The following is a 144,179-nucleotide window of genomic DNA, read 5'->3' as shown; positions in this document are numbered from 1 at the left end:
AAGAAGACGACGAGGAGGAGGACGAGGACGACGAGGAGCTTTTAGAGGCAGGCGCGGTCGAGCACTTGGGCGGCGGCAGCCGGAGCGGCGGGTCGGGGAAGCTGTGCGCGCTGCAGGAGCACCACCGCCGCCACCATCACCACCACCAGGCAGGCGGCACCCCTGGCGACGCGCAGGCGACGCGGCCCCGCGCGCCCTGCCCCGGCGGCGCCGGGGGTCTGCTGCGCCAGGGCCCTCAGGTGAGCGGCGTGCAGAAGCAGAGGCGCCTGGCGGCCAACGCCCGCGAGCGGCGGCGGATGCACGGGCTGAACCACGCCTTCGACCAGCTGCGCAATGTCATCCCCTCCTTCAACAACGACAAGAAGCTCTCCAAGTACGAGACGCTGCAGATGGCGCAGATCTACATCAGCGCGCTGGCCGAGCTGCTGCACAGCCCACCTCCAGCCGACGGCGCCCCCGCCAGCCAGACTTACGAGCGCGCGCCCTGCACCCCGCCTGTAGGGGGCGCTCTGCAGCAACAGCCAAGGTCCCAGGCCTCGGGACACTGCCGGACGCGTTTTCCCCAAGAGCAGCCGGCTGGGGGCGGGGCAGGAGGAGGAGGCTTCTCGGTGCAACTGGACCCGCTGCATTTCCCCTCGTTCACGGAGTTGGGGCAGAAAGCCCCCTCGCCGGCGCAGCTCCTGCCGCCGTCGGGCCAGCCCCAGCAGGAGCGGAGGAAACCCTCGCCGCCGGCCCATCGCAGCGATGGGGAGTTCTCGCCCCGATCCCATTACAGTGACTCTGACGAGGCCAGCTAGGCGCGCGTCAGTCGGGCAGGGAGGGATAGGTGAGATCGGCGGCTGCCAGTCAAGCCGACCCTGAGGCTGACCGGGGATGCGGGGGGAGGACTGCTTGTCAGACGGCTTGTGAAAGACGTTGCTGGCGTGAACAGGGCAGGATCCTGGGCATGTGGGGCAAACAGACGCGTGTCGCAGGCTCTGGCGGACTCACCTCGCCAGCCTTAGAAAGCTTTGGAAACCTGCGGGGGGAACTCTCCTTAACTTCTCTTTCTAGAAGTAGCCATTTACCCTGCGCAGGTCTAGAACGGTAGGGAAAGCTTTTGAACCATGATTTCTCTTGAACTCTATTCGTAAAGCACTGTGGTTGCTGTTCTCGCAAGCAAGCAAAGGGGGCTTTCTTCCAAGCAACTGTGCTTCCAATCTTAGCTTTTAAGCGATTTTCTAGAAGCCGATATTGGTACTGAATGTAAACTGGTTTGTTTTTCTAGTTTTAAAATTTGGCTTCCCCTTTCCTGCTGGAATCAGTTGCATATACTTCACCAGAGAGAGTAAAACAGATTCCGGAATGCAGATTCTGGGAGAATGGACAGTACCCATCCTAAATTAAGCACTGCTTTTGGGGACAGCTCCTTGAAGGTTCCTCGGATGTAAACTCCAAAGCGTTCACTTGGGATTGCTCCCTAGTAAGTTGCGGTCTCCAGATGACCATCACGTCACCTAGAAATAGTACCTCGGGTTACGAACTTTGCTTCAGGATGAGAACAGAAATCGCGCGGTGGCAGCAGGAGGCCCCATTCAGGTTAAGAACGGACCTCCAGAACGATTAAGTTCTTAACCCGAGGTTCCACTGTACCTGGAAGTAAAGCCCGTTGACCTCAACGACGCTTACTTCCAAGTAGACATAGTCTGTAACGTTACAGCAACTTGCCTGAGAGTAACCCAAAATGAACTCAGCGGGGCTTATTTCTCAGTAGTAATGCAGAGGAATGAGCTGTCCCATTTGAAAGCCTAACCATCGTTTCTTGGAAGTATATTAACTGAGATCAACTGAACAATTCCAGGTAAATGCATTTAGGGCGGGAGCTGCGAGAACTCAGTCCTTTGACGTTTGGATATAGATCTCATTCAGCTTCATTCTAAGCACAATTGCTCGGAAGTACATGTTAATTGTTCTTTTTAATACTGCCACGAAGTGTGCTTGTGACTCTCATTACCATCAACAAGGCTCCATTCAGTTTCATTGCAACCCTTCATCTGAACTAGACGGCAAATTAGCCTTTCGCTTTGAAGTGACTTCAGCTGATAGAATTGGGCAGAGTTTCGAGGTTGTAGTCCTCGCTGCATACGTCCCACAAGTTTCCCTGGGGAGCCTGAAGATTGTGGCTATACTAGTGGTCTGAGTTTGGTTGTCGGTTCTTTTGGGTCCACCGACTTGGTGTGCGCTCCTCCGCCTTCCCAAACGCAGGGCTGTTTTGTCCTCGCTACATGTACTTGCAAGGAACCCCCCTTGATGTAAATCAATCTACTTCCGCGCTTAGTTACATAATAAGCAGTCCCCCAGCGCGTTCAGTGGGGCTCCTGTGCGCTCATGACTGCAGCCTTCCTTCCAATAGAGTTCGCTTAGGATCAATTCCACCGGAGCGAGGGGTCCCTAGGCGGACCTGCCTTCTAGCCATCCGCCCCGATGTCCCCGTCAGCCCAAGGGGTGTTTGGCTTTTGCTAGCGAAAAGGCAAGTGCCTTTCCTTGCAACCTGGCCGCTTGCAAAGCATCCCGAATACAGAGTCGCTGTACAAATTCTGAGCGCAAACGAGGAGGACCGGTGGAGAGGGCAGCGTTCGTGGGTATCCCTTTCTTTCCGGGCTGTAAATAGGGGGAGCGGTTTTTTGTTTGTATCCTGCTTAGCTTTTCCTCAACGTTCATCCAAACCGAATGTTGGCGTCTTCTGTATGTGGGATTTGGCGCAAGCACTTTATAAGCCGCCGGGAGTGGAGACTGAGAGACGCGGCTCCAAAAGAAAAGCGACTCACTGCCAATTGGATTAATATACCAATGTCGAACTCAGCCATGTCTCTAATCGTCATTATTAAACTCATTTGCAAACAGCATGGGGTGGGGGGAGGGGAACGCGGGAAACTACCATTTTTGTTTGTCGTGTCAAACATTTATGTCCATTTCATTTGCTTTTGTGATGTTTTAGCGACAGGTTGTTTATTTATTACTGGATGTTTGCTACTGCTTCTGTTTTATCTTTTTTTAAACCAAACGACTTTTTACACGATCCGTTTATTTTTTAACAAATTCAGCTGCCATTGTTTATGTAACTTTTTTTGAGAGAGAGAAAGAACAAATAAAAAAAAGTTTTAAAAGCAACAACTTTTGTTGAGGTGCGTCTTTACAGGAATCATGACTGGACCGGTATAACGTGGGGGTAAGTCTCTTGCTTCAGGGAATGATTTGCCCCTCCGCAGGATCCCTCCGTTTGTCAAATAATAAAGCGCGCCTGCACCTATGGTTCGCTATTAATAATAAGTAATGATAATACGAGGTCAGCGCAATTCCTCGCAAATGCCTCCGTCTGAAATACAGACATTCCAGGAACACGTTTATTAAGGGGTTTCTCACACCCTCTACTCCAGAAATGCCATTACACTGTACATTACAGAGTAATCGAGAAAGGGTAATATATTAGTTTCAGATCATATACTTTGTCCTAGGTTCGGCTCTTGGCATCTTCTGGTAAGGTGGGAATGCCCCCTGTTTGAGAGCCGCTGCCGGTTAGTGCAGACAATATTGAGCTACAATATCGAGCTAGACAGACCAATGGCCTGCTTGCTAGGTGAAAGTTCATTAAATTGAGAAGCTCCGTTTTGCAACCCTATTGTTCTATGACATCACAACAGGACTACTTCACAATTCACGCACCTGCTGAACGGGAGCAGTCGCGTTCAAACCGGTGATGACCTTAGTCCCAGTCATATTAATCCTCTATATCCCACTGGTTTCGCCCTCGCTGACTCTCACGATGCTCTTTTACTTTAACCTAGTAGAGTTATGTATATGCAGTGTAAGCAATTTGTGCACAGCTGAGTCCTATGCACATATACTCATAAGTTCCCCCTGAGTTCCCAAGTAGGTAGATGTAGAATTGAAGCCTTGCTTGCTTGGAAACAAATTCCACTGGGCTGATTCATTGGCCTGTTCAACACTTGGTTTCATCAGTCACTGAGCCTCAGCAGAACGCGTGAACCTTTTCCAATAGACGACTTACCAGCTGATGACCGGGCAGACGGGAGCTGCTCCTTTACTTCCAAGAAAAAAGTTTTTCGGACAACTGGGGTTATGTTTGGAGACGGGAATGCATTTGCTCGGGAAGGGGAGGGAAATGCGTGGATTCGAACTGCGCTTATTATGCCAGATGACTGGTTCTTGTTACATTCATAGCTAGCCTTTCCTCCGCTCCAGTAAGATCAAAGAAACTATACCGGGCTGGTTCTCTCTGCCCTGCTTCCCACATTTATCGAAATATGAATCGCAAAATAAATTGAACGCCCCGAACTATAAACACGTTGAGCGTCTTACGTCCCGATAGGAAGGTATGCTGAACGCCGGAATCCGGAGCAAAGTAATTTAAACTTTAGATATAGCCCGGGCTATACCCTTCCAGCGAACATTTTTCCAAGACCTGATTGGACTTAACTCTTCCGGCTACGCTATGGAAGAGGACTTGACAATGCAGCTCCCTGTCTAGCTAGCCTCAACCTTTGGGAAGCCAACAGAGGTGCAGCGTGGTCACCCCAGAACTTTACTAGTTGCCCGATCCCGCTTAGTCGAGACTGCTGTGGGAAGGCTTAACGCGAGCCTCACAAAGCAAGGCTAAGCCTCTTAACCAGATTCCAGCGCCAGAACTTCAGTTCTGAAGCATTCGAAATAATTATTAAGGCAGGAGCGCCTCTGAGGGTGTGCAGAGTACAGCCTCCTGCACTCTGCGTAACTGCAAACAGGGAAGTAATTCCAGGACAGAGAAGGACGTAAGCGCTTCGTTATATAACACGTCGTTTTATAGCCTCTCACACACGAAGGGCTGTCCCTTTGCCCTTATGTCACTGGGTGACTAGAGGCAAACCACTTTCTCTCAGCTGCAATGGGAAATGGTGATGGCGATAATACCTGCGGGGTTGTGGTAATAATTGCAACTCGATCATGCTGGCGAAGCGCTTGGAACGCTTAAAAGCGCTACACAAACGTTAAATATTATTAGGAGCATAATACATTTCGTACCCCGGTACTAGACACTTCATACTTTCCTTACCGACATGAATTAAGCAATAATCTCAAGGATGTGTTTCAGGGGGCGCCAGTAGCGACGGAGCATTTATCTTAAACCATTTCAGCATCTAGATACCCTAAAATACTTTCCCTTCAGTGGTTTGGGATCCCATTCTCCACCGATACCCATTACAATCCCACGAGGGGCAAATGTTGTTTTAAGCCAGGGGTATATTTATATTGTTTCCATGAATGTTTTTATTTTGAAACTGGACTTTATTCTTGAGTAAGGTGGTGTATAATTTCTCAACAGGAGAGACTTGCTGGATGGGGGGGCGGGGGGGCATTTATCCAACCCTCTTCTTCCGACAGCGGTCAAATAAAAGCTTCCAAGGAGCGCACAAGCAGGCTATGAAAGCAAGAGCCCTTTTTCTCTCCCAAATTGCCCCTTGTAACTTGGAATACAGTGGTACCTCGGGTTAAGTACTTAATTCGTTCCGGAGGTACGTTCTTAACCTGAAACTGTTCTTAACCTGAAGCACCACTTTAGCTAATGGGGCCTCCTGCTGCCGCCATGCCACTGGAGCACGATTTCTTTTCACATCCTGAAGCAAAGTTCTTAACCCGAGGTACTATTTCTGGGTTAGCGGAGTCTGTAACCTGAAGCGTATGTAACCCGAGGTACCACTGTACTCTTATAGAGTTCTAGTCGCCTCAACTCAAAAAGGCTATTGTTGCAAAAGGTTCAGAAAAGGGCAACCCGAGCGATCAAGGGGGTGGAGAGGCTCTCCTTTAAGAAGAGGAGTAAGAGGCGACATGATAGAAGCGCACAAAATTACGCATGACATAGAAAGTGGATATTCTATCTGCACTGTCTGAGGTAGTATAACTCTGAACGTCAGTTACTAGGAACCACAGGCGTCCTAACTAGGACCACAGTTACTAGGAACCACAGGCAGCAGATTCAGCGCAAATCCCTAGCGCAGGTTTACTCAGAAGGAAGTCCCGCTGGAGAGGACAGCAGCTTTTGCGAAGTAACCCCCCCCCCATCCCGCCAACTTCCCTCGCCTGCCTGCCTGCTTGCCTGCCTGCCAGTCTCTCTCGGGCTGCTCGTTTCTCCTGCCTCCCCCCCCCCCACCGGGAGCCAGCAGCTGTGGACAAGGAGCGGAGCAGCTCCTGGGGGGCTCGCCTCGTGGCTCCTGGTCCTGATAGGCGGCCGCGGCAGCCCGCGCAGGAAGCGAGCAGGTGAGAGTGTCACTTTCCTGCCGCGTAACAAAGCACCTGCCCCCTTGATAACCTTTCGCGCGGCCGCCTTCGCCGGGGCCGAGATAAACATCGGCCATCTTCGGGTTACTTGGAACCCCGGAGCTGCTGCTGGTGAGCGGCGAGCCACTCTCGCCCGGCAGCTCCCGAGGGTTGTTGACGGAGCGGGTGACACCGTCTCTGGGCAAGGTGAAAAGTTCAGCGAGGACCGCCAGGTCGCGCGACTGCTGCACCGAGTCTAAACACAGGCTGCGATCCTAGGCACGCTTGGCAGCGGGTGTGCGAGTCAGGGAACCCGGGGGACGGGACTTACTTCTGAGTAAGCCTGTATAGGTACAATCCGGCTGCAGATCCCTTTGAACTTACTTTTGAGTAAACTTGCCTGGGATCGGACTGTCAATCCCTTTGAATTTACTGCTGAGTGAACATGCTTAGGATCGGGCTGCAAATATCTTTGAATTTAGTTACTCTCAGTAGGACTTGTTTCTGAGTAGACGTCCATAGGATCGGGCTTTGTAAGCCCATTGAACTCTATAGCGGTGCTTTTAAAAGCAACAAGATCCAAAAGTGGATCTCACTTGGAACCTTCCCAAGCATCCTCTAGCGTTGGGAATGAGGGAGACAGATGACCCTGATATCAATTAAATCATGCCAACTCCCGTTGATTTCAATGAGAGCCTTAAGCACACAAATCCTTCACTAGAAAGTTCATATTGACTCAGTGGAAAGCTCCGTTTTATCCCGTTGGTTTTACTGACACGTTAAGCGTGTCTAGGATCGCAGCCTTAGCTGTGCTGAAGCGGCCCTTGCTTTAAGTCTGGTAGTCCGGTAAACCCAGTCATGTAGCTTGGATAGATCTGCATTTTTTAATATTATGATTCTCAGTGATTTTTATCTCAGGAGGAAGGTTAGGTTTAAAACAAGCAAACAAACAAATAAATACCGCCCCCATAACAGGAAGGTTAGGTTTAAAACAAATACCCCCCGCTAAACAAGCCCAATGCATACTTTCCCCGAAGTAAGCTCTACTGAACATAACGGGTTTGTTTGTTATTTTAAAGGGTAAAAGCCCTCAGGATTGCAAGGATAAAGGCGCAAGCTCCTTAAAAGGGGCTTTGCTTCCATTGGAGCAAGAGCATTTTAAGCTTGGACTTGGAACGGTCTTCGTCCTGGTTCCCAACCCGCTACTCATTTTGCGCTGGACAACACTGAACAAATATATGCGAACTGAGTGCGGTGCAGTGGTTAGAGCATTGGACTAGCATCTGGGAGACCTGGGTGCAAATTCCCATTCAGCCATGAAGGTGACCCCGGCCAGTGAGTGACTGCCTCTCGTGGGGTGTAAATAAGGAAGGGGAGAACCGTATAAGTTATCTTGACCTCCATGGAGGGGGCGGGGAAATAAAGAAATAATAAAATAAAGTTATGAGGCTAGGATCATAATTTAGGATCGCAGGATCTAGGATCATAGCGGCTGGTCGTCAACGAGGTTTTTCTCGCAGGAAACCCATATAAAAGAATGACCCTAGCTTAGTCATGTCTGTTACTTTCAGTGGGTCTACTCTGAGTAAAAGCTTAGTTGAAGAGCACGCACGCCAGGCTCCCTGAGTCACTTGGAACCTGTCAGTCTTACGGACCTCACGGAATTGTTGCAAAGATGCATAGCTCCCTGGTTGCGGGAGCGGGGGAGTTCATTACATTTAATTCTCTTAATTATATATTTAAACGGACACTTGGTGTAAGGGAAAACCAACACACATTTTCCACTCTGAGGTTCTGTTCCGGCCTTTGCATAACAAGCCTTTGTCACCCCCCTCTCCTCCCCCTGCCCCCCGCTTGTTCCCCCATTTACAAGCTGTAACGCGTAGCTGCAGGTTGCTCTAATCTCATTAATATTTTGGAAACGTGAATATTGAGCGTTGGAGGCCGTTCATTCGCCATATGCCGGGCCACTCCCGCGATGCTGGCTGGTTCCTTTCTCTCCATTATTAGCAATTAGCTTCTACCTTCCCAAGTCAGCCCCCAAGTATCCAAGAGACTGGGCGCAAAGGAATCAGTTATGCGCCCGCGCCAAGCATGCTTAATAGCGCCTCGGAGCGAAACAAAGGCGAGGGCACGGTGTGGCTTTAATAAGTCATTGGCACCTCCTCCCAAATACATCAGCTGGGAAGCAGCTCCTTGGAAATCAATGGGGTTTGGGGTTGGGAAGCGCCTCCAAGGACCCCCCCCCCGGGGGCGGGGGCGGAGAGCGTTAGAAACAAAGTTACCGCGCCGCGATGCGGGCGAAGTTCTGCTCCGGAGGTGGGGAAGCAGAGCGCGCGTTCCGCTCTCCTCTCCGGAGTCGTCAGTGGGATTTGCAGTCCTGGTCGTGTTTTCTCAAAAGAAGTCCCATTCTTTTTAGATGCAATTTACTCCCAAGTAAGAAACTGCAGCGTCGGTGTGCTTAAAGATTATGGCGATATTAATACAAATACAAATATTAATAATAAAACAAAAACTTTAAGCGTAGTGGCGCTGCAGTCCCAAATCATTGCATTTCTATCCTTTTTGATTTGAAACTTAATGCCAAAATACTCAGAAGTCTCACCGAGCTCAGTTAGGCTCTCAAGTAAATTACGCACGGGATATTGAAGGTTTTGTTGGGTTTTGGTTAGGGTTAGTTTTGGGGCTTGAAATTAGAACAGGCTTCCGCGAGGGAAGGACCAAATACAGTAGCTCAATGGTCGGGCATGTGCTTCGCATGCGGAAAATCATAGGTTCGATTCTAGGCACCTACAGGCATGAGTTTAGCCAGGATTTATTGTAGTGGGGGCAGGTTTTATGGGGGGGGGGAAACCGAAATATCTGTGATGCAGTTGGTCAGTTAGTTAAGTATTTTATTTATTAACTTGATGGGGGTAGTTGCCCCCACACCTGGCCACCCCCATGCCTACAGGCAGCATTGGGAAAGACTCTTTGCCTGGAGAGCCTCTGCCAGTCAGTGTAGACAACGCTGGCTAGGTGGCCTAATGGTCGGACTCGGTATAAGTCAGTTTCTTATGGTCTTTATGAGGCTGCACACTTGCTTGGAAAGCGAACCCCTCTAAGGCTTGTTTGATTCAGAGAAAAGCCGAGTGAGAAGTGTCTGGATAGAAGTGTATAAAATTCTACACGTCACGGAGAAAGCGGATGGAGACAGTTTTCACTCTCTCTCTTCTAACTCTCCGAACTCAGGCACGTGATCTGATGCAGCTGAACGTTGCATGATGAAAGAAAGTACTTCCTCACGCATCACATGTGGAACTCGCTGCCACAAGATGCACAGGTGACCACCAACTTGGCTGGCTTTCAATGAGGATTGGGCAGTTTCATGGAAGGTGAGGCTGCTAGCCACGGTTACGAGCCACGGTGGTCATGCTTCGGCGTCAGAGAGGCAGCCATGTTTCTGAATACCAGTTGCTGGAAACCACAGGAAGGAAGAGCGCTATTGTACTCCGGATCCTGTTTGAGGGCAACTGGGTGGCCACTGTGAGAACCAGATGCTGGACTTCCTGGACCATCGCCCTGATCCACCAGGCTCTTCGTACGTTCCTAGGTTCTCCCCACTCCACCCCGTTTGCCTGATTAAGAGTTCCGGGTGACTCAAAGGCTTGCTCGTTGCTTTAGTGACATTGCTTGGTCATCATGAAATGCCCCCCCCCAAATAAGAGCGACAGCTTAACCCTTAACCTCCCATGATCTCCCTCTTCCTCTGCTTAGCCTATTTGGTGGATGACTCTCTGAGAAAAGCGCATCCTTCCGATATGCAGAGAATGGACCAATGGCGCCCCGAGAGACGACACTATCCCAACTACTGTGACATCAGAGGTGGTACTTTCCCTCCTTCCACTTACACGAGTAAGCGTGCATATAGGATCGGGGATTCCAGATTGACGCGAACAGTGCAGTCTAATGCTTGACTACCCATAAATATTTCCCAAGGAGTTCGACGGAGCTTACTCCTACATAAGGGTGCGTAGACTTGCGGCCCCCAAACCTCGCCACTCATTCAGAGTGCTTGTGTGCGCCTTCTCTCACTGCGGACCGCAACGGCACCTAAAGGATGGATTCCTTTTTCGTTTTTAAAGTGGTGTCTCACTTTTCAATCGATGAGGCAGAGCGTGTTGGGGGGCGGGGGGTGTTAACACTTGGCCGAGCGGAACTTACGCATCGGAGTGTGAAATGAGTTGGGGGAAGCTTTGTATTGGCGTGAAAGCCAGGGTGGGTTTATCGATCTGAGCACGTTTCTGCGGTTTGTGCTAGCCGAGAGGGAAGTTTATGATCTTAGTGGGCGGGGAAGGTTTAACTTAAAAGGTAGGACTCCCTGGTGGAATTTTCCAGCGTTTATATTCTATCCATTAACACGGCAATCCGATACACAGTCACCTAATAGAAAGCCCAATTGATCTCAGTGGGTCTCAGATCTGAGTTGACACAATTACGCTGGTTTGGTTTTTTGTTTTGTTTTAGAAATCTAGCCGGTAATCCGAAAGGTTAATTTAAACAGGATGATTTATATGCTGGCAGGGGTGCCAAATTGAATGAATATTTTTGTGGGGGGACAGATCAGCCCCGCCCCACATAATCGATCACAAGACACGGCCGCACACAGCATTTGAATGGTAATGCCCATCAACTTTGTTGTGGGGAGGGTCTGCCCCCTCAAATACTTTATTGGAGTGGGGCTGAAGGGCCCTCGGACACTAGCAGTTGGCTCCTATGTGTGGAAGAGTTCGCTTCACGGTACTCCAAGCTGCTCAAATATTAAGAAATACGAACCAAAGTGTATTCTAACTAAAGCAGAAATGTTTTGGAAGTGGTTTTTAACATTGAGCCTATTCATTTTCAAGCAAGACGGTTGTTAATGCACATTTGAAGTACATTCTTCCCCCTCCCTTCCAAGAATTCTGGGTACTGTAGTTTGCTAAGGGTATTGGGCACTGAAGGTCTGTGAGGGGTAAACTACACTTCCCATAATTATTTGCAGGAGGGATGTGCTTGGAATGTACTTTAAAGGTATACTGAATACGAGGTCTAGGGTTCCATTCCGCAGAATGAGCACGTGGGGCCCCAAACACAGCAGGGCTGGCTGAACATATTATGAAGTAGCACTTAAAACTAATGGAACGGGGAACCCTGCGGCTCTCAGGAAGTTGTTGGACTACAAATCCCACCATCCCACCAACTCCATCCCCAGTGAGGCCGCAGAGACTGAATCTGTGCGCGATTGCCCAGGAATAGCTTCCACTGACTTAAAGGCGCTTGTTGTTTAGTCGTGTCCGGCTCTTCGTGACCCCATGCACCAGAGCACGCCAGGCACTCCTGTCTTCCACTGCCTCCCGCAGTTTGGTCAAACTCATGTTGGTAGCTTCGAGAACACTCTCCAACCATCTCGTCCTCTGTCTTCCTCTTCTCTTTTGTGCCCTCAGTCTTTCCCAGCATCAGGGTCTTTTCCAGGGAGTCTTCTCTTCTCATGAGGTGGCCAAAGTATTGGAGTCTCAGCTTCAGGATCTGTCCTTCCAGTGAGCACTCAGGGCTGATCTCCTTCAGAATGGATAGGTTTGATCTTCTTGCAGTCCATGGGACTCTCAAGAGTCTCCTCCAGCACCATAATTCAAAAACATCAATTCTTCAGCGATAAGCCTTCTTTATGGTCCAGCTCTCACTTCCATACATCACTACTCCCTGGTAAGTGTGCAAACCACTACTATCTAGTTGGTTGATCTACCGCATGTAGCCTCAAAAGGCAGTCTGACGTCAATCCAGCTTTCCTGCTAAGCCCCACTAAACACTTCTGAGAAAACATGCAGCAGATTAGGCTTTAGGGCTCTTGCCAGCCCTCCTTAGGAGTAATAAGTTCAGGCACGTATTTGCATCAAAGCGCAGAGCGCCAGAAAGCCAGCTTTCAGGTGTCGCTTTGCCACCTGTTTTGCAATCCTCTCCACGCTTCTTGGGGCGTAAATGCATTAGATTCAGTGGGACTTACTACCCATTGACTGCAAGCAGGAGCCTAAGCATATTTAAAGCTATTCATTAACTCTCGTTGTTTTCATTGGGGCTTGCTACCGTGTAAAAGGTCGCAGCCTCACTCTTGCTATCGACCTAATTAATGGGGATCTTTAACTACCATTAACTACCTTTTTAAAAAAGAGGAACAGCAGCTAATTAGCTGGGTGAAACACCCATTAGAGCGGAGATGGGCACCCCAGATGTTGTTGAACTCCAACTCCCATCAGCCACTGTCAGCCTAGTCAATGGTCTGAGATGGTGGGAACTGGAGTTCAACAACATCTGACCGGCCATGGGTTAGCCACCTAGTCTAGCCTTACAACTCTAACAAGAACACATTTTAAACCACTGTAACTTTCATATGTAGTAAAATGGCCGTCCGGCTCCGCTCAGCAAACAACGGTGTGGTTTTTGGTTGGTTGGTAGGTTTCTGCGGTTTGCAGACGTGGATCATTTCCTCAGTTGCTTAAATAAGCTTCTTCCTTATCATTCCATAAAATATAAATATACTGTATATGAATGAAATGGAATGGAGAGTAAGATCTCAAGAAATGTGGATAAGGAAGAAGTTATATTCCGGATCGTAATGCACAATCCTCATAGCCCTTGCTCCTGTGAACACCACGTGGGACTTCACGCCGGTTTAAACATACATATAGGATTGGGGCTGCGCAAAAGCCTCGCAGCGGACTCGCTTTTCCTTTCTTCATCCAAGTTTTCAGTCGGTTGGCAGCAGCCCTCGAGAAATGTTCTCCACCTGTAACTAAGGCTCGTCTTCGGCGTCCTTGGCTCCCTTCCCCATGCAAGGGGGTCTGGAGGGATGGTGAAAGGAAGGGGTTAAGCAGAAGGGGAACAAGCGAAGAAGCGGGAGGGTCGCCACTTCGCGAGCGCTTCTTAATTAGGGCTGCCCAGATGACAAGGGGAGCTAGGGGAAGAGGTAGGCGAGCGCGCGCGCCTGCCTGCCTGCCTGCCTGGTCGCGCGCGGGCTTGCAGGGCTGGCTGGCTGGCTGGCTGGCTGGCGGCGTCTCTTGGCCGCCGAGGCCGGGTGTCTGGAGCTGAGCACGCGCTGTCAGCTGGTGAGCGGAGGGGCCATTCAGGCTGCCCCTCAGGGAGCTGCGGCGGCGCATTGAACGTCCTCGCCATCATCCTCTTCATCATCACCTTCCCCCGCGGCCCAGCGGAGCACAACAGCCAGCATTAGTCAAGCCCTCCAGGGCGCGCACAGCAGCGAGGCAGAGGCTCGCCTCCCGAGGAGTTGGCAGCACGCGAGGGCACCACGAGGCGGGAAAGAGGGACGGGGGGCCGGTGGGGTGGAGGTGGGGTGGGGTCCACGGTTTGCTCATTCCTCAAAAGAGTTTCTTTTCCATCGAACAGGTCCCCCCCCCGTATTTCCGCACCCAAACAAAAGAGCTCACAAATCCAGGTAGAACACCGATATAGATGGGGACAGCAACCGAATAGGAATGATAAGGCGCAGTAGGAATGGAAAAAATGCACATGCAAGAAGATGAAAACAAAGTCTGCGGCACCAGCAAGCAAAAAACTCCATTGGTTGAACTGCCTTTCTTACCAATGATTCCCAAGTGGAGCAACCCATAAATACATTATATATATATATATATATATATATATATATATATATATATATATACACACAGAGAGAGAGAGAGAGAGAGAAGAGAGATAAAGGCAAGGAATAGAAGGCAAACTGGAAATCTAAAGCTAAAGTAAGGGTAAATGCCAACTCAAAAGCCATCTTAAGTGTCTGGGAGAATATGGTGATCTTGAGCTGAGGCCCCAAAAACCGTAATGTCAGTGTCAGGTGTGCATCATTGGGGAGTCAGGGCGCCACAACTTCAAAGGACCTGTCCTTTGTGCACATGTAATGTGGTTTTGCTAAACATGGTACTTGGAGAAGCTCTGCAGTAGAGCTTAGCCCCTTCTTATTGTCTTTCCTCAGGACACACAGGTCTTGAGGAGCACCTGGGAAGGTGAGTGTGGGGCTGCCCTAACCCTTATCTCAGGCAGTGGATGGTCCTTTCAGGAGTTGGTGGTTATGCAGTCTCTGGCCTGGGCTTTCTTGCTTCCCGTTATGAGTGAAAAATAATGGTTAAGAGACAATTAATTTGCTTAAGTACTTTGCACAGCTGCCTTAGGCAAAGTTACCTGAGACAAGCTGATATGCGCCTTCTAAAACCTGGGCATGCTTGGATTAATAGAATGATTATTGTGAGAATCAGGGAATCCTTCCAGTATGTACTGGATGGACACATTATAATCTTACACTGTCATAGCAGGGTTGCTCTAACTATAAGCAGTTGGTGCTAGAGCCAGAGAAGAGGACCTCTCCCTCTTTATTTGATGTCCCAACAACAGCAGAAGCAGCACAACAAAAACACATTGCATTCAGGTCACTTTTAAAACTAGCTGAACTGTTGAGCCATCTGCAGATATGCATCCTTACTGTTCCACTTGAAGCCTTCAAGATGTTATTAGGAAAAAGCACCACCACCACATGGTCCCACTGAATAGTCCTTTGCCAGAAGCTAGGATGCATCAATCCATCTATGTCCCGGCATGGTGTGGACTGCTTTATCAGTTTATCCAAGTGAACTTGCCCAAGTCCTACATCAAGGATTCCCATGTTGTGTTCTGTGGACCACCAGTGGTCCACAAGCTTCATTGTGATGGTCCATGGTGTATTTGTGGTTGAAGACGGGAGATGGCACATCCATCACGCTAAATATTCTTATTGATTTTTACTTGTATTTTATCGCTCCTTCTATTTCTTACATCATATTTTATTGCATTTGAATTTTATGGCGTTCAAATGGCAATGCAATAAAATTCAATATATAAAATCCAATACAATAAAATCCAATATATAATAAATAAAATAAGCCATAAAAATGCAATTAAAACCATTCAGCATCTAGCATAGCACATTACAATGGCTGCAAAGGCAGAAAAATAAATAAGTGATCTGCAAAGTCCCTCAGCAGTTTTCAAGTGGTTGGGGGGGGGGCGGGGAGTTGGGGAACCACTGTTCTACATTCACCATCAGAGACCCTGCTCTCTGGCCTCATCCCCACCCAACAGGGCTGGCTTGAGACATTTTGCTGCCTGAGGCAAAGGTTAATGGCACATTTCACCATTCCACAAGGGTCTGTCTGGTGTAGTGGTTAGAATGTCAGACTAGGAGCTGGGAAATGAGGGTTAATATCCCTGCTGGGTCATGAAACTCACAGGGTGTCCTTGAGCCAGTCACTGCCCAAGGGTTTCCTTGAGGAAGTGGAGGGACAAGTGGAAACTGCTCAAACCCATGGCTTCTAGGCATGGGAAAGGTGGAAGTGGAGATGAGCCCTCACTCTCAGACTTCTTACCTTTTGCATCTGGGTCTTTTTAGTGTTGAGAAACAGCAAGTAAGAGGTGGCACAATAAAATTTTATAAAATTATACATGACATGGAGAAAGTAGACTAGACCATTGGAACATCATGGACATCCAATACAATGGAACGTTAGAGGATTCAGGACAGATAAAAGAAAGTGCTTCTTTATGCAATGCATAGTTAAGCCATGGAACTTATTCCCAGTGATGACCACCAACTTGGACCACTTTAAAAGACAAATTCATGGAGGAATAAGCTGCCTGATTTTCTGTTGCATGGACATTAACAGGTGATGACATAACCAAAACTTCAGGTTATGCAAAACCAGTTTTTTAAAAGCATAATTTAATCAAGTTAATACATTTAAATCAGTTTCTGTCTAAGCACTTTGGAGGCGGATGATATGTGTGTGCACATATACATGTGTGCATGTGTGTAGGCAAAGTATTTTATTGGCAGTGATTCTGCTGCAAATCAGTGAGACTGGGCACCAGCCAATCTGGCTGATCTATCTATATTCAAGAGCGGGGATCTCTGTTTGAAGTCAGAATTCTTCCCCTGGAGATCATGCTGTGTAATTTAGCCTCTTTCAAAATATACACACAGATAACACAATGGACTTTAAAGTTCATCTGAAGGATTATTTTAATGAATCTAGCTAAGTGTTTTAACAGTTCAACAATGCTAATTCCTCTTGTAAAATAATAATCATTAGAAAAAGTCAAACACTACTATTTTCCCTCTGCCCTTTTGAACAATTGGGTGGGAGAAGAACAAATAGGCTAGGATGAACCGCAGGAACTGAGCGTGGAACAAGCAAGGGTGCAGTTGCGATCAGTTTATCTGGAATATAAACTGTGTTTCCTTGTTGTATATGCTAGGGTGGAAGGAGAAGAGAAAGATACACAACCATTCTGTCAGCTGCCCTGTTTGTTTGTTTTTGTTTGTTTGTTTTTGTTTGTTTGTTTGTTTTTAAGGGTGGGATATAAATTTATATCATTTGTATGATTGTTACAAGCTCTGGTTCCTTTGTTTTCCCATTCCATCCTGCATTGATGTTAATTCAATCATGCACAGTGTCCTTGCAGAAGCCTAGTCTGGCACCTATTAACTCCCACCCCCGTGCAGTCCTCCAGGACCTTATCTATGGTCAATATTTTTCACACTGAGGGATGAGGAATTGTGCTCCCTCCCTGCTCCAAGGGAGGGAACCACATAAAGCAATTAGATAAGGCATCCTTGGCAAATAAACGTAATCATGGAGGAAAGGCAATAACTCCCTGAAGTTTGTATGAGCTGATTCTTTGCCCAGTGTTTATTGATCCTGGAGACAGAGACTTCTGTATTCAAATGTTTTAGGAGGGTATCCTTGCCCATGATATGGTGGGCCAAGAAGGAAATGTTCGTCCTACTCTCTGCATTTACACATAATAGCCTTTCTCAAACTTGGTCCCCAGATGTTGTTGGACTGCAACTTCCATCACCCTTGACCACTAGTCCTGGTAGCTAGAGTTGATGGGAGTTGTAGTTTAACAACATTTGTTCAACAACATTTGGGAACCCAAGTTTAAGAAAGGCTGACACACAGTATATACCTGATATTATTTATAACTTTTCATTGAATACACCATGCATAGAGTGGCCTTTTTTTCTGCAGTTGCTGCAAAACTATATACAAAGTGTTTAATAAGGTGGCTGTTAACTATAGAGTTAATTCTATAGTTCTAATTATAACATTGTATGATATTTAATAGCCTTTCCTGCCATCAGCAGTGTCAGTTTTTTGACTAAATACAATAAAAATGACTCAAATACTTGTCTGGAGTGTTGAAAGTGCAACAGGCAGGAGAGATAATTCTCTGCATCATTTAAGGGTTAATTCAAGGGTTATCAGTAAGTCAGCTAACCAAGAGGGTGTTGGTGGAGGTGTTGTTTAGCAACCAGGTAGGGTGGCATGGTCTTTAGTGAGATAGCACATGATCTGATTGGCTGTGTAGTTCTGAGGGAGTTTTTATGGCATGTTTCGCTGTATGTCTCCCTGCTATGTACAAAGATGAAACCTCTGTTCCTTTCTCCTCAAAATATACACTGTTTTCTCTGAGTTTCCTCAGTAAAATATTATCAAGACTTTTCTCTCTGGACTCCATCTGCGTAAAGTGACTTTGCTAACATTGATAAAGAAAGTCAAGTAATGAAGCAGGATTAGTTTGTACTAATTTCTCTTTTCCACTTGTCAAGCAATATATAATTGGCAGAGAAGAACAGACCAGTTAAGTCAGACAAAAGGACTATCTAGCCCAGCATCCTGTTTTCTGGCCAACCAATTGGAAGCTCACAAGCAGGCTCTGAGAGCCATGGGCCCCTCAAAATGCTGTTTTCCAGTTCAAGGTAATACAGGGCTTTGCTTTAGGTTTCATGCTGAAGACCAAGGTATGAATAACTAAAGTGTGTTGTTAAAACAGTAAAGCACACACTCTGTTGTGTGTTCCCCATTCATTATTTTTCAGTGCAGCAGTTATAATTTGAGAGTGAACCTGGTTAAGTCCTCAATGCTGGATTTGATGAAATATAAACTAAGTTTAGATGTAAACATTGCCTGATGGCTTGTAGCCACAGATAAACTTTTCCTCCATAGATTTATCTGCTACCCTACACTAATAATCTAGTCAGATTGCAAAATTGTTTAATAAACAATTCTTACTTTAATAATTTTTAACTGAGCTGCTCAGAGCAGAGACTGCTGCTACTTTCAGACAAATTTTGCTTTCCCCTTGCCTTAAGAACAGAACAAAAATGAACCAAGTCCGCCTGCAGTATTGCCCCTGCTGTGCTCCTGCAATTAATTCAAATTTTAGTTTTATGCACCCTGCCATAAACATTTTATGGCAACTGCACCTCATAGCATTTACTCTTACCTAATAATAATTCGTTAACAACTCAAGAGGCAGGTGTTCTCAAGGATGTGATGCATCAACAAGGTGAAAATCTAAACTGATTTAGGAATTGTCATAAAAAGAGAGAGAGAGGGTAGAACAGAGCTAATAAAACTGCTGGCTTCATGCTCATTAAGCTGCTTGAATTTCTGGTTTGTAGAATTATACCTGGTGAAGCCATAAAGAGTATTGCAAACAGTAACACTCAACTGAATATTGCATCTGCACAGGTACACATGTAAAGGTTCGTTCTTGTGCATTCATGCACATAAAGACCTTGCTTTGATGGTCTTCTGAGATGGTCTTTTGAAGTTAAGAGACACTTTTCAGTTGCATGGGCAATTCTATATGTCATTTCTAAAGCTAGGTGGTGGTTACTATATTACTAGTCACATATTTATTTAGAGTGTGCCTGGTCATATATGGAAACTTTTGCTCACTGCAACACGGATTAATTCAATAGTAGTCAACCACTAGTTGAATTGACAATCAAATTACTTGGTAGCTGGACTGAAGTACTTAATAGGAGTATAGTAGGGCAATTAATCTTACCATTCTAGGTTTTGGTGGAGATTTCAGTATGTGTGGCATAAAAGGTAAGACTTCCAGCTTAAATTGCACAAAATGTTTTAAAAGTATTTGTTGTATTTACTTTTTAAATGCATCATCATAATTAGAGACAGACATTAGAAAAATTCATGGAAGATACGGTAATTAATTGCAACTAGCAATGACAGCTATTGTGCTCTCTTCAGGTTCAGAGTCAATATGCCTTAGATTGAGAAAAATGATTTAATTCTCCCACTTAAATCAATGGGACTAAAAAGTGCTTAATTTTGGCTTTACAGTTGTACCTTGGAAGTTGAATGGAATCCGTTCTGGAAGTCTGTTCGACTTCCAAAATGTTCGGAAACCAAGTGCGGCTTCTGATTGGCTACAGGAAGCTCCTGCAGCCAATTGGAAGCTGTGGAAGTCATGCTGGATGTTCGGCTTCCGAAAATCATTCAAAAACCGGAACACTCACTTCCGGTTTTTGATTGTTTGGGAGCCGAAATGTAAGAGTTCCAAGGCGTTCAGCAACCAAGGCACGACTCTATTATGCAATCCAAAAACTTCATCATGAACTTTAGTTCCTCCATGAACCCTGAACCCAAGTATATTCTAGCAATGTGTAAAGATAAGTAGGGCTCTGTGACTATTGCTGTGGAATTTGAAAATGGTCAGATCATCCCTGCATGTTTTTTAAGTCCACATGGTTTTTGCAGATTAGATATTCTCTATTCCTTCAAATATGTCTTTATGACTTGAAGATATGTAAAACCAAGGCAACTTGTATTGGGTCACTGCCCTTGTTAGTGTTGCTAGGTAAGTTATATGTGACAATATATGCAATGATGCCCTTAAAACGTTCTTTGTCATAATTGACACAGTAGCAAGTAAAACAGTCTTTGGGGGGACCACACCCATGTCAATACATTAAACACTATACAGTATGTATATAAGTTTGAACAAACTCTAGGAGAGTGTTAGATGCTATGATTTCTTTGCATTATGGACACACCATAATTTCTTTACAGTATGGACATATCATCTGAACATCTTGCAACAGTTTTCACCCAGAGCAGTTCTGATTGATTGAATTTATATCTCATCTTTCTCCCCCAAGGAGCCCAAGGCAGATACACAACTGAAAAGCAAAAACAGGTGAAACATTGTGAAAACAATCACAGTTAAAAACATTCTTCCATCCAATGATCTTGGGGTTGCCAGGAGCAGTATTCTTCAGCCACCAAATTCCCAGGTAAACAACAATTTTTTTCAAATTCCTCATGCAAACTTAAAACCACATCTTCCAAAAAGCTTGGATGGATAACAAAAAAGAAAAATGAAACCATGTAAAAAGCTGAACATAACACCATTTCATCAAATAATTAACAAGTCTCCCATGTTTCCCAGTTTATGTCTAAGCCCATCCTGGCTCATTTTTCTAAAAGCTTCCTAAAGTTGCTATCACTGGATCAATAGGTGGGGCATGTGGGATTCAACGTGCCTGTAGTTTTTATTGTCTTTGGAACTGCCATTGGAATGAATAAAGAAGGTCCATGCATAATACACCATAGCTAAGACTGACCACAGTGAAATGTTCAGATGCTGAACTGTAGTTAATTGGAAATGGAAGCAAAGACTGCTGACCTCTTCACAGGCACACTTCAAGAGGGGAGAGAGGAACACATAAACCCAAGGCTCATGCATGTAACAACAAGCCATCATGTCTGAACTGGACCAGTGAGATGCACAGCTTCTTTGTAAACATGGGATTGGGCTGCATGTCAGTTTAAATCCAAGAACTCTTACTGAAATTATTTGCTGAAATGTTTGTCCCCTTGGTTACACACTCTTTGGACACTTCTGGGAAGCACCTGTGGGCTTAAAGAGGGGAGAGGGTGGAGGCACACAAACAAGCCATGCGCCTACCATGTTCACATGTGCCAGCTCCACTTCAGACCTTCCTGGCCTGAAGAGAAAAGACCAGAAGTTTTGTTTTTAGTATGTTTGGGTTCATGCACATCCTAGCAGCTGGGAACTCTGAGAAGCCTGTTACCATCATGGGACAGAGTCTCACTGTATTCATGACAGCATGCTAAGAATCTTCTGGTGCATGGGTAGGCAAACTAAGGCCCGGGGGCCGCATCTGGCCCAATCACCTTCTAAATCTGGCCTGGGATTCAGCATGTTTTTACATGAGTAGAATGTGTGCTTTTATTTAAAATGCATCTCTGGGTTATTTGTGGGGCATAGGAATTCTTCTTCTTCTTCTTCTTCTTCTTCTTCTTCTTCTTCTTCAAAAAATAAAGTCAGGCCCCCCCGCAAGGTCTGAGGGACAGTGGACCGGCCCCCTGCTGAAAAAGTTTGTTGACCCCTGTTCTAGTGTGATCAGGTCTGAAGTGGAGCTGATGCGCTGGTGGAGACTGAAGGCAAGATTAGCACATGCTTCTCTTTCCCCCTTCCTCACTATGCAATCAGGCACAAGCTGATTCCAGCTTCTGTTATTCATATATATACATACATATACATATACATATACATATACATATACATATACATATACATATACATATACATATACATATACATATACATATTTGGTGTAGCGTTAGTTTTTCATCTAAAATTCATTAAGTTTGTATTTCATCAAATCCATTGTTGGGGCCTTCACCAGGTTCACTTTCAAATTACAGTTGCAACTCTGGAAAATAATAAATGGGAAACACACGACAGGGTGTGTGCTTTTACTGCTTTAACATCATGCCTCGGTTCTTCACCATGAAGCCTAAAGCCAAGTCCTATTAAAGTGTTATAAAACACATCCTGTAGCAAGTCACTAGTACTATAAAACAACTTTTTATGGCTGTTGTAAAATGTGTACACCGTCCTTTGCAAGCTTGGTTTTAAAATGCCAAATAGTTTACTCGCTGTTAATCAAAGTTTGGCAAGTAATATGATTTCTTGTTCATATTAAGGTCTTGCTTCTTATAAGATTCTGACAATATAATACTAACAAAGAATCAAAGCTAAAATGACATGCCAATTTAACTGCAAATTATAATTTAAAATGCTTTTCAAGGAAGGCAACAGACACTTTATTGTCTGAATGCATGATTTAAATAGTACTTTTCAGATACAGAGTGCATTACAGCCATACCTCAAATCCATTTCTTTTCTTTGCCTTCTTCACTTTACTTTATGTCAGAGTGTCCCTTGGGTTGACCCCAGCCAACCAGCTGTTCCACCCTCTCTGAGCATCTAAAGATCAAAAGCCATCAAATGCACTTTTGCATTTTTTGCTGTGTACCATTTTATTGTGAGGATTGGCTTGTCAATGATCTATAAGGCTAAGGTACTTTTCACTTTTAGCTATATCTCTGCGTACGCTTAGCATTTTACAAGTGGAGCAGGAGCTGCAGTTGCATTTATAAGTCACATAAAACTAGATGAACTTTAAGGGCATGTCCTGTTGATTTTTCTAAAACATCAACAAAACCAATTGTGAGTGTTCTTGATGGTTTGCTTCATAAAATCATAATGCTGCAAACATGACTCGAGGTGTGCGAAATGCTAAGATTCTCCAAGACCAGCTAGTCAGTTCTAGCCCTAAAACTTGCCAGATATAGAGAAGTAGGAATTTAGACACTGGCCTGCACTTGTGCTACTAATTCCTTCCAACTGTGTAAGTGATACCAGGGCATGGATCAAATCTGCTGGAGTGGGTGGGGGGGGTGGATGAGGAGAGAAGCCTCTAAAATGGGATTGCAAGTGAGACAGGCAGGTGAAAGTGGGATGGGCAGAGCTACAACTGCAAGTTATCAGTCATCCATTATTCATTCTGTAAACAATGAAGGAGTGTGGAAGCAGCCAAACCTTCGTTAGGAAAGGATTAGGTTGTTGGATAAGAAAGACGTGGAAAATGAAATAAAACAAAATCGGACATTATTCCGACAGAGGCTCTGATAAAATGAATAAAAAGGCAGTGAATTATTCATCACTTTCATTAAGTTAATTGGAGCACTGGGCTTGGGTAGACTTTCACATGGCTTGCATGGTGCAAGTTTTTCCTGATATTGAAATACTTTATTGTCACTTGTACAACTTGTATACAGTGAGATTACACGAGCACCCCCCACTCAGCTCTCTTAGTCTTAATTCCCCTTGTTTACTGACGCACACCTACCAAACCCTGAAATGTTCTCCTTCCAAACCTGCACGCAGCAAAAGCTTTAAAATGAACTCATTTTTTGAAATAACCGCAAGCCCCGAACTTCAGTTCTGCTGACCAGAAGTATGTCTAAGCATGTCCATCAGTGGAGATGAGAGTGGGTTGAGTTTTCTTGTCCCAGTAAGATATATTTCAGAGCCACTTCCTGCTCACTAAATCCTGCTGCTTCTTCAGCTTCCAACACCTTGTCTTCCCAACCTGCTCCTTCTTTTCTCTCTGACCACACGGTGTTGTCCCACCACCAATCCCCAGGCTCTGAGCTGTCTTCCCTTGGGGGTTCCCTTTGGTGTTCCCCAACTGGTGGCTCCCACCACTCTTCTGCAGCCATCCAGACAATGACATCTCCCTAGATCACCTGAAACAATCAGTGTGATTCATTGTTATAATCAGTAAGTGGCAATGCTGGTTGCTTTGATCTGTGGGAGTTGTACTAGGTAAAGGTAAAGGGACTCCTGACCATTAGGTACAGTCATGGCCGACTCTGGGGTTGCGGCGCTCATCTCACTTTACTGGCCGAGGGAGCCAGCGTACAGCTTCCGGGTCATGTGGCCAGCGTGACTAAGCCGCTTCTGGCGAACCAGAGCAGCGCATGGAAACGCCGTTTACCTTCCCGCTGGAGTGGTACCTATTTATCTACTTGCACTTTGATGTGCTTTCGAACTGCTAAGTTGGCAGGAGCAGGGACCGAGCAATGGGAGCTCACCCCGTTGCGGGGATTCGAACCGCCGACCTTCTGATTGGCAAGTAATAGGCTCTGTGGTTTAACCCACAGTGCCACCCGTGTCCCATAGTTGTACTAGACAGTGTCTATCACTCCGTAGCCTCCAGAATGACATGTGCTCCTTCTAAACACTGTGCAGCCTTCTTCCAAATACAGGGGGCAGAGCCATAGTTCAGTGGTAGAGAACATGCTTTGCATGCAGAAGGTCCCAGCTTCTCTAGGAGGCAGGGTTGAGAAAGACTCATGTTTGAAACCTAGGGGAATCTCTGCTCATGGGAATATACCAGGGTACCCTTCAGATGTTTTGGACTACAACTTCCATCAGCCACAGTGAGCATGGCCTTTGATCATGGATGATGGGATAGTCCATAACATTGGCCAACCCTGGTACAGATAATACTAAGCTGATGGGCTAATCGTCTTATTCACTAAAAGGCAGTTTCTTAAGTTTGTGTTAGATCTTTCCTCTTATTTCAGCAGCAAAGTAATCAAATCAAGCTAATGTATATGTGACATACATACATATCCCTTCCAGTTAAACCGGTAAAGGGTCCTAACTGAAATGGGGCAATCCAATTAATTTTCAATCATACCATGTAGTAGATACCATCTATCTAATAATGGACTGATCATCTAAAGCTCTGCTTTCCAGTTGTGTATGGAAATAAACTTGGTTAGCCTATCTCAATGCATTGTTTATAGCTATTTCCTGTTAACAAGTATTAATCATACTGTTTGTGATATTGCCATTATCAGTCTCATTTGCAGCTGGGCACAATTTCAAGAGCAATAAGCTCCATGTAGAAATGTCAGAAGTAGGTTAATTTTTATGAGGCAAGAATGTTCTTCCATCAGAAGTTTCTTATCTATGTTTCTTTTGCAAATAAGCCATTCCTATCTACAGCAGCTTCCAAAGCAGGTAGTCCCATGGAAAACAATCAGTCTACTCTGAAACACTCTGTGGACAGCAGGCACAAGCTAATAAGCCCTAATCTTGCCATTGTTTAACAAAGGCAGAGTTTTATGTGCCTGTAAAATAAAAAGTAATAAATGAAATGGGCAGCAATTTATGGTCAAGATAAGGTAGGGGAAAACACAAGATATTAGTTCCCGGATGGGTTGAAATAATGTTTGATTCCTGTACAACATCTGATGGAAAAAATATTCTCCTTCTCACATAAAACAAGAACTTGGTGTCTCCCAATTAAGCCAACTGGTAATAGATTCAGAACTAGCATAACTGTTCAACATGTAATGAGGAGACATCCATAACTTGGTGGTTTTCATGCAACAGGTTCAGTCCTCAGTATCCCCAAGTGGGGCTGGGAAATACTTCTGCTTGGTAACCTGGAGAGCTGTTGCCAGTCAGTGTAGAACCAGCAGTGGGAAATGTGTGGCCCTCCAGATGTTGTTGGACTACAGCTCCCATCATCCAATATGTTAGGTGGCTGAAGCATTGGCATGAGAGGAACCGGAATGCAATAGAGCAGTGGTTCCCAATTAGCTATGCACTGCAGACTCCCTGGCCACAACCATACTGCTTTTGGAAAATTTGATACCTCTATGGTAGTTTTTGTTATGTGAATGGTGCCACCGACCCACTGGGTGGGTTACGCATACCCCCTGGTGTCTGCAGACCACCAGTTGGGAACTACTGAAATAGAGTGCCCTGTTTAAACTGAATTGGTGCAACACAGAGTGGCCCCAACCTAATGTTGGTTCTCAGTGGTCTGACTCTACCTGACAATACCGAACCAGTTCCTCCTTCTGCTTTCAGAACTGCTGAGTACTGCAGCTAGACTTGGAATGTTTCCAAACCATCATGCTGCAGTGAGAGATGAATCCACAGACAACCCCCAGCTTGGTTCTGTCCTTTGTTTTCTAGTATACCCTTAAGATGGCTTTTCCATTTGCTTGCAAGGTGATACACTGTAATATGCATTGTGGTGTGTAGTGTGTCTGACTCGGGCTATGGGTCTTATTTAGATTCCTGACAGCAAGTCCTTATCATACATTTAGAACACAAGAAAAGCCCTGATGGAGGCCCTTCTAGTCCAGCAACCTGTTTTCAAAGTGGTCAACCTATGGGAAGCACTCTATCAGGACATGAGTGCAATACCTCTCTGTCCCTGTTGGCATTCAGAAGCAGGCTAACTCTGAAGTAGAATATAGCCATCATGGTTAGTAGCCACTGATAGTCTTAGCCTCCAAAAATGAGTCCAATCCTCATTTAATGCTATCTGAGTTGGTGGCCATCGTTACATTTTTTGAGAGTGAATTCCATAGTTCTAACGGTTGCAGAAGCCATGCTGATTTTACTTGTTCTTATATATGCTTTGCAATTCTCCATGCTTTGTAATTCTGTCTTTAATAATGCCATCCACATTTCCTCCCAGAACGGTTGTTAAGCTAATAGGATTGTAATTTCCCTGATCTGTTCCACAGAAAATGCCAGAATCCACTTAGAGCAGTACTAGCAACATGAAAGCATATACAGTGGTACCTCAGGTTACAGACACTTCAGGTTACAGACTCTGCTAACCCAGAAATAGTACCTCGAGTTAAGAACTTTGCTTCAGGATGAGAACAGAAATCACGTGATGGCAGCGGGAGGCCCCATTAGCTAAAGTGGTACCTCAGGTTAAGAACAATTTCAGGTTAAGAACGGACCTCCAGAACGAATTAAGTTCTTAACCCGAGATACCACTGTACAGTGAGCTATAGCATAGGGTAATTTGTAATATGATATAGCATTTATTATTATTAACTATACAGTTCAAAATACTTCTCATAACATAATCTCAGTGTACAGGACCAAAAGAAGATATTAGACTTCTTGTCCATCAAACCAAATATTATCTACTCCACATGGCGGTAATTCTCAGAAGTTTCAAGCAGAAGTATTTTCCATCACATACTCCTTGCCTAATCTTTTTAGTTGAAGATGCCCGGGGTTGAACATAAATCAGAGTTATGATCCCTGCCCAAGGGAAGGAATGTTGCAAGCATATGTAAGTCTTACCATGTATAGTAAGCTAGTATTACTGCTATACTACAGATTTGGGGGGGGCACTCAGGTTGAGGTGCAGAACCTTGATGGAAGGTCGTTTTGTGCGCTTGTGGCAGATGCAAGTATTGAACTGGAGATTTCTGTGCTCACTGCTCAGCTAGGCTATGTTGTAAGGGCACTTGATGTGGTCACTTTCCTAAGCAGCTGTGGATCAGGTCAGTGCCTGGATGGGAGACCTTCGGAAAAGCCCATTTATACCACCTTGAGTTCCATCATGGGAAGAAAGGTGGGCTATAAGAAATGTACCAAACAAATAAAATTAGCAACTGTGCTACAGTGAAGTAAAGATGATTATTTGGAGTCTTGGTGCACCTTCACGTTCATGCGATGAAGATTTGCAAAGCTTCTCTTTGAAACTTCCTGTGGCAATGGTTTTGTTTTCTAGAAGCAGTATGGATTCTGCTTGCAGATCTTTGACTCACATTCTTCACTGCACCATTGAATAGAGCTTGTTCAAAGAAAAGTCTCTCCCTTTACAATGCGAGTCCACATGAATCCATTCTTTCTGTTTCCCTGCGTGTGTGTTGGGGGGGGTGGGGAGTGCTGCGTCCTCCTGTTATTATCACAAGCTAACATCAATTTTGCCCCATGAATCGTCCTCCGTGTGGTGTTTGTATAAAAGTTTTGCTGCGCGAGCTCTCTCAGTGCCCTCCGCTATCAGAAAGGTCGGCTGGATAATGTGACATGCATTTTACTTTCAGCAAGCTTGTTATAGCAGCTCTGAATTTTTCATGAGTGCTTCAGTAACCTGTAGCCGAAGCGCTGGGGGTTTCCACCACAAAGAGGTGGATCAGCTTAGCTCTCACTTCCCATCTGGCACTGGGTGACAGGGACAGTCAAGAGGCTGCAAGAAACCTGAAGAACAAGGGGGGGGGGTTTGATGTGGGGCATCCATTGTGATGCATGAAAAGCTAAACATGTGCTTCTTGTATGGGCATGGATTTTGAGACACTTGTTTATGGTTTTTACTCAATTCACTAGAGTCATCAGAACAGCTGTCTCTTCTGCAGATAATACAGCATATAGGCACCGACACCCTCTTTTGCCAAGCCTGAAGACTCAGGATTCTCTTTGAAGTTAGTACTTGAAATTCTTCGCCCCTTTGCTGTTTCAAGCAACACTTACTCAGTTGCTTTTGCAACTGGCACCAGAGCATTGCATGCTCACAGTTGGATTGAGGAGGGGAGAAGTAACAGAAAGGACCAAGATCTAACTACTATGATATTATGCAATGATGTTTAAATTTTAATCACTTGATATAAACACATATTAGTGTAACTCGCAACCAGTGAAAAATGATCCCCTCTTGCCTGCGGGTTTCCTAGCCATGAAATGCTTATTTTATTAGCCAGTCATAATGCTCTCTACAAAACAAATGTATTTCTAGTAGTTCATGCTCATAAGTGCTTTTCCAATAAACGATAAATCGAGAGCCAAACAAGGCTTGATGTTAAACGGTGCCTTAACATTTAATTGCAGTTTTAAAAATACAAATAGCTGCTCAGAGAGGCTGGTACTTAGCATGATCTCAGCAGGTAGGGAGAGTCATTTAACCCTTTCATCCACTGCTAGCACTCGATTAAAACCTGTAGTCTAAAGCACCAGTGTGGAGCTTTCCTCCCAATACAAATAGCAGCCAAACCAGTTGCACAGCCTCTGAGCACACCACTTTGAATCCACTGGAGGAAAGATGGGACATTTGCTCAGATGCTGTTGCACAAAAGGCTCCTGGCTATTCATGTCCACTGTCACATGGCTGCTTTGAATGAATGCCTGGTTTCCCACAGACATCTAGTTGACCATGGTAAGAACAGATGCAGGACTACTAGATGGGCTACTGGCCTGATACATAAGGCTCTTCTTTCCTGGCTCCTCCACTGGCCATGTTCAGCGGTTGAAAGTGCAGTCCTGTACTAGGCTGCATGAAGATACAAAGTCATTGAGAAACTGCATTGTAACTGTATTGTACCTGTGTTTTCCCTCCAGTGCAGTTAATAGCAGTTTTCAGGAGGCAGTTTTGATTTACTTATTAAAAATTATATGCTGCTTGGTTGGTTTTTGGTTTTTTTAAATCTCAAAGTGGTTGATGGGTAAAAAGAGGAGGGGGGAGGGTCAAAACCCTCTCCTTCCAATTCTGTGTCCCCAACTCCCACTGCTACGGTGATTGCTTTTAAGAATGGGAAGGAGGAGATACCTGGAAATTCTATCATGGATCTCCAATGTCTTGTTCAGTTTAGTTGTAAGGCTATAATCCTATGCAGCCCAAAAGTAAGCCTAAATGAAAATAGTGGGAGAAAGAAAGAAAAAAGAAAGAAAGAAAGAAAGAAAGAGAAAGAAAGAAAAGCCTGCATAGAAGCAGGTTGCAATCTCGTTCTGTAGCAAAGATGCTGATTCATTTTCTATCGTTCTCATTATGACTCAAAATAGATTTTTCAAGAAGTAGATAAACCTGTATCCTAATAAGTACCTTCCCTTTAAGTAAACTATAGCATGGAACATAATTTCATTTAGAAAAGCCAATTCATTTTTTTAAAAAGAGTACAAAGGTGAAATGTATGACACCCACTCTATTACTTCAAGCCATTCACTCCTGTGACCCCATTGTGTCATTTCTTTGCAGTTAAGGTGCTAAGTTTAAACAATCAAGGCCAAGTTTGGGCTTTGTCTCCTAAGGTCAGCAGACACCAACTATGTGCCATAAATTCGGTTTTTATGGGGCAGCAGTTGATCTGCCTACAGACGCACATGGGATAGCTGCTGCTGAACTTTGGCAACCTTAGATGGGAGGAACTGTTCACAGAGCAAGCTTTGGCCTGTGTCAAGGGGAGGCACAGTGCATAAAACAGTACGTGGCTCCTTTGCTTCCAGCAGGTGTGACTTGTTCACATAAGTACACACTTAGGACTGTAAAGGAGTCACACTGACGGCTCATCCACACTTACCTTTTGCCCCATGCTTTCTAGATACAGGTCTACGCTTGCCTCCTCCATGTCTGAGCAATTTTATTTCTAGTGGAGTTTTTTGCCCTGCCACTTTCCCCAGGAAAACTCACTTTTTAATGCTGAATTGAAACAAACAGATTTTCAGATTCCTGTTTGCTCCGATTCAGTGGTCAAGAGTTGGTTTTCACAGGGAATAGTGCCAGGTCAAAAAGAAAAGCTCTCAGACATGGACCTGGAAAACTCAGAGCAAAGTTAAGTGTAGATGAGCCCCTTAATGTGACTGGATCTGCTGACATTTCCCCCCTAGTTAAAAAGCAGCCATGGATTTGGGTGGTACAAAGCCATTGCTCTAAAGTCAGGAAGGTCACTCCTGCCCTTAAAAATGTGTTGTTGTTGTTTAGTCATTTAGTCATGTCCGACTTTTCGTGACCCCATGGACCAGAGCACGTTAGGCACTTCTGTCTTCCACTGCCTCCCGCAGTTTGGTCAAACTCATGCTGGTAGCTTCGAGAACACTATCCAACCATCTCGTCCTCTGCCGTCCCCTTCTCCTTGTGCCCTCCATCTTTCCCAGCATCAGGGTCTTTTCCAGGGAATCTTCTCTTCTCATGAGGTGGCCAAAGTATTGGAGTCTCCGCTTCAGGATCTGTCCTTCCAGAGGTTTGATCTTCGAGCAGTTCATGGGACTCTCAAGAGTCTCCTCCAGCACCAGAATTCAAAAGCATCAATCCTTCGGCGATCAGACTTCTTTATGGTCCAGCTCTCACTTCCATACATCACTGCTGGGAAAACCATAGCTTTAACTATACAGACCTTTGTTGGCAAGGTGATGTCTCTGCTTTTTAAGATGCTGTCTAGGTTTGTCATTGCTTTTCTCCCAAGAAGCAGGCGTCTTAATAATACCACCTGTTAAAGAGGAAAGACTGGGATTTGATCTACAGAACCATATTCATTCCTAGTTCTGCACTTTTCTCAACTCGTGGGCTTATTGACCTCCTGGGCTGACTCCTGGATCCTGCTCCAAAGAGCCCACTCTGATGCACACATCAATCTTGCAGGCTGATTTACAGAACGCTGTTTTCAAGCTTTCTACTTTCAGAGAACCTTTTCCATACTGACTTAGAACTCTTGCACATGCCATGGCATTCCTGCTCATTGGAGCACCCAGGAGCATTTTCTGGGATGGATCATCAGTTCAACACAGAGTGCAGTCAGGCCTTATTCAGCCTCTTGGTCAATCTAACCCCAACTCTACTTAACAGTCTCCTCTAAAGCAGAGGAAGGCAGACTTTAGGCTTGCAGAATCTACTTTATTGTTTACTAGATCTCCATCCTACCCAAGATCTACCAACCAGATCCAGGTGCAAAATAGTAGCTGGAGGGGCAAATATAGAATTCATCTGAGAAAGGAGTTATTGGCTCCTTTTATGTACTAAGCTGGACCTGCAGCAAAATGTTGAGGTATATCCTCACCTCTTAATAATACTGTTCAAGGTCCCAGACCGCTGGCCATTCTACACACACAAACACACACAGTTTCCTCTTTTTCTTTTCTAGCTCCATACTCCTTCCATAGCTACTGAATTTCTTCAGTCCACATTCAACTTTTTGGAGAGCGGGCAACACCCTTTACAGTTTTTCTTTTAAATAAATATTTGCATTTCTGAAAACTTTGGGGTTCCCATGAAATACTAATACCTCTTTTTTCTTTCTCAGTGGCCTTGTTTTGGATCCACTTTTGTTGGCTCTCACAACCTAAGTTTGCTATTAAACATTCTTAGAAATCATTGGAAATGCACACCTCATATAGGTATTTGTATTAAAATGATAGATTTAAAGAAACCAGTTGCTTCCCATCTGAACCTGCTAACTTCAGATTCCCAAACTCTTCTAAGTCTGATTTTATGTAACCACAGGCAGAAAACGGATGCATGTTTTCTTACGGAGCTGTTACTAGGTGCCAGATACATATTTAATGTGGTTTCATTATTTCCTATAAATGTTGGCATTAGAATCATCTCCCCAGGGTATTCTGTGAATAAGAGGAGAAAATTATGAACAAACATAGCACACATCAATACAACTTCATGATAAAAGCCAGCATTTCTCCGTACAACACCTGTTGCTGGAGCCAGGTTAATTACTCTTCATTGTCATCAACTGCCTGAATTATTTATTGCCCTGCCCGTTTATTTCCCTGAAATCTGAAAAGCAACACCCACAAAAACAACAAACTCCTTTAGCTTCTGTTGGATGGTAGTTTTACCTCCCCCTCCAAATTTCAGTTCCTGCATCTACTTTTAAGATAAGCCTTTGGGGCATTTTCTTTCACAACAGAAATTCAGGTGGGTCAGTTTAAAAGCTCTGCTGGAAAATGACGGTCTTTACTGGAAAAATAAATCAATAATTTATATAACTGTATACATTGCTATGCAAGGTCAGATGAAAAGATACTGGGTCTCGTTCTATATTCCTGGGCCCCATATGTGGCTGCCTGTCATATGGTATGGTTGGGATTTTTCAAGTGTGGTTTCTCTAGCTAGCCTATGGAACTCTCCCCAGGCCACATCCCTCTCCTTAAGCCACACCCCTCACTGACCTTGCTTTGCAGTCTTCTAAAGTGTTTTCGTTGGGCTGGAAAGTATCCTTGAACTCTGATAATGCCTCTTGCTTGCCCAAATGCAGGATAGTTTAAGTGTGGAATTCGCTCCCATGAGAGGCAGTGGTGGTCAACAACGTTGATGGCTTTAAAAGAGGATTAGACAAATTCACAGAGAAGAGGGCTATTGATGGCTAGCCTCCCTGGAAAAGACCCTGATGTTAGGAAAGATTGAGGGCAGAAGGAGAAGGGGACGACAGAGGACAAGATGGTTGGACAGTGTTCTTGAAGCTACCAGCATGAGTTTGACCAAACTGCGGGATGCAGTGGAAGACAGGAGTGACTGGCATGCTCTGGTCCATGGGGTCACGAAGAGTTGGACATGACTAAACAACTAAACAACAAACAAGCCATGATGGCTATGCTCTGCCTCCGTGATCAGAGGCACTATTGCTTCTGAATACCAGTTGCTGGAAACCACAGGAGGGAAAAGGACTCTTGTGCTTGGGTTCTGCTTGAGGGCTTCTGGGTGTCTATTGTGAAACCAGGATGCTGGACTAGATGGGACACTGGTCTGATCCAGCAGGCTCTTCTGATGTTTTTAGGATAGAAAGTAGTGTGTGAGTGTTTGTGTGGAAACTAGCCTCCTTCACAAAGGTTGCCCAGAAGGGAATGTGGTCTTTAGGCTGAAAAAGGTTAGATTCAGGAGTCATCATCCTCAGGCATCTGGCCAGGCCTGCACTTCAGATGGGGACAGGAAGCCCACTGCCAATTCAAACGTCCCAAGGGTTGGTCCAAGGCATTTTGCTACCTGAGGCAAAGGACGAAGTTCCTCTCTTCCCCATTCCACAAATCCTACTTCATCACTGGTGACATAGTAGCATCCTTCTTTGCAGCATCCTTTGAGGACATCAAGATAGCTTAGGGGATGCAGGGCAGCCCACATGGAACACACACCTCCAACAGAGAACAATAGCCAGGTAGGCTCAGGAGGAACAGTTGGGTGCAATGGCCTCCGCAATTTGGAGAATTATCTAAGTTTGCTCTATGGGAGGACTGGCCCTGGCAGCCTTCTCTGAGTACACAAGCAGTAACAAGAGGGATAGGTGGGACTACCTGCCTCCATTTGCCTTTGTCTATTCCTCAGACCCTTACACAGCCCAAGTATCACCTGCTGGCTCTGATCATAGCATGCCAGGTACAAATGTGGCTTTGCTACTGAACTGGCAAATTCAGTATTGCTACTGAACTGTGGCAAATACCACAGACATCTGAGTTCTAGCAAATGCTGGTTGCTGAATATGGGTTTGAAGTATACAGATCAGCTTGTGTGGTAGCTGTTTTGACAAGAAGCAGCAGTGTGTGTTGGTGTGTGTTGAAGGGACCAAGAAGATCTCAGTCACACAATTAGTCTCATCTCTGGAACCTTAAGGGATGTTTAAAATAGGCAAGGAAGAATCTCAAAGGGAGAGAGAGGGTGGGTGAGACCCAATGAAACTCATAACAAACAGAGCACTTAACTCGAATTTGGGCAAACTGGGAGCAGGACATTTTTGCCCAGTGGGAGTTCCTCAAGCCTAGCCCTTATATAGCCATGTGCAATTATAACCTTCAGAATCTATTTATCTATTCACTTGTCTAGCTCAGCCCATGTAAGAGCATCATGACCTCACATGCCCTCTCATGTCTCCCAATTCAGCAGAGCATTGCAATGGCCGAGGAACAGTGGAAGGATAAGAGTATGTTGGCTTTTGTTTGTTGCTTTCTATATTACATATTCCATTACCTCACAGAGTTGCTGATTAAAGCCAGCATACATTAGTTTATCAATCAAACTTTGATTTTATTGTGGTTGAAATCTTAAGCACACATACTAGAAGGTTAGTCCCCAGTAACTTACTTCTGAGTAAAGATGCATAGGATTGAACTGTAACATTGTAGTCCATGTGTGTGCATGCACACTTTTGTATATTTGAAGCATACCATGCATACATAGCAAAATCTAAAATTGTGCTGATCTTTATGTAGTTATTTGATGTAGCACTTAATGTTCCTCACACCATAGTGTATATATTCAATGAAAGGACAAACAAAACTTGAGAGGGGTTTAGTTGCATGTTTTATGTAAACATGTCTCTTGACATGTTGGGCTGTGGCACCAAACATCAAAGTTGTCCATTTATATTGCTGCGTGTGTGCCTTAAAAAAAAAAAGTTCCATTGTAAGCCTGCCAGTGAGCCTCTGACCTCTGTCCCCTCTGTCACAAACTCTACTGTCAATCAAATTCTCATTAGACATAGATATGACATAGTTCCATGAATAACTATCTAGCTGATTGACATCTCATCAACAATGATTTTTTTAAAAAAATCATCTTGTTTTTAAAGACTAGAACAATAAAGCTACCCACGGTGCTCTTTGCAACTCATTCTACACAAACATTTAACCCACTCTTTCAATTATCTTTACCTGTCAACTTCTTTATCTCGGTGATCTCATTTTCGTGACAATTCCATAAAATGCTTTTCAACCATGAGCTAGCATGATTTGGCAGCAAAATAAGAGCTTAATAGTCCTTTTAAAATTTCAGGTTCACACCAGTTGTTCGAAAAATAAGTACTACAACGCATAACCAGTAAACCTGGTTGTGAGGTTGGGAGCCTCCCAGACCCTGAGATTTCAGGGTCGAAACCTGAGACTTAGAGGTGGCCCCCTAATAATGTCACAGGGTGGGGCCCTGAAGATGGAGATTAATTGAGAGAGGGAAGAGGAGTAGGGTAGACCCCCTGAGGTGTTTATGATATACAGTGGTACCTCGGGTTAAGAACTTAATTCGTTCTGGAGGTCCGTTCTTAACCTGAAACTGTTCTTAACCTGAAGCACCACTTTAGCTAATGGGGCCTCCTACTGCTGCCATGCCGCCACCACACGATTTCTGTTCTCATCCTGAAGCAAAGTTCTTAACCTGAGGTACCACTTTAGCTAATGGGGCCTCCTGCTGCTGCCATGCTGCTGCCGCACGATTTCTGTTCTCATCCTGAAGCAAAGTTCTTAACCCGAGGTACTATTTCTGGGTTAGCGGAGTCTGTAACCTGAAGTGTCTGTAACCTGAGGTACCACTGTAATTGGCAGCAGCCTCTACCACCATTTCTTCTTCCTCTTCTTCTTCTTCTTCTTCTTCTTCTTCTTCTTCTTCTTCTTCTTCCCACCGAATGGAGATTTAAGCCCTTCACCTGACACTTGGAGGGCACCGGGCAAGCCTGGAGACTTCAGGTCAGACTTGAAGGTCTGGCAACCCTATTGGCCAGTTAAGACAGTTGTAGCTGGATTTCCCTTCATCTTGGGCAGTATCAAGCCTCTCAGTTGCAGTGCCTGTACTTTTACATGAAAATAGCCTCACTTTCTTTCCCTCCCTTCCCCCTGTCCAGTCCACAAACCTCAGAAGAGACAAGAGTGGGAGAAGAGTCACAAAGCACTTCTTGTATTGAAGAGTCTTTGCTTGTCATTTGTGCATTGCACTTTGGTGTTCAGCAGTATTAGTTTCCTTGCCTTTTGTTTTTTCAAAGGGCTGCACTGTCAGCAAGTGTTACCCCCGTATACTGCACTAAGTTTTGCTATCTCTGACTAAGGATTTGTGCATTGGCCAAGCAGGGAGATAATATTAAACAGGGGGCCTTGGTGGCCGTGGGCCTTGTTCTTTTCAAAGAGGCTGGCTCCATGGCAACCGAAGCCTATTAGGGAGCAGCAATCTTGTCACCACAACTTTAAGCCCTAATAATTCAACCCAAAAAGATAAAACGGAATGTGGCAACTTTATCTTGCTCAATCTTTTACATAAAGTAATTTCTCAGAAACATGATCAGCGTTAGAGACAACAAGCATTTAAAACGAGAGAAGCTTCGGGAGGGGGAAACCGTCCTATTCACGGTTGAGTTTTGAAAGATGAGTGAAAGATGGAAGAAAACATGATATTTCAACAACCTTCTAAATTCCCCCCACCCCAGCATCACAAACAATCGAGCCAAAGATTAGAATTTTGAGATTTAGATTAGTAGCAGTGATTGGCGAACTGAAATATGTCCCTTATTTTTTGTTTGGAAAAAAGGAGAGAGAATGCTGTTCAATGGCTGAGGCTAGAGTGGTCTCCCATCATGGCAGATAAAGCGAGACATTCTCTCACAGATGAAATCATTTATGGGCTGATTGGGCTGGAGGGGAGCAGGCGCGCTAAGGGTCAGGAGTAGGAAACCAGCATATACTGAGAAGTGCATGCAGGAGGGCATAAGGTGGGTGACTGGTTTGGCTCTCAATGCTCCTGCAAATAAAATTGAAGTCACGGAAGGACAAATCTAATGGGCTGCTTTCTGGCTTGCAGACCACTATGGTCAGTAGCAACAGCATGTACTGTGGGGCTATATTGTGGTGCTAAGGGTGCCATTTTGACTAGCGCAGGCCTGCTCAACATGCCTGACTACAGAGAAAGGAAAAGACACAGGAAATGCACAGCCCTCAGTACTTGTGCCCATGTGAAAAGGAAATGCACAGCCCTCAGTACTTGTGCCCATGTGAAAACAACACTTTGAACAGGGGCAATTCCTCTACCCCAGCCTTCCTGAACCTAGTGCCCTCTAGATCATGGGTAGAGAAACTAAGGCCCAGGGGCCGGATCCGGTCCAATTGCCTTCTAAATGTGGCCTGCGGATGGTCTAGGAATCAGCGTGTTTTTACATGAGTAGAATGTGTCCTTTTATTTAAAATGCATCTCTGGGTTATTTGTGGGGCATAGGAATTCGTTCACCCCCCCCCCCCCAAAAAAATATATAGTCTGGCTCCCACCGGCCGGTAAGTCAGGCGATCTCCAGTCCTTGGAGCAGCGTCAGCGACCCCAGCTTCAGAAGCTGGAGCACGCTCTAATCAGCAGAGTAAACACTACACAACAGAAGTGGCAGAAGAGGTTGTGTCAGCATATTTACAAGCAGTTTATTCAGCGTACATCAGGACAAAAGGAAAAACATGTCTTCCCCTTTCATGTCCGAGTAAGCAGGATAAGCAATAGCTATACACAAAACAGAAGTTCCCAGCAAGCTGTGCTGGAGTGTAAACAGACATGTGACATACAACAATCATGCCTTTTCCTCTTAAGGTGGAATGGAATATCCTAACAATAAGAAGCTGAGATGGCTTTCGTACTTCCAGGTCTGTCCCCTGGAGAATTAGGACACTTGGAGGGTATGACATCTGGAGAGCACCAGGTTAGGGAAGACTGCTCTGCTCTCTTCAGTCTGTTGGGCAATTCCTACTGGTTACAGCCAAATGGCTATGTTCAACTGGAGTGGTTCTCATCTTCCTGTGTGTGTATTGTTTTAACAAATAAAATAAGTTTCATCCTATTAAATTGGTGTGTTCAACACTTTCTGTCCACACAATGTCCCTGAAGTTACATTTTTCATAGCTATCAAAGAAAAGATGTGGAGAGCCACATTGCTTGCTTTTCTCTTCAGTGTTTTCTTGTTTGATCATTAACATGCAGGGCAAGTTGGTCTGCCATAGGATCTTCTTTCAAAGATAAGCATGGAGCAATTTGTTTCCTTTCACTCGAATATCGGCAAAGACATTCTTTGCCACAATCAGATCCTACCGTCGTCTTTGTTGAGGGCATTAAATTAGAGACTGGCTATTTCTGTATTTTAAATGTATATTAACCATGAAAACAAAGAAAATTTGATTGATTATGCATTATGAGCATCAGTGGTGGCCACCGATGGAATAAAAACAAACACAAGGGGACATCTAGATATTGTAAACCCTTTGTTCCTCTTGCTGTAGTGTAGACAGAAATCTGCTTATGAAAGGGCTTTTTCCAGAAACAGGCAACATGAGGATGAATGGTTTTGGAGCTGCTTTAACTAGGGGTGCTTCCAGTTGTGGGGATTTATGCTATAAATGGGTCGTTGAGATCTTGCAAATGGATCCCCCCTCCCCGGAAAACGTAAAATTGGATTAAATAGGGGGAAATATAGGCTGACATTGTGGGTTAGCCAGTTATGCACTGCCAGATCAAAGGATGTGCATCACCCATAAGACCATAAGAAGAGCTTGCTGGATCAGGCCAATGGTTCATCTCGGCCAGCATCCTGTGTTCTCACAGTAGCCAATCAAGATATCTGTGGGAGACCAGCAAACAAAACCGAAAGCACAAGAGCACTTTCCCCTCCTGTGACTTCCAGCAACTGGACGGACGCAGGACATGTGTGGCGTTGTGGTCTAAACCACTGAGCCTCATGGGCTTGCTGATCAGAAGGTTGGCGGTTCGAATCCCCATGACAGGGTGAGCTCCCGTTGCTCTGTCCTAACTCCTGCCAACCTAGCAGCTTGAAAGCATACCAGAGCAAGTAGATAAATAGGTACCACTGCAGCAGGAAGATAAACAGCATTTCTGTGTGCTCTGGCTTCCATCACGGTGCCCCGTTGCACCAGAAGTGGTTTAGTCATGCTAGCCACATGACCTGGAAAGCTGTCTGTAGACAAACGCCGGCTCCCTCGGCCTGAAAGCAGAGATGAGAGCTGCACGCCATAGTCAAATTCAACTGGACTTAACCGTCTTGGGGTTCTTTACCTTTTCCTTTCTTTTACCTTATTCAGAAGCATGACTGCCCCCAACCATAAAGACACAAATTTTCAAATATTTGTTTATTTGCACAGGTGCAACTTTTGAAATAATTACTCTGATTTAAACAGAAATACATCTCGCCATAGGGAGCAAACAAGACTGCGCCCAGGTGAGCTGTGTGCCTCTTCTATCTGCTGTTCAGATGCTGCAATTTATAGGGTCTTCCTGTTCTCCATTGTAAGGATTCTTTGTCTTAAAACTGCACTTGGGCTAGGCACCCATTTAAATAAGAGACACTTTCAAATGAAGGGCTGTCCTCTGCATGAAAGCCATGTGACCATGTTATAGCAATGACTCCAGCTCCCATCAGCCCCAACCAGCACAGCCAATGGTCATAGGGCTGTAATGAAACAACATCTGGAAGATCACAAGTTCCCCATCTTTGCCATAAATTGACCTCATAACCGGAGTCATTGTGGTGTGGTAATTAGAGTGCTGGACTAGGACGTGCAAGATCAGGGTTTAAGTCCCGACTCAGCCACAAGCTCACTGGGTGACCTTGGCCCAGTCACTGTCCCTCAGCCTAACCTACCTCACAGGGTAAAATGAAGAACCACCTTGTGAACTTCTTGGTGGAAAGGTGAGGTATAAATACAATTAATTAAATATATTAGTCACTTCTTTTACCACAGCAACTCAAAGTGACTTACAGTATTTTAAGCAAAAAACCAAACACATAATACATACATTAAAACCAGAGCGGGAAACCTACATTAAAACATCCCACCCATGCAAAAAGGCCACACTGTATATAGTTAAAAGCCAAAGGCTTGGCTAAAAAAAGAATGCTTTTGCCTGGCACCTGAAGATATGTAATGATGGTACCAGCTGGGTCTCCTCAGGGAGAGCATTCCACAAGTGGGGAGCTACCACTGAAAAGGCCCACTCTCATGTTGCCACCATCCAGACCTCCTGTGGAGGGGGCACAAGACAAAGGACCTCATACATTAATATAATAACAACTAAATAAAGTCTAAAGGGGGGTAGGGAGAGTCTTACCAGCAGTAAATTCGGGGCAATGCGTTCATCAGTCTCTTCACATTGTTATTGTGTAAACATGACCTAAGAGGCAATGGGACTACCTACCCCTGAGAATAACAGTTACCACTAACTGGTTTCACAAGTCTCCTGTGCATGTCAATTTTCACGTGATTCCTCTCAGCTGCGGCAAGCTAAGGAAAGGAACAATATCCCTCTATGCAAGGCAGATCCTGCCATTGTTCCATGCATAGCCTGCTGATGAACGTGAGATGGCAAAGTCATCTTCATTAGACGGAATTTAATAGTGAATCAAAGTTCTAGAGAGAATAGGCTGATCTAAACTTTAGCCTCCCTCGAGCCTTGCTGAAAGATTAGAGAGAAGGAGAAGGGCCCTGCTATGTTGAATGTATCAGATTGTTTTACACTAATAGTTACTTTTGTTATAAGCCCCTGAGTGCCACCCAGTTTTAACCCTTTGGGAGGGACAGGTTGAAGCTGAGAATAAAACATAACATCACCTGGGTTAGCAAGTGAGTTCTGACCAATTTCTTAACTCGCAATAAGCTTCGATTGAGTTTGAGATGCTGAAATTAGCCATCTCCTTGGAGTTTTTCAGTTACAGGGCGATTTGCAAGGGGTGGTGGTGGGTATTCAAGTAGTGTGTTAAGTCTAGCAAAACAAGCAATTATCAATTTAAAAAGTAAATGATCCAAAGGAATCAAACAAAAACAATCCAAAATATGGGTGATATCCAATGTTCATCATACCCAAAGTACACTTGCTGAAAGGAATAGACTCAAGAAACATACATTCATTCATTTCAGTGGGTCCACTTGAATATGACTTCATGATATCATACTCATAATCTCCAGATCACAAATATGAAACCAGAGAAAAAGACAAAGTTAGCAGTAACAGTCCCATGTAATTTATTTGTTTTCTGTATTTTCTAGACACCCGATTGCTGTCACTCTTTAGTAATTATACCACTACTACTACTACTACTGTACTACTACTAATAATTTTTATTTATACCCCGCCCTCCCCAGCCAAGGCCGGACTCAGAGTGGCTTACAAGCAATAATAAAAACAAGTTGAATGATTACAACTTAAAAACAAAATTAAAATACAACATTAAAATAATGAAACATTAAAATATTAAAATGTAGCCTCATCGCAAGACGAGAAGGAAAAGAAAAAAGAAAGAGAGGGAGGGAATCAAATTGGCTCCAAGCCAAAGGCCAGGCGGAACAACTCTGTCTTACAGGCCCTGCAGAAAGAAATCAGATCCTGCAGGGCCCTGGTCTCATGAGGCAGAGCGTTCCACCAGGCCGGAGCCAGTGTTGAAAAGGCCCTGGCTCTGGTTGAAGCTAATCTAACTTCATTAGGGCCCGGGACCACTAGGGTGTTGCTATTTATGGACCTTGAGGCTCTCCGTGGGGCATACCGGGAGAGGCGGTCCCGTAGGTATGAGGGTCCTAGGCCGTGATAGAAAAGCAAGATAACATCACAGCCTCAACCTGCAGCCCCAACGTACAATATAAAATATAAAAGCAACATGAAACAATTATAAAAGTGGAGATACAGTAGCAGCCATAAAAAGCAACCAAATACAATGTTCAAATTGTACTTACAATGGGACTTACTTCTGAGTATAGTCTTGCACATAGGGTTGCTTCCTTATTATATTTAAACAACTTCTATTTTGCCCTTCAGAAAGACTTATTCAGGACAGTTTCTTTTATAACACATAAAAGCAAAACATAAACCATAAAATGCAACAATATCAAAATTATTAATAAGCAGCATGCAGTGATAAACAGTGTGGTAAACAACATATGGAAGCAGCATAAAACCAATTTCATCAAGGATGTGAGGGAAATAAAATGGTATTTGCCTGCTGCCAAAAAGGTAACAAAGTAGGTCCCAGGTAAATTTCTCTGGGGAGAGAATTTTGTAGCGGAGGTGCCACCACAGAGAAGGCCTCCCTCCCTCTTATATAAGCCATTCAGCTCAAATGGGAGAGGCCCTCAGAGAAGGGCCCCTGGAGAAGATATTAGGACACATGTAGGCAGGCAGTATTTCAGGTAGAGCAGTTTCAAGAAGCAGATCAGGGATGGGGAACGTGTTTCCCTCCAAGTGCATTTGGATTCCAACTCCCAGCTGTCCCAGCTAACATGGCCAATGGTCAGGAATGATGGGAGAAGTAGTCCAATGACTTCTGGAGGGTCATAGGCTTCCCACCACAGCTCCAAGTTCCTCTTTTGATTGGAAAGCTCTTTTAAAAAACCATTGTTGGACTAATGCAGGCTTTTGTCTATAAATGCTTTGTCTATTAAAACCAAACATTAAATTGTGCTGTAAATAGACTTCCATCTTAAAAGATGAGTAGAAAATAAGAGTAGAAAACTCCTCCTTGAGGTTTGCAATAAGCCCTTAACCATTCTTTTAATGTTCTTTATTTTACAGACCTTCAAAAGGGGGAAAGAGAGTCTTTTTTTGCTTTGAATGGTAAAATATACTGCAAAACAGGGGTGTCGTTGGAACATTTTCAAACCAGCACCTACACGGCAGCATCTGACACAGTTAGCATACACACAAAAAGGAAAGCAAAATGTGTTAGGTGATCTTTCTAATCAGATGCTGCCTCTGTACGGCTACCCACTATTTGCCTTTTATTCAAGCTTTCTTTGAATGAGTTCACCCATTGAAAGCAGACGATGGGGGATCAGCATATCAAAGCTTCATTATCACTATCAGTTGGGTTGTGCAAGCATCTTTATTCTTTTGTTGATGCCTGAAAGTGTGTTATGCAGCAGTGATAAAATTGTGACAAAGAACCTTAAACATAAGCTGCATATGTCTCCTTTAGCGATGGGCGAGATCTCCCCATTCTCAATTTGTAATTTGGTCTTTCAAAGGTTTCTCAGATAATTTGGAGGGGGAAGGCCAATAGCTCGGTGGCAGAGTATCTGATTTGCATGCAGAAGGTCTCAGCTTCACTCCCTGGCATCTTCAGGTAGGGCTGGGAAAGGTGTCCTCTTTGAAACCCTGGAAAATCATGGACTATCCAGGTTTCTTTAAATTATGAAGGCAAAAATCACCTAGCACAATCACCCCTGGACCTATTTGCATGAACTTTGGTTCCCCCATGCTTCCAGTTTTCACTGATTGCCCACAAAAAAATTGGGGAGGGGAGCATGATTTCTATTCTCCCACCCCAAAACGGTGAAGTCAGGCCTTGTAGAAGTGTCACACCCATCTTTCAAAATATTGACTTAATAAACTCTAGAGGGGCTCCTTTGCCTGCAAATTTCATCCACTTATGTAAAGAGAAGAAAAAGTATAGCCTTTATAGGCACTGGGAATGAAACAGAGCTTCAGACTTAACAGGTAGATTAGGACTGGAATAACAAATTGAATTGGAAAGACACAGAGTGAATCCAAATCAAACCAGACTGCTTCTAAACTCCATGGCTACAGATGCAAGGTGAATCTAGCATACACGCACTGGATACTTCTACACATTTACATTGCCCCTTGGAAATTGTAGTGTGGTTTCTGGTTTCCTTTCTTTGGTTCAGACACAGTTTTCGACACATGAGGGATGTGAGTGAGGTGAAAGGAGGAAGACAAGCAAGGGAAAGAGAGAGCTACTACAATGGTGTATATGTTCTTCCTTGGGTTTCTGAACCCAACACCAAAAATCAGCAATGTTGTGGAAGGCTGTTTTAGCCTAGTTTGCAAACGAGCTTCTAGGATTCATAAAATGTAGCCTCCAAACTGTGGAGCCATCAGACAGGATTTCGGAGGAGAAGTCCGGAGCCCCTCTTAGCAGATTGAGCAGGAAGGTCCTCAAATGCAGCAGAGTTGGGTAACCTTCAGCCTAAGGGTCACATTCCCTTCTGTGCAATCTTTTCAGGGGGAGCACATGCAGGTGGTCAGGGCAAGAAGCAAAAACATATTCTGGAAAGGAATGTAAATCTTGTCTTTGTACAGCCCGCTAGTTTCTACAACACTCTCATGCACCCCTCTCTAGCCTGAAAAACAAGGGGCATGGTCAGAGTTCAAGGATACATTCCACCCAGGCAAAAACACCCAAGGAGGGTGCAATGTAGGGTCAATGGCAGATGTGGCAGGTGAGACAAAGTGGCCTGAGAGTCTTGAGGACCAAAAAGAGAGGCCTGGAGAACCACATGTGACCACTAGGCCTGAGGTTCCTCTCCACTGAGTGGAAGCACCTGCAGGACCATCAAGTCTAGAGTCTAAAACCACCTAATTGCATCAAAAAGATGAGCCCAAGCCTACTTGGAAACAAATGTATAAGGATTGCTCCCAAGGAGAGGTTTGAAGGCTTCCTGTCCCCAGCCTGGAGAAGGGCTTCTAGCCTTTCTATCCCTCTTGCTCCTGTTGGGACATGCAGAGCATGTCAGGAGTCTAGTAGATGAGTAGGACAAAGGATACAACTTCCATCTCTCCACTCTCATGGATGATGTTGCTTCCCTACCATCCCTTGAAAGGTAAAGGTAAAGGGACCCCTGACCGTTAGGTCCAGTCGTGACTGACTCTGGGGTTGCGGTGCTCATCTTGCTTTATTGGCTGAGGGAGCTGGCGTACAGCTTCCGGGTCATGTGGCCAGCATGACTAAGCCGCTTCTGGCGAACCAGAGCAGCGCACGGAAACGTCATTCACCTTCCCGCTGGAGCGGTACCTATTTACAGTGGTACCTCGGGTTAAGAACTTAATTCGTTCCAGAGGTCTGTTCTTAACCTGAAAATGTTCGTAACCTGAGGTACCACTTTAGCTAATGGGGCCTCCCGCTGCTGCCGGAGCACGATTTCTGTTCTCATCCTGAAGCAAAGTTCTTAACCCAAGGTACTATTTCTGGGTTAGCAGAGTCTGTAACCCGAGGTACCACTGTATCTACTTGCACTTTCAAACTGCTAGGTTGGCACGAGCTGGGACCAAGCAACGGGAGCTCACCCCATCACAGGGATTCCAACTGCCAACCTTCTGATCGGCAAGCCCAAGAGGCTCAGTGGTTTAGACCACAGCGCCACCCGCGTCCCTTTGAAGGAGTCCTAGTTGGGTTTAAAGATCAAAGAGCCATAAGAAGGGAGAGCAGGAAGGGGCCTTAAGCTGCCTATCAACAGTTATCAGGCTGTACAGACACAAAGGTCACCTCAACACAGTCTTCCCCACTATGATGAGATGTTTCAATTTCATTTCTAAAATTGCATTTATATATATTTTGTACCATATGCAGATTTTATGCAAATTAATGAACAGCAGCCATTTTGGACACTGTGCTCTCGCACAATTTCGTGCCATGATTCCCCCCCCTCAAAAAAGGGTTTTTTCAGAGCCACAATCTCACATGTCATCCCAAGACACATGTTTATTAATTATGCACAGAAGATGTGTTAACATGACCTGAGAAATGTTTTTGGGTTAATGCAACAGGTGGAAAGAATATATCAACTATTCTCATTATGAATTATGCACACTTAAAGACGGTTGATCAGCCCTAGTAATGTTTTCCGTTTAATGGAACAGGAGGAAAGCACAAACTGCATTAATCTTGAGAATTTACAAACTGGGGGTCTTATTTGAATTTGCTTCTCATGAACGCATACTTTATTCCAGGTTAGAATTTCAGCCAAACTGCTCAAGGAAACCAATACTAATTAGCCTGAAACACATCAGTAAACACAGGTTTTCTGGCCTAGAGTCATGTAGTGTGAGAAGCCAATGGACTCAGAAAGTCATTGTAAAGCCAGGCTTTAGTCAAGTCCCCTGGGTCTACCTTTCAAAAGTATAAGAAGTCAGCAAGACAGAGTGGTCTTGATCAGAACTCAAAGTCGTTCCACTTCTGGACAGGATGGCTGATTTGCAAGCTTTCTGCCTGCTACTGTCCCAATTGTTCCAGGTACACTCTGCATGCTGGTGCTCTCATTCCAATTGTTCCCAGCCTGCGCTCTTATTCCAAAAGGTTTGGCTCAATCTCCCCCACTCCCCAGGTGAGTGTGCATTTTGACTCTGTGTAAGTTAAAGGTCTTTTTGTGAGATGTAACTTTGTCTATGAGAACATGATCCCCTTTCCATCCCTTGACCTTTTAACAAGGCACTTTGGCTAAATTCATCCTTGAACTTGGCACAATGAGTCAAAAGGAGGTGAAGGGGAGGGACATGGCTGGTGGCCAGCTTTACCTCTCTCTTACTCTGGGGCCACTTGAAACCTCAACAAAATAATAGTGGCGGCCTTGGGAATCATCCCTTTTTGTATGGATCCAATTTTATATGCCAATGCATGTTAGTCCTGTCAATTGCCAGGCATCACTTTAAAAAAGAAGGAGATGAACCTTTGATAGCAAAGGTGTGAAAGGAGCAGAAAAATATCCAGAAATGGGTGAGTGTCTGCAGTGTGGATGGGGGAATACTCCAAAGCTGTCCTGGATTTTGTTGAGTCCCTCCTCCCAAATGGGAAAAATCCAGAAAACGTCAAGAAATTCACCCACATCCCCTGCCCATCTGTGCACCCTGTTGCCTCCCTCAACCATGCCTGCAGGGAGGAGAGTGATTTGGTTTGCATTTAAGGGCGAACCTAATTAAACATAGCCTTCAAAACTTGCAATTCTCCAGAATGCCATTCTCCAGCTGAGTGACGTGTACAAAAATGCAAGTGCTAGAGTAAAGTTTGCGTAAAGATGCATTATTTTAGAGGAAACTGCTTTGTAACATTGCAAAATTCACACTAAGATGCCAATGAATTTTTGTGACTGGTATTTGATTTTAAAAAAGAAAGCCACAAACACTAGCTGATGCAAAAACCTAGAGAATTTAACTGTGAGAAAGCAAAATTGACAGATTAGCACATCCTAATTAGCTGGTGTTGTGGTCTAAACCACAGAGTCTAGGGCTTGCCGATCAGAAGGTCGGCAGTTCGAATCCCCGTGACGGGGTGAGCTCCCGTTGATCAGTCCCTGCTCCTGCCAACCTAGCAGTTTGAAAGCATGTCAAAGTGCAAGTAGATAAATAGGTACCGCTCCAGCGGGAAGGCAAACGGCATTTCCGTGCACTGTTCTGGTTTCGCCAGAAGCGGCTTAGCCATGCTCACCACATGACCTGGAAAAACTGTCTGCGGACAAACGTCGGCTCCCTTGGCCAGTAAAGCGAGATGAGCGCCGCAACCCCAGAGTCGTTCGCAACTGGACTTAACTGTCAGGGGTCCTTTACCTTTACCTTTACCTTTTAGGACTCCTTCAAAAGTAGGACACTGTAAAGTAGGAAACATGACCACCCTTCTAGAGATTTGAACCTGGCTTTGTTACATCAAAGTCTAACACTCAAGACTTCTATGACTTTTTCACCCAGTGATTGCTCAACCGTGCTTGACCTGAATGAGTTTGCTCTCTTTCCATAGCCCAATGTGAGTAATAATATTGTTCAGTGCCTTCTGGAATGTAATAAACCTCATGCGATATTAATTTATAAAACGCCAACAGTGTTCAGAGGATGATTTCCTAAGCCTCTACCTATGCCACAAGAGCTCTGGGCTCATGGAATGTGCATGTAAACACCCTCCGTCTCAGTTTCAGAACAAGGAATGAAAAAAATAAAAAGAAATAAAAGGGTAAAAATGAAAATTTGTCCTGTTTGCTGCAGTGAAACCAGAGAGTTATAAAGGACCCCTGAACAATATTGAGTTTAGGGCAGCACAATCACATCACAAAAGATTTACCTTCACTCTGCAAATTCAATCTTGGGCAATAACAGCCTATTACAAGTGGAGCAATACAACGTCAAAGGAATATTTAAAAGAATGAGACAGAACCTTTACATCAAAGCAATTGAGTTAGCCTCCCCCAAAGAAAGCACTCATGGGACAACTCCTGGTTTCTTTTTCCCAGAGTGACACAAAACTCACGAAAAGTTATATTTAAAATGTGCTTTAATGTATACCCCAACAGCCCTACTGAAATAAAAGGGGACAACAGAGGTTTACACAGGAGAACTCCATGGGCTGCATCCAAACTAAGTCTGTCCAACTTAGGCTACATTGCGAAAAATGGGACAGGTTGGGTTAGAAGACATTTCTGTTACTCCACAGATTTCAATGGAGTGAAATTCTAGGATAGGTGTAATGGGTGTAATATAATGCTATGAGTTTGTGAGGTGCAGGACACTCTAAATTCCTGGGTCCAATAGAAGTTAGAATTAATCAAAGTTTGGGGAGTTAAACTGCACCAAATATTGAATCTGTGGATTCAGCTTGTGTTAAAAATACAAGCCAGGCCTGCCTGGTGACAGCAGAACAGAGATAGGAGAACAGAGTGATGACCTGGGAGGTGAGCCATTAAACCAGAACATTAACAGGCAAAGACTGTACCAGCCACCAAATGGCTAGAGCCCCACCCTGAGCTGAGAGAGATAGCAGAGACAAAAATAGAGTTTCATTGCAGTTGGCGATGAGGCAAGCTGAAGAAAAAAATAATTGTGTTTTGCAAACAGTTTGCAAGCTGGAAAAAAGCAGGGGGTCACAGCATGATGTGGGCTGACAGTTTGAATACGACATGGAGGCCATGGGAGAAGTGGGACCCACTTGGAGTGTAATCCTGGGAGCCCCTCCATCATAGCCTCAGGTTGTATATATGTGTAAATTGTGGGAATGTTAAGGACAGTAGGAGAGGATATATTGATTAAATATTATCTTTCCTTCACTCATGCTAGTGAGTCATGTAGCACAGCAGATTCCCCTCAATATAGCAGGAAGCTAGTTTGCAGATTCGTTTGAATCTCTTTCATTAAGCAATCCAGTCTGGCTTGCCCAGACTGAACTATTCCTGGTGTCCCCTTTGATCCCTCTTTAAAGAATAAAGACACAAAAGTCTTTCCTTAAAAGTAACAAGAAGTTTACTCACATTCAGTTCACAGTATGATCCCTGAAGGCAGGCTTTAGCTAGTAGTTACAGAACGAAGTATGAGTTCATCCCATATGGGAATTGAGTCCATGTGCTGCTGGCTGAGAGCAAAATACATTAAGAGAATAGCATCAAGAGAAGAAAATGGCACCAAGATGGCTGTGTGACTCGGCTATTTTATGGAGTCAGCCAGTGTCAAGCCCATCTGCCTGGAGGTTGCTTCAGACCAGTGGAACAGGAAGTTATACTGGCTGGAGTAACATCCTCCTGCCTGTGTCCACTCTAGGGAAACAAGGAATGCTCCAATGGATTACATCCCACATAAATAAACTGTATATCATAAAGACGCCACAGTCTCCGCTGTGCCTCATTTCCAAAGAAATCTTGCACAGCTTCAGACATAACAAAGGAGAGATTGCAGCAGAACATGGGTAAAATGCTATGTTCTCTCAGTAAATCAAAGCATTTCTGCAACGTGTATGCAACAGTATGCTTGCAGCAATGCCAATAGAATAAAAATACTCAGTCCAGCAAATGATATTTAGGAAGAAAACCCCCCAAAGGAAATTAAAAATAAAAATCCAAGACCTTTTTCACCTACTGCTCACAGGCACCATTTAGGAGGGTTTAACAGAGTATGTCTTAAGCCATTATGAGGTAAAATGGGAATTATTGTATAGCCACATTTCAGGTGAATTTGATGCCAATTAATGGCATAGGCTGCCTTTGGTTGTTAACTGTCTTAAAATCAAAGGCAATGCAGTGCAGGCCATGGGATTGGGTTAACTACAAAATGGCTCTTGCTTAAATCCCTGGGTGATACCTGACACATTCAAGCACTAACTTTGCTGACTTAATACAGCAGATAAGCAAAGAGTTGTACAGTGGTCCCTTTGCATTTGGCCAGAGCAGTAAGTTTAAAAGCACAAGCAGGCTGTCCTGCGCGGCAGGTGAAATGCTTAAATGTCAGATCAGTATTGTTAAGACTCTATCTGTATGCATAGCAACTATCATGTGTACAGCCAAGAATAGGCTTCATGAAGAGAAACCAGGAATAATAGACAGGATACTGTTTTACCCATTCCCAGCTGACTTTATAAAAAAACCCAAAAACCCTTTAGCAATTAAAATGTTATTGACATTTGCTGACCTGCGTGTCGGGTCTCAAGATCAAGCATAAATATACAAAATGTTTGGGGAAAATATCTACATTTTTGGTGCAAGTGTCCAGTAGCTGAAACCTCCTCCTTTTCCAGATTTGATCCCAAACTTTCACTTGTATTTGAAAGCATCATTGAGGGAGGTAAGTATATTTCAATTTTCCACTTATTTTTCCATGGCATTTTCTTATAAGACTATGGAACTCTCTCTGCCTCACAGCATTTCTGTAGGAGCCCTGGAAGGGGTTGATCTGAACACATGTGCACACATCTGCTTTTCTAATAAAATGCCCCAAAAGGCTTATAGAGAATTCAAAACAATAAGATCACAGCAACAGTCTCACAAGGGATTGATAAGACAGGAAAGAACACTGAAAAGAGTAATGTAGAACTTGTGGTTCTCCAAATCCCATCAGCCTCAGTGAATGATCAGGGATGGTGGGAGGTGTGGTCCAGCAATATCTGGAGGACTACAGATTCCCTATTCCAGGACACACCTATACTGTATATTGCTGGCATCTGTCTGTCTTGAGAGACAATGGAGTGTGCCTCCAGGGGTAAAGCCAAACCACTGTGTTGGCAGCACCAAAGTTACCTCATTGGGATTCAAGCCTAGGCTTTGTATACAGAGGTTCTGGGCTGCCCAGATGGCAAAATGCCCCTCTCACCCTCACTCATGTGATCCAAAGGAAAGCAGAGCAAGATGTTTGGCATCAGCTTGGCTGCAGGAGTTGCTGGAAGGAGGTGTACAAGGTGCTATCCAACCGTCTTAGGAGCACCACCCTGGATTTGTGTAGGTTAACTCCTTAACCTCTTATTCTCCCGAACATATCCCACAAGGCAGTGGAGGTTTAGGATCAGAGTTTTCCTTCTAGATAGGCTATCTTCTCAGGTTTACAAGTCCCATCTGCCCCTCACGTCCCCTATAGCACATGCAGAAACTGCCTTCTTGACCATTGGACCCACTATTGGTCTTGCAGCTCAGTCTGCCATAGCCTGTCTTTGTTTGCAAGGCAAGTCCCTAACTTACCAAGACTTTGAGACCCATTGGTTACCCTCACCTGGTTTAACCTCCCCAGTTGAAGTCATTCCTGGGGTGTGGCCGCTGTTGAGTGCTGACAGCTTCTAGAAGCCACAGGTAAGAGCTGAGTGCAGGGTGGGGATGTGTCCCCCACCAGAGGTACTACCCCTTCCCTAACACTCCAAACACCCTACAGGTACATATAACATTAAAAAAAAAAAAACCACCAGTGACAAATTTGAACATTTCATGCAGAGCAGCTTCACACATACACACACAAAATGCCTGGGAGGATTAGATAGAATCAAAATTAAAACAACTCCTGTCCACTGGAAAAGAAAGGTCTTAATCTTGACTACCAATCAAGGACTACTACCCCCTGATGGCTTTCTATTCTCTCCAATCTCAAAGGCACCAACTTGATGCTACCATAGTGGTAGTGATGGCCACCAACTTGGATAGCTTTAAAAGAGGATTAGATAAATTCATGGAGGATAATGGTAAAGCATGAGTCCAATAGACCTTGCATGCTCACATTCTCCAGCTACTGGTATTCAAAAGGCCTTCTGCTTAAGAACATAAAGACAGCCTGCTGAATTAGGCCAAGGGACCATCTAGTCCAGAACTCTGTTCTCACAGTGGCCAGTCAGATGCCCCCAGGAAGTGCGCAAGCACTTGACCTGCGCACAGCAGAATCCTCCCCACTCTGGGCACCGACAGTGCAGATTTCAACTAAGGGAGATCCACCAGTGTTCATCCTTGTTCTATTTTTGGAAGCAGGGAAAGGCATTTGTTTGCCTACCAGTTTTTCTGCCTTTTAAATGATATAGGTTTATCACTGTTCATTATTATGGCATAATGCTTCTGTTTTATTGTTCTTATAAACATTAGTTTACTTCTTTACTGTTTTGATGGTTTTCATGTTGTAAACTGCCTTGGCTACAAATTAGAAAGGTAGGTATGAACTCTGTGCGTTGCATATTAGAAGGTAGATGCTCAATTACTCTTAAAGGCTTAAATCTGATATAGTAGGTTCACTTTCTAAGTTGTTTTATTGCTACCTTGTTGGGGGTGGAGGGGATGAACAAAGATATAGCCAATACCTTACCAATGGTCTCTAATAAGCAGGTAGTCATCTTGAGATTGGGGCTGATAAGGGGCTACTTTAGAGAATCTTAGAAGCTACTGGGGGAAAAACCCTAACAGGCCCCATTAGATTTTCTGTCATGCATATGATGAGAAAAACACACCAGCAGAAAATCCACTTGATTGTCTTACTGTGAAAGCAGCAGCTATTGTGCCATGCAGCTTTTTGGACAGTAGTTCCACCTTGGTGTTTATGCTCTGCTGGCCAGTAGAAGTTTCAGGGACAAGTTCCAGACAGAAAGAGCTTTGTGATAGGCTGTTGCAGTACAATATGCGCCTCAGTGGTTTGACAAGACAGGGGGGAAGTTTCAATAAAAGGAGTCTGACCTGGCCCAGTTTCACATTTCAGCTTTAAGCATTCATGGCCCCCACACCAAGAGCAGTCCAAAGGGCTGGTGCAGAAATTATATTTTTAGCCTGTTTGCAGTAGCACTGGAACCAGCTTCCAAGGAAGTGTAGAATTGCTGGTAGATTTGCTTGTTTTCAGCTGCACCTTAAACCACCTGCTTCTCCTTTAGGGACAGGGAAACTGGTGATGCTTTGGATGGTACTGGTAATGACTAAAATAGGTCACCACAATATGTGATGGCCACCAGCTTAGAAAGGAAAAATGATAGCTACTAGTCATGTTGGCTAGTTGCAACCTCCAGGTTCAGGAGGCGATATGCCACTGAATCCCACTGCTCCAATTGTGAAAGTTCAGTTTGTGAGGTTACCTCTGGGTCATCAAATGACAAATATGTAGGAGTGAACAGGTCCTGGGCCCCTTTCACAGACTACTCAGAAGTAAATTCTACTTAGTTCAAAGAGAGGTGTAGTAAGTGTGCACAGCATTGCATGAAGTTTTGTAGAGGGCTTTCATCTTCCTTTCATAGAAAAAAAGCAGAACGTTAGGTGGAAGACCCCAATGAAACCCAGTGATAAAATCATTAGTAGACTTTGATAGTGATTGGGTTTTATCATTTTATCATTGGGTTTGATAGTGATTGGGTTTTATCATGTTATTATGTTTTTCCCCCTCTGGTTGTTTTATTGTCTTGTATTATTATTCTATGCAAATTATGTTTTTAATGTTGTATGCCACCCTGGGATCTTTGGATAATGGGTTGTATATAAATTAAATAATGATGATAATAAGAATATATTTGATTATTCGGTTGTCTTATAAAATGGAATGATCCTACCAACACAGCTTTTGTAGTTTATTTGTTTATGTGGGTATTGTGTAGAGATATAGCTACATACCCATATACTTAAAAAAACCTAACAGTATTTATAAAAATAACTTTTAAACCTAGAACTAAATAAAAATGCTGTGCAGGCTGTGTGTGTCTTCATATACTACTGCAGTAAGTAGATCTCGTAAAATCGTTACGTTTTATGGCAGACAACATGCCAAATGCAGTTTACATTTCTCAGCCAGTAATTATATTTTCGTGCAAGTGGCTTTGAAGAGACAGACACAACAAATAATAACTGGCTTTATCTGAAAAGGAAAAAACAAGCATTTTTATCAAGATGAAAGGGGTGCAATGACTTTAGGAGACCTCACATACAACTGTAATACAATAAATTAGGAGGATTAATGGAATTGCGGGCTACAGTGGTAACATGCACTGGTAGAGAGCCTGTTTTAGGGAAGATGATAATACAGTTTATCATGGACTCCATGGGAATTCCCACAATATATTAGTTGTGGTGCAACAATAAACGGCACACAGTGAGGGGTATGTCTCTTTTGACACACATTCTCTTCCCACACTTATTTTACCAGGGAAACAACTCTGGTGCAGTTTAATTAAACTCTACTGCAATGAATTAGTCCAGGTCCTAGCCCCGTGACAGCTAGGAGCTTGGCAATACCGCAGGGGGCTGTCCTTCTGTGACACCACAGACTGCAGAAGACTTGGGGTTGGGAACGAAAGGTCTCTCAGATGACATTGTCACCAGGGAAGTCTAGAGCTGTCAATCACAAAGCTGAAGAACACTCCCAACCTGGTTTCCAGTAGACTTCTTCAAGCTGCATTTATACACGTGAATGCCTTAGGGTTAGAAGAGGTAAGGTGTTGTTTTTTTTAATGACCTGCCAATGAAGACTATAAAACCTCTCAATGTGTTCATGTTTCCAACTGCCTGGTTTAGTACAAGGAAATTGGTTTGAACATAACTGGTACAAAACCGGAATGCTTGGGAGTTTGACCAGTTTAGTCCTACAAGACTTTGACCCCCTCACCCAGTAATCATGTGGTTTGTCTGTAGACGCCATCAGCTAAATCCATAAACAGGTCCCTACTGCATGCAATGGCATTTGTTATCTTGCAAGCATTTTGGAATGGCAGCTTATCTAATTAGGCCAGCCTTCCCCAACCTGGTGCCCTTCAGATGTTGTTGGATTACAGCTCCCACCGTACCTGACAACTGCTCATGCTAGCTAGGGCTGATCAGAGCTGTGGTAAAAAAAATATCTGGAACTTCAAAATGAAACTTAAACAGAATAAAAACCGGCAAAATACACCAAAGACATAAAACTGTCTACAGTCATTTCCTCTTCATAAACCCTGGGAACTGAAGAGGAGTGACTATTACCTGCAAGTAAGTCCCACTGAACTTTGTGAGACTTATTTCGGAGCAAACTGCCATAGCATCCCTCTGCAACTCGCACAGATTGCAACGGGGACTTACTTTACTTCTGAATAAACTTAAAGTTCCCTCAGCTGTGTTTGCTCCAAAGTCCCAATGAGTCCCACAGGCCCTTATTTATTTATTCAAATCATTTACAATGTGGTGTACAAGATTGTGGCCTTAGTTTCAGGAGTCTGTGGAGCAGACGTACAGAGGGAGATGAACCCATCTTCATTGGTAATTTCATATATGAGAATGTAAGAGGAGCCCTGCTTGATCAGGATCTCATCCAGCATCTTGTTCTCACAGTGTTCAACTAGATGCCCATGAGAAGCCCCAAAGCATGACTTGAGTGGAATAACATTCCACCCATTTGTGATTCCCAGCAATTCTGCCTCTGTCCGTGGAAGCAGAACATAGCCATTGTGGCTAGTAGTAACGGATAGACTTATCTTCCATGAATTTGACTAATTCTCTTTAAAAAGCCAGTCGAGTTGATGACCATCACTGCCTCCTATGAAAGTGAATTCCATTGTTTAACTATTCACTGTGTGAAAAAGTACTTCCTTTTGCCTGTCCTTAATCTCCCACCATTCTGCTTCACTGAATGCCCGAGAGTTCTAGTGCTGTGACAGGGAGCAAATCTTTTCTCCATGTCCCTTCCCTAAACAGGAGCTCAGTTTAAGAACCATTTTTTTCATAACTGAAGTCACCTCAAGGCTTCATTTTTTTTTACAGCAACATAATTTGATCAAAGCGCAAACTTGTACCCTCACATGCAGTTTTGAAATGTTCCTTGAAATGTTCCTTAAGCAAAGCGGGGCACAGGATGACTGACAGATGCTTTAAGAAATGTTTGCATGAGCTATATGTATGAGGACAGATTTTTAAACAGTCAATACACTTACTGTTCCCTGGAGCAGGGCCTTAGCATTCTACCCCTACCAAATATTCTCCAATAAAAGAATATTGTGCCTTCCATTATTCATAGATATATCTATCAGATGCCTTTGATTAATACATGAGAATCTGCAGCATTATCAAATGAAGCTATTGGGAAGCAATTGCATTGCAGTCAACTAGCTGGTGCCCGACAGTATTCTTACTGTTTGAACATGACTCTCTCTCTCTCTCTCTCTCTCTCTCTCTCCTCTCTCTCTCACATACTCTCTCTCACACACACATGTAGAGAGAGAGAGAGAGAGAGAGAGAGAGAGAGAGAGAGTAACATAAAAGAATTAATGAGACAATGGCAATTAGATGTGAACTCATTTGGCCCTGCTGGATTTAACCCACTCAATTGAGATGCCAGACATGATACCTTAGTGACTGGAAGGTCCTGTCGCCACCTCCCCATTGGCCAACGAGCCTGAGAAATGACAGTCCCATCAGGTGTCTTGTAAAGCATGTGACCTTGCTCTCCTAACACTTGATCTTTGCACTTCAGCTGACCATTTGTCACTATCCTATGGAGACAGTACTCAGGTGGCTTAGTGTGAGACCTTGCTGTCCCCCCTCCCTGTGCCCCAGACTAAGCAAAGAGCATTGTCAACAAGCAAGCAAGCAAACCCCCTTTCCCCTTCTCTCAAAGGAGAGAAGATGCGATGGATTTGCCAGTCAGTGGGCAGGTTAATGTAGTCAGTGACTCCTGCAGCTAAAGATAGAGTGGAGATGGAGAGAGAGAGAGCAATTGCCTTTGAAATCAGAAGACTAAAAGGACCTGTAGTTGGATCCCAAAGGGCCCACTCACCTATTCTAATTCTAATTCCCCATGTCTATAGCTGTCTTGCAAGTAAAGGGAGAATCTTGTGTCAATGTATTTCCACTGCTCTATTCTTCTGCTTACACAGGTAATGCAGAGGTCAGACATTTTCAGGTGGAATAAACAGATCAAGTATCAGCAACCATAGCTACTGATCACAGGTACAATGGTTCTCTCAACTTCAGAAGGAGGAGGGGAAAGGGAAGGAAAGGAAAGGAAAAACTGCTTGAATTGGGCAACATATGTGAGGAAGAACGACTATTTGTGGAGCAATGCAAAATGTCCATAGCAACATATTTATGTTTAGAATTAGACCCACCGTGATGCCAGTGACATAAACCGATACAATCAAAAGCACTATCTTAGGTAGCAATCTAGGGTTGGCACCTGTCCTGTATAATACAGGATTGTACCGTAGTTCAATGTAAAATGCTATGTCCTGTACTGATACAATTTTGTCCTGTATTCAGATCTTCTCTCTCTCTCTCTCTCTCTCTCTCTCTCTCTCTCTCTCTCTGCCAAATTAGGGATCCTCTTCAAATGCATGTGTTTGTAAAAGACCATGTATTTAAGCTCTGGGTAGCCAAGCACAGGCATATTTACAAATTCGTGTGTGTGTGTGTGTGAGAGAGAGAGAGAGAGAGAGAGAGAGAGAGAGAGAGAGAGAAATTCAAGAGGAACCATCCTGTTAGGGTGTAATGGATTGCTTTGAAGTCATTTCAGCACCAGATAAAAAAAAAGAATCGCCCCGTCCTGTCCTGTATTTGGCCAGAACAAAGGTGGGAAGCCTACAATCTCCAGTTATTCATAGGGAAGCCCATGGATTCACTGGGGCCTACCATGCATAATTGCATGCTAGATTTGCATCCTTGAGTTTTAGGTTGGTCCATGGTCATAAAGTCCAGGCTGCTGCCAATGATGGTTGTGTGTGTGTGTGCACGCACGTGCACTAGCTATATTAGCTGAAGCCCCAGTCTACTGCACTACAAGTGCCATATACATTTTTCACAAACTAGATAGGCCACACTATGGAGATGGTGTAAGTGGCAAGTGAGGGTACATGAGTTCTGCTGTGCTTGAATGCTGTAAGCCCACACTAGGTGAGCTTCACTGGTGAAGAAGTTCACTAAACTGCAATTCCTACGTACATAATCCCCAACCCACCGGTGGGATCTTTGCCCAAGTAGCAGGATTGACTCCAGAAAAAAAACTAGTTTGGGACAACTAGTAGTGGTACCTATCCTGTGCATACCTTCCAAGTGTCCTGATTTTCCAGGGAGTCCCAGAATCACAAAAGCCACCCCAGCTTCTGATTTGATCCCAGAAAGTCCCTATTTCCTCTATCAATGCTGTCACTTCTGAACTCGGGGAAGAGGATGAGCTGACGCTTGTCCTGAGCTGTTGCTGCTCCATGGCATCTCTATGGCCACTGATGATGGCCTCCTCCTTTGGACTATTTGTAGTGGCTGCTGGAGAGCAGGGAAGGCAGCCACCGCCAAGGCCCAGCTCTGTGTGACACACTGGCTCTGTGGGGCAGGGCTACCCCAGGCAAGAAGAAAGGGGGAGCAGGGGGGAGCGCAAGGTGTCTTGATTTTTTAAAAAAGCAAAAGAAAAAAAGAAAAGCTTTGTGTATCCACATCTAATCTTGCCCCTTTCTAAAAAAAAAAAAAAATGTTTTATGGGCTTGTGTTTTTCTTTTGTAAATCTACCGTTATAAAATAAAATAAAACTGGAATCAAGGGGTTTTCTCAGGATGGTGGAGGGCATGTGTGCCATGTCCAATTAGTGTAGAGGTGCGGGCACTTGCCCTTTATCTGATAGGAAATGTTCTGTGGGAGGGTGGGGGACCAAAATGGGATGTCAAACCTTGGTTCCCAAACGGTTTAGTTGCTGAACAAATTGGCTCCCAAACGCCGCAAATCCGGAAGTAAGTGTTCCAGTTTGTGAACGTTTTTCGGAAGCTGAATGTCTGACACAGCTTCTGCTTGAGTGCAGGAAGCTCCTGCAGCCAATCGGAAGCTGCACCTTGGCTTTTGAATGGTTTCGGCAGTCAAGCGGACTCTCAGAACAGATTAAGTTTGAGAACCAAGGTACCACTGTATTTTCATCTGGGGAATGCTCTGGGGAAGGTCAGATGGGCACCAGTCTTGAACAGGTTCCACCAGGTGTGTGGGTGTGTTTATGTGTTTACACAAGCATGTTCTTGAATATTTATCTGGTTTCTGGGGTTGATCCTATGATTTTTTTCCTGGTTTTGATTTGAATTGATTAATTAATTGGATTTTACTTTAAGGGGTATTGCTTGGTTTTATTTTGTGAACGACTCTGATAGTTCTTAAGAGAAGTGAAAAGTGATATATAAGTTTTATAATAAATAAACAAACACTAGCCTTCTCAAAGAAAGTGCATACTATATTCTGGTTTGCAAGTAAGCAGGCATGGACTTCTATGTTCTATTTGTTTTTAAGCTGGTAGATGAAGGGAACCCCCGCTGCTACTCTTTTTTATTGTCAATTTTCTGGTGGCAAGAGTACTTTCACTTTCAATAACCCAGTTATTGCCATTGTGAACCTGACTGTGGGATAATTGGTTGTACTGTGAGTTATGTTCCCTGAGCCAAAGGTGAGAGTCAAGGTCTCTCTCAGCTGCGACCACAACAAAGAGGGCTATTGTGGTTAGTCAAGCCCTACTACAAAGGCCCAAGTACCTTAGCTTTGAGTGGAAAGCCTGCTTTATTATTTGATTTATAACTCTCTCCTCTTTCCTATCTAGCCTTCATCACTCTTCTTATTAATAAAGTTGGTATCCTTTGCGTGGACACACTGGGAGGGAAATGGACAGTCACTAGCAACTTACAGACAGGAATCTTACCTGGAACTGCTGATAACAGAACCAAGGGTCTTTTCCTTGCAAGGCATTATGTACTTTACCACTGAGCTGCAGTCCTTCATGCTGTCTTTCCTTCTGAGATATAAAGGTGGCATGAAGCACCCCTAAAAATACACAAAAAAACCAGCCTCACAGAATAAGGAAAGGTATCACACTCTCTCTCAAGCCAACCCCTGGAGCTGACTGTATGTGCTCAGAAGGTGGGCAGTTCAAATCCCTGCAATGGGGGTGAGCTCCTGTTGCTCTTTCCCAGCTCCTGCCAACTTAGCAGTTCGAAAGCATGCCAGTGCAAGTAGATAAATAGGTACTGCTGTGGCGGAAAGGTAAACTGCATTTCCACTTGTTAATTTCTAGTACCGGTAATACCTGCAGCATGTAAGAAACAAAATGGTTTTAATTGATGCTGGTTTTATAGTTTGTATTTTACTAATGATTTTAACTATTACAATTTTTTCTTTTTATCTGAAATGCTTTTTAATGCTGTTGTTTTAGCCAACTGTGAAAGATGATAGATAGATAGATAGATAGATAGATAGACAGACAGACAGACAGACAGACAGACAGACAGACAGATCTATTGATGATAGATATTATTTCTATACCAGCTTCCTTTCCAATTCATGAGCAACATCATAGGGGGGTTGTTTCTAGGACTAAGGTGAAACTGTGAAGCTCCCTTGTTATTTTTGTTATTGGATGCGGAATGTTGTTTAAGTAATCTTGTTATATTTATAGTTTTGGGGGAAAAAAATTTTTTTTTGGTATGTCATTATATTCGCTATATAGTTTTTCTATTTTATTATGAAATTGTTCTTGTAGTGTTTGTTTGAAATGTATCCCTGTTTTTCTTGTTGTAAGTCACTTTGAGTATGATTTTTGTGTGTGGAAAAGTGACATACAAATAAAATGAAGGAATGAATGAGATCTCAGGATGGTGTTCAGTATCGTTAAAATACAGTCCACTCACAAAATGTTACATAAGTGGAGATACCAATAGGAAACTCCCTACCGCCACCACATCCTAACTTAATTCATCCTGAGGTGCCACCACCAAGAAGGATATGACTTGTGTAATCTTCCCATGAGCCACTGCTATTGGTGGGACCACAAGCAACAGCTGGATGCTCACAGGTTCACCATCCCTGATATAACCTAATTCACAAATCTCAGCTGCAACTGGAAAAAGAGAATCTTGAATCGTGATCATATCACACATTACATTTCTTACATGAATAAATGAGCAGCAAACACAAGTCCAAGGTAACATGTGAGGCAGTTTCATAAAGTATAACCAAAATCCAAACATTTGAACCCTGAACTGCAAAAGGCAGCTTGCCAATGTCTTCAAAGAAAGAAATCTGCTGCCTCTGTTAAACAGACACACACACACACACACACACACACACACACACACAAACACACAGCAGAATAGATTGCATTTATCAGCACAGCATAGGAGGTGCTTTCAGTGCAACCTTGCTGAAAGGGATGGAGAAAAGGTTTAAGAAAATCAAATGCATTAGGTTACCATTACCATGACAAAGTACCCAGAGATCTAAGGTGCATTTAGACTGGACATTTTTGTGATGAGACAATAAAGAAGTATACAGTTTCTAACTTCACTTTGCAAAATTATCTTTGGTCTTGCTTGTCTAACCAGAAGCTAGCTATGAACATATATATGCACCTCTCTCCCCCTCGCTGTTCTATGGCAGTGATGGTAGTGGGGAAATTATATAGAAACCAGAAGTGGAATGCTATGGAGTGAGTCCCACTAAATTCAACAAGACTTGCTACCTCGTAAGTGTCTAACAATGCAGCCTGCATCAAACTCTTCTTTAAATGCTTGAACTTCTTGGATATCAGCATTTATAATCTGCATTCACACCAACATCTTTGCTGTCTTTATTTTCATCTGGTTCAACACATGAATCGTACTCTCTCTCTCTCTGCATTTCACACTGAAATAACTATCTGTACATTGTGTGCATTGCACAGTTTCTCACCTGTGTCAATAACATACACACCTGCATGCAAATGCAGACGAGAGCCATAAATGTGTTTTTATTGTCGTGAGCAGAAAGGACCATCCCGTGAGTTAAGTCTCCGTATGAGAGGAAGGAACGAAGAGTCTCGGTTGCCTGCCTGCAACAAGATGGGGGCGCTGATGTTACTAGTTAATCTGAATCTTTAAAAACTTTAAAAATCCAGGTCCCTGGTCCATCAGCTTCCGTGTACAACCAAGGGTTCTGATGTGGATCTGCAAAACATTGTAGGTCTCTCTCACTGAAGTGACAGGGAAAGCTCCCTTAAGTGGCTCATTTCAGTTGTTCTGTGTGCATCACTGCATTTGAACTCAGTAAACATACACAAGTGTTGTAAGGTGGGCCAGTGTCAAAAATAAGCCATTACATTTCAGAAGTGGTTTGGGGATGAAAGAATGCTAGGTTAGCCCTAGGCCAGGGATGAAGAAGCTGTGGCCCTCCAGATGTTGCCGGACTTCATCTCCCAGAATCCCATTGTCTGTTCCACCTGGGTGTGATGGGAGTTGTGGTGGAACCACCTCTTTGACGGTCAAAGCTTCTCCATCCCTGCCCTTAGGGTGCCTGGTTAGTTTGTGGTTAAAGTAAGATCCCCCAGATCACACACTTCATCACAAAGTCAACAGTCACAATGTGGCACTCAGAGGCACACATGCACCTGCCGAGGTCTTTGCAAAGGAAGGCAAGCTATACCTGCTGAAAGTCCTTCTCCTATTAATGGTGCCGAAGTCCTGCCCTCTCTTTCACCCAGCCACCCAGGTGTGGGCATTATGACTGTAGCCTTGATGTTAGAGAATCTCAATTTGGTCCCTCACCCCACCTCAAATCCTATGCTTGGTTTAAGGATTACAATCCATGACTCTCTTCACTTGTTTCATGACCTTGCTGTATTGTTATGTGAGGATTCTTTTCTGTTGCCTGTATTTTTTTAAAGAAAACTTTATTAAGGAGTAAAATGGAGCTAAAAACATAAGAATGTAAAATGAGCCTGCTGGATTAGGCCAACAGCCCATCTAGTCCAGCACCCCGTTCTCACAGTGGCCAACCAGATTCCTGTGAGAAGCCTGCAAACTGGACATGAACACAGTAGCACTCTGCCCAGCTGCAATGCCCAACAACTGGACTGAGACTTAAGTTATTCTTAGCGTAGCTAAGTGGGGCTTAAAGTTTGTCATGAATAACTAGGGACAGGGAAGATATTTGATTCAGTTCACATTTAAAGGCAAACCTTCTTAAGTCACACTTTCCAGAACAATATACAACCTGAAATACAGGCACCCTTTCAAATTTTCCCTTCTCTGAAATTTGCAGTGCAGTTCTCCAGCCAAGCGAGGTGTACAAAAACACACAGAACAGGGTAAAGTGTCTGTGGAGATGCATGTTTTAGTGGAACTAATAAAGAAGAAAAAATGCATTATTGAAATGCGGATGAATTCTCAAGATGACTTTTTAAAAAAATCACAAAACTGATGAGGAAATGTGGAGAACTGAACTTAAGAATGGAAAAATGAGAAGCAGAGAGAAGCTGAAATTGACAGATTCACCAATCCCTATGAGTAACACCTGTCTCATTCATTTCAGTGGCTCCATTCAAAGCTGGACCAAGTCTGGCTCCAACCCCTGTGAGCCGCCTTGCTGCTTCCCTTGTAGGCTAGAGGCATCTCTAGCACAACTGTGAATGTGACTGTTGTCACTTAAGCTGCAAGCGCAAATGCCTCCATTTCCCCAGAGATCAATTTGAAACATGCATCTAAGCACGTATAATCTTATCGCATCAAGAACAGGTGGGTGGCTGCCGTGTCCAATACGCTGTCTGAGGTCTAGGATGGAGGTGTTTTGTGGCCCAGATCTTAAAGGTGCTCCTTTCCCCTCCTCTCTGCTTGTTCTATTCCAACCACCACCCCGCCCAGCCCTCTCGTTTTCTGCTTATTTCTGATTAAAACAAAGGCATGAATGCCAAGGACAGGGTTTCCCAGTTCACATTTCACTCTGCTAACATTCTGCAAGGGCTGTGCTTTGGGCTGAAATCACATGATCCTTCCTGCAGCCAGCTAGGAAATCCTACGCTCAAGTAAAACAAACAGAACAGAGCAAACCCTGGGGGCATTTGGACTGAGCCCTTGGTGACTAATAAAATGAACAGCAAAGAATCTTGTGGCACCTTAAAGACTTTATTATGGCAGATGCCTGAAGTGTTATCTTCAGTTGGCAGCTAAAGCAAGTGGGTGTAGAGAGACAAGCTTGTAGGCAGTGGGGTCAAGTGGTAATGAAATGCAGAAAGTACCGCCTACATGGCGACAAGTCATTCAAGCGGCCTTTCACAGCAGCAGCAATAAAACAAAATGAGTTTTTGTCTGGTTTGTAGAATTAAATAGAGATACTGGTCTAAAGAACAGGACTGCTTGCTCGTTTGTAGCTTCAGCCATTTCCCTCTCACCTGCTTCTATCTCACATGTTTTCATGATGGAAGGAAGGAAAAATTAAATCTGAATTAACCCTCAAAGTAACAAGGCATTTCAGACTGTTAGAAGGCATAGTAAAAAGCAAACGCACCAACCGAGTGAAGTCTCCTAAATAAAATTACATGACTATGAGATACATAAAGCTGCCTTATAGCAGGCCAGGCAATTGGTCCATCTGTCTCTCTGCTTAATTGACAGCAGTTTTCCAGACCAGGAGCAGGTCACCGGGGGAGGAAGGGCATTAGCAATAGTCTCCCAGCAGCAAAGTTTCTGCCACTTATCAGGAAGGGGAGGGACAAGACTGCAGGGTGGGTGGGGCTGTGCAGGTGCATTCATGGATTGGCTCTGCCAGGATGTCTGCAAAAGCTCAACCTCTCCCACTCCCACTAAGCAGCCAAAGTTTCGCTGCTGGGAGACAGTTGCTGCAGCAATCCCACCCAAGGAAATGATCACAAACCCCACTGGTTGATCCCCTCTTGCTCCAAGACATAAGAAAACCAGCTTTCCTGACCCTATCTGGAAATTCAGTTGACTTTGTACCTGCAGCATAGGTGCTCTATCACTCAGTTGTGGCCCTTCTCCAGTGCCTAATCTAACGCTTGATGTGATAAGTGATCAGGTGGAGGGAAAACTGATAGACTCCGCAGTGCTTGCAATCAGCATTGTATCACAAGCCTTCAGCTGCTGAGATAAGAGACACAGGATTGGCTGTTGTCAGCAAGCACAGCTGTGCTTTCCCATGTATTTCACTTGGAGACCATCCACATGTTCAGAAGAGGAATGTGGTGAAGCTACTGTTTGGAATGCAGAAGGGCTATTCACCCCCCCCCATGGGCAAAACTACTCCTCTCCCTCTCTCTCCTGCAACACATTGCAAATTAAAGAAGATCTAGTTCAAAATTTTGCACTGAGAAACTTGGGTGAATTGGCCATAATATGGAAAATGTGTTTCAGTGTAAAGTGGTCCACACAGCTTTACTCAGAGTAGACCCACTGCAGTGAATGAACATGACCAAGTTAAGTCCATTAATTTCTGCCCAGGACATCCATACACACTGCCCAGGCTTGTGCCCCGGGGAGGTCACTTCAGGGATGCTAACACAGCAATTTGGCTTCACCCTGGAGGTGCACTCCATTGTCTCTCAAGACAGACTGATGCCAACAACAACAAACTATGTGTAAAGCTTAACTAAAAATGCATGAATTTTTAGTCATAAGTGGGTTTTTTAAAATGTACTAATAAATTAGATCAAAAATGTTCATCAAAATACTTTTAATTGATTATTCTGTCTGATTAGTCAACCAGAACTCCCAACCCTGTCTGAAAAATCATCCAAACTGATCTTACAATACTTTCACAACAGCGTCTTTGAACTCATTCTGTATTTTACTCCCTATAAACTCTTAAGATGCAACCACACGCCTATTTGCACAGACGTAATCACTGTGTTTAAGGGGGCTTACTTCCAGGAAAACTATGCTTAGGATTTCAGCCTTAATTAGGAATTCTAGACTTAGGAGGCTAATTTTCTTGTACCTTTATGATTAACACAGCTTCCCTTTACTAGAGTAATAAATGTCACACCACGTTCTCATAAAACTAAGCAGGTCAAAATGCACAGCGTAACTAGTAAACACACACTCTTTGTGTTTAATCATGAGGTGGATTCAGCTTGAGAACGCATGAAGTTAAAATGAATACTACAAACAACTCTTTAAACATCTTCTTGGTAGTTCCACTTCACAAATCTTATGGTAGATTTGAAGGAGGAGATGCTTTTCATTTGTAGAGTCAGGCTTTCCAGTCTCCTTTTCCTTAATGTATGTTGGGTTGTGTTTCCAAAAGCATTCAGCCATGTGATCTTCAATGCTGGTTCATTTATATCAGATGAAGTGTGACTGGAAATAAAGCTCTGTCTTCTTTTTTTAAAAAAAGGACAGTCGTCTCTGATCTATATTCCAAAAGGAAAATAGACAGGCGCATTATATTTTAGTCCCTACATTTCATCACGGCCCTTCTTTCTTCTTCTTCTTCTTCCTAAGTGAAGGCTAACATAAGGACAATTGCTAAAGAAGCAATCATAATATCCCTATACTAGTGAAATCCAGACTTACGGCTACTCAGGCCAGATATACATGACAGTTCCATTGTTCTCTATTAGCAGGATATTGTCCTAGCATAAAAACGCATGCAAACTTTGAAAGCTCTGAATATTTAAGGCAGGACACTAGTGGCTCATCCCAGTGGGAACTACCGAAAAGGGGAACCTGATTAAATTTAATGTCATTGTCACTTTTTTCCCATTGCTAAGAATTATATACGTAGCCATAGCTACCACACTGTTCAGACACCATGACCACAATATTCTCCCTCAGAGGTTGGCGTCAAGGGCCGAATTGTTCAGTCAAAGAATGTAAATTCACTATGGGATGTGATTCTTATCAATTAAAAAGATTTGTCAGTATCTGATATATGTTTGTTTTGGGTGTGCATGTGTGTGCGTGCAGAAATCACTGTGCTTAAACCAGGAAAGCAATTTGTTTTCTTTAGCTGAGCAGCTCATTGGAAGTGCCTTTTGCAAAAGGTCCAAGTTGCTCTGTGTAATTAGAAATAATAATAAATCCTTCAAGTCATGCACTTCAACACAACCACCTCACGGGAAGTTTGCTCTTATTTTGGCTGTTAGTCCTGCCTACTGTGAAGCAACACAAAACACACACAATTTTTTTTTAAAAAAAAATTACAGTTCTACAACAACTTATAAAAGATCAAACTAAAATGAAAGTAATAGATTCGGAGGAAACTACACATAAAATATGGAGCAGTAAATAGCTTCTCCATTCCTTCAGTACATAAAAATGTACATAAGCCTATCCTAAACAGAAAAGCAAATGTCCATTCTAAAACATTACTTGGCAAGGAAACATCTACAGAAGAAATTCAATTTCACATATTAGAAATCTTACAAACAGGATATATTGTTGACACATTGCTTTACTCCATAAAAATTTGCTACAGAACAGAGGGATATCCTGGTCCTACGAAGTACACAACAATGGCCATAAAATATCAGCTACATCAGACTTGCTCTGTACTGGAATAGAACAACTATTCTTTAGCTGCATGGATTAATTAGACTAATTTCCATCCGAAACAAGTTGAGCAAGCATGCCTCATTTACCACTCACTGAGATGCATGAATAAAGAAATGTCTCTATCTTCCGAAGATGGCACCATTATAAAAAGGAAAACAAATAACCGGGTTGAGACTAAAAGATCTTTGCTTTTGTCTCCAATAGCTATGATGGGTAACGTTTAATGCTGACTCACACTTTCCATGGAGAGTAAACTCTATTGCAGCAACTCTAGGTTTGTTCACACATACAGAAATACAGGGAATCTCTACATATGTACAAGTGTTTGTGTGAAAGAGTGTACAGGGTGTTGATTTGTACAGCTCAGCTATTATGCACACAGACTGTACACTCATTGAATTATACATGTGAATAACTAAATGAGTGAACAGCTCAACTGTTTGCATACACAGGGACACAGATTGTACACTTGTTGACGGTAACGTGTGAACATTCCTCATGTTGTCACCCATTACATATCCCCCAGCAAAACCCCTTACAATCAAAAGAGAGACTCTGCGTTTGCAAACACGGAGTGGACAAGTTTCAAGGATATGCAGCCAATTTCAGTCGTACCTTGGTTCTCGAACACCTTGGTACACGTACATTTTGGCTCCCAAATGCCAAAAACCCGGAAGTAAGTGTTCTGGTTTTCGAACGTTCTTTGGAAGCCGAACGTCCGACACAGCTTCTGCGGCTTCTGATTGAGTGCAGGAAGCTCTTGCAGCCAATCGGGAACTGCGTCTTGGTTTTCGAACAGTTCCGGGAGTCATACGGACTCCCGGAACAGATTAAGTTTGACAACCAAGGTACGACTATATAGTTTCTAAACAATGTCCATCTGCAGCCTATTCCAGAGAGGTGCAATTCCAAGACTGGTATAACAATCAATCCCTCTTCCTAGGCAAGACTTTACTATTTTGGGTAACATTCCTTTCCCTTACTTGCTATGGACAACAGTTTGAAAACGGGGAACATGAGGGAGGAGTCCCTGCGTAAGAAATCTACCAAACCTCACAAAAACATGTCCAGGGACTATCATGCTAGGTAATTTTATCTTTGCTATAAATTAACTGGAGAAATCAAAGTGTTTTTCTCTCCCATCACCCTTCCTTCCTGGCAATATCCCCCATGAAGAAATGAGAGAGAGGGCTTTTTATTGTTTGTTAGACAAAATAACAATTGGAAATGGAGCAGGCCACCCTAATACAGTGGTACCTCTAGTTATGAACTTAATTTGTTCCGGAGGTCTGTTCTTAACCTGAAACTGTTCTTAACTAGAGGTGTGTTTTTGCTAATGGGGCCTCCGGCACACAATTTCCTTTCCCATCCTGGGGCAAAGTTCTCAACTCGAGGTAACTCTTCCAGGTTAGCCGAGTTTGTAACCTGAAGCATTTGTAACCTGAGGCATTTGTAACTCGAGGTACCACTGTAGTCTAACTCTACCCTCTTAAACCTTGCTTTCACAGCCAAGACATGGAGACTAATGACCTGCATGAAGAACAACTCATGCTTGAATTAAAACATTCAAAATCCCCCTCGCTCCTAATCACCATGATTGGAGTGAACTCAGAAAATAATTAAAAGCTAGGCCTGTCTGTCCGAAAGAAAGATCCCCTCCCCCTCCCTCTCAAGGTCAGAGTGTTTCCCAACTCAGCATGCTTTCACTTCTCAGAAAATAAAAGGGGGGTGGGAGAGAATAAAGCCATCCCTGCCCCACTTTGAGGTGCCTTGTTAATGGTGGGATCTGACTCAGGAAAGTGAGCTCATGTCCCAAATCACCCGAGGTGGAAGGGTAGGTAATAGATAAACAAACAAACAAAATTTCCCTCATTATATGGAGTACACATAAAAGCTACGCACCCTCTTAGTTGTCTGTTTTTTGCCTAGCATTTAGACCTTATTTGAATTTTATTGTTGTATTCTTCATACAAATTGACACTGATTTCTAATCTCTGCCCTGTGATTATACCACTTAGGGGTTTCTTTTTATATATTAAGCAGTAAATGAATACTTTCTATTTTTTTTTTAAAAAAAGAATATTTGTTGCCAATGCGGCTGCCAACCTCATTCCCACTTGATGAGTGTGGTGGCACTCTATAATCAGAGGCTGCCATGCCCAGGGAGATCTTTGAACAGTGAGTTGGCAAGCGTTTCAAGGAAGGGGTTAAGAAGCACCCAGCATGGGTTTTTTCAAGAACAAATCATGCCAAACCAGAAGATGATGGAACAGGTGCTAAGCAGAGAGAGAGAGAGAGAGAGATGTGCCAGGGCTTATACTTGCCTAGAAGCCAAATCTACTGACATAAAAACCTTCCCCTTGAATTCTAGGCTTGTAAAGACTGCTTCTGGTTCCTCAGCCTGGAGGAAAAGACAATCAGAATGGCTTTTTGTATTGTTTTGTTTTAACTTTTTCTGTTTTTACTTCATATCTTCCAAAGCTACACAGTGGCATTCAAAGCAGATCGAGGTCTTAAGTCCTGGCTCAAAGCAAGCTTTAGGAAGGACGGGGCCATAAGCTCTCTTCTGGCATTCACTGGCAGACCTGTGGCAGGGTCTTGTGGGAATGCACAAGGCTAGCTTTGTCCCCTTGAGGACACTGGGCACACTAGCAACCTCCCAAGATCAACCAGAAGTCAGCCAGTCTGTGTTTAATGAGGATTTAATTTCAGGTAAATCCACGTTCATAGATACTGCCTGAGGTAAATATAGGGTCCTACACTTGGGGGAGGCTATGCTCTTCTTTCATGATCTGAGGAAGTATGTTGGAAACCACAGGGGAGAAAGGGCTTTTGTGCTCAGTCCTGCTTGTGGGTTTCCCACAGGCCTCTAGTTGGCCAGTGGATGAGATGGGCTATTGGCCTGATCTAGAAGGCTCTTCTTATATCCTTATGGGGTTCCTAATCTGGCATTTGTGACCAATATGGCACCCTTGTCGCCAGCCAAGGCCATGTGACCCTATTTATTTTCTTTTTAAAAAAAACAACAACCAAGGATTTTGTTGGATTCCTTTTTGAGGGGGTGGGGAGGAGTAGCCTGCTTTCTATCTGTGGTTTTATTTGGGCGGCGGGGTTGTAGGTATTTTCTAGGTGTTGTTGGAGGAGGGGGAGGTTCTGAGCATTTTTCTCCTGTGAAACAGGTATTTCGTGCTGCTCACAATAGTCCTGGCTCATAGGGATCGGTGACTCCTACCCTGCAGACACACACACGACAGAAGGCAAGGAGGAAAGAACATTTGGAAAGCTGGTGGCTACAGAATAGCCCCTTTTAAACAGCGTTTTTATTGTTTTTAATCTTATAAACTGTCTTTGTGTTATTACCAGTGCCAAAAGTGGCACACAACAGTTTAAAAACCAAAATGACCTAATTCTAAATAAAACAGTCTGACAGTAAAGTAAATGTGCAATCGAAACAAAACCTTCAATGACAAACCTGTGAATTCCTCTGCTTCTCTTAAATGGGCACTTTTGAGTCTACTAGGTATTCAAATACGCCATTAAGCTGATTACCCACCCTTTTAAATTCTCCCTCTCTCTGCCCCTGTCTATCAGTGCAATCCTATACATATCTACTCAGAGGTCAGTCCCATAGAGTTGGACGGTGCTTACTCTTGGGTAAGGGGGTATAGGATTGTAGTATCTCTTCCCTTGTCTCAGCTTACATCCTTCTCGCTCACTCCATTCGGCACAAGCTCATCTATAGTTACTTTCCTGAATTTCCTTCTCCCACTCCTGCCTCTGCACCTTCTTTTCAGTATGCAGCACCACACTTTACCCATACCTCTGCTGCCACAGGAACATGGAAAAGTGCTTTGTACAAAGTCAAGCCATTGGTCCACTTAGCTGGGCGTTGTCCACACTGACAGGCAGGGATTCAAACCCAGGACATTCCAGAGATGGAACCTGGAATCATTTACAGCCCTGACACTCAGTCTTATCACCTGAATCTCCCTTGCTGCTTCCCTATCACATCCCTTATTTATCTATCCAAACACAGAATATTCATCCTCTAGTAGCAAGCTGTTTTGTTAAAACCAGCTGTGAGTAGAAGACAAAGTATTGCCCACATGTTGACCACTGCTAAGGCATTGCTTTTCCATCACCAGCGATTCAGTTCAGAATATTTGATTCTGGGTTTAATGGACTTGTGAGAGGGTGACTTTAGAGTCTAGGCAGTCTTACTTGAGTGTAAGTCCTATTTAACCAAGTGGGTCTTGCTGAATCCATAATATCAGGCTGTAAAAATGGCTCAAGTTTTAGTGATTTATGAATTTGGACTCAATCCTATGCACCACAGAGATGGGGAGTTTGTGTGTGTGCATTTATTTAATCCCACATATGTACTGTGGGATTGTGTGCTGTATGTGTATCTGTTGGGCTTTGGGCAGGATTCCAGCATTGCAGGAAGATGGACCACATGATCCTTGGGGTCCCTTCCAATGCTACAGTTCTATGATTCTGTGATGCATGTATGTGTGTTGTGCATGTCTGCACACAAGAGTGTGGTAGGCATGCTCACTTTAGCCACACCCACTTTTGCATGGGGCCCTTGGAGGGTTGGCCAAGAGGCAATGTGGCCCTTGACCCCAATCCAGCAGCTGTTACTGATGAAAGAAAACTAAGATTAGGACAGAAAATGTACTGTCTATTCTCAGTCTGAAATTCTTGCGGCTTCGTTTAGAGGGAAACAGCAATCCTTTGCATATTCGCCAATGTTAAACAAGTGCAAGTCAAAGCCCTTACTGACCTTCTCTGAACCTAGTGATCAATCAGAAAAGCCTTCTTTTTTACATCGTATGTGTAATATGGATTTTCTGAAGTTATCTGTGCCTGCCTAATTCATAAAAATTAATTCCTTTCCGCCATTATGGTGGCAGAATGCAGGTATAAACAAGGCTGTGAATATGCCTTGATTCTGCAAGAAAAGCACAGAATAGGGAAGTGGATACAGAATCTCTGTCTCCTGGGCATGTCTGCTTTATTTTCTTTCTCTCTTTTCCTTCCTTTCCATGGGACCTGTGACAAAATGTTGCAATACGCAGTGCGCCTGCTCAGTGTTCCAGCCAGCCAGCCAGCCACGCTCCCCTCAGCATGCTCCATTCTATTTCTCCCCCTCAACAGATAGTCAGCATTCCATAGTCATCTTTAGGGTATTTTTCCTTATGATTTTTTTTTTTGGCCTTTTGCAAAACTTGGGGTTCCCCTAAGCATGCAGATACCTCTCTCTTTGGCACTCATGACCTGAATTCACCACTGGAAGGGATAATGCCTGAAAGTGTGAACAACGCCACTAAAATACTAGCAGTCAGTATGGATGATACTAAGTAATACTTTCAGTGGTTGTGGACAGGGCTTCAGAGTCCTTGCTGCTCCTGTGTCTTAGCAATTTCAAAATATTTAATATTTTTACACATCTTCTCAATTTGCATAAACTTAGAAACTATCCAATTTCACAGAAACAGGATTCTTGGGAGCAGAATATTTAAAAAAAACTGGGGGGGGATGCATGCAAGTATTACATCTGAGATGCTCAACAGAAGCAAAACACAATAACTCAGTTTCTTTTCATATTTGCAAAACTTGAAACAATGTGAGAGAAATTGATTGGTTTGACTTACATGTGGCAGAAGCAGTGTATCTTGCAACCAATGATCAAACCATCTTCTCAATCAACCATCCAATAAATATACAAAACATCCAAATTAAGTCCTAAAATCCCTGTGCTTAAAAGAAAAAACCCTGAGTATCAGTCCATAAATTAAGAATCTAATATAGTCAAATGTATATTTTAATTGCAACACATATTCTGTTTTGTTTTGTTTCTAATAAAAATCAAAGGTTTATCATATTTATAAGTGCTTCATTTCCAGGGTGTAGAATTCTACCAGGTTAAAAGAAATGGAGTATGGACACAACCTCAGTGGAAAAGGTTGGTTTCTTTCTGCCAAATAGCTGTGTGGTGTTCCCTGAAGCCCATAGCACTGCTCTTCTGTGCAAAGGAAGCCTGGCATCTAGTGGACATTTAGCTGCTGTGTCACAAACCCAGCACACTTGAACAAAGTACTTAGAAAGTTGCCTGGAACAAAAGGAGACCTGTGGCCAGGCTAGTGTTGTTGTGTGTTTTTTTTTGGGGGGGGGAGGGAATCACTGCAGAAGAACTGCAACATAAAGACTAATAGCCTATTTGATTTAACTATATTTCTTTCTAGAGAGCAACTGATAGAATACAACATGTCGTACGCAGTTTTCAAAAAATTCTCTTTCTTTCTTTCTTTCTTTCTTTCTTTCTTTCTTTCTTTCTTTCTTTCATAAAATTTATACACAACTTGATTGTAGACCCCCCCAAAAAAACCTCAAAGTGGTTTACAAAATGAGTATAACAATAAAACTATCAGTAAACAGTTAAAAACAACTATTTAAAACATGCCCAATTAATTTTAGCGATAAACCAAAACCACAATAAAACACACATCAACATTCTATACCGGGTATAGCCACAAGTGAAAGGTTTAAGCTGCATTTCCATACACACTTTCCAGGAATAAAGTCCCACTGAAACTCAGTGGGACTCACCCCTGTCTGGACATGTATAGGATTGTGCTGTTAGGGCTCGCTCTCACTTCCACATGCCTAGAAAGCATGGGTATGAGTGGTTTTCCTTTTGCCCCGTTCCTCTTCCAGGAAAAACCCACTCTCAAACAGCAATCTGCAGAAAACCTGAATTGCTGTTTGCTCTGATTGAGCACTACAGAGCAATTCCCCCCTGTGGAAAATCAGCAGGAGAAGAAGTAGTGTGGATAAGCTTAGCAAGACTTAAAATACTTTTTTTTGAAAAATCAAAGCTGAAAATTCAAGGGGAGTCTAGTACATGGGTGGGGAGTTGGGGGCCTTTCAGATTTCGTCTATCTCCACCTCCCAACAGCATGACCAATGACATAGGAGTTGTAGTCCAAAAACATTGGGAAGGCCACAAGTTCCTGGCTTAAAAGGAACCCTGCTGCAATATTATTAAACTTCAGGATGAATTTGGAAAATCACCCTTTACCTTGGCATTTGTTGGCTGAAAAATACTCTTCCTAGCAACCCCAAGATCATTGGACGGAAGAAGTTTGTAACTGTAACTGCTTTTCAAATGTTTTTAATTGTAATTGTTTTTAGGGTGTTTTAAATGTTCTGGAAAAATTTTTTTGCTTTGCTTTTAAATTGCAAATTTCTTTGCCATCCTGGGCTCCTTCAGAGGAAGAGCAGGATGTAAATTCAAACAGACAAAGAAACGACATAACACTGTTAATAAACTTGTTCCAAAAACCGGCATTAAGGCTGAATTAGTAGCCAAGGTTCAACAGAAAACACTCAGTTGTCCATTTTTATGCTTGTGGGTTAAAGTGCTTCACCTCAGTGATACATATGATGGGGCCACGGGCGAGACTTTTCTTCCATGGTTATCCTCCTGTTCATTTCTTCATACGTTTCATTTCCAGCACATCACATCCACCGGCATGACCAAACAATAGGTGTTAAAGGATTGCACATCTCTCACTAACTCTTTCTTTTTTGTCCTATCGCTAATATGTGTCCAACCAAACGTTCTGCACTTATCCAAGTGATTACAAGACCATACATGGAATAAGATATTTCTGTTGTGGTCATATATGTGCACTCTGAGAATTAAGATACATGATTGGCATGGTCACATGATGCACGTGCTCCTAATGGATACCACTTCAAAGTGCAGGTGTGAAGGCTTCTACACATGGGTGGGTGGGTAGACTTCCCTGCAAATGCAAAGCTAGAATGTGAAGTTAGGATATCTATCTGCCATTTTGAAATATTTCATAAAGCAGTCACATAAAATACCAGTGGGGTACAGAAAACAAAAAAATAAGTATAAAACACACTCCAGAATTAACTGTTAAAATAACATCATAGCACCAGAAGGGGATCAAAGGAGAAAATTTAAATATTTCAGTTAGAAAAGGGTTAGGTATTTTTTTTAAGAGTAAGCTTACACCTGAACAATTCGACTGGTTTGTGTTGGGTTTTTTTTTGGTTTTTTTTTTTTTTTTGCAAATTAAAGGTGACATTGCTAAATGGGAATAATAATGTATAATTCTAGGATATGAATTTGAATCACAAACCTTTCTCCCCCTAGTGGATATCAAAGAGTACGTTTTTTTAAAATGTGGCTTTTCCTAAACATACACTGTACAGATGTGCATTTTGTAACTAAACACACACAGACATGCCGACCCTGTAAAGCAAAGGTGGAAAACCTATAGCCCTCCAGATATTGTTGGTACCCAACCTCTAACTGGCCCAACCAGCATTGCCAATGGTTGGGGATGATGGGAACTGTAGTCAGGGCATGCCCAGAAACTTGCTGCCTGGAGCAAAGTACAAGATGTTTCCCTCCCCACATTCCACATACAGAAACAGACTGGACTGAAAACTAAAACTTACAACACCAATAAAATGATGGTCTCCTCCACTGCACCCAAACCAGCAGGCTAATTTAGAGTGGGCAGAACATGTAATGGAGCGTGCAGAGCTCTGTTCTCCAACAGATGGGATGGTAAGGGGGTTTAGGAGGAATATCCAAGGTGCTGCTGCTACCCCCTCCCCCCAAAAGAAATCTGGTACCTTAGGCAGTTGCCTCATATTACCTCATGGTAGGGCTGGCCCTGGCCCTGACTGCAGAAGGTTCCCCCATGCCTTGTTTTCAAAATCCAAGTTGAGGTGATACGGATTAAAAAGAAGGGCTATGCAAATAAGGGGCAGGCTTTAGTCTCAATGAATGAAGTCAATGAAATTAATAATCTCTCCTCGACAGTTTTAACTGCACCACTCTCTCCCACCACCACTCCTGCTATAGAAGTGAACAGCTGTCAGCTACTCTAAGTGAGGGAAGTAAATAGTTGTACTTCGGGATCCTGTTACAGTGATGCAAAGCATGGGGACAGAAGGCACGATATTCCAGAAAGTCTCTGCAATAAAAATGCCTTCAATCAAAACACATATTGATGGGCACCTTCCATACTACCTGTTGACTAAGAATTCATCTGGATTTTTGCAGGGATACTAGACAATGTTGGCTCCGAATAATGGTGCCTTAGTCAGAGCAAACCCATTGAAATTAATGTACCTGTTAGTTGTGACTTATTAATGCCAATGGGTTTGCTGCAAATGTGACTAATGTTAGGTACAGCTTATTCTGATTTGTTTGTGGGGTGGATAGATGAAGTTACATCAGAGCAACTGTTACCAGCACTTTCCAATGCATTTCCCTGCCACATTCTTTACTCCCTCCCCTCCCAAAATCCAATGTTTCTGGGAAAGAGAATTTGTTCCCAAGACCTCCCAGTCAATTGTAAATGTAGAACCTGGATTTGCAAGTGCGTGATTGAATCCCCACCTGAAATTAGTGACAGCCTAGAAGTGCCCCTATTTAGCAATACTAGTAATAATATGCACCCTCTTGACTGATGTGAATTGTAGATGATCACAGCATTTATTGCATTTATATCCCACCTTTTGTAACATCACAGAACTCAAGGAAACATACATAGAGCTCCAAGGTGGTCTTCCCTCTAGACACTGACCAGATCAAGATGTGCTCGATTGCAGCAAGCATGTTGCACCATGTACCTACCCGAGTATCTTTGCATAGCTGCTTTTTCGAACCTTAAGCAGGAGAAGATCCTAGTGGATCATGAGCATAAGAAGAGCCTGCTGGATCAGACCAATGGCCCATCTAGTCCAGGATCTTGTTCTCACAGTAGCCAACCAGATGCCTATGGGACACCCACAAGCAGGATTCAAGCATAAGAGCACTCTCAGCTACTGTGGTTTTCAGCAACTGATGCTCAGATACATTACTTGCTCCAACTGTAGAGGCAGAGCATAGCCATCCTGTCTAATAGCCATTGATAGCCTTCTGCTGCATGAATTTGTCTAACTCTTGTGGCCCATGCTTCTCAGTATAATTAGCTGATTAGTTGAAACTCCAGCAGATGTTTTGCCTACTAAAAGTGTGCTGTTAAGGAAGAGACCTGGAGATATTATTGTAAGTATTATTATAAGTCCTCTGGCACTTACCTCCCTGACTTAAGGTGCATTATAAGAAGATAAGCATTTCATCAATCACTTTGGACTAGTTCGGGCTAGTAAACATTCACTTAATAGAACATTAAGAAATAAAAGGGATGTTATTACCACTAGGTGTGGTTCTCTGGGTGGATGAAAAGAGTGTGGCACTGATCTTTGTTGGTAATGCAAACCATGAATGCAACTACTCTGACATTATGGGAAACAGCAAACTCTTACTAATTTTACTGGACTGAGTCCAATATTTAAATATTTATTATTTTTGCTAGAAATCAGTTTAATGCGGTTTCCTTATGTCAATTTCCTGTTCTTGGAAGGTTGAGCATGATAATGCCTAAACTTGTATCAGAGAACTGGTCCTGGCAAGGGCCGGTACATTTCTGTCCGCACAGCATCCCTGGGGAGACTATGAAGAGGACTGCACAGTTGGCTTGGATCTTCACATGGCCATTTGAAACCCACAGATTTCAACTCTCTCAGAAGCACCCTGCAGAGATCAGATATGACAGCCTTTGCCAACCTAGTGCTCTCCAGATGTTTTGGGCTACAACTCCTATCAGCTCCAGCCATCATGCAGGACACCAAGTTGGTAAAAAAAATAAATCAACGAAAAGTTTTTGCAGTTATGAAAATTAAATATGTTGGCTGATGTTTCCAGCAATTTTCAGAGGATAAAAACATAAAAGGAGCCCCACCGGCTTAGACCAAAGGTCTGCCTAGTCCAGCTGTGGCAAGGAATTGCTAATAAAACTGCGATTATATAAATCTATGGTGTGACTGCATTTGGAGTACTGTGTACAGTTCTCCAGTCGCCTCACCTCAACTCCCCTATGAGGGAAGGTTACAAAATTTGGGGCTTTTTTTAGTTTAGAGAAAAGGTAAGAAGTGACATGACAGTGGTTTATAAAATTATGCTTCCCATGGAGCAAATAGATGGAGAAATATTTTTTCTCCCTCTCTTTTAACAATAAAACTTGTGGACCTCAATGAAGCTGAATGTTGGATCCTTCGGGAAGGATAAAAGAAAGTACCGTATTTTTCGCTCCATAAGACGCACCAGACCACAAGACACACCTAGTTTTGGGAGGAGGAAAACAAGAAAAAAAATATTCTGAATCTCAGAAGCCAGAACAGCAAGAGGGATGGCTACGCAGTGAAAGCAGCAATCCCTCTTGCTGTCCTGGCTTCTGTGATAGCTGTGCAGCCTGCATTCGCTCCATAAGACGCACACACATTTCCCCTTACTTTTTAGGAGGGAAAAAGTGAACCTTATAGAGCAACAGATACGGTACCTCTTCATGCACTGCATAGTAAAACTATGGAATCTGCTTCCCCGAAAAATAGTGACAGCCACTGACTTGAATGGCTTTAAAAGATCAGGCAAATTCAGTGGCTATGTTCTACCTCCACTGTCAGTAGTGGTATGCGTCTGAATACCAGTTGTTGGGAATCACAGGTGGGCAGAGTGCTGTTGTGCTCATGTCCTGTTTGCAGGCTTCCCACAGGCTTCTTCTGGTTGGTCACTTTGAGAATAGGATGCTGGACTATATAGACCAGGGCAGTCCAACTTTTCATACCAAGTAAGCCACAAGAGTACTTTGAGACAGAACCCATAGACCGCACACTGCCTTGTTGTGGAGGCGGCAGGGCACAAGGCCAAAATTTGACACCTGTCCAGCCAAAGCTGGCTAAGTGAGGCACTGGGCAGAAGGAGTACCAATTAGGTTTTGGGAAGACAGAAGCAGGGCTCAAGGACCCTGGCAGAGCTCTCACACCTCTTTTCCAAAGCCTAGCACCACACTTACCTGATTTTGGGAAGGCAGCATGACGGCTGAAGGGGAGGGGATCACATTTCACCAAATGGCACCAACAAAGGCCTCAAGGGCCATGTGCAGTCCTCAGGCCACATACTGGACCACCCTGACATAGGCCACTGGCCTGATTCAGCAGGCTCTCCTTATGAGCACTGGGAAGTGTGGCATAATATTTGATGCACTGCTGCATAACCTCCTTGCATAGAAAACCAGGATGAATGCTCAATAAGCAGGTAATCTGGAACAACCACAATCTCTCCCTCTCTCTCTCTCTCTCTCACACACACACACACAGCGCTGTGGGGGGCGTTCTTCAAAGAGTGCTTTACAAGAATGATTTATCAACAAGCTGTACTGGCATTTGTTGGGAAAGGCTGGTGGTGGAATTAAATGGTTTCCCATCACCCCACAGAAGACTGTAGGGAAGGCCCAATTATCATTTGTATGGCTTGTCTGCTGATTTTAATCCTAGAAGCATGAAGAGAGTTAGTTGTCAGCTTGGAAATTTTCAAGAGGAAAGTAAAAAGAGCACTCTTGAAACAAAAGAGAGGAGACAGTATGGGACAGTTTCAACCTGAGGCCCTCTTCTGTCTGTACTCACCAATCGCTCACTTCAAAACACTTATGATTAAGGTATAGTGTGGTTGCCACAGCAACCTCATGTACGGCACATGGAGTTGCTCACCACTTTGCCAACTACAGATGTGTGAGCTAGTTTAAACATCTTTGTGTGTGTGTTTTAATTGGCAATCAAGTACAAGCCCATCTGCCGTTGACAGCCTGTCTTGTTGCTCACAATTTATAACACTAGATGTACCTCCCACCAATTCTATACACGATTTGGAAGCAGGCCCTGACACGTACCTTTCAGATTCCACAGAAGACCCTGTGTTGCGGTTAAGTCTCCTGCAATAACTAGATTCAGAGCAATTTTTTAAAAATTCAAGCAAAGAAGTTACTTTTTTTTTACAGTGCCAACTGGCTATTTGCAGAGAGGAAAACGAGTAACTAAACCATAATTGAAAGAGTATAATCCTGCCATTATCCGAGATTATTTTTTCCTCTATATCAGGGATTCCTAATCTGTGATCCATGGACCTTTAGGGGCTCCATGGATAGGCTTCAGGGGTTTTGTGAACGTGGAACAAAAAAGAAAATATTTTTTTCCAGCTCAATAAATTAATTGTATGCAACAACAACCAAAAAATGTGTATGTGCTTACATGAGGAGAACCAAAGTGTGGTACATATTGTTGCACACCATCCTAATCTTTGAGTGGTGCAAGATTCCAAGAGGCCGGGCACTTGCCCAGGGTCTATGTTTCCCTTTGGACAATGAGGCACAGCAGAGACTCTGGTGTCTTTATGGTATATGATTTATTTACACACATATACAACCTGAGTCTAGGTGGAGAGAGTTTAGAGCATTCACATTCCAAGAAGGTTTCTTGCTTCTCCCATAGTGGCAGTAGGTTTGGATCTTGGGACAGAGAAATCAGCCATTCTGTCTCTTTGTTACAGCCTGTCACAGCTGGTCCACATGATGCTTTTTCTTCCTTGTCACTACTAACCGGCTGAAAAAGTATTTCTCCCCAGCCTACATCACCCCAAAAACCTAAAATCCTATACCCTTTTTGTTTCTGCCCATTAACACACAGTTGGAGGACAGGCTCCACCCCACTTGCTGCCTGGCACTGAATGTCCTGATGGCTCATTTTGATTACTTTCCTGTGGTGGCTGGCACTATCGTTACTAGATTTTTGATGCCAGACCAAGTCCATCTGGCTTGGATTTACAATAGTATTTAAAACTTCTGCTGTAAATGCTTTTATTTTATTTTAAATCTTTCCTTCATTCTTCTTAACTGAAGTTGTTTGCATGAGTCTGTAAACTGTAAGCCACCCTGAGAGCTTTTTTTTAAGCAGAAAGTTATTGGCCATTGCAATCGTTAACCAGAAACTAAGAGCAGCACTTGAATCTGGAACAGGTGGATACACTTCCTACCCTTGCCACAGACTTATCTCGATAGTTGCTACTACCTGGCCTAAGACCCTTGTATGAAAAACAGGAGTAATGGTGAGCTGTTGCTGTTAGGGAGCATCTGATAAAGATTTACATATTAAAAAACCATGGATGCAGTTGTGCACAATTCAGCATTTAACTCCTGTTAATTTCAACAATGCTCATTTTATATAGGATGAGTTCATTTGCACCCTAAAGAAGTGAAAAGTAAGTTACTTCACTGGTTTGGGTGATTTGTTAATGGGACTGAAAAATCTATTTCCAAGATAAAATTTCCAAATAGTTCTGCTGATCCCCCATGCATTTTCTCCTCAGTTTGTTACAATGTCCCTTCTTTATATTTTTAGGACATCTTCTCCAAAAGACAAGTCTTCAGTTCTAACCTGTAGTATTTCAATTTTATACTAGCACCAACAAAAAAATCCAGAAATCATTGGTTTCCCACAAAACAAACCTTTGACTGGTGCACCTGATCCTTCAGTTGGTCCTCTGTTCACTTTCTTTGCCAGGAAGTCATCTCAGATAGTAATATTTATAATCATAATAACAGTGAGCAATTACAACAGTATAAAAGAATTAATCTCTCTACTGCTGGGTTTTTCAAACTTCCACTAAGTGTTGTTTTATTATCTAACAAGTTTTGCCTTGTTCACATTCTATTTATATGTTTTCTTAATATTTAATCTGCACTTTCATTGTGCCTTTACCCTTCTCCACACCAACGCTCTTCCCAGCATCCTGCCATCCTTCATTGGAGGCTTTTAAGCAGAGGTTGGATGGCCATCTGTCATGGATGCTTTAGCTGAGATTCCTGCATTGCAGGGGGTTGGACTAGATGACCCTGGGGTCCCTTCCAACTCTAAAATTCTATTATTCTATGGTCATACTTCAGAGTTTCCTGCTATACTGGGCAAGACAATAGGTATCTACATGAAGCTGCTAGGCCCAATACATTTCGGCAACTGAGGCTAACCACAAAATGGTATCCCCTCCCACACCAGGGAAAAGGGGATGAGTGAAAATCTACATCAGGAACAAGTGGGGAATAAGGATTTACATCGGGAATGAGTGGGGAATAAATATCAACAGCAGGGAGTACATTCCTTGGAGGCCAGTTCTATGGATCCTGCCACCTGAGGCAGTTGACTCACCTTACCTCACGGGTGGGTTGGTCCTGCTGTTGGAAGTTGGGTGTGATTACTATTCTTATAGGAATTCTAAGGTCCTCTATATATATGTGATATATATATAAATGTTCATAAACGTACAACACAAACACATACGTAAGTATATAAACCACGTGTCTGAAATAGTATAGAACAATCCTGAAGCCATTTTGACTCTCCCAAATTGACCTCAAATATTTCTCTGCAAGGAGGAAGAAAATGTGAAACGTTTTCCAATTGTCTTTGGACAGTAGGGGCTTACACCTCCCTGGAAATACAGTCTGGCAAGTATCTGTTAAGCTGAACACACGATCAATATGCATAAGAGATTCAGGAACTAAGTATTTACCATCTCAAAGGAATGGGCAGGCTACCCAGAAAAGGCAATCAGATAAGGTATTTTCAGATATCCTGGCAGACAGGAGAGAAGGAACACACTCAAATTTCTGCTGGGGACCACCTCCTTCTGTGATGTATGTATGATATTTTGGGGGATGGTCTTGAGCTACAGGGGAGGCAATTTCAAATGTCTATATAAGAGCTTGGACACAATTGTTCTGGTTGTTCCTCTCCTCTCTTCCTGCATGGGGTGAGTGGGGGACCCTGTTGCAACAGTTTAATAAAGATCATGCTTACTAGCTGCTTTGCTTCTCAATATTCTCTGTTTGGCCTCTGTTATTTTCTCCTACTGATAGAAAACCTACATAAGGACTCTTTACGGGCTCTTGGATACCCCATAAGGGATAAAGGAGCAGTTTTTTCTTATAACACTATGCTGATGACACTGGATTCTGTTTCTCCATAACATCTGACTCCGGAAAGGCCATGCAGGCCTTTGACAGGTGCCTGGATGAGGTGGTGGGATAGATGAGGGGAAATAAGTTGATCTTGGACCCTGGCAAGACAGAGATACTATGGTTTAGTTGTTCCAATATCTGATAAATTGGCCAATTTATTGCCCTGGGTGGGGTTGTACTCCCGCTTAACGGTCAGGTACACAGTTTTGAGGATGCTTCTGGCCCAAGTAACCTCAGGAGCTAGAAATGCCTTTTACCTGCTGCAGCTGGTGCAACCAACTACAGCTGGAGAGCTTGACCACAGTAATTCAGTCACTAGTGACTTCAAGGTTGGATTACTGCAGTGCACTCTATGTGGAGCCTCCCTTGCACTTCATCTGGAAGCTGCAGTTAATGCAGAATGCTGTGGCACAGTTGTTGACAGGAGTAAGACCCTGTCAGCATATAATACCTCTGCTCACAGATCTATACTGGTTGTCTATTTGCTACCAGGCAATGTTTAATGTGTTACAATTAGTATATTAAACCCTTAACAGCTGGGATCAGTTTACTTGCGGGATTGCCTATGCCCACTTCTACCTGTGGAACTGGCTGTGTTACAGCTGCCATATAATACACAATCTGCAAATGTATTTTAGCATGGCAGCACCTACACTTCTGAACTCCCTGCCTATAAGCACCAGGCAGGCACCTTCACTATATTTATTCATTGCATTTATATATTTATATACTGCCTTTTTCTCCAAAGAATTAAAGCAATATATATGGTCGTCCCGTCCCCCCCTTCATTTAATCCCACAACAGCCCTATGAGTTAGGTTTGGCTGAGAGGCAGTGACTGGCCCATTGAGCTTCATGGCAGAGTGGGGATTCGAACCCTGGTCTCCCACATCCTAGTCCAGCACTAACCACAACGCCACACTAGCTCTGTTTTCAGCACCTGCGTAAAACATTTTTTAGGCAAGCCTACCCAGACATGTAAAAGTTGAAGGTGTTTTGTTTCTTTTTTAGCTAGTGTTGATTTTGATAATCCCTTTTGATGTTTTTAATACTTGCTTTAAATTATTTTTATCAGGAATTTTAATGTTTTATATGGCAAACTGTTCATTTTTTTATAATCCGATTCATTTTTGTTAAATAATTACACACATATACATATGCACACTATCTACATATTACATACATACATAATCTTCTCTCTCAAGAAAGCACCCACAATCTCACATCTCCATGCCATCACATCTATCTATATAAAAATAATCAAGCTCACTTTCCCTTCATTTCTGCTGTCTCCATCTTGAAGATTTAAAGGCAGATTTATGTGGATTTAAGGACTCCTTTAAACTCTTGCCTAGGACTTGGCAACCCAGAAGAAACCTTCGAGTCGAGGATCTCGGGCAGCCAACTGCCGTCTCGCGGGTGCGTAGGCCTCTGAGCGGGCGGAATTCGCCAGCTGAATTTATTGAGTGCTCTTGAGGCAAACCGCGCGCACATGCAAGTGTGCGCGTGCGTGCGTGCGTGCGTGTACACATACGTGCACGCGCGCATACTGTGTGTGTATTTGTATTTGTTTCTCTCTCTGTATATGTATATACCCCGCCACATGTAGGACACGAAGAGCCATGGTGGATAAATATCTAAATAAACAAACAAACAAACAAACAACAAAAAAGCCGGATAGAGAGAAAGAGAGGAATGCTGGGAAAAACGAAGGGAACTCAGTGAGGTCATCACTAGGCGCCGCTTTTGGGGTACAATCCTCCCTTTCTTTCTCTCTTTTCTCAACGCCCCCTCCCCCCCGCCCCATCCTCCCGGCTCGCCTCTCTCTCTCTCTCTCGCCTCTCTCTCCCCTCCGTCTCTATCGTTCGCCTTGCCGAGCTCGCTGGCTGAGGCCGGCCTTCGCCGTCATTGTCGCCGCCGCTGCCGCCGCCGCCGCCGCCGTCATCCCTTCGGCACAGCCCGCTCTTTCTCCCCCCCCCCCTCTTCCCCTCCCTTTTTGCCGTCGCCGCTGGCCGGCGCTCTGGAAAGGCTCGCGCGCCTCCTCGGAGCGGGGGCGGGGTAAGGAAGAAGCACCCGGTGTTGTTGTGAGGGGGGAGAGAGGGAGGGAGGGAGGGAGAAAGAGGGTGGGGGGGCGGCGCCGGCCCCCTTTTCCTCCCCCCTCCCCCCATTCCCATCTTTTGTTTGCCTCACAGGCTATTTGCTCCACGGGGGGGAGCGAGGTGGTTTGTGAGGAAATGTGCCTTCATCTGGGGCGGAATGTCTTCCTCACCCTTCCCAGGCGACAAAAGTGGCGTTTCTCTCCCCCCCCCGCCTTCTCGCGAGGGAAGATGGTGGAAGGCAGGACGACTATTGTGTGGGGAAGAAGGAGAGGCCGGGATTTGGAGGGCCGAGCGATAGGGGGGCGTTGGGATGGGCGTGTGTGTGTGTGCGGACTCTCGGAGCCTAACCCCCCGAGGCATTGGGGGGCCGGGTGTGTGTGTGTGTGTGTGTGTGGAGGGATTTAAGGCCGGCCGGATTATGGAGGCAGAAGGAAGCGCTGCCGAGCGAGTGTTTACTTAGAATGGAGGTTGTACCTCTCTTTTGAAAGCTCTACCTCTCTTTTAAATCAGAACCAGTGAAGGTGGTGAAGATCCTGTGTGGCTGTCTGGAGGTGGTTGGAGGATGGATGGCGGCTAACAGGTTGAGGTTGAATCCTGACAAGACAGAAGTTCTGTTCTTGGGGGACAGGGGGCGGGCAGGTGTGGAGGACTCCCTGGTCCTGAATGGGGTAACTGTGCCCCTGAAGGTGCGCAGCCTGGGAGTCATTTTGGACTCACAGCTGTCCATGGAGGCGCAGATCAATTCTGTGTCCAGGACAGCTGTTTACCAGCTCCATCAGGTACGCAGGCTGAGACCCTACCTGCCCGCGGACTGTCTCTCCACAGTGGTGTATCTCCCGCTTGGTCTACTGCAATGTTCTCTACGTGGGGCTACCTTTGAAGGTGACCCAGAAACTGCAACTAATCTAGTATGTGGCAGCTAGACTGGTGCCTGGGAGTGGCTGTCGAGACCACATAACACCAGTCCTGAAAAACCTACATGCTCCCAGTACATTTCCGGGCATAATTTAGTGTTGGTGCTGACCTTCAAAGCCCTAAACGGCCTCAGTCCAGTATACCCAAAGGAGTGTCTCCACCCCTGTCGTTCAGCCTGAACACTGAGGTCCAGCTCCAAGGACCTTCTGGCGGTTCCCTTGCTGCGAGAAGCAAAGTTACAGGGAACCAGGCAGAGGGCCTTCTCAGTAGTGGCACCTGCCCTGTGGAACACCCTCCCATCAGATGTCAAAGAAATAAACAACTATCAGACTTTTAGAAGACATCTGAAGGCAGCCCTGTTTAGGGAAGCTTTTAATATTTGATGAATCATTGTATTTTAATATTCTGCTGGAAGCCACCCAGAGTGGCTGGGGAAACCCAGCCAGATGGGCGGGGTATAAATTATTATTATTATTATTATTATTATTATTATATAAAATATTCCCTGTTCCCCCCACTCCTCCCCATGCTCACTCTTTCTGTCGCTCTGATGTTGCTGTGTGAGCCGGTTGCGAAAATAAATGTCAAGGTGTATGGAAGCTTGAAGAGATCTTGCCTGACTTTGCATTTGCTTCTATCACTAGTGAGCAGCTCTCAGACATTGATGCTTCGGTTAGATTCCTGCATTGCAAAATGGGGGGTGGGGGGAGTTGGACTGGATGACCTTTGGGGATCCCTTTCAGGCAGATTGAAACCTCAGCCTGATAAAACATGAGGAAATCACAATTTAAAAATGCCCTGAGATCTACGGGTATAGGGCGGTATACAAGTATAATACATTTAACAAATAATAAATTTAATAAATAATAATTTTTAAAAAACAGAAGTGCCCTAAAACTGCCTCACAGCTGGAATCCAGCATTTTAAAGTCAGTACAGACTAGGGCATTTTCCATTTGTTTTGTTTGAATGCTCTATGTGTTAGGGAGGATGCTGCCTATCTGTTCAGAAGCAGTTTAATATTGGTTTAGGACCCTAACTCTTTTCAGTAGGCACCCTTAGCTATGTCCTGTAGCTGTGGTGCTTTCACAAAAATTAACTTTATGCTATTTCTGTGATACCACACAATACTTTGGGCTCTGCTTGGAATGTGTGGATTCCATCCAGTTGTAGAGTAAAGCCAGTTTATTGGTATTCCAAGAAGCTGAGGATGATGAGACAGCAGCGCTGATGATTAGAATGAATGGTGGAAGATTCATAAATAATATGACTGAATACAAGTAAGAGTTCATTTTCAGTCATTCTTCATTGTGGTGATGAAAGTGAAAAATACTGACTTTTCCATCACCATTGTGTTTTCTCAATGCCATCCAGTAGTGATTTTTTTTTGGGGGGGGGGTAGACACTGGGTTGCAAAAACTGGAACCCTTGAAGGCCCACTGTGATCAGTTTGCTTGCACATTTTAGTTATAAAGTTGCTTGTGTATGTGCTGACTTGGAAACCATAGATTTGACGTAGTTTGAAATAGATGGGACTAGAACAACTTGAAGACAGTACCACTCTTTGCAGGATTGAGGCCTACCACATGTTCTAGTGATCATTGCCCTTCCTAGTTACTAAAATTTGTTTGGGCTGGGCAGGAACTATGGATCTCAGATGTGGTCACCTTTAGAAACCAAATTTTGACCTAAATGTGGGATAGTTACTGTCCAGTTACCTGCCATTAATGAACAAGATGCTGGAGTCTGTGATGGTTTTTCAACTCCAGGTAATATTAGATGATGCTGTTCTGTTTCAGGCTGATTTTGAAACAGCCTTGGTTGACCTGATGGATTACTTGCATTCGAGAATGGATTTAAGGGGTGGAGAGTCCAGTCCTATGTGTTATTGACCTCTCAGTGTCTTTTAGTGCTATTGGCCTTGGCATTTTCTGAACTATCAGTATGGGTTGGGCTGAGGAGGCGCAGTGTTACTGTGGCTTCAGTCCTTTTTGGAGGATAAGTCTCGGAAACTGATGCTAGGGGAGCTTCCACTATGCTTTATACAGTGGTATCTTGGTTTAAGAACAGCTTAGTTTATGAACAACTTGGATTAAGAACGCTGCAAACCTGGAATTACAGTGGTACCTTGGGTTAGGAACTTAATTCGTTCTGGAGGTCTGTTCTTAACCTGAAACTGTTCTTAACCCGAGGTACCACTGTACTCTTATAGAGTTCGGTCGCCTGGTAACCTGAAGCATCTGTTTTTTTTTTTATATATATAATATTTTATTGAGTTTTACAAAGAAAAAGATTAACAAACCAACATAAAAATCCACAAATATTACAAAGAAAAACAAAAGAAACAGAAAAACACATAAAACAAACAAATTTAGCATTAAAAAAACTCACTTTCCCAATTTATAACCTTCAAGCACTTATTTCCCTTACTTCCACCCGCCTCCCATTCTTGTATTCCACTTAAAAATTAATTCAGCAAGATCATACTTTATTCATTTTTCATCCTTTATCCCTTCCTTTATACTCTTATTTAACTTAATCACTAGAACCCCTTCGTTTCATCTGTAACCTGAAGCGTCTGTAACCCGAGGTACCACTGTAGGTGTTTTGATTTGTAAACTTACCTCGCTGCCCGTTGAGTGTGTTCCATTTGTAAATTGAGTTTCCCCACTGCTATGGGAAAGCACGCCTTGGTTTAAGAATGGACTTCCGGAATAGATTAAGTTAGTAAACCAAGGTACCACTGTATCTGTTAGCATATGTAGTGCCTTATAATGAATATGTCTAGTGGAGCATCTTGACTCTCACACATTTAACATCTGCATGAAACCACTGGGGGAAGTTTCCTGGAGGTTTGGGCTAAAGTGTCATCACTATGCAGTAGACACTCTGCCTCCATATCATTTCCATCTATTCATTCCATGGAGGTTATGGAACTCTTGCCTCACTGTCTGGGAAGTGGTTTAGAGCTGGATAAGAGTGAATAGGCTGGGGCTTAATGCAGACAAGGAAATACTGTGGGGTGGTAAGTAGAGTTCTCTGGATGGAAGTTTGCTGCTGTTAGATAGGCTTGCACTCCCCTGAATGACGAAGTATGGAGTTGGGGAGTTTTGGACTCAGCACTAAATGGGGAAGTTCAGGTGGCAGGAGTGGCCAACTGCTTTTTACCAATTTAGGCTGGTGTGCCAACTTCGACCCTATTTAGAGAGGAGAGACCTTGTCTTAGTGAACCATTCACAAGTGATAACCAAGCTGGACTACTGTAAAGCATTCTGTATGGGCCTGCCTTTAAAGATGGTTTAGAAACGTCAGTTTGCAGAAAATGCAACATACTGAGTATTGGTGAGGGCTGGTTGGTCAGAATGTGGTAAACCTATGATCCAGTTCAAAGTGCTGGTATTTAATTTATGCATTTATATCCCATCTTTTTCTCCAATGAGCTCAAGGTGGTATGCATTGTTCTCTCCCTCGTCAATTAATCCTCACAACAACTCTGTGAGGTCAGTGTTTGGCCCAAGATCACCCAGTGAACTTCATGCCCAAGTGGGGATCTGAACTCTAGTCTCCTGGGTCCTAATCCGAGACTCGAAGCACTGCACACCACCCTGGCTCCCTTAAGGCCTTAAATGGTTTGTGGTCAGGTTACCTGAAATAATCTTCAGTATTGGGCTGCTTGTATCAGGGTCTCTACTTGTATGCCCATTTGTGAAAGCAAATAAGCAGGTGGGCACAAGGGGTAGGGACTTTACGACAGTGGCCCAACACCTGTGGAACCCGGCTTCCATGGAAATACATAAACCACCTTCACTTTTTGCAGACCTTTAAGCAGACCATTTGGATCCCTTCCAGTCGGGATTCAGGCCTCATCATGGGACTGAAACTGCCTTGGTCGCACTGGTTGATGATCTCCGGCGGGCTAGGGACAAAGGTGAGAGTTGTTTCCTAGTTCTGCTGGATCTCTCAGCGGCGTTTGATACCATCGACCATAACATCCTTCTGGACCGTCTTGAGGGGCTGGGAGCTGGGGGCACTGTCATACAGTGGTTCCGCTCCTTCCTCCTGGGCCGTGTTCAGAAAGTGGTGGTGGGGGATGAGTGTTCAGACCCCTGGGCTCTCACTTGTGGGGTGCCTCAGGGTTCTGTCCTCTCCCCCATGCTTTTCAACATTTACATGCAGCCGCTGGGAGAGATCATCAGGAGGTTTGGGCTGGGTGTTCATCAGTATGCGGATGATACCCAGCTCTACCTCTCTTTTAAATCAGAACCAGTGAAGGCGGTGAAGGTCCTGTGTGAGTGTCTGGAGGCGGTTGGGGGATGGATGGCGGCTAACAGATTGAGGTTGAATTCTGACAAGACAGAAGTACTGTTTTTGGGGGACAGGAGGCGGGCAGGTGTGGAGGATTCCCTGGTCCTGAATGGGGTAACTGTGCCCCTGAAGGACCAGGTGCGCAGCCTGGGAGTCATTTTGGACTCACAGCTGTCCATGGAGGCACAGGTCAAATCTGTGTCCAGGGCAGCTGTTTACCAGCTCCATCTGGTACGTAGGCTGAGACCCTATCTGCCTGCGGACTGTCTCGCCAGAGTGGTGCATGCTCTGGTTATCTCCCGCTTGGACTACTGCAATGCACTCTACGTGGGGCTACCTTTGAAGGTGACTCGGAAACTACAACTAATCCAGAACGCGGCAGCTAGACTGGTGACTGGGGGTGGCCGCCGAGACCACATAACACCGGTCTTGAAAAACCTACATTGGCTCCCAGTACGTTTCCGAGCACAATTCAAAGTGTTGGTGCTGACCTTTAAAGCCCTAAACGGCCTCCGTCCAGTATACCTGAAGGAGCATCTCCACCCCCATCATTCTGCCCGGACGCTGAGGTCCAGCGCCAAGGGCCTTCTGGCGGTTCCCTCATTGTGAGAAGCAAAGCTACAGGGAACCAGGCAGAGGGCCTTCTCTGTAGTGGCGCCCGCCCTGTGGAACGCCCTTCCAGCAGATGTCAAAGCGATAAACAACTACCTGACATTCAGAAGACATCTTAAGGCAGCCCTGTTTAGGGAAGTTTTTAACGTGTGATATTTTACTGTATTTTTGGTTTTTATGGAAGCCGCCCAGAGTGGCTGGGGAGGCCCAGCCAGATGGGCGGGGTATAAATAATAAATTATTATTATTATTATTATTATTATTATTATTATTATTATTATTATTACATTTGCCATTTCATAAAGAAATGTTTTATTGGGTTGCTGTATATCATCATCATTTTATTTGTATGCCACCTTTCCATAGCTAAAACCATGCTCAAGGTGGCTTACAACATTAAAGGATTTACATAATTACATACCTAACAAAAGTAGTAATAAACAATAAATAAAACACATCAAATATAGACAGCCAAACTGAACAATTGCCACATAAATCATGAATGATAATAAGATCTAAAAATAAGGATACAAAAAATAATAATAATCAATAACAGCAACAAAATCCTCCAGCAAAAACCCATAAACAATATCCCAACTGCATTAGTTTTAGTTATCTGATTTCATTCATACTGGGACGAATGTTGTTTGCAGTTAGTGCTTATGCTAGTTCTCTTTGTTTAGTAAAGTTATTTTTATGGTGTGTTGTGGGGGTTTTTAAGTATCTATTTTTATTGATACTTATCCAAATATATATGAAAGTTCATACCCAATACAAAGTATCTTTTTATAATACACCAGAATAAAAGAAATACTTTAAAAATCTAATCTAAAAGGAAACAGAATCACAAAGGAGAAGAAAGTAGGGGGAAAGGAGAGAGTGGGATGTGTGTGTGAAAAAAAAGGTTAAAAGACTTCCAGTTCTCTGTCCTTCATCTAAATATTGTATAGTATTCATTCATTAACATCCAACTGTGCTATTTTCTTTAAGCCAATATTTTGTCAATCTTCAAATCCAGATATGACAAGTTCATTTTCTCATTCATTCAAAATGTTCATAAGAAATTTCCAATCTTTAATAAATGTCAATAATGATTTTTCTCCAATTAAACACGTTAACTTTGCTATCTCAGCTATGTCCAATAATTTTACTAACCATTCCTCTATAGTAGGTAGGGCTGTATCTTTCCATCTTTGTGCATATAACAATCTTACTTCTGTAATTATATATTAGAATAATTTTCCATAGTCCCTTTTCAGTTGTGCATCCTATTAATTAACCCTAAAAGAAAAAGTTATGGCTTCAATTGAATATTAACCTTTAAAATCTGCTGTATACAGCAGGTGTTTTATAGTTTTAAAGTTACTGCTGATTATATCTTGTGAATCTACATGTTGGAAATAATTTTGAGGGGGGTTGACCTTAAAAGGTAGCCTACAAATATTTTAGAAAGGTAAGTAATCATAGTATCCTGTGTTTCCATGCTTGCCATAGAATAGGGAAATCGTCTTCTGCAGCCTGCATGGAAATGCAGGGTATTAATTGCTTAACAGGTGTGGATTGCCTTCTGCCCAACAGGCTGGTGGAGAAAGCGAAATCCATCCATTCTCTGCCAACCCACTCACGTACCTTGGTCACAGCTGACCAGGGTGGTGACTGAAGCATATGTGGCACACATTGTATAGTAAAAAGGCACAGGTGAGAGCACATAATAATGCCTGCCATATGGCAGCAATTGTGACAAATAATATATATATGCCCTCTTCCATTGCATCATCAAGTAACCATCCTGCAGAGCTTTTCCAAGGTGAAAATATCAAAAACCCTCAGAGGCTTGTTGTGATAAATTTGTAAGGCACTTTAAGGGAAATATGGGCAATTAATAAAACTCTGGGGGAGGTTCCAGATCACCAGCTGATCAAGTTGTATGGGATCCTTTCAAGTTCTTGTGGACAAGGCACTTGAAGGTGTTTGGCCAGCTTCGTGTGCTGTTGATCCTTGCTCATTATGACTTATGAAAGCTAAACGGAGAGATTGACTTGGGGGTGGGGTGGGGGTGTCCAAGAAGATGTTAAATCTTCCCTTCTGAAGGTGTGTGAGAGATCCACCAAGGTGCAGGACTGTTTCTAGAAAGTGGCATTGGGTGACTACTGCCTGACTACCTGGCACTTGCACCATGGTGTATTGCAAGGTTCCATCTTGTCCTCATGCTTGTTAACATCTATATCGGCAATGGGAAACCTTCTGGACAGGGTGCCTGTCTGCCAAAATCCCTTTCCCCCCAATTTCAGCTGGATCTCCCTCCCATTTTCTTTTATGCCCAATCTTTCTTTGATCTTTAAAGAGAGAGGGGGAGACTCCCAAAGGCTTTTGAGAGTTTTGCAGAAGGCTTTGGGAGTCTCCCACTGCTTTTTACGATCACAGCAAGGCCCCCTTAAGATTATAATGTCAGGCTTACTACTATGAACTCCTCACTTAGGCTCCTTCACCTCTGTTTGGAGTCTCCAGACCACACAACGACTGCCACCTTTATTCCCTCAGGAGTTCTAATTCCGATAATTTTCTGCACAAGGCAGCAGTCACCACAGCTAAAGTGAAGCACCTTTAACCCATCCTTTCTGCTGCTGGGGAAGGGGACAGAGATTTAAGGATGGAATTTACCTTGATTGGATCATTTCCCCCTGTATAGGAGTGGGATGGGGTGAGGTGAGGAAGATCCAGCCTATTCAGACTTCCCCCCAAGCTCCCTTTAAAGAAGTAGGGAGGCACTGAAACAGCACTTTGAAGATAAGCATTTTAATATAATAGCCATGCCTCCAGTGGCAAAGTGCCATTTGAATCAAACTTCCTTTTCCTTGAAGGATGGGGGAGGCTGGTTCAAACAGTGCTCTGCTTCTCCTTTAAGCAGGTGTAGAAAGAGGGGGAAAGTAATGAGTGGAGATTTATTCCTGCCACCCTAGACTGCTTAGCCGTTGCAGCCTGTGTCACTAGCAGATGCATGGTTAGGCATGGTTTGGGAATAACAGCCTGGTGAGCCTAGTTGACCCACAGACTGAAGATTCCCCACTCTGATCTATATGAAGTATCTGAGTGAGGTCATCCAGGGATCTAGGGCACAGCATTATCAGTGTGTGGATGAATCCCAGCTCTAGTTCTTCTTTTTCATCAGAATGGTTGGAGACTGTACAGGTTAGCTTGGAGGCACTAGTGAGTTGCTTAAGAGCCGTCATGTGTCTTGGAAGTAAGTAGATGACCTGTTCTAGACAGGATTGCACTTTCCTTGAAGTAGCAGTTTTGAAGTCTGGGGATACTCTTAGATCCATCAGCATCACTTGATGCTGAGATGGCATCAGTGGAATAGCACTTCTTTTTCTAGCTGTGGAAACCTGCCATAGCCCAGAGTAGAGGTGACTGTGGTTGTTCCTTTTCTGTGCTGGCATTCTGGTTATGGAACTCCCCCTGGTCAGAAATATGGTTGTTGTCTACATTGGCAGTAGTTGGAGATACATTAGTTCACTAAGGCATTTGGGAGTAGTTAATCAATGTTGCCCATTTATAATTGGAGACTGCTTTTTCCTCTTTTGTACATGGCCTAACTTTTTACTGTGTGTTTTATAGTTTCAATAAATCTTAAGTTTTATAGGTGTAAACTACCCTGAGGTTATTCATGACCCAAGACAGTATAGAAATATATTGAATGAATGAATGCCTACAAATAAGGATCTTCCATTGTATTTTCTTGCTCAATCATGTATCTCCCACCTCACCCTTTGGGTTTTGTTTTGTTTTTATATCTCTAGCTTCTCTTGATTTATATGGTGCTATCGTAAGCCCGAGGGATTTTAAATTGAACTCCATAATCTGTGACAGAAGTGGAAGGCCAATCATGAGTCTGCTTAACCTGAACCGCTTTCGCTTTGAAAGGAAGTCATGTGTGGAGGAAGAGAGTGCCCCTTCCCCTGGCCTTTCTGCAGATCAGGAGGAGGCTTCTTCTACTTCTTTGGATGCAGTAGATAAGGATACCACATGTTCTCCTCCTTCAAAAGATGGTGCTGCATCTGTTGGTGAAGAAAATGACAATGTTCCTGATCACATTAGTAAACCAGCCACCCCAGCATCTGATGTGTCTGAGAAAACTGGTGAGTTCTCATATATGTGATTTATAAATGAAGGGAAAGTCTATATACAACCAGCTTTGATTTAGTCTACAGTACTCGTGCTGATAGCTTAGTGTTTGATCTTCACTCATACAGCTGAATGAAGTTTTGATAGCAATGTGGCGGCTGTATCTTGTTATATCTTTTACAGCTCTAATTTCTAGAGCATTCTTTGAATTCCTCTAGTTATGTGCAGAGTATTCCTGTGGTTGACTAGACATTCATTTTCTCTGGTATCAAATATCATGTTCTCAAAAGCATTTAGGAAATCTGGGTTAATTAAGAACTTGCAAGAAAATCCTATAGGGCTTGACCCTCATAACTTAACATTCAAACTGCTTTGCCAACATCCTGATTCATTGACGTTGTTTTGGTAGGAAAACAAAGCAGACAGTCCTTTGATATTTTCTACATGTGAACATAAGCATTCACTCTTGCTATTACTACTGTACAATAGCTTTTGAAAGCCATTTTTATTGGTCAGTGATAATGTTGTCTCTCCCATCTCCCATTCCCTGAGCAGAGGGTACCACTTTAAGAGCAATGTATGGTTGTATAGATACTTGCTTAGTCCTGTGCTAAGGAAATAAATCTAATCAAGATGAAAAGCTTTTCTACCCCACCCCAAAATATGAGAGAAAACTTTAGCTAGAGTTTATTATTAACATGGGATAATAAGCTGTTGCATAAAACAGACAATTTTCACGTTTATAGGTAAAGTATGCACTTAAGGTGCTTTTTTTAATGCAGTAGATCTTTTTGAAAAAGGAAACTTAGAAATGGGTTTAAATCTGTCTCCATAGAAACTGCACAAATAGGGGTGGTGTGGCCCAGTGCCTAATCTCTCCTAGCTGAAACTGGTCTGCTAGTATATGGTAAAAAAATACGAGGGGAGCAACAAATACAATGGGGGAAGAGAATAAAAGCCAATGAGGAGCAATATAGTAAATGGTTTTATTGACCGAATTAGTTCACCACATCTATCCCTTGTAACCCTTAGCTATTATCTCTCTCCCTCCCCCCCCCCGAAATTGCAAAAATCTAGATTGTAAACTCTTTTGGGGAGGGGGTGCTTTATTTATAAAGAAATAAAATGATAATTGTTTATGGATGAGTGGGAACATTTCCCCACCAAATGTAGAATGAGTTTGTTATGGGAATTACTTCAAGTGTCCATAGGTGATAATTGTATACTCATATACATTTCATTGCTTTTGCTGAGTCAGGGTGGGGTTTTTTTGTTCAATGGAAACAACTGTGTCTGCTCCTCATTTGTTAGTGAGGTATCATCCAGTTTATTCCTTGGAATGAGCTGTTGTAGTAATAAGGCTTCAGAGAGCTATGACACACATTATGCAGTGACAAACCAAAGCTTTCCAGTGACTTTGTGTGGGTGATTCTGTCTCTGCTTAATAGTCTCTGCTTAATAACAAGCATTTTGCCCATGAACACATCCCCTTCTCTCATGGCATTCATTAATGAAATGTGGAATCTTGTAACTAACTATAATTTATTGGTTTTGTTTGAACCAGGAAATTATGGTTGCTAACTTCAGGAAAAAAGCCAGAAACTTAAACTAACTTGAAGATTTTAATTTTTATTCACACATTCATATCCCACTTCTTAAAAATAATTTGTTATGGACAGCACAGGTAACGACCGATTCATGCGTGTCTGAATAAAATGCAACTGAACCTGGAAGTGACTAAAAAATGTCACTAAACACATCGCTAAAAGGGTGTGGCATGGCATAATGGGGCAGGGCGCTCTTATGCGTACTCCGCTGACAAACGTGGTGGCTGGAAATGGAACCTCAGTGCGAAATGATCATTGACTGTGTCTAACAGGGCAGCTTAATTTGGAATTTTCACACTAAATTTAGTCTGTGGACTGTATCTCAGTGATACAGCAGTATAGCTCAGTGATAAAGCAAACTCTTCTGAATGTAGAAGGTCTTGAGCTCCAGTTGCCACAACTTCACCTCAGATTGTGGGTCTTGGGGCTGGAAATACTTCCGTCTCAGTCATTGGAAAGCTGCTGCCAGACAGAGTATGCAGTACTCTCAACCAATTATTTTAGGCTAGATAGACTATAAATAAAATGCCATGGAAGTAATGGTCCAAGTGCCATCATATCCCTGAATTTAAAGCAAACAAGCTAAGTAGAAATCAGAATGTCAGTTGTGCTATGGTGATAAGAGCAATGGAAAGTTTGTCTCTGTACTGTGGACAGATGGAGCAAATAACAATATATGGACATGCAAAAATAGCTATGGCTTTGGGATTAAGAGCAAGCTGCGAGAATGTTTGCTTCACCCCTTGTGCTGTCTTGTGCAGCTCTATTCCCTATTCTCTATCCTGAATCGGTATGATATCTGACTGTTGCTTGACTCTGATGAGTTTAATATGTCTCTAATTAGGCTTGGTGATGGTCATATGAAGCATTAAATATTGGTGTGGGGGGAGCATGTGGTGGTGTCGTCTGATTACTGTAGGATCCTGGTTTTACTTTTAAACAGAGCAGGTGTGTGAGCTGCATTTTTCTAATTCAAAATCTACTGCTAAGTTGCAAGTTATTTCTTGATATTTTTTTTCTGGGGGGGGGTCATCCCACTACTCCAATAAATATATCTAGTTCTAAGATCCTGTTACCATATGGCAGTACAATTTTACTACGGCGGTGGGGGGCATGCCACAGCACCCAGTTTCAAAGTTTACTTTTCCAGTGTCAGTCACTTGCTCGGGGTTATAAAAGCTCAAGATTTATTGAAGTTTCCATCAAACACCTCTCAAGCACTTTCAGATTATTTAAAATTTATTTCCAGTAAACTTCTGTCAGGCAGCAATCCTATTTTGCAGCTGCTGTTCTCCTGTGTGTGCTGCTGTCTTTCTCATTTTGCCTTCATGCCTCCAGGGTCAGAATGCTTTAGCCCTGAAACGGAGCCATGGATGGAACCATAATCTTTTCACTTTTGCCCCTTCCTGCTTTTAGGGCTGTTAGCTGTTTCAAGCAAGAGCATAGCAGAACACAGAAGCCCCTTCTTTCCATTTGATGCCAGAAGACCTGTGCAGGCCACACTGTAGTTCTGAGCCTACGTAAGGCTGTGATTTTAGCCCATGTGTGTTCACACTTTTCTCAGCAGCCATTGAGTTTGGAGACATGCTGAGTTTTAAGGATGCCACAACTTGAAACAGATCTTCAATTAACCACCCAACTATACCACCTTTAACACACACGTTTTCAAGGCAGTAGAAAAACTCATTAACTTAAATTACATAATTCTTAGACTAAACGTGCCCCCAAAGCACATTTCTAATTAATTTGGTGTAATCAGCGTGGCCACTTCTGATGATATCTCAGTCATAGTAAGACTTGTACTCTTGTTTTTCTGTAACATGTGTCTTTTTTATCCTTTAAAATGCTTTGACAGATGATTCCAGTGTTCCAGAAACCCCTGAAGCAAAAAGGACAACACAATCATCTTTTTTTAAGTGTCAGAAAGATGTTATTGAATTGTCATCAGAAAGTGAAGAAGAAGTGGCACCAAAATACTCCCGTATAAAGCAATTTGCTGCTCCCAGGAAGGATGTGATTATTATGTAAGTCTTAGTAATGCCTATTTATTTATACATATAAATTCCCTTATTGATACTCATAAATTGATATTAAGTCCATATTTCTGATTACTACTTTCTTACAAGCAAATATTTGTGTGGGGGGGGGGGGTTCGGTATAAAAAACAATAAAGCTTGTTATCATTAACTCCATGAGAGCTCCTAAATAGGTTTCATTTCATTGCATGTTTAATTTGTATACCACCTTTCTTTATTGCAATACACAAGGCAGTTTACAAGCCAAAGAAGCAACAAAATATACAAAATCTATTTTACGACTGTCTGATCCAACGCATATGTCATAATAAGAAATATGGCTTAAAATAAACAGCTTTATCAAACAGCATGAAACTATTAATCCCATGGTCATGGGTTTGAGCCCCACATTGGGCCAAAGAGTCCTGTGTCGCACAGGGTTGTACTAGATGATCCTTGAGAGCCAGATGACACTGGAGAGCCAGTGTGGTGTAGTGGTTAAGAGCAGTGGACTCATAATCTGGTGAACCGAGTTCGCGTCCCCACTCCTCCACATGCAGCTGCTGGGTGACCTTGGGCTAGTCACACTTCTCTGAAGTCTCTCAGCCTCACTCACCTAACAGAGTGTTTGTTGTGGGGGAGGAAGGGAAAGGAGATTGTTAACCTCTTTGAGACTCCTTAGGAAAGCGGGATATCAAATCCAAACTCTTCTTCTTGTGGTCCCTTCCGACTCTGTGATTCTATTCTATTCTATTCTATTCTATTCTATTCTATTCTGTAATAAAGCAATATTCAGTATTCCATTAGAATCTAATAGTGCACAATAAAATTGACTCTCAAAATACCAGCAAATAATTAAACAGAAATTCACTCTCAACAATAACAATAAATCCTTACTAAATTATGATCAATAAAAATTACAGTACTTAAAAATACCACAATAGAGTTTAAAAGAATTAAGTAACAAGGTTACATAACTTGTAAAATGATTAATCCCTCCCCACCCCACCAGCTCCTCTCTTTCTAATTGCTTTGCTGATCTTCAAGCCATGCCCTGGGGGCAAGGAAGCTGTTGGACAGATGAACTTGATTGAGGATGGAGGAGGAGGGTCTTTTGCCCTTCTTCACACTTCTAGCCAGAGGAGCTGGCAGGGCACTGAGGTAGCTGTTTAAACGAGATGGAGTAGCAGGTGTTATGACTACTCACATCTCCATGCCTCTCTTGGGAGCAACCCCGTATAAGGTGGCCTTACAGGTTACTATGACATTGAGAATTCTGGTGCCTTGGAACTGAAGGCCTGAGGGAAGGCAGTAGCGGGCAGGATGGATTGATAAGTAAATCAATCAATCCATCTAGGTTAGAACTATCCACTGAAGAAAATGAATGTTCATAGTAAGTCCAAAATTCATTCCATTTTCACCAAGTTTACCATTTCGTTAGCCAAAGACTGTAGGCCCAAGAACATATATTATTTACTTATTAAATTGGTATGCCAGCATTGATCTCAGGGCAGTTCACAGCATAAAAATACATGAAAACAAAACACATAATAAAAACATAAATAAAACAATCACCCCCTCGCACACCAGCATAATGACAAACTGCCCACTCAAAAGGGTTGGTTGGATTGTAATATAATGATCTAAGGTACTGCAACATTACTATTTAACATATACAGTGGTACCTCGGGTTACATACGCTTCAGGTTGCATACGCTTCAGGTTACAGACTCTGCTAACCCAGAAATATTACCTCGGGTTAAGAACTTTGCTTCAGGATGAGAACAGAAATCGTGCTCCGGCAGCAAAACGGCAGCAGCAAGAGGCCCCATTAGCTAAAGTGGTGTTTCAGGTTAAGAACAGTTTTAGGTTAAGAACGGACTTCCGGAACAAATTAAGTTCTTAACCCGAGGTATCACTGTATTCAATAAAGTTCATAGAGTTAAAAAGAAGTGAATCTCAGTTATTGAAACAAGCATTATTTATTTTAAAATCTCTCCTGATTATAGATGCATTCCTCCTTCAATCTGAATTTTAAATGCATCCATTGTTTTTAACTATGAAAAATAATTCTTGGTATCATTAAATAAATTCTCAAAAAATACTTTTTTATATGATACATGGAGCATTTTTTATTGTTTCCATAGAGCTTTCTTTAATTATGTACTTACTTTTTATGATCTTTAATTACACAGCATCTTCAAGAAAAAGTTATTATAAATGACAACAACTTGATAATTAGATGAGCATTTTAACATGCCCTCAGGCATTCGGTTTTATAAAAAGATTTGGAAGATAATGTATTATGAGTTAAGTTTTCAAATAAATGAATGGAGTTTTGAAACTACTTTTTATCTCTTGTAATTAATGCATTTAATTCCTTTTCCCAAGGCAACGTTAAGGCAAATTAACAAGTGTTTAACACCTCTTGAAAAGGGCTGCTTCATTTCACTGTGGTCAGGTGTTGCGGTTCAGAATCAACTTCCTAGCTGAGTGTGTAAACTAGATGGTATTCGATAAGGCCTTATTTCTCTTTGTTAATAATTCTGTTATTGCTCAAGTGTACTTGAGTGACTCCTGTAAAGTATTTGCTGTGCTCATGAGATAGAGAAAACGAACTTCTCAGTCAATAACCAGGCCTTCCTAGCGTGTTCAGAACCTTTTTTTGTTGAACAAAGGAACTAACCTAATCTTTGTAAATAGCTAGTCACTTATGGCCATTAAGTGGAGCCACTTACGGAAGCATTAGGTGCTTCCAGTCCACATAATTATTGTCAGCCCACAGAAGCATTTCTTTTGTTGATCAGAGTCTGCTCAGTCTATGCAGGGTAGCCAGTATGATGCTGTTGATCTCCCAGTTTCCATTAGCCCTGGCCAAACTTGGTCAAGGATGATGGGAATTATAGTCTATAACAACATCTGGTCAATACCACATTGGATATTCCTGTACAACCACTTTTGTGTGTGTGACAGACGCATATACATATTGTCTTGGAATTCTTGTATCAACTGTGCTGTACAACTTATGTGATTTTTAAGAGCTTCGCTGTATACCTATGGAATCTTATAAGCTATTCTAAAGCAGCAATGCTGCAGCAAGCAAAGGCTCTAACAGCTCAGACAGCTGCTTGTGGCTGGAAAGCCAAACAGGATGTGTGTGACTGCTGCCATGGAAACAAAGGGGCAGTCCATTCTCCTTATTGAGCACAGGATGTGAGCTCTGTGTGTGTCATATGACCTGTACAGGATGTACATGGGTGGAGTTTTGGTTTTCTCTCTGTTTGTTGAAGAGAGCAGACATCTTTTACTGTATGACTGCTATAGATAGGAATAAAAGCAATGTAGAAACATTTCTGTCTGAGTCTGATTCCCCTCCCTGGGGATATGCAGGGAGGAGAAGGAGGAGAAGCAGTTGGTGTGTTTTTCTCACAGCCTGAGGAAAATCGCCGGAACGGACCTCGTGTTGTTTTTCCTGCCGGGAGTCGCCGGAGGGAGGTCAAAGGAATTCAGCCGGTGCCTGCAGATAGGCACATACCTCTGACCGAGCCTGAATTCTAACAATCCACACACTCTCTTGAGTAGATGTAACCTTAAAAGCCAGTAGGGTTGGAATACAGAAACATTGGCACAGAACAATGTAGAATATAGATAAATTAGTTTTGACAATCTTTTCGAGATTTCTTAGATGCAACTCAGAATGTTCAGGGATGGGTAATGTTGCATGGGGTAACTGGCAATTTTCTTGAAAGCTACTTTGACATCAGAAAGGCATAATCTTAGAAAATTAGGTTTCACCTTCTTACAGAGAAAATGTTGCATCTGCTGCAGCAGAATACTCCAGAGAGGAATGCAGATAAATTCCCTAGACAGAAACGTATAAACAGCTCCTGTGTTGGGTTAGTTTTTATGATAAGGCTAGAGCTAATTGCTTGCTTTCCCAAGGCTCTTGACAGGGCAGCTGGTTTTAAAAGTTAGATTCCAAAGGAGTAGCCCTATCAGTCTTTTTGCAGTAAAAAACAATGAAGAGTGTTGTGCACCTTAAAGACCAGTTTTAAGATGGTATACCCGTTCAGAGATTACAGTTCACTCAATCAGATGTGTCCATGAAATCCTATGACATAATAAATTTGCTGTTATTCCTACCAGTGCTACTGTGTTTATATATTTATAGAAAATGCAATACTACGGTGCTTGACTAAAATGGTGTAAATATTTTTACCATGCACGACAGCTCAGAGCCTTCAGATAGTGAAGAAGATGAAGGCAAGCCATCAAAATCTGTTAAGGAAAATGAAGAAGAGGAGGAAGAGGAAGAGGATCTGAACTATTGCAAACTCCAAACACTAAAGGAACTCTTTCCACAAAAAAGTGACCAAGAGTTATTACAAGTACAGTAATATACTTTTGAATTGTTAGCTAATTTGAAAGGAGCACCAGTCATAAAATATTGTGAAGAATGAATTACAATATTTAGTCTTAAAGCAGTGTTAGTGTACACTTGGAAGTGAGCTACTTACTCTCACCTTCTCACTCATTCTCTCACACACTGTGACTCGGGGAGTTCTGTTTTCAAATCTTGCATTTTCTGTGAACAGAGTACCGTATTTTTCGCCCTATAGGACGCACCGTCCCATAAGGCGCACCTAGTTTTTTGGGGGGGAAATAAAGGGAAAAAAATTATTTCCCCCCAGGCGCGGGGTTGGGGCGGGGAGCGCTCCCGCTGCTTGCGGAGAGGTCCGCGAAGCCTGGAGCGCTGAGCTCAGCGCGCGCAGGCTTCGGCATGCAGGCAACTCTCCGCAAGCAGCGGGAGCGCTCCCGCTGCTTGTGGAGCGGTCCGCGAAGCCTGCATTTGTCCCATAGAACGCACACACATTTCCCCTTCATTTTTGGAGGGGAAAAAGTGTGTCCTATAGGGCGAAAAATACGGTAGGTAATCTTGGATAGGCAACTCTTCTATATATAGTAGTCTGAGAACTTAGTCTCTTATACTATCTACCTTTCATGAGTTCATTCGTATTAGTATGTATGCTCTTGCCATTTTGTCCTATAAAGTGTGATTCCCCCCCCCCCCAGGGCACATAAAAATGATTAGAAATGCAATCCATAAAATAATAGCTTAAGTAAATGTTATTTAAGTAGAAGCTTAAAGGCTTGCTGAGGTGGTCCATGGAAAGCTCTTTGAGACTCATAGCAGCATATAATCATTAAATAGTGCCAGTGAAAGAATTGTAGAGTGGGCATGCAGAATGTAGCAGCTTCCTGAGAATCTCTGCTTTCCCTCTTAAACAAGTTTTTGACCCATTGTGACTGTCATGATGCAGTTGAAATAATGTGGGCAATGTCTCCTAGCAGCTCAGAAGGCAAATGGATTTCCAGTGGACTACAGTGCATTGCATAACTCCTCTCCCTTTATCAGTAGCAAGTTTTCCCAATTTGCATAAATTGTATGGATTGCAGAATTCATATTTTTTGGGGTGGACAATTTGAATACAGAAGAACTTTCAAAAACCATGCATAGGATTTCACTGTAAATTCTTCAGAATATAATTGAAATTCCTCTAATTTTAATAAAGAAATGTTTGTTGACTTTTTTGTCCTTTCTCTCGCTCTCTCTTTCTCTCTCTCTAGCTGATATCATCAACTGCTACAATGGATGAAGCTATAGCTGAAGGCTTGAAGTTGAATGAGGAAGGTAAGAAGTACTGGTACTTTCTGTTAATAGTTTCCAAGCAGTTTTTTACCTAGCACTTAGCACTTGGCTGGCACAGAAAATGCTATGCAATTCCTTTTTGTTTTAACCACTCTAAATAATTTGATGTCATCTGCAAATACGGATGCCCAACTAGTTACCCTTAACCCTAGATTATTTATGATCAAGTTGCAAAGCACTGGTGCCCATACCATCTTTGCCCATACCCATCTTTGGGGACCTAACTGTCTAAGGCCCTTCATTGCTGATTCATAAATTCAGATATAATTCCATCTACAAAGCATTTCTATGCCTAATTTTGCATATGTTCACATGAATATTGCTTAAGTTCCATTTTGTGTACTCCATTTGCTTCATATTATCAGGATCAGTTTGAAGGCTGGGTATTGGCAAATGCAGTGGTGATCTCACTTGTGATAGCTTACAGATAAGTTGGTATCAGCTGTGGAAGTCAGTTCTACTGAAGTTAAGGGGACTTGGAACACATTCTTGCACATATTAACTCAAGTGTAAGAATTATCTACATAGTATGGTCTTGGAATTTGGCTACAAGTTATTTCAACTGTACATCTCTTGCATGTCTCAAAATGGCATTTCTTTCCTTGTTTGTTTTTGCTCCTTGGCTTCCCCTTCCATCCAATTTTCATTTTTTAAAAAACTGAAATTTTACATCTTTTTATAGCCTCTCAAATGTATATCTTTTTTAACAGCAAACTTTTGTGAAAAACATTTCGGCTAGTCGTCCTGTGTATAAAATAATAGACATGAAGAAACATGCCTGAACATAAGGGCATGATTCCTTTGATTCTGAGCAAGTTTTAAAAGAAGGAGGAATTTCTGAACATCTGCTATTTTTTTTGTCTCAGTGGGTTTGTGTGTGTGTGTTTGGTGGATGGGTGGGAGAGAAAAAACTGGCAAAATTTTATTTATTTTATTTCTTATGAACTGCCAACTCATAACAAAAATGTTAGTATACAATAAAATTTCTACATTTTTTACTGTTTGGTTAATTTGAAGTAAAAAAACAGTTTTTGGTTTTGATTAAAGGGCATTTAGATTAATTGCTAAGCAACAAAGTGCTTTGATACTGGACTGCAAGAAGTTGCCAATTTTTTAAAAATCCCCTTTTTAATTTCAAAAGGCAGCTCTCGCAAAAGGAAACTTGAGGAAAGTGCCAACGATGGTACTGAAGATGAGGATGACCAAAATACGAAAAAGAAAAAGCTTGATCCTGTAAGTAGCTGGTTGTAACTTCCTTTACATACAGAACCCCAAACTAGCACTCGTTGAGTAAACACCTTGTCAAGATTTTCCATGTGTACTCAGTTCCTGAGCTAATTATTTATGAGATGAGTGCTAGAGCATTGGAAATTAAACGTTCTCCTAATCATATCTCTTTCATACACTGAATTTTCTGTATTTAATGCATGACTTGGTAGCCACATGTCCGAGTTAGTTCACAGGGGGGAAATCACAGATGTTTGGGCAGCTCCAATTCCTCTAAGCCATTTTGTGTGGCCTCTAACCGCTTTCTTTCTAAATACACAGATGAAGTTTTCAAACCTTAAGTGTGCTGAAAATAATCTTGATGAAGACATTAATCCATATCTGGCTACAATAAGTGCTGCTGATGAATCTGGAGGTTTAGCTGTATCTGCTACACCAGGGATAGGGTACCTTTTTTCAGTCTGAGCACCATGTTACTTTATGGGCAGTCTGCCAGGGGCCACATTCTGGTAATTGAGGAAGAGTGAGCAGTGCAGCAAGTGTAAATTTTTAACATTTGTACAGTAGGCAATGTCTGAGAAACACTCATACACTCTTCTCTATTCGCTACCCAGGCAAGTAAAAGGCATTATCAGATTTGAAGGACATTTCCAACCACACAAACACTTGAAGGAAGGTGTGAAGCAGGACTAGTTGGGGGGGGGGGAGGTTGGGGCAAAGTTGTGAAGGACAGTTAGGAAGGCTTGCAGGGGGCTGCCTTTCGCCCCCAAGCCTGAGGTTTCTCACCCATGGACCACACACAATTGTGGTTCCTTCAAGTTGCCTTTTTCATTCAGTGGGCAAGTGTGTTGTCTAGTTAGTGGCGTAGGATAAGTCTAAAATAAATGAATCTTTTCTGAACTGTAGTTGCAGAGTCCTGAGAATCAATGGGAAAAGCGTGAAAATCTAGTAAGCAAACTGCACAAAGAATTTCCCAGCTTGGATAAAGAGGTATGTTACATTCAGCCAAAAATGTGTTGTATATAACCCTCTTACAAAAATTAGTCCACATTCTAGTTACTGTTATTAGCTCTCTTCCCTTTACATAGGAATTTGGAATTGTGTAAAAGAGATGAAGTGACTTGATCACGAGTACTTTTTTTTTTAGGATACTCCATTCCATTTTCCCCTATCCCCAGTTTTCCATTATCCTCCCCCCCTTCAGATACTCAGTGCTCATCAACCCTCCCTTTAAGCCAGTGATGGCCAAACTTGGCCCTCCAGCTGTTTTGCGACTACAATTCCCATCATCCCTGACCACTGGTCCTGTTAGCTAGGGATGATGGGAGTTGTAGACCCAAAACAGCTGGAGGGCCAAGTTTGGCCATCACTGCTTTAAGCTTTTCTAAAGTCTTTCGTACCTCTGCCAACATTGGGATTATCCCAAGCCTGCTGAAACTTTCTTCTTCTACATGAATAGTGTCATATTTGCTACATAAGGGTAGACACTTGGGAGAATGGATTTATTGTTAGTGTAAATATATAATAGTATGTGTAATAACTGAGCAATCTAGGAATAGATTGAGCAGTCAGTCCACATTATGAGATAGAATAGACAGTTAATATTACAGTAGAAGATAGTGTTGTAAAGAAATAATCTGAGGCATTCTTGAATTTGGAGTTAGTGATCTGGAGTACTTTCAGCTTTAATTGTTGGATAAAATGTAAAGGTAAAGAGCAATTTTGTACTGGGCAGTAGTAGCCACAATGTATATTGTATGTTCTCATAGTTGCTGAAAATGAGAAGGTTCCTTGATTGTCTTCTTTGTTTTTATCTGCATAGATGTTTGTCTAGTTGTGATAATACATTGATATTCATAGGCTGTTAATTCTGTGACTATATAGGATTTCTGCTTACTGTTTCTTAAATAGGAGCTGAGAGATGTACTTCGGGAACACAACTGGATATTTCAGGAAGCTTTTGAATCTTTAAAAGTATTCATGGAAGATCATGAGGGTAAAGAGTATTTCGTTTTCATACACACACCCACCCACACACATACACACACCCACACACACACCCATATAGGCTTTATCATCCCAAGGAGTTACATGTCCTGTTGTAAGTAATATGTGAAATATTTTTAAATGACCAAGTCAGATGCTGATATAAGAATATATCTTTTATTATCAATTATTCTGTGATGGAGTAAAAGTTGAGGAATTCTAAGTGATGTAAGGCTTAAGTGACAATTGTGGGCAGAACTATTGCAATGTATTTTCAATCCTGCAATCTCTTACCATTTGGTGAGAGCCTTGTGGATGTATGCTTAAGGTCTTCCTAGACCAGGCATCCCCACACTCGGCCCGCCAGGTGTTTTGGGACTACAATTCCCATCATCCCTGACCACTGGTCCTGTTAGCTAGGGATGATGGGAGTTGTAGTCCCAAAACATCTGGAGGGCCGAGTTTAGGGATGCCTGTCCTAGACAGACTTCAGAAATTGCTGTTCCTGCTTGCAGTCTCTCACTCATGTCAAGCAACACTCTGAAATGTTCTCTGATGTCCCACAAATGACTTCAGGAGAGGCTTTAGTGATGGAGGTTCTGCTATGCAACGAAGAGCCCAAAATGATATGAGCAGAAGCAACTTAGCAGCATTGCTCTCTTCCCTGCCATTCTTTCTGTTTCTTTCCTTTTCTTCATGTTTTCCTCCCCAACTAGGGATCTAAGATTGGGAAGGGTCACAGCTCAATGGCAGCACACATGCTTTTCATATAGAAGGTCCCAGATTCAATTCCTGGCATCTTCGGGTAGGGAATAAAACAGATTCCTGTCTGGAACTCTGGAGGGCTGCTGCCAGCCAGTGTAGACTGTACTGAGCTAGATGGACCAGTGGTCTGACTTACTATCAGGCAGCAACCTTTGTCCCTAAGAGTGGAGCTGCAGTGTAAGCTTTCTGCATATTTCAACTAGCCACCTTCATCCTGCATTAATGTCATTGTACTGCTGCTATTACAATTAAAATATTTTAGATTGTAAACTGATGGAAGGAACCTGTCTAATTCTTTGTAGAATACTTAATAGAGACTGCCATACCGCACTGCCAAGAAGGATGCAACATTTTTCACATCCTCCCTTTCTTGATTGTTACTAAGCACTACTTCTGACATTCAGATGTACTGTTTCCAGAGCTTTCAAGTCAGTCTTGTTGGTGATCGCTGATGCCATTTAAGTAGACTTTCATATCCCTGCTAGAGAGCTGCCATATACTGCTGCTGCCACCAGCTTCTTCCCAGCCTTTTGGTTCTACCAACATATTCTCTGCTTGATTTTTTTAAAAAAACACCATCAGCAGATCAAATTGCTAGAAAAGCAACAACAATGAAAATGACTGCAATTTGTTGTTTGTTCTAGAATATACTTTGCAGTTACTAGTTGAATTAGAGCTTTTTTTGTTGTCTGATTTTGTGTTCAAAGCTGATTATTTTAGTTTTGGAGGCATCTTCAAAAATAGTACAGTGATTTCATAATGACCTCTGCTTATTGACTTCTGCTCCATTTACACATTGGGGTTTTCCTTCCCTCCCCTTCAGACTCCTGTAGTAATAATAAAAATAATTGATTTATACCCTGCCCATCTGGTTGGGTTTCCCCAGCCACTCTGGGCGACTTCCAACAAAATATTTAAAATACAATAAAACACCAAACATTAAAAACTTCCCTAAACAGGACTGCCTTCAGGTGTCTTCGAGTCAGATAGTTGTTTATTTCCTTGACATCTGATGGGAGGGCATTCCACAGGGCAGGTGCCACTATTGAGAAGGCCTGGTTCTCTGTAACATCACTTCTCGCTGTGAGGAAACAGCCAGAAGACCCTTGGAGCTGGACCTCAGTGTCCGGGCTGAACGATGGGGGTGGAGACACTCCTTCAGGTATACTGAGCTGAGGCCGTTTAGGGCATTTAAGGTCAGCGCCAACACTTTGAATTGTGCTCAGAAACATACTGGGAGCCAATGTAGGTCTTTCAGGACCGGTGTTATGTGTTTTTGGCATGGGAAGCTGTACAGGAAGGCTTGTGTGGGCAAGGGTACCTTCTGCTTGAGCTAGAGGACCTTGGGATCCAAGCCCATGTGATGCTTCCAAATAAATGTGTTTGCATTCCAAGCCTAGGCCAATATCCAGAAGGACCTTATATACATGTGCAAGTGCTTTCATGTGTGTCTCTCCTCCCTGCTCTGTGTTAGAGGTAGCTCCCGAAGTTCCCCTAGGACAGTTTTGGGAACCACAGTGATTTTCTCATGGCTCAGCACCTTTGTAAATCAGATCATGTTTTATATAAATAAAATGTTTTGGTTTATAGTAATGCGCTTAAAATAGTAAATTTATGTACCGAGAAAGTGTTTGGGAAAGAGGCTAGGCTTGAGCATCTTGATTATAAGTGTCTGGAAGATAATTGCAAATAACAAGAGAAATACTGGAACAAATTCGTTTATTTCCTGCCTTTCTGCTTGTCACTGGCTGGTTGAACTATGTAAAATGTCAGTATCCTGGACCCTAATTGTTACCGCAGGTGCTGTGGCTGCTTCAGCTGCTGCATTTCTGCAGTAGCCATGGGAAGTGTTCTATAACAACCAGAAATGGGTAGTACCAGATATTTTTTGTACTATGGGCGTGGGGCATCTCATCTCCTAAGCACTTTAACAATTTGAAACTGCTGGCTTATTCCAGCAGCAGGGGACTTAGGAATGTCCTGTGATGAACAGTGATGTTCAATGCTCCCTCAAGTTCTCACATGTTACTGCTGGTGTTCTGCTTGCTTCTCTTTTTAAAAAATGCATTACTAACACTTCATTAAATAGAGGCATAATATTTTAGGTACCTTATAAAATGATGAGCACATTTAAAAGCTGAGGCCAGGATCCAAATACTTGCTTGTGTGAACACAGGAACTTGTAGCAGCCTAGTAGAATTTTTCATTTCAGCAGCATACTTACACACCTTACTCTCCATCATCCCCACAAACACACAATGTCACAAAGTCCTGTCATTTTTAAAAGCAGTTTGCCATATGTGTGAGGAGCTGCTCTTTGAGAAGTACAAGTCGAAAAGCTTCTTATAGCTCACCGTTTTTGTCCTGACCTTGCTACATTAGAACACACTACATTATCTATTCTGGCATCTGCAAAAAGACTCCTTTAACTTTTATTTTAAGTTTTGTGTGAACTGAATTAATTGCTGTGACTCCATAGTGGGTGTTCCACAATACACATTACCAACTTTTATTTAGGAATATATGTGCTTGTTATATTTGTAAGCCATCCATATAACATAGTTCCCTAGGGTGGTTTATAGACCTATTAGAAATAAAAAAGCAGCCCACAGTTTAAACAGTAAAAACAATTATAATTAATACAAATTAGAGCAGGGAAACCTAGAGAACCAGCTTAGACATAGCAGCTAAAACTATTTAAAACTGTCAAAAAGATAATTTGGTTCAAGAGTCTAAAAGAACCAGATAAAAGTAGCCTTTGTAATTAAAAAGTCTAGAAGAACAAAAAGATAAGCCTCTCTAGGCACAGCGTAAGAGGAGGTGAGCTGTCTGAAAAATACCCTTTTCAACTTCTGTTGTTAAATATAACAATGTACTGCTACTTGCATTCCATTTACTTCTAATAAAAGTCTTTAATGTACACTTATACTGTAATAATAGGTGAAATAGCTAAGCTGACTTTCCTAACAAGGCTAAAATACAAATCCCTTTTATTATGGAACTATTTACTGTTTTACAGTGAATTCTTCTAATATAATTGAATTATTTAACTCTCCTTTAAGCAATATTTCTTACAACTATGAAATACTAGAAAGTGTAGCAAGATATTTAGTTACATGACAGCTCAAACTATGTCTTCTCAGAAGTAAGTCCTATTTAATTCAGTGGGGCTAGGATTTTGGAAATAAGTTACCTTATTTCCAAAAGAACTGAATTTGAGATACTGAAAATGTTTCATGACTAAGATGTCTTTAAAAGTACAGAATTGCAAAAAGTGTTTTAAATAAGCAATACAGGCATGTTTTACTGTTGCTGAATGTGTCGTCATTACATTAAAACAGATTTGGGTACAAAATAACACTTCTTGCTTAAAACTATTAACAGGTGTTCTGTTCTGCAAGACATTAGTGAAAAGCAATGGCTGTTTAATGTCCTGATTTAACCAGTTAATATTTATTTAGAGCTTGAGAAGAAAATGTCTGTTACTCCACCTGTATGTGATACTAACAATAATATTTAAGCTTTTAAATGGGATTGTGCAATGTTCTGTTATGATTGTCAGATATCGGAGCAGCACAATGCAGTCATGGGAATAGTGCCAAATATTGGATAAAATGTTATTGAGTAAGGAAATGGAAGCTTATTCCATAAAGTAGGCACTGGTTCTGTGCAGCTCTCCCCCCCCCCATCATTACTGTCTTCTTGTAAGTTCTCTCTGTGTTTGTTTGTTTTTAATGCATATACAGATACCCAATACCCCTCCAAAAGTGAAGTTTCAAATGGAAAGGGGGTCTCCGTTAATAACAGCCATTATCGCCAGAATGACACTAATGTGAAGCTCAAAGAGAAATCCTCCACACGAACTGAGAACGGCTTCAGAAAGAAAGATAAAAAGAAAAAAATCTGGAGTACTAAAAGGGACTCTCAAGATTTGGAGTACGAGTCTGCTTCGGAAGCTGGCAGCTCCCTTGATGAGGACTACGGTGGTAGTGATGATGTGATGGAGGATGGTTACAAAACTAAAATTCTTAGTTTCCTGCAAGATGCTTCACTGGGTGAACTCACTTTGATCCCCCAGTGCTCTCAGAAAAAGGCTCAGAAGATAGTAGAGCTCCGTCCCTTTAATAGTTGGGAAGCTCTGGTAAGTCTGCATTCATTCTTTAAAAAATATATATATACAGCAGGTAATATAGTCAAGGATGCCTTAAATCCAAAAAGACATAGATGGGTGGCCTTTTCCTGATTAGGCTAAAACACTATGCTCATTCTAAGCCAATAGCATTTCAAATAGTGTCAGATGACCTAATTTTGAATGAATTAAGGGGTGATTTTCCTGAAAAACCCAAGCTGATTGGCTGGCAACACTGTCACTCACTCTTGAGCACCGAAACTTGGTTCATTTCACTGTAGAAGAAGAATTTAGAGCTTTCATTTGGGAAGCTGTTGTTTGCTAGCCTGTTCTGATCTGCTGCAGCCGAGAAACCATGCAGAAGGCAAGAATGTGGCAGTATTTCTGCTGCAACTACTTCAGAGAATCAGCAACCGACTTCCAGGGTTGCTCCATGATTGAAGATGCCAGGATGGATATTTTAAGCTTCACTGACGAAACGGTTCCTTTGATGATTTTTCAGGTGGTTGTTCCTCCTTTTAAATCTTTATGCTCTGTCTTTTTAACACTGGTTTTATTAGCTGAGCAATGTGGCCATTTTATGGAGTGCTATAGCTTACAGTTTTCAAAAGCAATGTCAGAAAACCTTGACATAGGAAAGGAAAGAATAAAACCTAGCTAATGGTGAGTACTTGGTACGGTTTCCCAGTCATTGGACTATTTATTTTTCAAATGTTTGCTATAATTGTGTGCTTCAAGCTATGTATGTTCCAGGAAAGTGAATAGCCTCTAGCCAGAGCAGTCTGATTTTGTGTTTGAAAATGCTAATAATTCAGAAGAAAAGTTGTGGAATTACAGTATTTTTAACTTTGTGATTTCTGTTTGATGTGGTTTTAGAGAAATAGTAGTAAATGGGCCCTTTTGACAGTTAGGTGTTGTACCGACTGTATTTTTTAAAGTAGTATTCTCAGGTGGGGGGGGGGAGTTGATGGGAATTGCATTTATATGTATATGTTCAGTTTTGTTTTGATTTGATTTTAAAAGACCCCTATTATATATGCTGCGTGCTAGTGCTATATATGCTAGTGGTCTTTTAAAATAATGGTGCATTTCATCATTAGTTCCTAGGATGACTTGGTTAAGTTTTCAAACTTTTATATTTTAAAGAGTGTACGTAAATTCACAGAAGTGCAGCTTTACTGAAATGCTGCTCCGGAGACTGTTTTGCCTGAAGCCTTTGACTTTGAACAGAACATCTGTCTGTTCTGAAACATGTCGAGCTTCGCCGAGACAGATTCTTTGCAAAAGTAATTGCTAAAGGGCTGCCATCCTCTGAAATAGTTCCATACAATTAAGCTGTGTGGGCCTGTTTGTATTAAACAATCCCTTTCATAAGAGCTCTTTGTCAGCACCCGGAGAGCTGCATAGTTGCTGTAACTACATGCCCACAGTTTTAATAAAATGCAGCAAATTGGAGAGCTTGAAAGTTTGAAGGAGTAGCTTTTAAATGTGCTTAAGGCCGACTCTGCAGAGCAGGCCAAACGTTTTTGCTACTAAGTAGTAATGCTATCTTGAAACATGTTTAATTCTAGCTTTATTTTGCTGAATGCAAAAGGTAACCAAATAGTTTTAGTCTACATCCAAAAGGCACATGTTAGAAGTATTTTATTTTATTTGTGTTTCCATATTTAGTCCATGTTTTTAAAATTTGCATGCTTCCTTCATAGTCTGAAATACCTTAATTCATGGAAACTGTAAATTTAGATTAGGCTTCTTTAATCTGTGTGTAAAATCATGAATTTAATTAGTGGGAAATGTGCCTAATTAGTGGCAAAGTCATTATTTACTTTATTTTTTTTAACCAAAAAATTAGGTTTAAAATTGGGGCTCATCTTATCCACGGTAGTGCTGAGGGGTATTTTCCTAATTTAGAGTCCCCAAAAATAGGGAGTGTCTTATACATGGGGGTGTTTTATACATGGAAAAATATGGTAAATATGTTGGGTTATATCCAAATTTCCTTTCCTCCAACAGAAGGGTTCTCTCCTGAGGAAGAACACCTTTGTGTGCAGGTCATTTTGCCTGCTTATACTCTTATATAAAGAAGATGTGTCTAAAATTTGTGAAAGGGTATTAGTGCTTATTACAGAGTAGTGGGGACCTCATCTGAACTATTTATAATTATGTGTAGCTTATTTTACTCTTCCGGGGGAGGGGGGGGAGAAAGCATGAAGTCTGTGAAACTAGTGTGTATATTGTTACTCTCCCCCCCAAAAAAACACCTAATGGAAAATGTGAAACTTTTTCTGTTAGACAATATGCATGCAAGATCCAGTTCTCCGTAACAGTCCGGCAATCACAGGTTAAAATGAAATGTGTATACAGAGACCTTAGTTCTGCAGATCCCATTGGAAAGAATAGAACTTGGCTAAATTGAGGGCTTGATTCAAAGACTTCAGAGACATACACAAGCTTTGGGAAGTATTGACCTCAAGCTACCTATAGGTTGGGGTGCTGCAGCTTGGCAGTAGATGCATTGCATGCAGAAGGTCCCCAAGCTGAATTATCTTACATCTTCAGTTGAATAATAATAGTAAGAGAGAAACCTTGGAAGAACCAATGGCATTCAGAAAGGGCAACAGATCTGTGCAGGGGGTAGATGGGTGGAGGCAGCCAGGTACATTTGCCCCAGAACTCAGAGGGCTAAGCTGGCAAGGGGACCCGCCAGGGACTGGCTGCCTTTTTTGTTTTGTTTATAACATTACTCTAATTAAGACTGCTGCCCTGGGCCTCCGACAACCTCTGCACTTAACTATAGACATATGAAACTGACCTAAACCAAGTCGGATCATCTTGTCCAGTACTGCCCCAGAGGCCCCTGCTGAGGTTTTCTAGGTCTTTTGGTAGTGGGACTTTAAAATGCTGAATTGTATCCAGATTGCAGTTGTACTTATCAAATGGACAAACCTAAGCAGCTTTTGCATAAACTGCTTATCATATTGTTCATGAGGCTCAAGTTGGAAAACAGCTGAAGGTTCTTCTTGTTGTAACTTGGAAACAGATGTTAACAATCTGACATGAAACAAAATGGGTGGTTTTTATAGCAGATGGTTTCACTTGAGGTGCATTATTTAAAGATTATAAGTTTTATCTTTATGCCAACCTGAGCTTTAGGCATCTAGAATAATTAATAGAATTTTTAATCTCCTGTTTAAAATAACTTTGTGGGTTTTTTTTAAACAAACAAACAAACAAACACGCTTTTCTACTCCTGGTGGTTCAGTGTTGTTTAAATTTCAAAGTATTCTGTTGATGTTTAAACTTACTTTCAAAAAGACTTCACCACAACAGCCAAATCAAGCTACCGTGAATGTACAGAAATGCACTTTTCAAACAAGGTGTTCCTTTCTAATGGAAATTAGTGCCAAATAGATTAGTCAGAAATTTAAGACTTCTGCACTGTTTGCTTGCTTGCTTGCTTGCTTGCTTGCTTGTTTGCTTGCTTGCTGGGAGTTCTTGATAGGTATCACTCTTTTAATATTCTTCTCCCATCTGGCTCAATCTATCTCATTTTATTTATTTTTATAAGAAAACTTTTAGCCACCCTTCATCATGCATGCTAGGGTGGGTTACAGTACAGTAAAACAACTGTACAAGTAAAGCAAATTCAACACAGCTTCCAAAGACACAAAAATACTGGGTTTTATATAATAAAGCCATCCTCCTAGTACAGGGGTTTCTCCCCACATGTCCCCATACCTCCCCTTGCAAATCTACTTGTGGTGGTTGAAGAAAACCACAGAACAAATGTGAGGGGGAGTGAGGGAGAGAGAAGAATTACAAATGAAGCAACTTCTTTGGATACAACCCAATGAATCACAATTTCGATGCCTTACTTGCAGCTGTAACACCCCCCCCCCCCAAAAAAAAAGCGCCTGGGCAAACCAATGTGCCAAAAGAACAGAAGTGTCAGTGCCATTATGCATCTGCAGGAGGATATTCCACTGTCAGGGTGCCAACATAGAAAATGTATTTGTCCTAATGGTGGGGCAATGAGAAGGGCCTCCCATGATACGATACGATACGATAATCTTTATTGTCATTGTCCCATACAGAACAACGAAATTGAAAAAATCTACTTCAGACATTCAAAAACCAACAAGCCTGCTATCCCAGCCTGGTTAACCCCCTAGAATCTCTGATACCCCATAATTAAATACAGCATTTTGTGTCGGCTATAAACCCTGACTCCTCTCCATGGAGCACTCAGTCACAGCGTCTGCATGTGCCACCATCTTGCATACTTCTTGCATCTTGCATGAAGAGTACCTGTAGGCCAGGCTTCCTCAGACTTGGCCCTCCAGATGTTTTTGAGACTACAGTTCCCATCATCCCTTGCCACTGGTCCTTCTAGCTGGGGGTGATGGGAGTTGAAGGCCAAAAACATCTGGAAGGCAGAGTTTGAGGAAGCCTGCTGTGGGCTAATGCAGAGAGAGTTGGTCATTCAAGGATTTGGGTGTTCTACCACCTCATTCTGCCACAAGTGTAGACTATGCCATGCTTTTTTAGTACAAAGGAGTTCCTTTTTAGCTCATGTTGATTCTTCAGAATGCTTTGAATGGGCTTTATAAGCAAGCCATGGTTGTGAAGCAATCCTCGCAAAGCAAAATAAAACAAAAATACCTTCTCATTTTACACATTATGCATGAGATTAAGATGCTGTATTGTACTCATTTGCAATAGTGAGCCCGACAAAAGGCTATTATAGCTTTGGGATTAGGAAAATATTAGCTTGTTTTTCATTCTGTTCCTCATATCCTTAAATTACTTCCCTGTCTAAACAAGTATGGAGGGTGGTTCTCTGCTGCTAGAGGCAGTCTTAGAACTGTAGCCAGATCTGTGACAAGTATTGTCCATGTTGATTATCTTGACACTGAAAGGGCCTCCCTCATGCAAGGGAGATGCAGGAACATGAAGGCCGTAACTAGTCATGTCTGTCTTATGCCACAACAACCCACATTGCAAACTGGTGGCACAGCCTTCAGCAGATCAGAGAGGCCATCTACAAATACTTGGAAGGCTTGAGTCAAAGACTAAACTTCTTGGATGCAGCATTGAATAGCATTAACTTTTTGTTGCTTCTGCATCACACTGTTGACTCATATCAAGTTTGTGGTCTACTAAGACCTTTTGTTCCTTTTCACATGTTGTTGTTGTTGTTTAGTCGTTTAGTCGTGTCCGACTCTTCGTGACCCCATGGACCAGAGCACGCCAGGCACTCCTGTTTTCCACTACCTCCCGCAGTTTGGTCAGACATGTGTTTTCACATGTACTACTGGCAAACCCAGTTCCCCATATTTTATTTGTTCAGCTGGTTCTTCCTGCCTAAGTGTAGAACCATACATTTTTCCCTATTGAAATTCATTCTGATAATTTGGGCCCAGTCCTCCAATCTGTTAAAGTAATCTTGAATCCTTATTCTGTCTTCTGTGGCTTTAGCTACCCCTCCCAGATTGGTATCGGCTACAAATTAAATGAGCATCTCCTCAGTTCCTTCAGCCGAATCATTTATATGGACGTTGAAGAACAACAGAACCCTGCAGTACTCCACTTGTCACTTTTTTCCAGGATCATGAGGAACCATAATAATAATAATAACAATAAGAAGAAGAAGTTTTATTTATATCCTGCCCTCCCCAGCTGAAGCTGGGCTCAGGGCGGCTAACAACAATCAAAATAATCCAACGATTCTAAAAACATTTCATTATAAAAATTAATTAAAATCAAATTGATGGCAACCATTAAGCAAAATTCTGTGCAGATTACCAGAGGAGGGGGGTCAGGCTGCACCCTGACCAAAGGCCTGGTGGAACAGCTCTGTCTTGCAGGCCCTGCGGAAAGATGTCAAATGAACTCTTTGGGTTTAGTCAGTCAACTAGCTACAAATCCACCTAACAGTTACCTCACCCAGCCCACATTTTACCAGCTTCTCCACAAAAGCAGGATTTTGTCAAAAGCCTCACTGAAATCAAGATACACTAGAAAGAACAGAAGCTGATTTGTTTAAGTATCTAATGCTATATTTCAAAAATATATGAGTAGGTGCAAAAATTATACCCCGTTATACTTTCAGTAGCACATTAATTCTGTTTCTTGTAATTGAGAGAGATTGTTTTGAAGGTCTTTTTTGTGTGGATAAAGATCCTTCATCTCTCATTTGGAGTTCAGCCAGGCACAATAAATAAAAGCGTACACACTTTTTTTTAAAGTATAGTACAGCAATTTCAATGTAGTCCAGCTTATCTTTAGCTCTGTCTTGCCCTCTGCTGTTGAAACATGGATTTTCAGTTTTCTTACAATGCTCTAAACGTGATCACTAAAAATGATATTGGTGTCAAAAAATTGAGTGGGTTGGAGCCTTTCCATGAACAGAAGAAAACTCTGAAACAATGGATGCACCTGCAAGAGAAAGAGGGGGAGGAGGCAACTTTTTCTCTTGCAGCCCCTCAATAGCTACACTGTCCTGGAACAGCTTTTTAAGGAGCTGCAGAAATAGAGAAAGAGACAGAAGTGGCCTGTGTGTGGAACTGCATCAATGCAACCCCATATTTTTGTGCTTCTTGATGTGAGATAGCTCACCCTAAAAATGCATGAAAAATTTCTGATTATATACACAATGAATGGGATTCAACTAAGTTTTACTTGGATTGTACCCATTGAAATTAAGTTACGAGGTCCCCTAATTTAAGTGGTTCTACTCTGAGTAAAAATTAGTTGAATACCACCCATTCATATTTTGTGTGGGCAAGAAAATGGAGATAACATGCTATTCCAGTTTTGGTTTTTTAATGAAGCCAAAGGCGATCTGACAGTCATCCAAACACCACCCTTCTAACCTCAACGTTGCCTGTTTTTCCTTTGTCTCAATCTCAAGCATTTTTAAGATGGCAGCTGAGTTTTCCATCTTCACATTGCCTTTTCCTACTGAGAAGGAACTCTTTCAATGTAGGAGGGTTGCTGGGACAAAATATCAAAGTAATAAAAATGTGTTCACTGATAAGTAAATCTTCATAAGCTTTAGATGTATGCCTACCATTGCAATTTTAATTAATGAATATCATGGTATTTTGGAAGAATAATTGAGTAATTTGGGGCACCAAACTACATTTGAGTTTCTTCAGGCTCAGTTTGATTTTGCTGTCTTTATGTTGAAGTAATGCCTTGCTCTCTGCACCCCCCCCCCATGATCTCTCATAGTTCACAAAAATGTGCAAGACCAATGGGTTGTCAGAAGATATTATATGGAACTGCAAAATATTACTAAGAGAGAGAGCCGTCGTGTTACAGCTAATGAACAAATGTGAAGAGATCTCAAATAAACTGACCAAACAAGTGACGAGGATCACTGGAGATAGTGGTAGCGGATGGAACATTGATCAGCCTTCCATTCTGAATTCAAGGTTGGTAGGATTGCTCTTAAGTGAATGTTACATAAGTACCATAAAAGAAAGGTGTATGTAATAGTTGCTAGAAGTTTGGGTTCCAAATCCTCGAAGTCTAGATGAGGAGACTGGTTTTGAAAAATGGCCAGCATCATGTTGCCCTATCCATATGAAGCAAAACCACTACTCTCATTCTCTCTCCTTGTGAAAATTGCATGTTTTGGAATAGCTAGTCCAGAGGTCCCCAACCTTTTGGCAAGTATCTTTGGTAATCAAAACTGTCATGAGCACCACTAAATAGCTATTTCACAGAAGAAGAAAACTAGTGATGCTTAGAACCCCCTCCCTAATGGGCGGAATACACATTCACATCCCAAATGAAAGACAGACAAAAAAAAAAACCAAAAAAAAAAAAAAAAACAAGCCACCCAAATAACATAAAAGCTCCAAATACCTTATTTTAAAAAGTACTGTACTACATTTCTGGTAAACATCAGGTCATTAGGTTTGAGTTTCCATGAGTGTTAATGGTGCATTTTCTTCTTTATTATCAGCATGGAGCTTAAGCCTTATCAGAAGATTGGTTTAAATTGGCTAGCACTTTTGCACAAGCATTCGCTAAATGGCATATTAGCTGACGAAATGGTAAGTTGACATTATTATCACTTCAACTAGTCATTAAATTTATAACTGCATGGCCAGTGTTAGCAAATTATCTGAGGCTGGCCTTAGCTAACTAGGAAGACTGATCTAATAGAATAGGAAATGGTAAGGTTTGCTTCTGCTACTCAGTAGCGAAGTGTTTAGTAGGAGAAACTAGGTTGTGGCCTGCTACACAGTTTTCCAATAGTTTTAATAGCTGAGCCGTTACAAATGAATCAGGATGTGTTGACAGTAGCAATCATACATGCACATGGTTGGGCATCGGAGAGAAAGATCTTCATGCTGTTCTAGAAGGAAAATGAGGAAAGAAATTCTTTGCTGCCCCAAAATGATTTTTAAGTTTTCATTGTCTCTTGGGCAGAGGGATGTTCAGTGGGTGGTAATATTATGTGCTACTAGCAAGAAGGGAGTGAGTAATTTTAACGTTTCTGAGACTTGCCAGGGGTTACAGACTATGTCCATTCCCCTCCCTCCTTGAGTCCTTGTGACAGGTGGAGCCTTCCGCCAATGATCAACTATTTGAGCTTGAAGTCATGGGTGCTTTAGCTGAGATTCCTGCATTGTAGGAGGTTGGACTAGATGACCCTTGTGGTCCCTTGCAACTCTACAGTTCTGTGATTCTATGAAGTATAGTCCCAGGTCTGAGCCAGAGAACCTTGAGTGGCAGAGATAGACGTTGGGGGAGCGGCTCAAATGGTACCTTGTGCTTCACCAGGAGGAACAGGGGTCTCCATAGGACTCCTCAAGTTAGATCCCAGGAGAATACTGGGCAACCTTTGCCTCATTGGCTAGTGATATTCCATTCCTAAGAGGAAGGCCTGTGAAGGGACAAGGTTGGTTGCTGGGGGTTGGAATAGATGACCCTCGTGGGCTCTTCCAGCTCTACAATTCTATTATTCTAAGGTCAAGGGGTGTATGCTAATTGTACCTGCTTATGTACTCAAACCACTTGCTGGCTCCTATGTGATGGTTAATGTGGAGACCAGAGGTTTTGACCTGCCTCTGTCAGCCAAACCTGGTTACGCGGTTCTTAAAGAGTAGGGTTTAACAACATAATATTTTTCAATACAAACCTCCATGTTCCAGTTTTAAAACCCAAAACTAGCTTGAGAAATATTATGGGCTAACATTTCATTGTTTAACTTTATCAGTACTGTAAAGGTAATAGTATTTTATTTTAAATTATCTCAACTTTTACACAGGGTTTAGGAAAAACCATTCAAGCAATTGCATTTCTGGCATATCTTTACGAAGTGGGTGATGTAGGTCCACATTTGATTGTAGTGCCTGCGTCAACAATAGGTAAGTGAGGAATTTATTTTCTTTTTTTAAGGCTCCAATTATAAACAGGCTTTGTGGAATTAAAAATCAATAGCAGCTTACTTAAAGTAAACATGTATACTACATATTGCATTACTATATCAATGTGCATAGCCTACTTTTTCATCAAGGAAGCTCAGGGCAGCACACAATAGTGCTTCCCCAACTAAACTCTCAATTAGATACGTTGGGATGAGAGATAACAACACTGGATGAGTTTCAGAGCTTAGTGGGGTTTTGAATTGAGGTGTTCTTCAATGAAGTCCACTCTTTTGACTGTACAACAGCGATTGTAATCCACACAGTATTCTCGACTTGTAGTTTAGTAAAAACAAAACTGGGACTAACATTAATCTGTATGTACACATAGCATACTTCTGTAATTATTTAATTCATTTTTTTAAAAAACAGATAACTGGATAAGAGAAGTGAACCTGTGGTGTCCTGAACTCCAAGTTTTATTTTATTACGGTAAGAAATTATATTGTTTAAGAATAAAACATTTGTAGCTAAAATGCAGACAGTACGACTTTTTACATGTGGGTATCAAAACTCCCTAAACAACATTGTAAATTGCAGAGAAGTTTGAGGCTTTATAAAGCCATTCTCTAGAATTGGGGGAAAATGAAGTCTTATTTCTGTCTAGGCTCTCAAGAAGACAGGAGGCATCTCAGAATGGATATCCATAATAAAGTTGCAGATTTCAATGTCATTGTGACAACGTAAGTACAAGGACTGCGTGAAATTTAGCCACTTGCTGTTTCCTAATCAGGCACTTCTTTCAAACTATCCCACATGCTGTTCAATTTAAATCTGCTAAGTCAGTCCCAAACATACCTATGCAGAAACCAGGCTGGGGCTGTACAGATGGGAGTAAGCTGGATTCTCATTGCCTAGGATCACATGGAACATGTTTTTTTTACTCCAGTGGTATCCCCACAGGCACCCTTCCCCTTCTTCTGTGTATAGGCAGCTTTCCACTTGCACAGGGTTTGTGCTCCTGGCTGCCACACACATCAGCGGGACACATGTAAGTCCACCCTGTTCTACCCCTTTGCAGCACCAAAAATGGGGTGGGCAAGTGCTGATTGCATGCAAGTGGGTTGGTGCCTGTATAACAAAATGTTTATTGTTCGCTCCTTTGGGGAAAAGGAAAAGAAAAAGAAACATTACATTGGGGGAAATCGTTACAGCAAAAAGACCTCTGTTCTCATGGCACTCTGTGCTCCAACCCCTCCCCACTCACAGGGGTCCCAGAAGGGCTTACATTGCGAGTTACTTGGCTATGTACAGAGCATGCAGAGATCGTATTTCCCTCCAGGAATATGTGCTATATAAAATATATTTCTTCATACACAATAAGTCGTTGCTCATAATGTTGGGTATTTTCTAGGACTGAGTAAAAAGTCATTATAGGATTTGGCATTGGGGGAAAGCAGACGGTATTTTGGCAACATCAGTCTTTTTAAGCACATTGTATATAGTAAGTGCATGCAGAGGTGTTGTCTGTAATAGTTGAAAATTCATATAAAACAATTAATTGCTGGGTTTTGACTTCCCTCATTTGATCCTAATTTCAGAGTCGTGTGTTGACTATTGAGTGTTACTATAAAACAGTCCTGGCACTCAATACACAATTTACCACTTGGGGGTATCCTCCTATGTGTAGGAAATGAGCTCTGTTCATGTCATGGAAATACAGTTCTATGTTTTGTGCTACAACATTGCATGAGAAATGAAACAAAAACCGAGGATATTCTTGAAAGCACAAGAAGTGCTGTAGCACTGTGCTAACTCACTTGCCGAAATGTTTGCTGAATAGTACCAGCAGTTACTTTCCTTCTGCTCACGTTTCCTTGGATCTAACACAGGGTTAAGTTACTGTTGCCTCTAGATTCGGTGGAGGGCATTACGGTGAAAAAAACGCAACCCTATGTTATCACAGCAGTGTCTCCTGGCCTTTCTGAATGTCAGAATATACTGTATTTGTAGTTCAATTTTTCCCTTCTGTGTTAAATCAACTTGCATTGGGGAAGGGATGAGAACAATCATGCTAGCTCTGTTACCATCCACCCTCCATGAGTTGGAAGAATAATTTCTGAAGCAAGGCTCCTTCACTACTAATGAAGGCTTCTTCCATGATTGAGAAGCCTACCATATTGTGGGACACATACACAAGTAGGAAAGGTCCCCTGCTGAAGAAGTCCCCCCCCCCAATTCATGGAGGGCAATGGGGGCAGATTTAACACACTAGTCTTGCTTCCCCTCTCCTCACGTGTTTGTTTTACATGAGATATATGTGTGAGAGGGAGAGAAAGAAATAAAAAATATATAGGGATATATGCTCATAGTTCATTCTCTTGATAGGTATAACTGTGCAATTAGCAGTCCAGAAGACCGCAGTCTGTTTCGTCGGATGAAAATTAATTATGCAATCTTTGATGAAGGTCACATGTTAAAAAACATGGGTTCTGTTCGCTATCAACACCTGATGACAATTAATGTAAGATTTTTATTACTACTCTTGGTACTTTTTTGTAAATGTTGCCTTAAGTTTTCAAGTATTGTCTCAGTAAAATTGTGTTAAAATGTGCATGAGTTGCATCCTGATTTTTGCTTTACAAAATTAAGCTGTAACTCTAGGCACACCTATCCTGGGTTTATAAGGGTAAGGATAAACTGCAGTTAGTTTGAGACTATTTGATTGCTCAACAGTAAAATCATTCTCCTGTTGAAATGTTATTTTGAATAGATGATCTCATTTTATATCTGCTAATGGCTTTCATTTTTTTTTATGAAAATAGGCAAAAAACCGTTTGCTGTTAACAGGGACGCCAGTGCAAAACAACCTTTTAGAACTTATGTCGCTCTTGAATTTTGTCATGCCACGGATGTTCAGTAGTAGCACTAGTGAAATTCGGAGGATGTTCTCTTCTAAAGCAGTAAGTATACTTGAAAAACATTTTTATGACTCGGAATCTTGTACATTTTTCATTATGAGCACTGTCTTTATAACTTACGGTATCCTTGCAGACTACCTAAAAAGTCATTATGTAGTCTTCATGCATACCACCACATAATACCCCTGTTTTGGGCTAGTGGAGCTATAGTAAATGCTTTAGAAATCACAACCATTCACTACAAAACATTCACATTCAGAACATTCCTTTTTATTAAATGGTAAAACTCTTTCTCAGCAAACTTGATTGCATCCACTGTATGCAATTCAGCATATGTTCTTCCTCTCTAGAAAGCAACTGAGGAACACAGTGTATATGAAAAAGAGAGAATTGCACATGCCAAGCAGATAATAAAACCATTCATCCTGAGAAGAGTAAAAGATGAGGTATGTTTGGTGATTTGTTTTGTTATTTTTAGCCTATACTGGTTGCTTTAGACTAACTTAAATCACCTGAACACAGGTTTCTTTGAACAGGAACAGCCTCCAGCTCAGTACGTGCTGGTTCTAAGTCTAAGTTCAAATGCTTGGTAGCCAAATAATTCAAAATGTTGTTTTCTCCCACCAGGTCCTCAAACAGCTGCCTCCCAAAAAAGATATTGTTGAACAGTGTGAAATGTCTGAGAAGCAGGAAAAGCTATACCAAGATCTGTTCAGCTACTTAAAGAAATCAATTGACAGTCATGGTGCGTTGGTGTTTACATCTTCCTCTGTTCCTTTTATCATATATGGAGCAGAAATACTGAGCTATTCTATTGTAGTGGATATATTGATAGAAAATATCCACTGGATATATACATATATATCATTTGTTTTCTAACCCTAGAAAAGAATTCAGAAATGGGCAATGTCATGATGCAGCTAAGAAAAATGGCCAATCATCCTCTTCTTCACCGTCAGTATTATACAGCAGAGAAACTTAAAGTGATGTCAAAACTTATGCTCAAGGTAAGGTGCTGGATTTGAATAATCCAGTAGGCTCTTGGTCCATTTTAATTTGGTTATTAACAAATAGTTATTGTTCAACTATGTGTCCTGCATTTAGAAAATTATATCATTTAATGTCTCAAACTATCAATAGAGAATAGAGAAAGCTTCCTTAGGGAAAACATTGCTGGAATTCTAAGTGTGTCACAGATTGAGGTATGAAACAAGACAAAGGGACCAGTTTTCTGTGATCTGACCACACTAGAGGAAACAGATGGGAAACTTTAAAAATAATTTATCTCTGTAAATGAAACTGAATATGTACCAAAAACATGAAAAGTGCAAGGATGTCATTCAGCAAAATGCAACCAAATAAAAACCAGTAAGGCCAACCCTTTCTCTTCCCCTCCCCCAAGTAACAAAACTAAATAATTTTGTAGCACCTTAAAAACTGACAAATTTATTGAGCATAAAATTTGATGGACAATAGCCTCCTTCCCCAGATACAAGAAGTTCTAAACTGTGTATGTGTGTAATTAAGGAAGTAAGTATAACATTAAACAGTCCAAAGAACAGTAACACTTTGTGTTCGTTTTCTCTCCCTTTCTCTTCCCACTCACACCCCAGCAAATATCTCACAAGGACCATTCTTCACTTGAGCAGGTGGATAAGGGAGGAGTGGGGCAGTGCACCGGCCCCCCTTTTTCTCCTGTGCCACCACTTCATCGTAGAATACAGTTGTGTCTGACCTTTGTTGTAAACTTACATCCTGCTGTTTGGATTATGATTGCTCTTGGGAAGCATGGTTTTCAAGGCATGTGTGGTATACATAGCTAACAAGGCAGAATTTGGCCTTGCCATTTCTTGGTTGCATCACATCTGTACAGAAGTTGACATTCCATTCCAATCCCTAATCTGCCAGGTCTGAGAAATAATTCTTCAAGAGCTAATTGTACTCATATGAATCACACTGTAGGTAGTTTTATAACTCTGTGTATACAAATGTCACAATATTTTCTCCAGCTCTAGGATTAGTCCCGATTTTCTGCTGAAAACACAATCATAACATTTTTGTTATGATTTTTACCTTCCGTGTAGGCACGACACACATGTTCCCCCCCTTCAAAAAACAACTATATTATCTAAGAGAGATGAGTGGGACAGGGAGGTGATTGTTGCCTATTCTTTTGGCTTATTCTTTTTGTTTCTAACATGTTATGACTATTGAATGTATCTAAAATTTTCTAACAGCAGTTACACTCAAAAATCCATTAGTAAACTTAGAAAAGAAAACTTGATGAAATATTGGCAATTCCTAAATAGCTTGCTTCATTTTGATTTTTGATTATTTGTTTTAGGAGCCTACACACTGTGAAGCAAACCCTGACCTTATATTTGAAGATATGTCTGTGATGACAGATTATGAATTGCATTTGCTTTGTAAACAGTATGCAAATATTAATGACTTCAAGCTTGAAATGGATCTGATTTTGGATTCGGGAAAATTTAGAACACTAGAGCGCATTTTGTCTGAATTCAAAGAAAAGGTTTGTTCTAAAAGTATATTTTGGACATCCTAGAACATACACACATCTTACTCATAAATGTGCTGATATCAGTTGTGCTGTGTTTTAATGTCACTAAATCCTGTAGAAAGCTGTTTGAGTGTTAGGCTTGGATGTTGGAAGACTTACCTCAAATTCCTGGCAATATGAGATGGATGGGAGTCAGAAATAATCCTAGTCAGAGTTCAGAAGTCAGCAGATTCCTTCCCCTCCATCTCCCCACCAACACCTTGGCTTGTAATTAACCCTGGTTAAAGTTCTTGCCTGCTTCCCAATTTACCCCTTGCTTGTATCTGCATAGGGTGGCCTTCTCCAACCTGGTGCCCACTAGATGTCATGGAACTTTTAACTTGCATTATCCCTGACAATTGACCATGCTGACTGGGGCTGTTGGGGGTTGTAGGCCAAAACATCTGGAGGACCCCAGGTGGGGGAAGCCAGCAGGGACTCAGGTTTTCATCCTTCACCCTAAATTGGCACTCCATTGTCCTTGAAGAGTAGGAAGCATACCTATGTAACAAAAATGGACTCAGATATTGTTCAAATATTTGTTGAATTTGTTGGCTGTTGAGTACTCAGTCAAACAAGAAACATAAAGGCTTGTTTTTAAAACACCTGAACTTTCCCGTCTTGAGATCTAAAATACACACTGAGCTGCTGAAACTTGGTACTTCAGATCACAACATATTGTTGTGCTGTAAGCCAGGGTAAAGTAATTGAATCCTGGGGCATTTTCTCTCTATTCCTGTGTTTCATTGTGAATATACTGGTTGCTCCAAGTATAGTCTTGCCTATGGCTTCAAATCATTACACAGCACTTGTAAGTTTGCAGCCCGTAAAAAGGCCAGCATTCTGTTTATCTCCCGATAGTTCCATAGTGTTGAAGAGAATTTGAATCTTACACAAGGTGGCTTTTTGTTCAAGTGCCTGAATTCTGCGGATATGTATAAAACAAACTTTCAGGTGCATGCATGGGTTTTCTCTTAAATACTGCTCTTCCTTCCTTTAGGGTGACAGAGTTGTCCTGTTCAGCCAATTTACTATGATGCTAGACATCCTAGAGGTTCTTCTGAAACATAAGCAGCACCGATACCTGAGGCTGGATGGAAAGACACAAATTTCAGACAGGTAGGTGAAACTTCCACAAGAACACAAGGAAGCATTATCAGGTCCAACTAATAGTCATTTCTGCCTCTATTCGAGCTTGACTCTGGGAAATGCTGGGGATTAGAGGAGATCTATAAAACAGCTCAAGTTAATGAAAAACTCTTGAAGCAAGATTGTGAAAATTTCTTCCCTTCATATAATGCATAGAATGAAAGGAACTGGAAATAATTGCTATAAAGCCTAAAACAAAGATAATAATTACACAGTGCACAGTTGATTGAACTAACTGTAGACATGCTGTCTGGAAATCATAATATAAATGAGTAATGAGCGCCGAAGCATGGAGCCTATACATGGCTGAATTCTCTGTACCCCGACTAGCAATTGACAGAGCAGTGTTTATTCAGAATGAAGTCCCACTGTGTTCCAGCAGAGTTTACACTCGGGTTAGTGTGCATGGAATTGCAGTCTGAATGTCTGAACTGACTCCATTGAAACGTATTGTATGAAAGGAATATCCGTAGGGTATGATCTAAAATGGTTTGCTTGTGAGCATGCTTGACTTGAGCATACCTGTGTGTGTCAGCTCAAATAGTTGAAGGCAAAACAACAATAGGCTTGTATACTGATGACTGCTTTGCTTTCTCTCTTTTTGGTAGGATACATCTGATAGATGAGTTCAATTCAGATATGGGTATATTTATCTTTTTGCTCTCCACAAAAGCCGGTGGTCTAGGGATTAATCTGACCTCAGCCAATGTGGTCATCCTCCACGACATTGACTGTAATCCTTACAATGACAAGCAGGCAGAAGACCGATGCCATAGAGTAGGACAAACTAGGTAAGTTTTAGTTTATGAGGAGAAACTTTAGTTGCAACTAAAATAAATTATCCACGATACACTGCATCAAGTATTCTAAATCTTTAGAAGAGATTTTTTTGTGTAGAGGTGTAAGCAAGCTGGTATAACTGGTATATTGTTGGATAAAACTTGAATTTATTTCCCATTAATTTTATATTGGAATATTATTTTTTCACAGAGGTGTACGTGATGAGAGACTTACAGTCTTCATTAAAAATAATTAAAGTGCAAGCACTGTTGTTTTCTGTAGAACTGCTGGAAATTTAAATGGAAATAAAACACTCATGACAAAATCGGGATTTACAGAATTGTATGAACAAACATGTTCTTTTTATTTTATTTTAAGAGAAGTGAAAGTGATACGGCTCATAAGTAAAGGGACTATAGAGGAATCCATGCTGAGAATTAGTCAGCAGAAATTAAAGCTAGAACAAGACATGACAGCAGCAGATGCAGGTAAGCTCTTGCAGCACCATTTTGAATATGCTAAGTAGAAGCAGCTCTGGGCCCCAAACTGTGAGAGAGATCAAAGAAATACAGTGGTGCCTCGCAAGACGAAAAGAATCTGTTCCGTGATTCTCTTCGTCTAGCGGTTTTTTCATCTTGCGAAGCAAGCCCATTGACGGTTTAGTGGATTAGCGGTATTAGCGGCTTAGCGGCTTTTAGCGGATAAGCAGATAAGCGGCTTAGCGGCTTAGAAAAAGGGGGGGAAGGGAAAAAAAGTCAGAAAAACTCGCAAGACATTTTCGTCTTGCGAAGCAAGCCCATAGGAAATTCGTTTTGCGAAGCACCTCCAAAACGGAAAACCCTTTCGTCTAGCGGGTTTTTCGTCTTGCAAGGCATTCGTCTTGCGGGGCACCACTGTACAATATTTAGGTTCATTGTGCCAGGAGACCAATGGGGAAGAGAAATGAATAATTTGTGGGCAGTTTAAGTTGTGACTTTTTGGATTAAGATGTTAAAAAGTAATGCAAGAAAGCAGAATGTGCAGTTAAAGCAATATTTAATTTCACCAGTTTGTCAACACATTGCAGCGCTAACAGCTGGTGCAATGGCAGATTCATCACAGTACTTTAAATGTAATGGATGTTGGAAAAGATCTCTTATATTTCTCCTCTTCAGACATACTTCTAAAACATTGTTTTGGAATAAGAATTCTAAAGGACAAGAATTTAATGGGGAAGGAATTTAATGGGAAAACAAGTAGCGTATTGCTGTTTGGACAAACTTGTGAATTCAGTTCCAATGCAACACATTCCTTGCACCTTATTTCCAGAGTAGAAATCTCATGTTGATTAATGGATATCTGAAGCTTTTCCAAAGGCAGGAGCCTGGGTAATGTGCTCAGTGTAGCATTTTGAATACTAGCCCACTGCTTTGATGGCTTTCTTAAGCATTATACTATACCACTTTTTCACATTAGCTTTTTCACATCTAACTGGATGCTAGATGCTTGCAAGCCAGATATTTACTGTGCCACTTACATATTGGATCATAGCTTATGCAAGCATAGTATCAGGCTCAGCACAACAGTACAAAACCTATAGACTTGCATGGTTCATGTCTCTGGTTTTGCAAGTACATATCCAAGCTACTCTTTACATCATTAGTCCTTAGCCATAATGTAACACCCAAATTGATTTGAGGTCACTTGGACCCCTCACCTTAAGAAGTCAGCAAGGTTGCAGAAGGGGATGGATTATTATTGGTTGCAGGTTTTTTAGCTGTGTAGAACGCTGATTATTTGGTTGCATGAAATGCTTCTTCACAAATACACCTCTGATGCATTCTTTTTATTCTGCAGGAGAAGAAGGGGCCATTCCAGCAGATATAGCAACGCTATTAAAAGCATCATTAGGTCTCTAATAATAATATAAAGAAAAGTGTTGTAGATATCTTTTTACTTTGAGGGGGGAAATTAAAATGTGGTGCTTCAAGAATTTCTTGTTATTAAAAACATTTGTATGGACATTTATAACTTTTTGTAATTTCCTTGTATTACTCATGGTATAGTTTCTTTTCCTCCCCACTCTGCTACTCCGAAGCAAAAAGTAGAGTTGCCACAAAAATGTAGTGCATAAAATGCCACATAAGCTATCTTACCAAGGCAATTTTAAAATGGGATCCTAGTTTGAACTGAACTGCTAATGCTTAAAATTGTTCCATATTTTTGTAATTATTTCTACCTCCAAATATATATATAGAACCTGTCTATTTCACTGGATGTGTGGGGTTTTTTTTACATGTGCCTTATTTGAAATGCCCATATTGTTTGTCTCTCTGCTTGTTTTTATTTGAAGTACTGTAATGTTTTGTATCAAATTGTTCACAAAATAAAAATTGAACCTTGGCTGGTGGTGTTTTGGTAAACGGTTTTTTGAAACCCAGAAGGAGTTTCATTTCATCTGGAAACATAATGTCATCATAAGTTTAAGTTCTTCAAATATACTTTTTATTAACTATGGGAGAGTTGTGCTGAGGTTTTCTGGGCAAGGAATTGGGCAAAGAATTTCAATTGCAGTTGGTTTTAGAAAGTAGTGGACAACAGATCTGTTCTCCAGAAACTTTGAAACTAGTGAATCACATTTTGTTTTGATGTATTGTACAGATTAGTTTGTCTATAGATTATATAATAACATTTACTGACTTTTATTGTTTATACATAGTTATATTGTGGATAAAAACTTCCTTGAATTTTGTTGGGAATAAACAAGATTATGATAATTGTGAAGTGCTTAAAATGTTAGGTTGCTTTACAAAATACATAAAAAGGGCAGGTTCTACCCAGTGGGTTTGCAAGCTAATCTAAATATATGTTGTTACCAGGCTCCTATCTTTTCATTGCATGGATATGTCTCTTCCCAATCTCTTCCTCCTTCCACAGCCCCAATATCTCAGTCACTATTTATTTTCTTTATTTATGATATGTATTATCCCACCTTCAGAACCATGTGAGACCTGCATAAGCCCACAAGGCAGCTTACACATAAAAACAGTGTTAGGAATATGAACAATAACTAACAGAACTCCCCATGACACATACCCATCAACAGGAGAAAAATAAGTTGCACAATCAACTCACAAAACTTGTCAGCATGTCAAAACTTGGATAGCAAATATGCTGCCCTTCAGATTTTATTGGACTGTGGCTCCAGCCAACATGGGCAGTGATCAGAAATTATGGGAGTTGTAGTACAACAAGGCAATAAGTTTTCTGCCTTTGTTGTAATCCAACAACATATTGGAGGAGTGGGAGGAGACAAATTCTGTATAGGAAAGCTTTTTAATTTTTATTATGTTTTTCTATATGGTATGTTGGAGGCTGCCCAGAATGGCTGGGGCAACCCAGTCAGATGGGCGGGGGCACAAATAATGAAATTATTATTATCCCCCAAACTCTTGAAAACAAAATTGTGTCTCCCAATCTTTGGGCTGATGTTTGAAAAGGCCCTGATCAATTTCACCAGCCACAATGGGCAGGGTTCAAGAGGGCACAACTCCACAAGCCCCTTGTCGACAGCATTGGGCCTCATAAACTAAAATTGACCCCACAGAGTTAAGGAAGACATAGCAATGGACACCTCTGCTTGAATTGGAACCATATTGGTAGCGCATAAATTGCTCTGAAGTCAAGCAACTTCATCCTGAAAATGATGAAGCAAATTATCTCAGCAGGCTTCTGTTGGCTTCAGAGGCACATCTCTACCAACAGGTGAGACCAGATTCCAGTTGACCTGCAAAAGCGTTGCTGGACTGTTACTTGAGGACCCATTAGAGGCCATGAAAAAAAGAATTATTCGCTGCCCTTATTGATGCTGTAAACAGTGCTTGTTGGGCAATTCTGTTGAAGCAATTCTACCCCACCAGTGCTCTAGCTGTCATCCATCTTGTTTTATCACACAGAATTCACTAGAATACCAGAGGGCATTGCGGACTCTACAGCACTGGAGAAGGTCACTCAAGAGCGATCATGTCAATAGTCCTTCAGAACTCACCATTCCACAGTGAGATGAGAGCCTCAACTGGATCACCTCCTCTTTCTACTGGAAAATCTCCCAGAGCATTCAGTGATCCATCATCTTCTGTATGTCTCTGAGCACAGGCCATCTTAACTGGTCCTCCACTCTTGCAGAAGGAACAATTTATGAAGAGGGAACCATCTGCAAAAGGCATCCACATGAAGTCCCCCAGGACGCTTCCGGCTATGTGCAAAACAAACCTTGTTTCTCTCACTGGTTACACCATAACTCCTAATGTCATGGTGGAATGCATGCAGAAGGCTCCGGGTTATATTCCCAGTGTCTCCAGTTAAAAAAATTAGGAACCAGGCTCTAGATTAGGAAAGAAGATCCTCCTTAATTCTTCAGTGCAGGGTAACCCTTGCCCTTGATTCACATGGCCATACACGCACAGGAATATCTCCACATATTCCCCTGCCAAACAAATGGTTGGTAAAATGACCCTGGGGCAGTGTGGGAGAGGCCTGGCTTCAAAAATTCTACAAGATGCTCGTTCCAAAATGCTACAAAATGTGGCCGGCTTCATTTCTCCCAGAAGGTGGCAGCATTGGAAGTAAAGTGAAAGAGGTCAATGGAAAGAAAGTGGAATTAATTTGCAAAAAGAAAGGGAGATGGTCAAGGGTGGTGAGAGGTGTAATCGAAAACATCTAGGAGGTACCAGTGTGTGGACTGTGATCATAGGAAGATGACTGAGGGCAGCCACCACTTATACCAATCTTCACCAGCCTGGTGCCTTCCAGATATTTGGGGCTCTGACTAGCATGGCCATGCTGGCTGGTGCTGATTGATGCTGTAGTAGTCCAAACCATCTGGAAGACACCAGCTTGGTAATGTTGCAATTCACTATTTATCTACTGCTTGTAACGTATGAGCTCTTGGGCTTCCTTTAGTCTCCTGACTTTGATCCTTGGAGCGTGGGGCCGGAGGCAAAGGTGGGGCGGAGCAACATCTGCAGGTTTTGCCTTTGAACATTAGGCTAGTCTTACACACACTTCTCCTTTCTCCATCGAGGCAAGCAAGAGGGATGGCTAGAGCTCAACGAAACATCAATTAGGTAAAAACGCTCCAGGTGGGTGCAAAGCAGACCTGCTGAGAGGTGTGGCCTAGGGAAGGGGTGTGTGGCTGAAGAAGTGTAGCCTGGAGTCTCGGGGGTCAGACAGAGAAGACTGAAGGGCCACATTTGCCGCCGCCCCAGCAGAGGTAGAGTCTTTCCAGAACTACTATATGCCTTATATATGTATTTTGTCTCTGATCGCCTCTCACTGTGAATGCTTCTTCCAGCCTGACCTATATTAGAACTCAATTACTAGCATATCCTCCCCCACCCCAGTCTTTACCTTCCCGCCTCCTTTCTCCCTCTTTCACATTCCTTTAGCACTGCTGCGATCTTTCCCCTTCGGTGTCCCACTTTCCCAGCTTTCCCCTCCCTTTCAGCATGCTCATCGTTCTGATCCTCCTGACGTGAGTTGCTGTGCCCCCCACTCCCCTTTTGTCTGCATTAAAGCCGTTTTAATAAGGTGGGCAGAGGTTAAGCCAGCAGAGGTCACGTCCATGTTAAAGCACTCACGTGGGCCCCAAAGCCTCATTCACTAATGGTGCAATCCCAGCAGAGTAGAAAATGGGGGGGGGGAGACGACTGTTAAGTGTGTGTTTTCCACCTCCCTAGTGTGCAGAAATAATGCTTCATTGCCCTCCTCTTTACCTTCCCCTGCATGCAAAGACAGGCTCCGGCAGATTGAACGGGTGAGACCAAAAGTGGGTCCAACTGTCAAGAAGGCGGTTTCTGCATCTGCTGCAGAGAGAAGTGAGAGGCAGATGGGACTCATCAGCCTGGGAAAGTAGCCCATCTAGGGGATGGAAAACTCATCCTAACGCTCCACTGCCTTGCAGGACTGCTTCAGGAGAAGAAAAGGCAAAGGACTAAACACTACACAAATCCAGAGTGGAGTCCCTAAGATGGTTCGATGGCACCTTGTATGCCTCCTTCCGGCAACTCCAAGCTGGCGCCAACCAAAATGCTCTACTTTCCTTTAGACCACCTTGGTGAGGCTGAGAGGAGGAGTTTTGTCATCTGGGCAGCCTAGGCCCTCCACACATGCACTGCCCATGCTTGTCCTGGGGAGGTCACTTCACTGCTGCTAACACAGCTGTTTGTCTTCAGCCCTGGAGGTGCATCTCCACCCCCATCTCCCTTATGAACCACCCCAGATCCTGTGATCATCATCTGTGGCCCTTCTTCGTGTGCCTCCTCCATGGGAAGTCCCAGGGGAGAGGGGAACACCACCAGAACAGGCCTTTTCTGTAGTGGCTCCCTGTTTGTGGAATGCTCTCCCTACAGAGGCTCACCTGGTGCCTTTATTACATAACTTTAGACACCAGGCCTTGGGCTGATTCAACAATCTATGGCCTTTGAAACTGTTGGGAGGTGGTATTATTTTTGTTTGCAGCTAGATTATGTATAGGGACGCGGATGGCGCTGTGGGCTAAACCACAGAGCCTAGGGATTGCCGATCAGAAGGTTGGCGGTTCGAATCTCCACAATGGGGTGAGCTCCCATTGCTCATTCCCTGCTCCTGCCAACCTAGCAGTTCAAAAGCACAAAGTGCAATTAAATAAATAGGTACCGCTCCAGCAAAAAGGTAAACAACGTTTCCGTGTGCTGCTCTGGTTCGCCAGAAGTGGCTTAGTCATGCTGGCCACATGACCCAGAAGCTGTATGCCAGCTCCCTCGGCCAATGAAGCGAGATGAGCGCCGCAACCCCAGAGTCGTCCACGACTGGACCTAATGGTCAGGGGTCCCTTTACCTTTTTAGGTTATGTATATTTGTGCCTTTCTATTGCAAACAGCTCTGTGATCCTTGGATGAAGGGCAGTATAGAGATTTAATAAGTAGCAATAACCTCTGTCTTCAGATCCTACTGCTGTGGCATTGCCAGGGTCTCCTAGGTCCCAGGTTGGGGCCCTGAAATCTGAGGGTCTGGGATGCTCCTGACCTGGCAACCGTAAACTCACATGTGGTATTAATTCTTACTTGGAAGCAATGGGTGGGATAGCCATTCAGGTAAGTAAGTAAGTAGAACATTTCACCCCACCCTCAGCACTGCATCATTGTGTATTGGTTGGGCATGGTTCTCTGCTATGAGCAGCTGTTCACATTCAGAGGCTCTGTGACCAGGACGGTGTGGCCTCAGCCTTTTAAAGTGAGTTTATTTGTTGTAGTTTTTTTAAGTGAAACTAGTGCTTGAGCCTTCTCTGTTTTATAGTATATTCTGAAGGCAAAGCAGATGCTCTGCCACTGAACTTCAGCCTTTCCCAAAGCATTGGAAGGCACCAGGTGGCAAGAGGCTGCATCATAATCTGGACGCATCAATGCAAGAGCACTCCTGGTACATGTTTTCTTCACCACTAACCCATAAATGCTTATTTCAAGGCAAAATGGTAAGATGGAGCCAGCAGAAGCGCTGTAGAGGTGGCAGGCTGTTGTGAGGAAAGGGCAAGGAGAGCTGCAAGGAAAAGAGTTAGTTATTTACCTGGGCGTCAGATGCTGAGTCTCTTAAGATTTGCCTGCTTCTCACTATGGCAGAATGAATTATCATCACGCAGAAATTGCCACTCTCTGCAACTTTGCCTTTGGGCATATCAAACACACTTGGCAGCCCTTCTGTATCTCCTAAGAAAGACTGTTAAGTGGTGGGGGGTTTTTTAGGATCCCACAATAGCAAGGGAGAAGATATGCAGCCCCTGGTCCATTTTTTAAAATGGGAGTTATTGGGAGTCAAGTGTCATGAGCCAGGAATCGGCTTCACCTGCTGAGCAGCAGCCTGAAGGAGCAGATCAGCTGATCAGCCTTCTTGCTCCTGATGTGAACCAGCTGGCTCCAGCTTTCTTAAGGAAGGTTTCCAGCCTCAGTCAGTTGCTGGAAACGACATTCATTGTTCATATCCAGACTTTGCTGCTTCTTTCTTCTCATGACCTTGGATCCTCGGCTTTCTTGACCCCCGGATCGTCTGACTACATGAACTGAGATACACCTGACCTTAGGACTGGACTTTAGTCCGCTTGCATGCGGACTCTGCCTCCAGGCAAGTACCCCCTGAGACTCAGCTGGTTGGCTGGCCGCACAGGACTGTGACATAAAGTCTATGAGGAACTCATTTCCCATTCTCTTCTATACTTTTTCAAGCTACATACAAGCTGAGAGCTATGAATAGAAAACACTTGAGAGAGTACAGCTCTCTCCCAGCTCCTTGGATGGGGGCCCACATTGCTTCTTCCAAGGAAGATGTTCCAAGCATTTTCATTTCTCTTTTTGCTTGCCTGCCCAAAGGCATGTCCTTTATATCATTCTGCGTCTGGTTCTCTCTTGTTGAATCCCACTGGGTTTCGAAGGGACATTTCCCATGTTCCCTTCCTTTCATTTTCAGGTTGTTCTCAGGTACAGAGTGGGCCTTTGGGATGGCACCATTTTAAGAGCTGCAATGTGTGAATACTAAACATTATCACCAAAGGCCACTTGATTGCAAAGGCAAATTCCAGTTGGAAACTTGAAAGAAGTTTCTCAGCTGTCATAAATCTGTAGAATGGGATGGCGAACATTTGCAGGATGAGGGCCACATTCTCTTCTGAGGGCTGAGTTGCCAATGAAAATGGTGGAGTCAGAGAAAATGTGAGTGGAGCAATGGATGCAGCTCTTATCTTTGTATAATCCAGCCATGCAAATCATACCCTCCAACATTTCTCTGATGAGCATATGAACGTCCTAAGTGCAATGTTTCAGGATCAAATCAGAAACTGAGACTGCTTCTGTAAATCTGGGACTGTCCCTGGAAAGTAGGGACACTTGGAGGGTCTGTGCAAATGTCAGAGGTTTTTACACACGCACACACACACACACACACACCTCCCTCCCTCCCTCCATTCAGGCAAACAAAAGACATTATCACAGTTCCTTCAAAAATTTCAGATTTTGCAGTGAGGGTTGTGGACTGGTGAACATGGCCAGGGTCTTCTAAATCTAACCAGACAAGCATCAAGGAACACCAGAAAAATTCTTCAGGGCATTGAACTAGACACCAAAATGGAAGGGTGAGTAATTTAAAGCAATTTAAAGAACAACAAAAGAACCTGTTCCCCAAAACATCACTTTAATGAGATTCTTATTAACAACGGGGGGTTCAAAAAAGATGCAAGATGACAGCCAGCCTCTTCCTTAGGCTGCGGAGAAAAGCTGGACTGGGCTGATTCAGCCAATTCCCCTTCTTTCTCCACAGCCAAGGGTAGGCCTTTTGGTGGAAATGTCACCTTTAATTGCATTTTCCGCTCTTGCAAATTAGTTCCTACAAACCATGTTTGTTTATGCTGCAGCCATCATTAGGAACAAACAATCCCTAATTGTCAGAGCACCCAAAGGGCAGCTTTTTCACAAAATTTCAGGCAATTAAAAGGTCATCCATACTTGGAAAGGAGAAAAGAAAAAACAATAGTTTATTAGGGTTGCCATATTTCAAACAGTTGTTGAGATTTTTTTTGGCAAAATCGCCAAAAAAGAAGCCGGTTTTGAGCTATTTTTATGGGGAAAGACACTGCTGATGACATGAGCTGCCATAGGTATGGATTATCCTGAACATTTTGCTGATTCCTGCCTGGACACTGCTGCCAAATGCAGTATTCTGGATGTGTCTGGGAAATTCCGGACGTATGGCAACCCTAAGTTTATTTTTATATAGCATATGTCTTTAAAGGTATTGTAAAAAAGGTCTTGCTCCCACTCATTTGGAGGACAGAACTCCATGGTTACCTCTTTGACTGCATTCACACTCATTTACTCTGCATCCGGTGCCCTTCTAATGTTTATTTAGAAGGGGGTGTACTCACAACATTAACCACAATCCACATCTATCCTACTTTTAACTTCTATGATTTGATGATAATTTCATCAAACCAGCTTTGATCTGAATTTAAAAAAGGTAAACCTAGCTGTGTCTTAAGCTGCTTTGATTCTTAGCACAATTTTGTTTTAACATGTAATTAGCTGTCGTGTTAGGGGTGTTAGGAGATTGAGATTGAGATTGCCGGAAGAAATATCAACAACCTCAGATATGCAGATGACACAACCTTGATGGCAGAAAGTGAGGAGGAATTAAAGAACCTTTTAATGAGGGTGAAAGAGGAGAGCGCAAAATACGGTCTGAAGCTCAACATCAAAAAAAATGAAGATCATGGCCACTGGTCCCATCACCTCCTGGCTAATAGAAGGGGAAGAAATGGAGGCAGTGAGAGATTTTACTTTCTTGGGTTCCATGATCACCGCAGATGGTGACAGCAGTCACAAAATTAAAATACGCCTGCTTCTTGGGAGAAAAGCATTGACAAACCTAGACAGCATCTTAAAAAGCAGAGACATCACCTTGCCAATAAAGGTCCATATAGTTAAAGCTATGGTTTACCCAGTGGTGATGTATGGAAGTGAGAGCTGGACCATAAAGAAGGCCGATCGTCGAAGAATTGATGCTTTTGAATTATGGTGTTGGAGGAGACTCTTGAGAGTCCCATGGACTGCAAGAAGATCAAACCTATCCATTCTGTAGGAAATCAGCCCTGAGTGCTCACTGGAAGGACAGATCGTGAAGCTGAGGCTCCAATACTTTGGCCACCTCACGAGAAGAGAAGACTCCCTGGAAAAGACCCTGATGTTGGGAAAGATTGAGGGCACAAGGAGAAGGGGACGACAGAGGACGAGATGGTTGGACAGTGTGCTTGAAGCTACCAACATGAGTTTGACCAAACTTCAGGAGGCAGTGGAAGACAGGAGTCCATGGGGTCACAAAGAGTCGGACATGACTAAACGACTAAACAACAACAGCAAAAGTACCTCTGGTGTTCCTTCTAGGGTAATTTGTCCATCATGGGTCCCCACCCTGCACTCAGCTCTCACCCGTGGCTCCTAGAAGCTGTCAGTATGCAGCAGCAACCACACCTTGGGAAGTTGGCTTCAACTGGCCTGTTAAACCAGGTGAGGGTGGCTGATGGGTCTCAAACCCTGCATGAGTTACGGACTTACCTGCATGTGAAGACAGGCTCTGATGAACTGAGTGGATGAGACTAATAGTGGGTCCAATGGTCATGAAGGCAATTTATGCACATGCTACAGAAGGAAGTGGGACTCATCAACCTGGGAAGGTAGTCCATCTAAGAGAATGAAAACGCTGATCCTAAACCTTCACTGCCTTGCGGGCTATCTCCGAGAGAAGAAAAGGCTAAGGAGTAAACTCTACACAAATTCAGAGTGGAGTCGCTAAGACAGTTGGCTGGTGCCTCATACTCCTCCTCAGTGCTGCTAATGCAGCGGCTTGACTTCACCCCCATAGGCACACTCCATTGTCTGTCTTGGCAGATGAATGCCAATATGTAATTAGCTATCCTTGTAGGGTAACCGCTTGCACATCACCCAAAAAGGGGACAACAGGAGACGTGAATTTGCATAAAATGGGGACTTGCCAATTAATGTGCTTTGATGCACATTCATAAATAGTTATTCTAAATACAAATGCAATGCATGTGACTATAGTAGGGAAAACTGTGGCCAGATGATCTGTATGCCTTCCAATCTGCTATGCAGGTGCTGTTGATGGGCAACCTCAAAGTTTCTGTTTTCTATACCCCTTCATATTTTTAAATCAGGCCTGGATCAGCCCAGTGGAGGGTGGTCCATAAGGGTGAATGGCACACTGCCCAACTCACTCTGCTGACAGCCCCAATCTGTTTTCCTTCAACCATAGAAGCAGCCTACAGGGTGGTGTTGTCTGTCAGCTTCCTCCTCCTGTTTTAGTTCTGCCCTCATAGATCTTAGCAGGCAGGAGTATGGGGACAAAATAAGAATAAATTGGTTCTGTCTCTCATTGGCTGTGGCTGCGCCTATTGTTGGTCCCAGTTGGCACTGGCCATCACTGGATTGAACAGCCTTTCAAATAGAGAACTGTCTTCTGTAAAGCAAGGCACTTGTTCACTCAATACCACATTTATCTGTTCACTGCTAAAGCTCAGATGGTTTCATATGCTAGTATTAACATGCAGAAATGCATGTTAGTGATGTTGCTAAGCTTGTAATCGCTTGATTTGACATGTGACCTGTCAGCTTGTAATGCCGTGCTATATTGCTGCTGGGGTTCAGCGAGGTCAAAAACAAGTAATATAATCAACAGTGGGCTGGTGTTCAGGTTCCAGAGTAGATAGATAGGCAAGGATTCAAAAAGCCAGAGGTCAGCTTCCATAGCAGCAGATATTAACCCATGGACAAGTTGCCCAGACTGAGGAACAAAGTCAGGAGCAGCAGTTATATAAAGCCAGTCAGGTTGCTATTAGTTCCTCAGGATACCTGATCAGGCAAGACTAATATGCTCTAGTAAACCTCTGCCCATTACGTGGGCGTTGTGAAATAAATAGCAGACAAATAACTTACTCAGCCTTAAAGGTACTCTGGTGGTGCTGGGAGTAAGATACCTAAGCATTTTGGGGAAGAGCTGTGGCTCAGTGGTAGAGCATCTGCTCTGTACGCAGAAAGCCCCCAAATCACCCCCCCCACCCCCACCCCAAAAAACCTCCATGTACGACTAAGAATATTCCCTTTCTGAAACCTTGGAAAGACATTGGCAGTTGGTGCAGATAGATGGTACTGAGCTCAACTGGTCTGACAGTGTCCTATGTTATTATTCCCCATTTTGATTCTCCTGGTGCCTTATTGTTACAAAATGGACTACCATTTCTCCTAGAAGTATAATTAAGTGGCAGAGATGCCCAAACCTGGCAGCTTTCTAAGTAAATGTGCAGGCCTTATTTTTTTATTGTTGAACAAATGCTTTGACAAAACGCTCAGTCACCACAAAACTAGAAACCAGCTGCTCTGTAGATCATGTAGAAAAAAATATTTAATGTAACCTCACCCCAACTCTTGTTTGGAATCAGACCACCCAATGAAGCAACCCTCTCTTTGGTGAATGTCTTTTCTATTTAGGTCAGTTCCCTTGACTATTTCTTGAAAATACTCTGTATTGTCCCCAACTGAGGGCAAGAGCCCTCTTATTCCCAAGAAGAACAGCATTAAAATACTGAAAATAGAAAGTGGTCTCACTGGTTCACCCCAAATGTCTGGAAGAATAAGAATGTGGATGGGGAAAATTTATCCTTCCCTCATAACAATAGAACTTAGGAACATCCAATAAATGTTGGAAGATTCGGGACAGATAAAGGAATGTACTTCTTGCAGTGCGGGCGGGTGTGGGGGACTCCCTGGTCCTGAATGGGGTAACTGTGCCCCTGAGAGTCATTTTGGACTCAGCTGTCCATGGAGGCTCAGGTTAATTCTGTGTCCAGGGCGGCTGTCTACCAGCTCCACTTGGTACGCAGGCTGAGACCCTACCTGTCCACGGACTGTCTCACGAGAGTGGTGCATGTTCTGGTTATCTCCTGAAGTGAAGGCACAAGACAGGTGTTGATCATCATGTGAGCTGCGCACAGGTGGGCTGAAGCGAGCTGCCGACCAGTCCTGTGGAGCCTCCTTTTACGCAAGCTAGGCAGATACATTTTGGCCTGTGACCTTTGCACATCTTCCGTCCCGAGATCGTGGGGTGGTACAAAGCTATTTTGGCACCTGTTTTCACAGCGTCATTTTCCCCTTGCACAGTGTATGACGAAGGAGACAAAAGGTTTCAGGGACAAAGGTTACAGACAGGACACCGCTGACTGCTGAGACCGCAAAAGGTCAGACATAGGGAATGATGTTCCAGACAGCTGTGGCTTGTCTGGGGGAGGGGGGTTTGTCCTGCACCCCAAGGTCATGCGTGCCAGCAGACTGTGGCTGCCTGCTGGTGGGGAGGTGTGCTCCCTCCGGACCCCACTCCCCACTCCACGATATCCCTACATCCCCCACTTGAACTACTGCTATGCACTCTATGTGGGGCTACCTTTGAAGGTGACCCGGAGACTGCAATTAATCCAGAATGCGGCAGCTAGACTGGTGACTGGGAGTGGACGCCGGGACCACATAACACCGGTCCTGAGAGATCTGCATCGTCTCCCAATACGTTTCTGAGCACAATTCAAAGTGTTGGTGCTGACCTTTAAAGCCCTAAATGGCCTTGGTCCTGTATACCTGAAGGAGCGTCTCCACCCCCTTTGTTCAGCCCGGACACTGAGATCCAGCGCTGAGGGCCTTCTGGCAGTTCGCTCACTGCGAGAAGTGAGGTTACAGGGAACCAGGCAGAGGGGCTTCTTGTTAGTGGCGCCCACCCTGTGGAACGCCCTCCCATCAGATGTGAAGGAAATAAGCAGCTATCTTACCTTTAAAAGACATCTGACGGCAGCCCTG

General features: G+C 42.7%; 2 protein-coding genes and 2 long non-coding RNA genes across 8 annotated transcripts in view; 2 read left to right on the top strand and 2 right to left on the bottom strand.

Moving 5' to 3' along the window:
• ATOH1 (atonal bHLH transcription factor 1) overlaps positions 1-1,552 on the top strand; it is a 1,980-nt gene extending 428 nt beyond the window's left edge. Inside the window, exon 1 of the mRNA XM_081875161.1 lies at positions 1-1,552. This exon is cut by the window's left edge and continues 428 nt beyond it. Coding sequence (XP_081731287.1) covers positions 1-797 — 797 coding nt within the window. The 3' untranslated portion in view covers positions 798-1,552.
• LOC309350485 overlaps positions 1-3,609 on the bottom strand; it is a 737,064-nt gene extending 733,455 nt beyond the window's left edge. Inside the window, exons 1-2 of the long non-coding RNA XR_014160426.1 lie at positions 3,485-3,609; positions 1,633-3,296 (exon numbers count right to left, since the gene is read on the bottom strand). This is a non-coding gene — a long non-coding RNA (uncharacterized lncRNA). The remainder of the gene's footprint in view (positions 1-1,632; positions 3,297-3,484) is intronic.
• A 62,023-nt stretch (positions 3,610-65,632) lies between these two features.
• On the bottom strand, positions 65,633-84,895 carry LOC309350426. Of its 3 annotated transcripts, none has more exons than XR_014160354.1 (7): positions 84,658-84,895; positions 80,360-80,398; positions 76,499-76,561; positions 74,972-75,352; positions 73,196-73,300; positions 69,863-69,939; positions 65,633-66,394 (listed from the first exon to the last, which is right to left on the bottom strand). It is a non-coding gene; the product is annotated as an uncharacterized lncRNA (long non-coding RNA). The 3 variants fall into 3 exon arrangements; XR_014160355.1 differs by having other exon boundaries at positions 73,196-73,295; XR_014160356.1 differs by having other exon boundaries at positions 80,360-80,401; positions 84,749-84,895.
• Positions 84,896-85,085: 190 nt separating this feature from the next.
• SMARCAD1 (SNF2 related chromatin remodeling ATPase with DExD box 1) lies at positions 85,086-132,147 on the top strand. 3 transcript variants are annotated; one of them, XM_081876682.1, is made up of 24 exons: positions 85,086-85,536; positions 95,209-95,547; positions 98,996-99,164; positions 103,387-103,543; positions 104,784-104,847; positions 106,007-106,098; positions 106,999-107,082; positions 108,004-108,088; positions 112,590-112,984; positions 120,209-120,411; positions 120,948-121,038; positions 122,259-122,358; positions 122,788-122,847; positions 123,023-123,098; positions 124,744-124,879; positions 125,181-125,318; positions 125,627-125,722; positions 125,904-126,021; positions 126,162-126,283; positions 127,621-127,809; positions 128,837-128,955; positions 129,594-129,776; positions 130,144-130,253; positions 131,602-132,147. In XM_081876682.1, the coding sequence occupies exons 1-24, from the start codon at positions 85,101-85,103 to the stop codon at positions 131,661-131,663; spliced, it is 3,624 nt and encodes a 1,207-aa protein (XP_081732808.1). In that variant the 5' UTR covers positions 85,086-85,100; the 3' UTR covers positions 131,664-132,147. The 3 variants fall into 3 exon arrangements, with proteins under 3 accessions (XP_081732808.1, XP_081732809.1, XP_081732810.1); XM_081876683.1 differs by lacking the exon at positions 85,086-85,536 and adding an exon at positions 94,622-94,649; XM_081876684.1 differs by lacking the exons at positions 85,086-85,536; positions 95,209-95,547; positions 98,996-99,164; ... (4 more) ...; positions 108,004-108,088; positions 112,590-112,984 and adding an exon at positions 113,242-113,635.
• Positions 132,148-144,179: the final 12,032 nt, after the last annotated feature.

The sequence above is a fragment of the Podarcis erhardii genome, assembly GCF_964252035.2.
Source record: "Podarcis erhardii genome assembly, chromosome: 9".
Lineage (NCBI taxonomy): Eukaryota > Metazoa > Chordata > Lepidosauria > Squamata > Lacertidae > Podarcis > Podarcis erhardii.
This window is presented reverse-complemented; position numbering and strand designations above follow the sequence as displayed.

Bases quoted from the DNA above. Each gene is read 5' to 3' on its own strand.
- SMARCAD1 (XM_081876682.1), top strand. From the start codon at position 85,101: ATGGTGGATAAATATCTAAATAAACAAACAAACAAACAAACAACAAAA. The intron at 106,099-106,998 runs GTAAGTAGCTGG...TCTGAACTGTAG, and splicing joins AAAAGAAAAAGCTTGATCCT to TTGCAGAGTCCTGAGAATCA. The intron at 123,099-124,743 runs GTAAGTACAAGG...TTCTCTTGATAG, and splicing joins TTCAATGTCATTGTGACAAC to GTATAACTGTGCAATTAGCA.